At 44.8% G+C, this 144,179-nt stretch overlaps 5 protein-coding genes across 10 annotated transcripts in view; 3 read left to right on the forward strand and 2 right to left on the reverse strand.

The window, feature by feature from the left end:
- Positions 1 to 2,679: 2,679 nt before the first annotated feature.
- LOC119164103 (uncharacterized) lies at positions 2,680 to 51,783 on the forward strand. Of its 3 annotated transcripts, none has more exons than XM_075871005.1 (17): positions 2,680 to 2,819; positions 6,365 to 6,482; positions 7,729 to 7,830; positions 11,345 to 11,599; positions 12,039 to 12,248; positions 13,067 to 13,168; positions 19,626 to 19,833; positions 22,516 to 22,688; positions 26,283 to 26,406; positions 29,020 to 29,148; positions 31,202 to 38,841; positions 39,612 to 39,740; positions 42,559 to 42,608; positions 44,422 to 44,590; positions 46,403 to 46,460; positions 47,749 to 47,803; positions 51,291 to 51,783. In XM_075871005.1, exons 2-17 carry the CDS (start codon positions 6,384 to 6,386, stop codon positions 51,391 to 51,393), a joined length of 9,606 nt encoding a protein of 3,201 aa, XP_075727120.1. In that variant the 5' UTR covers positions 2,680 to 2,819; positions 6,365 to 6,383; the 3' UTR covers positions 51,394 to 51,783. The 3 variants fall into 3 exon arrangements, with proteins under 3 accessions (XP_075727120.1, XP_075727121.1, XP_075727122.1); XM_075871006.1 differs by having other exon boundaries at positions 26,283 to 26,355; XM_075871007.1 differs by lacking the exon at positions 51,291 to 51,783 and adding an exon at positions 49,597 to 49,652.
- Positions 51,784 to 53,583: 1,800 nt separating this feature from the next.
- LOC119164102 (bifunctional 3'-5' exonuclease/ATP-dependent helicase WRN-like) lies at positions 53,584 to 59,816 on the reverse strand. The gene is made up of 2 exons (XM_037416208.2): positions 56,974 to 59,816; positions 53,584 to 54,342 (listed from the first exon to the last, which is right to left on the reverse strand). The coding sequence occupies exons 1-2, from the start codon at positions 59,665 to 59,667 to the stop codon at positions 53,941 to 53,943; spliced, it is 3,096 nt and encodes a 1,031-aa protein (XP_037272105.2). The 5' UTR covers positions 59,668 to 59,816; the 3' UTR covers positions 53,584 to 53,940.
- A 630-nt stretch (positions 59,817 to 60,446) lies between these two features.
- LOC119164104 (CUE domain-containing protein 2-B) lies at positions 60,447 to 70,359 on the forward strand. Of its 3 annotated transcripts, none has more exons than XM_037416210.2 (8): positions 60,447 to 60,577; positions 61,334 to 61,437; positions 63,881 to 64,012; positions 64,751 to 64,809; positions 64,909 to 65,048; positions 66,689 to 66,945; positions 68,728 to 68,788; positions 70,206 to 70,359. In XM_037416210.2, the coding sequence occupies exons 2-8, from the start codon at positions 61,343 to 61,345 to the stop codon at positions 70,350 to 70,352; spliced, it is 891 nt and encodes a 296-aa protein (XP_037272107.1). In that variant the 5' UTR covers positions 60,447 to 60,577; positions 61,334 to 61,342; the 3' UTR covers positions 70,353 to 70,359. The 3 variants fall into 3 exon arrangements, with proteins under 3 accessions (XP_037272107.1, XP_075727126.1, XP_075727125.1); XM_075871011.1 differs by lacking the exon at positions 60,447 to 60,577 and adding an exon at positions 60,885 to 60,998; XM_075871010.1 differs by lacking the exon at positions 60,447 to 60,577 and having other exon boundaries at positions 61,118 to 61,437.
- A 7,098-nt stretch (positions 70,360 to 77,457) lies between these two features.
- Fancl (E3 ubiquitin-protein ligase Fancl) lies at positions 77,458 to 85,595 on the reverse strand. Its single transcript, XM_037416211.2, has 13 exons — positions 85,347 to 85,595; positions 85,049 to 85,168; positions 84,887 to 84,943; positions 84,143 to 84,243; positions 83,498 to 83,594; positions 83,150 to 83,215; positions 82,800 to 82,953; positions 81,352 to 81,435; positions 80,266 to 80,311; positions 79,591 to 79,675; positions 78,314 to 78,430; positions 77,603 to 77,674; positions 77,458 to 77,536 (listed from the first exon to the last, which is right to left on the reverse strand). The coding sequence occupies exons 1-13, from the start codon at positions 85,488 to 85,490 to the stop codon at positions 77,516 to 77,518; spliced, it is 1,164 nt and encodes a 387-aa protein (XP_037272108.2). The 5' UTR covers positions 85,491 to 85,595; the 3' UTR covers positions 77,458 to 77,515.
- Positions 85,596 to 89,135: 3,540 nt separating this feature from the next.
- Positions 89,136 to 144,179, forward strand: part of LOC119164108 (uncharacterized) — a 59,048-nt gene continuing 4,004 nt past the window's right edge. The window contains exons 1-4 of one of the 2 annotated variants that reach the window (XM_075870988.1): positions 89,136 to 89,255; positions 138,962 to 139,203; positions 140,720 to 140,827; positions 142,333 to 142,564. In XM_075870988.1, coding sequence (XP_075727103.1) covers positions 138,981 to 139,203; positions 140,720 to 140,827; positions 142,333 to 142,564 — 563 coding nt within the window. In that variant the 5' untranslated portion in view covers positions 89,136 to 89,255; positions 138,962 to 138,980. Of the gene's footprint in view, positions 89,256 to 89,410; positions 89,531 to 138,961; positions 139,204 to 140,719; positions 140,828 to 142,332; positions 142,565 to 144,179 lie in introns of those variants that run through there. The other variant, XM_075870989.1, reaches the window with a different exon arrangement.

The raw sequence follows: 144,179 nt of genomic DNA on the forward strand, positions 1-144,179 counted from the left end.
GTGCTTAATTTACGTGAAATTTGGTAGCCCAAATTCGAAGCTATAGTGACTTTTCTTATGTATTTTGACACAATTATAAAGGTTGCAATGAAAGCGAACGATTGCCTCGAGGTATACGGGGAAAAATAATAATAGTGTCCTCTCCATTACAGCGCCGAGTGCCTGATTCACACGAGGTAATCTAATCATCCGATTCACTAGAGCTCCCTTATGAATAGTGGTATGCAGAAGAATGCTATATTTAATAATGTCCTTGAAGAGTGTCTTACGTTTTTTTTGAATATTTCTCGCGCATTATCAACCTCTTTGCCGGGGGTTTTCGTTCTTTTGGCGGCGGCTGATGCGAGAACAAAGCTGGAACTGTATCCTGCTTCAGTTTTTTCAATAGGCTTCCAATACTTTCGGCTCAAACAGATCGTTTGTAAAATTGCGCTGAAACATGACAGTGATTCATGAATACACATACAGTAACAAACAAATCTCTTCTATTTAAACTTGTTTTCTCACTAAGAGTAAAAAAAAGGGGGGGGGGGGGGAGAGGGCGCAAGTATACAAAATTTTATAACATGTAGAAAGAAAAAAACTTCATTACTTTTTTTTGTCATTTGTTGCATCCTTAAAGGCCCGAGGGCATTACATAAGGGGGGGGGGCAAAAAATACGCTGTGAGTGTGTATAATTCAAGTTGAACAAATTATTATAAACAGTACAGTTCTAATATGGTAGTTTGGTCAAAAATGACAACAAAAATGAATGAAATAACACACAAAAGAAACGCTTTGGCTGGGAATTAGAGTACAAACAACTAGGCACAAGCAAATTATACATACAGTACGTTGGTAGAGTATATTTACAGCCACGGGTTAATGGGTGGAATCAAAGTGGGATTCCAATTTTGCGCGGAATGGTGTGCGGTCAGGTGTGGCCGCAAGTTCGTGTCTTGATTGGGGTCGGAAAAAGAAACTGTGGAGGAGGCACAGGCGCGAGAGATGGCAGTTCAATTGATTGTTTTAGGGCGGTGACGCTGATTTCTCTGGAGAACTGTGAGGTTATAAAGCGGGCAGCGCGGTTTTGAACTGCTTCTAGTTCGCTAACGAGGTATGCCTGGGATGAATCCGTGGTGCAACCATAAGAAAGCGCCATTTTCCTACTTGGGTGTATTGGGGGTGCATGCCTTCGCAACGTGAAGTGTACTTGGATAACAAAGTACTATAACTCCATTACAGCTTTCTAAAAATACAGGCAGCACGCAACGACGAGTTCTCATGGCTTCACAATTGTTCAGCGCAAGGTTTACGCGCATACGAACACCGGAGCACGCAACACACACTAATGCACATACAAACGCACACACATGCGTGCGAATACAGACATACAAAAACGCAGGCAAACACACACGTGTGCATACACACACAGGCAAACACGTAGGCGCATGCGCACATACACGCGCGCGTATGCAAATGTATACACACGCACACGCTGGCATATACATACACACAAAACGTACGTGCGCGGTCTTACGAGCAAGCTAGCGCTTGAATACATACACAAACGCGCGCTGGCGTTTACGCACGTGCATGCACGAACACGAACAAAGCGCACACGCTGGCACAGGAGAAAAGGGGGTATCGAGGTTCCTCTTTTAGAGGAGTAAATTAACTTGCCACACCTCTTACACCAATTTAGGAATAATTGCTTACACCATTTTGAGAGTCATTGCGAATGTGTATACTTTTAGGAGTATAAAATGTGTATACTTTTAGGAGTAAAATGTGTATACTTTTAGGAGTATGGTTATACTTTTAGGAGTATAACCGCTCTCGCGGTTATACTCCTAAAAGAAGCAACAGTTGGCGAGAAAAAAAAAATCATGTATTGGTTTGTTTAACCCATAAAGTTTCATACATTAATACTTTTTGAGCACTAAAATCTAAATTTGGAGCAGTTTACGGGGGAAAATTACACAATTTTTATCATAAAATACAAAATTTGGAGCAGTATAAATAAGAAGGTTTACATTTCCAAATAAATATGTTAAACCATTCGACATTACCTAAATCTGCATGAAACTTCATGATTTAACCAGCCTTTCGAAGTGCGTGCTAGCATTTGCTTAGATGTACAATCGATGCGTAAGCATCACATTCAGAACAAAATTTCGAAAAAAATTTACAGAAAACACACGGAATTCAAACTGACAACCCCTCCTTGCCATGCCGTGTACTATCTTTTGCGCACATTTCGTCTTTTGGAGGAGCAAATGACCCTTTTCGGGGTAACTGTGCAGTTCTTTCGGAAAAGGCATGCAAATGTTTGGGACATCACGCCGACCATTCCAGCCGGGGGACCACATTTTCAATGAAGGTGAAAATAACCATAACAATTATTATTAAATTTTTTGTGGAAAGTGCTTTTTCTAGAGCCGATTATATTTGTCCATCCTGTACCTTAGTAAGGGTTGTTATAGTGAACTAGAATAGTCATGGTTTATGGTCACGGTCACGTTTTTTCGGTTTCGTTTTCTGAAGCAGCGCCATGTTGAAAGGTCACGTGAGCAAAGTAAGTATGGCGCCGCCCATGTAGACGACCCCTAAAAGCGAAAGAAGACCACGTAGCCAGTTTTTCTCTACCGCGCGCGTTCGCGAATAAAGTGAATCCTTTCGCCGTTTTTCAAGTGGATCGAAAAGCTAGACGCTGAACGCTACCGTTAAATCACGGTGACATCATGTCTGAGGGGGGCTGAACGCGTTAACCGAAAACAAGAAGGGAGCGGTCCTAGGACGCGCCAACAGATGTTCTGCGGCGGCTTGAAATCAGCAGGTACGCCCTTATTTATTTGGTTGTTTGCACTTTGCCCGAGACGGCGACAATGACCCCGTTATCACTTAGCGGATGCGTAGCTCTTGTAGTGGTGCATGGGTGCTTGAACTGACGTGGCAGTGGCATGCACAGCGTTCGAATTTCGGCAGCCGAACTAACCGGTAGCCTACGAACCCATAGTTTTCGCGCTTGTGCCCGATCCCTGATTGCGTTATCGAGGTTTCATTTAAACGGGAAAAAGCGCCACGATAGATGATTGTTTGTGTGCCGACCGCATCGTTTTTTATCCGCATTTTTGTAGCACTGCTGTGGCGTATGTTGCATGCAGCAATTCGCGTGGGTTCAGCGTTTGTGATTTTTTAATGTTCGGTGAGGCGTACTCCGATTGACGTTCGTAAATATCTCCGAGTTTCGGGGGAATTTCAGATATTTGCGCCGAATGTGATCCGAGAAACTGGAGCATATACGTACCGCGATTCACGAGGTTGCGTGAAATCGGAACATAATTTTTCGTACGTTTTGCTGCAATCGTAGCCCCCGCGGCACTGAAACGCAGTTATAAAATGTCGCGTTGCACAATAAAATTGTGAACATAGTGCAATTGTATGCAATTGCACTCGGATATATCAGATGTATATGGAACTCTGTGAAATCTCCTCGTAAATATCCGTATGAAATTTTTATATTGTATGTCCAATTATATATATATATATATATATATATATATATATATATATATATATATATATATATATATATATATATATATATATATATATATATATATATATATATATATATATATATGGGAGAGTACCTAAGGGCTCGTATTTCCGTGTTTTAACGCAATATTAATGAGATATAACAGACAGTAATGCCAAGGAATGTACAGGGGAAGTTATTAGAACCAATGGAATGTAAATAAGAAGAAAGAAGAAAGAAAAGTGGATGAAAAAATTACCAGCTGTGAGCAGGAAACGAACCTGCGACCTTCGAATAACGCGTTCGATGCTCTCATGATCATAGGGTGGTTTTGGGACATTAAACCGCACATATCAATCAATCAATCAACATGCTCGTAATCATTATTTTACCATAAATAATATGAGTGCAGCAACTGAAACAATTAAAAATCTGCTTTGTGTACACAGAGAGATCATTCATGAATTGTGAATGGCTGTTGTTATTGCATGTAAAGTCTTGCTCTATGAATGACACAGCCCAATGCACTTTGTAAACTCTCATGTTTTATATGCACATCTATGCCTGTGAGGATTAACTTTCTTGTTGTTTTGCGCAAGTCCCCAAAAAGTGCCAAGTTCTTGAAACCTTCATAAAATGTTTGTAGTCATATATATATATATATATATATATATATATATATATATATATATATATATATATATATATATATATATATATATATATATATATATATATATATATATATGTGTGTGTGTGTGTGTGTGTGTGTGTGTGTGTGTGACTTCTTTAGTATTAGGTATCTTTGCGTTCACCTGTATATATGGGTTTAACGGGAACCAAGTTCGTAGATTGTTATGAAAGAAATAAGAGGAGCCTACTTCTCCTCCATACACGTCACTTGTCCTACAGAAAATCAGAAAAAGTGTGGACTCCCCATTTAAATTTGTGATAAACACTGTCACTGTTGTAAAACTGGGCGAATTGGTATGTATCCATATTATAACTTTTAGTGCATACAATATACAGCGCTTGTCTGTGTCTCTTTCTTATTCTGTATATTGTGCACGCTAAAAATTATGATATGGACTGTTACTGTTGTTTCTAGGACTCTCTATCACTCCCCCTTTTAGCCAAAGCCAGTTAGATGAGTGATTGATTCGTTAACGGCTACAGAATACATAATAGACAGTACTGATGTAATTACACCTGCACGATAGGTGCTGACTCAAGTTTGTTCAAAGGCTTGGTTGTAGGAACACCAACAAATCCTTGACACCATGAGAAGTTTCTCAATGTAAGCCTAAAAGAAAGAAAAGCCAGTAATGTTTTTTTAAGAGCTTGGAAGTCTCTTAGGGGGGTTTTTATAAACGTTAGCACAAGACAGATTACTAAAAAGTAAGGATTCTCGTTGCTTAATTCAATACTAATTGAATAGTGTCACTCGTTCAGTTGAATACCTACTCAATACTCTGTGAATAGCTGTTTTTAATTTTAATGTAAAACACTCATCACATGCTCGTAACCTGCCCTGCTGCGGTGGTCTAGTGGCTAAGGTACTCTGCTGCTGACCCGCAGGTCGCGGGATCGAATCCCGGCTGTGGCGGCTGCAATGGCAATGGAGACGGAAATGTTGTATGCCCGTGTGCTCAGATTTGGGCGCACGTTAAAGAACCCCAGGTGGTCTAAATTTCCGGAGCCCTCCACTATGCCGTCTCTCATAATCATAAGGTGGTTTTGGGACATTAAACCCCACATATCAATCAATCAATCAACATGCTCATAACCATTATTTTACCATAAATAATATGAGTGCAGCAACTGAAACAATTAAAAATCTGTTTTGTGTACACAGAGAGATCATTCATGAATCGTGAATGGCTGTTGTTATTGCATGTAAAGTCTTGCTCTATGAATGACACAGCCCAATGCACTTTGTAAACTCTCATGTTTTATATACACATCTATGCCTGTGAGGATTAACTTTCTTGTTGTTTTGCGTAAGTCCCCAAAAAGTGCCAAGTTGTTGAAACCTTAATGTTTGTGGTCATGTATAGGAGCCCTAAGATATAAAGATTGAATCGAATCCCAAATTGTTCAAGATACAGTGTTTGAAATTCTCGTATATTAAATATCCCCTCCCCCCATCCTCCAAAAAGATATACCAGAACCCACTTACAGCTATTTTCCTGCTTTTCCTTTTTGTATCTGACTTGATGGCGCATTGTTTATCATCAAACTTATTATTATCTTAGAGGGTGCAGTTAAGTAGTGATCATGTAAATGTCAGTCTTGATCACTTAGCATTGCAGATAACTGTCTTGCAGTTGTCAAATGCCTCTTTTGTGGAGATCTGCTTATACTTTAAGATAGCATTGCGAAAAAAAAGCTAACTGTAATATCAGGGTTAATGTTCAAGTACTAGCAACACAGCCAACAGATAATTACATGAAGTTGATTGATTGATATGTGGAGTTTTAACATCCAAAAACCACCATATTATTATGAGAAACGCCGTAGTGGAGGGCTCCGGATTTTTGACCACCTGGGGTTCTTTAACGTGCACCCAAATCTGAGCACACGGGCCTACAGCATTTTCGCCTCCATCGATAATGCAGACGGGATTTGATCCCACAACCTGCGGGTCAGCAACCGAGTACCTAAGTCACTAGACCACTACGGAGGGGCAATCACATAAACTGAGGCAGATTGGTAAGGATACATGACGTAATATAACCAGGGCAGGAAAGTGGTGTACAATTAACATTATGTAGACTGAAAAAGCATTCACAAGAGCTCCATTTTATCACATTATAATTTGTCTTGGTTAATTTTTTTTTCAGCGTGACCTCTCGATTCAGAATGGATGACCCTGACCACAAAGACCTCCTTATCCAGCAGCTGAAGGACATTGTCAGGTCCAATGAGGAGATCCTCAAGAAGAAGGAAAAAGAACTAGAGGTCTGTCTTTTGTCTTCTATTTTTATTGCCATAGCAATTAAATGGACGCTCTCGGCAGTTTTTTTTTGCCGTCGTCGGTGTCATCTCCCAGTATGTACATGTATGTATACATATAAAAAAGGCACGAAAAAAAATAAATCGTACGAAAAAAATTTCGAAGCGCCTGATTGGGCATTCCAACCATTGACTCCTTACTGCACAGTGGGCTGTGTTCGACAACATGCATGCGCTGCGTAATAATGGCAAGCTATTCATGTTCACTATCTATCACTCATTGTATGCAGGTCTCTGAGGAACTTGAGCATGCTTTCTTTTATGCAATGCTCATACATTTTCTTTGAATTTCAAAACTACCCTGGAAAAACACATGAAAAAGGGACCCTTTTCTATGCCCACTTGTGATGAGGAATGAAATAAAGAAAGAAATAAAACCGGGCACACACCTGGCGTCAGACGCCACCGCTCGGTAGGAGATGCAGAGCGCTCACCCGACACGCTGCAGTTTCAAAGAAAAAATACCGCCATATCTATGAAGTGAATGATGATGAGTGGACGAAGCTCCGGAGGTAAACCTGGTAAAACATAAATCCTCCGTACATTTTGCCTACTCGATTTTACTACAATGCTCCCCCTAGCATACGTCGCCACATTAAATCGAACGATTGCCTTCCACCAATGACACATGCCATTTGTGACATTTCTATTTTATAATATCCCGCATCTTTCATCATCAACTACAAGTACCGCCATCTAGTTTATAACATCCTGCATCTTTTCATCATCAGCTACAAGTACTGCCGTCTAGTGAACACTGCAAGAACTAAACAATAGGTGACTACATACCGGGAACAGTACCGCCATCTAGTGACCACTGCAAGAACTCAACGAGAGGTGGCTACATACAGGGGACGCACAGACCACGCCTTAAGGAGCTTCGCCCCTAAAAGGAATCTCTAAATTCTGCATTGTCGACACTTGCAGCACATTTCTCAAACACGAAAGCGGTGCAACTGTGACAGTTGTTAGCTCACGCTTGTCTTGTGTATACCTGCGTGTTCTTTTTTTAGTGTCTTTGTGTTTTAGCTTTGTGCTGCAAGTGTCAAGCTGTTTGCCGTTCTTCGCGCAACATTTCAGTTTCTTGCTATTGCATTTATTGCTTCATTCTTGGGACAAAACTGTGACATTTTGTTTTCTTCACGTCCTCTTAATCTACCATTTCGTACGTTTTCCACCCACTCTCTCACAGGACAGTGCGGCCAAGTATCAGAAGCTAAAGCTACAATCGAGGGCGAAGATTGCTCAGCTTACAAACCAAGCGAAAGCCCAGCAAGAGGCATCACTCGAAGAGGTAAGAGTGCTCGCCATTACCCTTGCTCTTCTATATGCCGAGGGGGTTTCACCCGAGGTTTCACAGCGTACGCAGTTGTGAGTTCACAGAAACAGATAATTCTGGTGGCATAGTGGTCCGCCGCAGCTATCTTGAACACTGAGAAGAAAAAAAAAAAAGGGGGGGGGGGGGGGGGTTCGAAGTGAATTCAAACTAAGGCCTTCTGCATAGCAAGCAAATGCTCCAGCACAGTGCCATGGCTGTGCTTCAAACTTCTTTGGGAAAAACACCTTTACAGGCACGAGAAATCATATTAACAGATGTAATATGGTTGTACGGTAGAAAAGTAACAAAATAATATCAGGCTTCATGCAGTGTGAATTGCATAGCAAGTGAGTGGTTTAAAGCTTCCCATTTATTACGAAAGGCTGAGCCTCAATTTATGATTATCAGCTACAGCATCTACAAAGTGTGCATGTTTCTTTACATATACTGTGTTAGTACATTGCCTGTACTTTGCAGAATGATAAATTATAGCCTAGTCGGTACTTTTTACTTTGCAAAGTCATGATTATGGTGTAGTGGATACCTCACAACTGCTCCACTGCACTGGGATACATACAGACGCAGGGGTATTTTCTTTGCCACTGAGGAATTCATCATTGAAATTAAAGGAATATTGTTACGAGACAATGCCCCACTTAAACAGTGAGATAGGCGCTGAGGAAGACGAGGTGACTTGTGTGTGCGCGCGCTCTCTCTTGTTCGCCATCTTGGCTTGCGCGTTGGCGCTGTGTAAATATATTTTAAAACGCCTAGTTTCCCTTGTGCCTTCACGCAACATTGTGGTGGAAGGTGCTGGGTTACAACGCACGACGGAGTTACGCAGCGGACGCCTAGTCTCTGCTCCCAACATGTCCACCGGCAGCGACGCTTCCTCAACTGCTACGCCCACTGCATCAATGGCGCCGACCTCTCCTGTTTATCTCGTGGCCGCTCCACCCCGCGATCCCGGCAACTTTTCGGGAACGGACGGCGAGGACGTGGATGAGTGGCTTAAACTCTACGAACTCTTCAGCACAAATCACAGGTGGGACCCAACCTTAATGCTGGCAAACATCATCTTTTATTTACAAGGAACGGCCAAGGCGTGGTTTAATAACAATGTGGACGGTATCACAAGCTGGGACGTATGCAAGACCAAATTACGCGAGTTGTTTGGTCAATCTGCCGGCTGCAAGCAGGCCGCTAGGAAAGAACTTGGCACACGTGTTCAGACGTCCACGGAGTCCTACCTGGCGTATATTCAAGATGTGCTGACCCTTTGCCGTAAAGTTGACCGAACCATGGCTGAAGCCGACAAGGTAGCGCACGTGCTCAAGGGCATCGCAGACGATGCATTTAACCTCATTGTGTGCAAAGGCTGTTCCACCGTGCAAGATGTTATCTTGGAGTGCCAACAGTTTCAAGAGGCTAAAAGCCGTCGCATTGCTTACCACTTTACGCGCCTTCCCAACACTGCTGCGACGTCAACATGTGCGGATCTCCATGTACCGACCCTGCCCAATTCACACTCCAGTGACATCACGAGAATTGTACGCCGTGAAATCGAAGCCATCTCACCCGCCCCCTTGAGAGCACTGGCACCGAGTGATCCTCAGCCGACCATATCGCTAATACAGACCGTTGTTCGCCAGGAACTAGCCAACGCGGGTGTTCACACAGTCTGTTCTGTGCACCGTCCCGGCGCTGTCAGTTCGTCTACCCCGAGCCACCCACAGCAGTATCGCCGCCCTGCTCCACGTAATCGTGACCCAAATGCGTGGAGAACGCCTGATGACAGGCCGATTTGCTTCCGATGTGAACGAGTGGGACACATTTCCCGTCATTGCCGAAGCACGTGGACCTCACCGTATCGGGCAAACCCAAACTTCTCCAACCCCCATTCACCGGCCCACCTCTATGACCAGGAACCACCACGGCGTGAGGGCTCAGCTAATTACGACCCGACCACTACGACCACTGCCCAGTACAGTCGCTCACCTTCACCTCGACGTAGATTTTCCCGATCTCCACCACCACCTCGTTCCCCGTCCCCGTCCTTTGCCCGGCGGTTTTCTTCGGAAAACTAACGGCTGCAGCTCCTGGAGGTGACGCTGCTGATACGACTTGCTCTCCAATTCCTCTGTTGACGCTCCCGACCAATCAGAACTTGATCGACGTTGAAGTGGACGGTTTATCTGTTAAAGCCTTAGTAGACACTGGCGCCCATATTTCTGTGATGAGCCTGCACATTCGAGACCGCTTAAAGAAAGTACTTACTCCAGCCCCTTCACGCAGCGTTCGCGTTGCTGATGGTAGTACGGCTGCTGTTATTGGCGTCTGTACTGCACGCGTTACTATTGCCGGCCGTCAAACTTCAGTTCTCTTCACTGTTCTTTCTCACTGCACCAATGATGTGATCCTCGGTCTTGACTTTTTGTCCACTCATTCCGCTCTCATCGACTGTTCAGCCGGTACTGTGCAACTTGACCTACCGTGTCCGATTGATCCGCCCAGTCGACCGCAAGCCCGTATGTGCTCTGCTGAACATGTCCGTTTGTTACCGCAAACCGTGACCTGCATCACCGTTACGCCCTCGCCACCTGTATCCGATGGTGACTATGTGCTCGCGCCCATCACATCCCTTCTCTTGACCCACAGTGTTACCTTACCACACACTGTTATTCAGTTACGTGCAAACCACGCCTGCATTCCTGTGCTCAACTTTGCTCTGTGTCCGCAAGTGCTTCCGCGCGGAATCACCCTCGCCATGCTGACTCCTTCTGAAGAATGCGTCATATCAGCTCTGTCTTCGAACGAGGCTCGACACTCCAGCTTCACACATGCTCGATCTTCGCAAGGAAGCCCGTCTCCTGATGTTAAAAAAATGATCGCGTCAGACCTTTTGCCGCATCAAGCTGACGAACTCCTTCGCGTTCTTGAGTCATACTGGGACGTATTTGACTTTTGTGCGTGAAGGCACAAGGGAAACTAGGCGTTTTAAAATATATTTACACAGCGCCAACGCGCAAGCCAAGATGGCGAACAAGAGAGAGCGCGCGCACACACAAGTCACCTCGTCTTCCTCAGCGCCTATCTCACTGTTTAAGTGGGGCATTGTCTCGTAACAATATCTAGCTAAGTCTTGCTGGCTATAAATATTTCACTTCTCATAACTGGCACTTTGAATCAATATATTAATTTACTATAGCATCTAAAAATGATACGATACAGGAAATGGTGGAAAAATTCACCCACTACTCAGCCAATATTTTGCACTGGTTATGTGCCATGCACAGAGGACATATATGACAACTACTTTATGAGAGATTTTATGAGCAGCTCTAGAAAGTCTACTCCTTCAGCTTACCGCTACGATCGTGTTGCATGTTCTGTACAGGCCTGGTATGCTTACTTGGGTGGACTCAATGTTTTCAGACCCATTTGGTCTTGAATGGGTTCTAAATTTATGGATTCTGTCACTCTCCTATAGGAACAAGGCGAAGATGTGTCAAAGGCCACAACTCCACACCACGAAACATCTGCAGAGGCATCGAGGGGGCGCGTCCGTGTCCTCAAGCATCAGCTGGACGAGGCCAAGTCTCAGCTTCACAAGAAGGAGCAAGAGATGCAGGCGTTACAGCGATCATACGAATCCACTGTCGAGCGGCTGGAGCAGCAGCTGCTTCAACGTGACCAGCTCCTAATGGACAGCGCGGAGGCATCTGGTGGCCAGGCACCTAAACAGGTGAGCTGCTTCTTTGGGAGAGCAGCCATGAAGGGACGGTCTGATATGAGATACTATATCAGTTTAGACTAATAATAGATCATTTAGTAAAGTCCTTATATATCTCTAATGAACCTTACCTTGAATAAAAACCTGGTGTTGGGGATGGGACCAAAGTGAAGCAAGAAATGTGGAATTCACTTCATTGTTGCAGCGTTCGTTATCGAAAGTGCCTATGTGAAACTGGTATGAAAGAACCACTTCTGCTATGTGATATTTATGGTGGTGGAGGAATATATTGTGTGAGAATGAGAGTGCAATAAACAAATCTGTGAAATAAAGATAGGCCCAGGATACGACTTTTTTATGTACTTCCGATTGGCGCTAAACTAGCCTATGGCCACGACTCTAAGGTTCTGGTAGATTAGCTGATGACAGAGGTGACTTGCCTATGTTGCAGTCTTCCGGCCAAAGGCAGGATGGTGGTGGCAGCAACACTGGCAGCACCAGTAAGGAAGAGGAGCGCCTGTATGCACAGATGGTTTATAAGGACTCTAAGATCCTCGAGCTGAACAACCAGATCTTGGAGCTTGAGCGCCGGATCCTGGACCTGCAGGAGAACCTCCGCGAGAAGGACCAGGTTCTGCAAGCACGCAGCAAGGCAATTCAGGTATGAATTTCATCCCATCAGCTGTTATCTATGTTGCAGTGAAAATTTGAAATATTACTTAATCGAATGCCTGCATCTTACCGGCATGTGTTCTGTGTACATGTTGGTAGCTGGATTCACGCCAGCCGGTTCGCCAACACATTGTGTTGGTAGCTGGAGTTACGCCCGCATATCTATGATGGCTGCATCATGCTTTCTTATATGTTCGTTATCGCCAGAAGTGTTTTGAAATTCCAGCCTTCACATTCCCACGACTGCACTGTCATTTGACAACCATAACTTGAATTCCAAACCAGTTCTATCATACAGAGCCACAGCCTAGTCTGACCGTTTAAGGTTTTGGCATTTTTGTTCTCTGAGATGCAAGTGCTACCATGCTGCCAATGTAATACCAGAGTCACGTTGACACATTTGATTGTCATCAGGACTGCTCTGGGCTGCAATTTCTTGATCACAATTTACAATGGTAACTGATACATGATTCAAACTAATCCAGACTCAGTTTGGCCTTGATGTAAGTGAAATTACAATGTGGAGCCAGATCTCAACAGACATATCGCAGTCCTTTTGATCTCGGTCAGTCCTGATCATGTTTAAAGGTGACTGTTTAGCAATGCCTCGCCCAGATCAAGCCCAACCCGAATGAAGTCCTATCTGAATCAGGCCCTATCTCAATTGGGCTTGATGCGTATCAATCCGTATCACCCTGATCACAATGCAACATGTCGGTGTTACACCTGTTTAAAACTATGCATGTTGTCTCAGATTTAAACCGCAATCCAACTTTTCTCAATGTGCAATCTGTGACCACCCTCCAGCTCATGACGGAAGACCTCAGTCTTCGAAGCAAGACTGCTGTCGACGACCTTGACGACACGCGAGCCGAGATGCGACTAATGCAGCAGAATTTCTTAGAACAGGTAAACGGAATGCCCGGCAAGAGCACTGCTAGCACTTCAACCTGCTTTGCCATGCACACCACTCAAACCCTCTGCATTGATGAAACATACTCGAACCATAAAACATGGGGTGCCACTGAAGCCAACATTTTAACGAACAGCAAGGCAGCAACAGGACCCCTTGTCGATCGCTGCCTCGAAGACAAGACCGCTTGTGGACGTTTCAGTAAGCGTATTGTCTTCCTTAAGGCAGCTACAAGACCTCTTGTTGACATTTTGAAAAGTGGTCTTGTCTTTTTCAAGGCGGCAACAAGACTGCTTGTTGACATTTTGACGAGTAGTCTTGTGTTTTTGAGGTGGCAGCAAGACCGCTTGTTGACGTTTCAATAAGCCTCTTGTCTTCCTCTAGGCAGCTGAAAGACCTCTTGTTGAAATTTTGACAAGTGGTCTTGTCTTCTTCAAGGCGGCTAGAAGACAGCTTGTTGACGTTTAGACGAGTAGTCTCGTGTTTTTGAGGTGGCAGCAAGACCGCTTGTTGACTTTCGGCAAGCGGTTTTGCGTTGTTTAAGACAACGAAAGACCACTTGTCTGTCTTGTTGCTGCCTTGAAGTCAAGACCGCTTGTTGAAGAGAGGAACGCTTGTCAAAATACTGGCTCCAGTGATACCCCTTGATTTTTTGCTTCAAGATTCTATCTTTCCCTGAACTTCTACCTTATTTGAATAACCCGCTGCATGTTACTCTGTACTATTTTGGCTGCACATCAAGGGACAGTTCACTCCTCATGCGCACATTTCTTGCTTTTTCTCCTTTCCCCTTTCCTCAATCGGGCAGCATATGCTTTGCTTTGGCCTGCTTTTGGGAGCGAGCCTCCCAGATTTCTTGGTTTTATCATCTGCTAGATTTGCTTGCGCGAGCTTATTGTTGGCCATTTTTTTTGTTGTCTTTATGTTGTTGCCGTTCTGCAATGCTGAAGTCAGTGTTGCATGCTTCGTTATTCCTCTACTGTATTGAGGCCCGTCCCATAAACTGCTTTTCCGTTTACAACTTTTTATTCTGCCTTAAACGTACTTCAAGAGGCTCCTACGATTTTTTTCTGTGTCTCATTGTTTAGCACTGTTCATTCAGTCTCTGTAAAGTTTGGTTAGGTTGTGCGGTGAAACCTTATCAATTGAAGCTCTAGGTGGACTGGAAATTCGTTTGAGTGAAATGGGATGTCAGACTGAAGAGAGCCTTTTTAAATACTGCGTCTGATGACATCATTAGTGGCAGTTGCTTGTGTAGGCTTTGTCACGCGTTTTCACACTGGCACTGCCTACGTCATCTTTGTGTGCACTGACAAAGGTGTGTGTGCATGTCTAGCTACACACATACCTTGATATGATGAACCCAAATATAATCAAATATCGGTTGCACCGAAGTAAACAAAAAGTGCTCCCATAGATATAGTGCTAGGAATAGACACAAAACTCATAATAGCAAAGTTACATCTTGCACAAAAATAAACTCGTTGCATATGAATATTTATTATAAAAGCTTATTCCTGACACTATATCCATAGCTAGACTATTCATTTACTTTGTTATAACCATTATTTCATTATATGAAGGTTTGATTGTGTACTTTTATAACATATTCTTTTATAGGCAGTTAAGCCTGCATATAACGAAATCGATGAATTCCCGGAAAAATCTGTTATAAAGAGGCTTTTGTTATATGCAGGCTAGGTACAAAAATTAAGAAAATAAACACGAAAATTAAACAAAAGGGGGACAAAAGGCAGAGCTAATCCACAATTCTTATTTTACAGTAAAAAACTGCGTTATTATTGTGATAGCAATTGTATGGACACTCTCAGCAAGTTTCTGCCATAACCGCCATGTTCCGTAACAAGTCCTAATCTATAACATGCCCCCACGCATCGCATCGTAACTTTCACGTACGAGTAAAAGCGCGCGAGCGCTGCTGAAACAGAGATCAAATCAGTCAGCCCATCCTTATCATCTTAAAAGTGCATACGATAACATCTCCTTCATGTTAGAACTGCCGTCGAATGCTTAAAAAGAAATGAAACCACCAGTTTTGCATGAGCATGAAGAAACGCAGGGGGGAGGGGGATAACTTGAGTAGCAACAGTGAACATTGATTTTAAGGGCGCTGTCACGATTGCTGGTGCGCTTGCTATTTCGGCGAGTATCAGTGCGGTTTCAACGTGAAGGGACTGTATAAAAAGTGCACTTCTCCCTGGAGTGGCCGTACTTGCTCACACCAGCGTTTTGTAGGAGTTCCGCGATATCGGATCCAAAGAGTTGGCTGCCAATCTTACTATTTATAGCATTACAATTTTTTGCTATCGCATTCATTGCATTACATTCAACGTGCCGTCATGTTGCCAGAACTAATAGGCTAATTGCGAAAGCTACCAGTCTGCGAACTCCAAGCGTGGCGCAAAACGGAAGCGCTTCACGAGTCGACCTCCGAAGATCGGTATTCACCGTGGTCTCGGGGAGTTTTCATCAGCACCTAACTGGCACAACCGGGTGACGACCCGGTTGTCCGAAATTAAGAAAAGTCATAATTTCACCGCATGGGTGAAACAATAAATGCGATAGCAACAACTTAGAATGTAACGCTGAAAACGGCAAGCACATCGACACGTTCAGTGTGCTGCTCACGCACAAATGACGCACGAAAAAAACATACACAGGACGAGAGCGAACTAACAAAGTTTACCAATCGACACTTGACGCGCTGTTTAAACAAAAATGAGTCACAAAACATAATCACATGCACAGATATAAGTGCGAACTCACAAGGGCCCCAGTTGTAACTTCTCTGCGTTTGAAAAGTGCACTTTTTTTGCAAGTGATGCCTGTCCAGCGAGCGAAGTAGTCCTTGTGAGCCTGGAAACTGAACGTAATCGTATGGTCAAAGTCAGAAGCGCGCGACTCTCCCCACTGAAGGATATGCGTGCGCGCACGAGCATCTAAATATCTAAACCCCCCCCCATTCGTGGGGCAAAGTGCGCGTGGTAGATAAGCGCGCGTTGGCGCATGGTGACGAGCTGGGCGCTGACCGCAGGTAGCTTTTTTTTTCTTTCTTGAGTTTTCAAATATATAGATACGTGTACATATATGGTGAATGACGGCGGCGATGGCAGAAAAACACCGGCCGAGACTGTCCATATAATTGCTATCGCAATAAAGAAAGCTGAACCTCATCGGGGGGGGGGGGGGGGGGGGCACACCATTCACGCGCAGTGAAACTGCACGCACGCACGGTGTCGAACACGAAAAGGGAACGACGCGGACACAGGCACGGATACCGCGGAAAACTATTAATTTGGCGAAGCGCCCTACATATGCAGCGCGGCCCCACATACGTGATGCTAACTAAAAGCGGGGCCCTGCCAACGTGCAAAAGTAAGTTTCTTTTTTTTTTATTTTGGTTCGGAGGGGGGGGGGGCACACTCTTGCATGCGCCCATGGCGGCAACGCCGGCTCGTGGTGTGCAGGCCCGCCTGCCCGCCTGGCGCTCACCCCCACACAATAACGAGTGCTCGCTCTCGCCTGGTGCGCCATTCGCGCCGCCACTGTTTCGCGCTTTGTCAGCGGCGGCGGGGCAGCCGCGGAAGATGCATGCTCACACCAAAACGCCAAAATGCGGCACAAAAGTCTCAGATTGTCCGTGGGAGAAATTCGTTTTATCAAGGTTGTCTCCCGCTGTTACTTTGTTACCTAGAAGTCGCAAATACATGTGCTTCTATGGAGCAGTGGTGGGGAATAGAAAAACTTTGTTATATCGAGGAATTCGTTATATGGAGGTTTGTTATAGGCAAGTTTAACTATAACAAACTTGTTTTCGTGCAAGATGCAACTTTGTTATAATGAGGTTTGAGTGTATAGTCAACGAGATTTGCAAGGTGGGCTCTTTGGTAGATCATTAGAAGCAACTGGTTGCGGCGTGAACTGGATAAGGTCAAAAGAAGGCGCAAAGACAACGCACACACAGCTCTACTAGCCACAAGGAACCACCCTATATAATTTTATTTATTTATTTTATTCACAACTTGCTGCAGGCCATGTAGCCCAAGCAGGAGCGGCAAGGTAAAAAAATAAATAGACGTACCACGCACGATAAACGGCAGGGGGAACCAGGCTAAGACACAAACACCAAACACAAAAAGGTTGATGCAAGTGACACATTGGCCCCTTTTCATATTGTGCGCTGCCATTTATCGTAAATATGACCAACCAACTAGCCTACAAGTACATTTTAAGCAAGGTCAATGAACAATTGGAAATGCTGAATGAAATCAGGCAACCAAGCAACTCTAAATCGAAAATTATTAAAAAGCATTGAGGATGTGTTGATTCAGGAGAATACAGATGATGAAGAGGTGTCAGGTTCCATTCTTCAATAGTTCAGGGAGAAAAAGAATACTGAAAGAATTCGGTTCTGGCAACATAAGAAGAGAGTGTGAGGGAGTGGGAACGATTAGTTTTCCTAGTCTTAAAGAGGGTTATGTGAGGTCTAGGATTTATGAAAAAAAAATTATGATTAAATAAAGAGCGGAGGAACTTCAGTCAATACCAATGCAACATTGAATGCACATCACGTGGAGTTCAATTAGAGCTGAGTGATCCATGGTTGTGGGGTAGGCGAGTGTCTGGATATCGGAGGGTAGGATGGAGCGTGCAGGAGTCTTCGTGTTATCTAGCCAACCTGGTAAGTGCGCAGCAGTGGAGGTGGTATGGAGAGGGGAAAAGCAGGGCAAGGATTGGGTGACAGCCAGAGCAGCAAACGCAGATTATTTTGCAGGTAATAGCAGGTTACCTCATGTGCGCTATGTTCTAGTGTTTCAAGTGTTGTTGGTGGCATCGTCTCAGAGTTTTGAACACCGTAAACCTTGAGCAAATGCGACGCCGTGTGTGAAACGTATGTGGCGTACGGGTGATTTATTATGGTGCAGTCAAACAATACACATATTATGTGAAGTCATAGGTGTGTTGTGCATGACTTGTTGATGTTTTTACTTGTGCTTTGACTCCTTGATGTATTGCAAATAAATAATGAAAATGCAGGAAACACAGAAACAAAATAAATTTTAGGTTCATTATTTGATTCATGTTTAATTCCTTAAGTGAATACGTGGGTGTTCAAGATCTGCTGAGTTGTTTTTTAACCAAATCCGATGAAAATTGGCATGGTTGTTTAGATTCTTCTCCTCATTCTAATGATGCAGTTATTTTTTTGATAGATTCATTATTTCAATGTGTAATTGAGAAGCAATATTTCTGGTTCATACTAAAATAGATGAACAGCCACTCCCCAAAATGTGCAAATACATATGTATCGTTATAAGGCTCACAACAAAGGAAGTGCTTTTTAAACTGTCATTATTTCTTACTTTACAGTACATTAAACTCCACTGTTTTTAAATATAGCCTAGCAGTGATCAAGAAAAAGGCAAAATTTTAAACTTATAGGCAAAAAAAATTGAAAGCCCGCTTGCTATATTGCGTATTCAGAAGCCTTAGTTTCATGCTGCAAAAAAGAATATCCAGTATATTCATGATAGCCACAGATAAATCGCAGTAAATAAGTTTTACTGGGCGTGGGAAATGAGCACTTTGAGAAAATCAAGAAAACAAACAAATATGACTTTTCATTGTGGAGATGTGCAAATGTGTACGCACATGTACTCTCGAAAAACATCGTTTGGCTGCTAATATCAGACCGTCAAAGCAGTGAAATACAGGTGTGACATCATTGAACATGTTGTTTCAACATTGACACGGGCAAAAAGCAGGTGTCCTGCATGGTTTAGAATTGAAGTTACAACTGAAATATCAACTTCAGAGACAGCAAACTTAGCAGATAAGGAGAGTAATAGGTACATATTCCAAAGTGCTGTTTCCCACAAATCTATTTTTTAAATTATTTTTTAGCCCAAAGACCCATGTTGATCTTCGAAGAAATCTGTCAACCAAGCGTGAAGTGAAAACTGTTTCGAGATTGTGCAAGAGTGGTGATACGCTTGCAAAAGAGATAATGGAAGGATACCGTATCAGAAAGAATGAGCTGTCATGCACAAGCAAGATCTTTATTTTTTGTGAATTAAAAATAATGTGTTTGAAATTTTTGCTGTTTTTTTTTACCGCTCGATGCCTTTTGAGACGATGTGATATGTGGCTTTTGTACGGTATGCCCAGCTGCTTTGTGCCTATGTATTGAGCATATTTCATCCATATCTTCAAGCAGTGGAAGTACACAAAGAGACAGAAGTACTAACGACGCAAGTGTTATCTGTTGCTCTTCATGTGGCTGCACTGTTTGAAGATGAAGCTATACCAACTAAACCGAACTGCTGCGCTGCTTATTCTGATGTTATCCGCATATTGGCTGTCTTTCTGTGTCTGTAGAAGAACGTGCTTTTTTATTCCGCACAGTATAAATCTACCTTTACATCTTTACAGGAGATGTCGTGGAAGCAGCGCGAGGCATCCCTCAACGCTGACCTCAGCTCCAACAAGAGCCGAGTGGCGGACCTGGAGGAAGGCTTCCGGAAGCTAGAGTCGACGAGGTTTCAGTTGGCGGCGCACAATGCCGAACTCCAGGAGAAGGTAGTCCGGCTACAGGAGTCCGTCGAGAAAGCAAAGGCAGACCAGGCGACTGCATTCCAGGGTGACGGATCCCTCACTCACGCAAATCTGATTAGCGGTTGTGATGGCGTTTCAAGAAGGGCTGTGCACAAAATTCCTGCCTAGTGTTTCAACTTAAACGGTGCATTTAGACTGGTCCAGAACTACCCCTTGTGCCTGTAAAGAAAGAAAAAACACAGCGGAAAGAAGACGCTACTACAAACAGCTCAGCCAAATCTTGCGGTCATACATTGCAAGGATAATTCACTAGCAGAGTGGAAAGGGCCTTCTCTTTATATAGATGCGTATGCACTCTGTTCAGAGGGCCCTCACACTATAGGTCTCTGTCGCACAACAAATTGCTGTTATTAGCTGATAGCCACTATAAACCAAGGGTGGCGTTTGGATCAGATGTGCTTCTTCCCATAGGGTGCTGCCACATGCCAGGCGGGGCTCAGTGTGTTGTGTGCTAAAGAACCATGGTTCCCGACATGCTCATGTGGTCATGACGCACGCGATGTAGCTTCTTTCCCCCTTGTAATCTCTCCCTGTGTAGCCTAATAAAGCATTGTAGCAACTATTATTACCTTCCATAAGTGCAACAGAGTTGCTTTGTGCTGGTGTCTCACTGTAACAGTCCTGTGAGCACAGGAAGAAAACTTAGTTGGTTTGGACAGATCTTGTTTCTTCAACATAACTTCAAAATGATCTTACATATAACAGAAAGCTCAAGTGCTGTCAAGTTTTAAAGTTAGTGTGTTATTAACAGCCGCCACAAAATGTTTGCGAACCCTCAGTGTTTCGCAGGAAGTGTAGTTGCTACAATACTTTATCAAGCAGGGTGCTGATAAGTGTATCAGGGATGCTGCTTTTTTGTGGTGCTGCTTACCTCCAGTTATCAGTCAAGATTCCTTGCTATCGGCAATTTTGTCTAAATTTTTTTTGAGATAAACTGTAACATAAAATTGTGGTATAAGATGCAATGGATATGGCAGCCATGTGTATGTGTGGTGTTCCAAGAGCCATTAGCAATGTTAGCATGACTCAAATATAAAAGCCTCAGGGAAGTTTGGTTCACAATGTAAAGAAATATTGTTAGGCCAACTCGTATTTTTGCATTATGTTGAGGTTCAGCAACTTGCATCAGCGTCATTTTTCTACATCTAGAAGCAAGGGAAAAATGCACTCATCTATTAGACATTTAAAAACGTGAGTTTAAGTTTTTGGCATATGTACTTGCATGTAGTGCAACGATATATTTTTATATGGTATTTCCACTTGTGATTATTTTGCCACACTTGGGCATCACGTGATGCACTCTTCATTTGTATTTGTATCTAGATCAAACCTTAATTTACCCTTTAGTCTCACTTTAACTCTTGATTCCCAGCTGAGTCGTTTGACTCATTCTTGATTATCACTTCAGCCTTTAATGTAAGTTTAACATAACTTAAGCTCCGACTTGTCATGTTTTGATGTGTAAGGACGCAAATTCAGTCTCATGATTCAATCTTTATGAACATTTGAGTCTCATAATTAAAACTCACTCTTGAGTCCTCGGATTACTTCTTGATCCACACTTGAGTCTCGGAATTCATCCTTGATTTGCAATTGAGTCTCAAGATTCATGCTTGAATCACGGTTAAAGGGGTCGTGAAACGCTCGCTCCAAAGCGACAATGCGAAGCCACCGGTGTCCACACTTACTAACTAGGTGACGTCATCATAAGTAATGCTTTGCCCATCGAGGAACACGGAACTCTTTGGTACTTGCGAGTGCGTGCAACCGGGACACCCATCAGCGTCTTTGCCATACGCAATAGGCACTACCTTGAATGCTGACGTCATATTAAGCAGCGTTCTTATGGGACGCGGATCGCGTATGGCAAACGCTCATGAGCGCCTCTTCCGCGTGCTCGATATGCCATTATATAGTTCCGCGTTCCTCGATAGGCAATGCGTCTATGCAGGTTCACTCGGGCTGATGATACAGTTAGCACATGTGGCTGCCGATGGTGTCGCATTGTTGCTGTAAAGCGACCGTTTCACGACCCCTTTAAGTCATTTGTGTGTGCATTTTTAGTCGCATGATTCATTCTTGATTTACACACAACTAACTTGATTCACTCTAGAATCACAGTTAGTTCATATAATTTGCTTGTGATTTTCACCTGAGCATTCACAGTGTCGCTGATATTGCAGTCGATATCAAATAAAAAAAACGGGCCAGAGCCAGCCATGTATTGTGTGGGTGAGAAATCTGCTGATCCGTTACAGCTGAGGACATTAGTGGTTTAAATGGATCGACAAAATTAAGAAGTTCACATGAATAGAATATAATCAACTTGCGCAGAATAGGGCAAAGCGGAATCTTTGGGGGAGGCTTTTGTCCTGCAATAGACAAAGGAGAAATGGTAATGTAGTAAAGCTTGTTCTTGGATTAGTTGGTGCATGCTCACTGACATACAAGCGTCTCTCATAATCATATAGTGGTTTTGGGACGTTAAACCCCACATATCAATCAATCAATCACTGACATACAAAAAAAGAAACAAAAAGGTGTAGTACCATCAAGAAAGGATTAAAGACAGAATAACCTTCCTTGTTCTGTGAATTACTTCTATGTTCTCTCTGGAATCCTCTCTTAACGATGCGCGTCTTTTTTGGATTCCGGTAAGGAAAAAGAAGGATGATGATGATGATGGTGATTGTGTTCTTGCGCGCAGCCAAGATTGATTCTCTCACCAAGGAGCTGCAAGAAAAGACGACAGCCCTGGAGGAGACGCAGAAGACGCTTCAGGAGACAACGCGGGAGACCGACAACCGGATACTGAAAGCCAGGGCGCTGGAAAGGAGACGAGCCAAGCAGTTCGAACGCGAGCTCCAGGAACTAAAAAAGGTTTGCCAAACAACTAGCTAAGGCATTTTTTGAAATTGTAGAGAGCTCATGCATTGGAACAGGGCATTAAAACGTAGTATAATAAATGGTATGCGCAATGGCTAGAAATTGCCTCGTAGGTTCGCTATGAGTTTTACCACTGAAGGTAATATGGCAATAATGTAAGCGTCACATAACTTAAGCCCTGACTTGTCATGTTTTGAGGCCAGTAACCTCGTTGGGCTGCTATGACTCTGGCCACTGAAGGTAATAATGCTCTAACGTATGTGTTTGAGTTGAAATTAGGCTATGACAAACTTAAGACGATAAAAACATAAGGATGTGCATTACGTAGCCTTGATTTGTCATGTTTTGATGCGTCAGGGCTACTCATTTTGCAAGTAGCTCTTTGATCAACCACGCATCTTAGTCATAGCTTTTTCTACAAAAATGACTGTGAGGAACTTTTGAATTGAAGTCATCTGAATGCCGATGGAATAGGGATTCCTTATTTGTTATCTATTATTTTCTCTACCGTGATTGACCCTGCCGTGGTGGCTTTGTGGCTGTGGCTATGGCTCCTAAACACATTGGTATGAGTTTCATTCCCAGTCGTGGCAAACACTTTTATATGGGGGCAAACATGTGTATTTAAATTTATGTTGTGGGAATCGGGACGAGGGCTTCGCCGCCTCTTTCTCCATTCTCATGTCCCAACATGACTCCCCTTCTCCACTGTATGACGCGCTGGAGTAGCGAGGAGTGACGTTTAACCCCTCTCGACCGGTAGCGGATGTCGACAGTGCGCCACACGCAGGGTCTCCCGGGACGTTCTGCGCACGCGCTCGTCGGGAGTGAGTCAGATCTCTCTGGGACGACTCAGGGTGAGCATGTATTTCTTTTCCGCCCGTCGACCCCTATTGTTTGGGACTCGTCAAACTTCGCCAACAGCGCCTCGTGCCCGCGGCGAACGCTCACCTTTTGTTGCCCCTTTGCGAATGCTAGGCCGAAAAGCGGTGCGGTGTCCTAGTGCGTGGCCAGCCTACGCCAACCCGTATATCTCCAAAGCCTTTGCTTAGCGAGCGCCTTTGCTCTCGCTCGAGCAACCGGGCCTTTGTCCCGGTGTCTCCGTGAATCACTTTTTGCCGTGAAGACGTGCTCGCGGCACCCCTGTGTAGTACAGTGCAGTCCACTTATAACGATATCGAGAAAACCTAAAAATATGATCGTTATAACCGGTGATCGTTATATCTGGACTGCCGCCAAAAAATCGTCGCTGGACGTACCTTTTGTAGCTCCAGGCTTCATTTCGCTATTTTCACCAATATTGTAGATAGTAGGATGTCAAAAACAAGACTTTATTTCTTACTCGGAAGAACGCATCACGGGTTCACTGAGGAAGAGAGACTGACCGACGGCGGGGTGGGAGCAGTGGGAGGAAGAAAGCACAGCCGGAATGCCAACGAGGCCCCGCCCTGATGCCGCCGCGCCGCTTTGATTTTCGCTTTTTTTATTTTCTCTCTCTTTCTCGCTTTCTTTCGGCAAGCTACGCCGGCTTGCCGTTGTAGAAGGCGGGGAGCCGCGGAGCGCGGCGCTTTGCTTTTCGCAATTTTTTTTTTTAATTCTCTCAACCTCTTCGCGGTCGACGCGCGGCGAGGCGCAAAACGTGACACAGCTGGCGCCATCTGTAGCGCGTCGCGCCAACTCGCGGTGCTCTCCTCGGCTTTTTGAACGGCCGGGACGCGCTGCCGGCGCTGTGCTGCAGTGGCGGCAGATACGTACTCGCCTACGCTAACTTTCCGTCTTGTCTCGGCATAGTTCGTTTCAGAGGAACTTATCAATCTAAATGTTACGATTATTCTGAATGAAACATGCCATCCACGGCAAACTTTTCATCGTTGTATCCGATATGCGGTGGATAACATATCGTTATATATGGTTTTTTTCCCCATAGCCCCAATGCATAAATTGAGACTGTTAAGCCGACCCATCGTTATAACCGATATATCGTTATATGTGGTATCGTTATAAGTGGACTGCACTGTACTTCTTGCCCGTGGCATGGATAAGCCCATTTGCTTTCCAGCCGCGCCTTTGCAACGGGCTCTGTGCTGCGTTTTGGTGTTGCTGCAGACAATAAAGTGTTGCGACTTTGAGCAGTACTGCGTTCTCGCCACGGCGACGGTTCACGCATGCCCTGCAACTAGCTAAGACCGGACCCACGCTAGTGGCCATACTCCTTCGGGATACGTGTACAGGACAATGTGCACTTTATGGAACACCAGGTAGTCAGAATTAGCTATTGGAACAGAATTAATCACCTGTTCCCTGTCGTGCCGTGCCTCGTATTCTTGTCATGCTATTGGCACACAATATTTATCTTTACACTGTAAATGAGAAACTGTAACTTGAAATATAACGAAGAAACACAAGAAAAAGTTAAGGTCCACCCAACCTCCAATGGAATGGAAAATGATAAATGTAATATTCAGAGATCATAAGACAGCAGAATGGCTCAGCGAATAAGCAGGGTAGTGACTATTTTTGTTGACATCAAGTGAAACAAGCGCTCCTGGCCCAACCAACTCATACTCATGGCAGACAACCGCTGGTGGGTTAGAACAACAGAGTGGATACTGAAGGATGGGAGAAGACGTCAAGAAAGGCATCAAGTTAGATGGAGAGGCAAAATTAAGAAGTTCGCTGACACAAAGGGGAATCGGTTTGTGCAAGATATGGTAAATTGGAGATAATTTGGAAAAGTCTTCGTCCTGTGTTGGACTTAAAATAAGCTGGGAATGATGGTTATCATGAACATCTGCAGCTGCTAAAGCATGCGGTCTACCAAGATGTATATTTTATTTTGTGAAGTCGTATCTCAATATACTCTCACTTCACTGTAACGAAGTTGTATTTTACACAAAATTAAGTTTGTTATATACAAAAATTTGTTATGAAGGTTTATTCTTAATACTAAATTTATTGCAAGACTATCCTTCAATGTTCTCAATGGCGTCAGAGCATCTGACTACAATTAATCACTAGTAAATAAACTAGCTTTAATAAAGAAGAACCTTCCGTGTATCAAGAGACATAATAAAATGCTCCTTGTCCATTTTTATTTCATTTATGGAAAAAAGAACTGCTGCAGTTACTATGGGGAGTGGTGCGAATGGGTCCAAAGCTATTTTCACCTGGTTAAGCTGGACAGGTCATGCCATCTAGTGGGGCCCAGTTGAACCAAGCACATCTGCTATCTCGGAGGCCATGGCAGAAAATTGTTCAATGGCCGTTGTTGCTGCTAGCTCCCAATACTTTCACCGTGGTGCTTACTAGTGTCGGCGGCCATGCAGTAAAGCCGGGCAATTTCATGCAAGGCAACAGTGACGTCACACGTTCCTCTTTAGGCGGGTAATTTAAAGTGTGCTAACGCGATGTGGGTCGCTAAAATGTGATTTTATTTCAAAATAACCACTTCCTTGGCACAAAGAGTAACACTACAAGGTTTCTGGACCATTATTTCAGCAATCAACATCAACTTAATATTTGCCTTTAATGTCCCTTTATAGGTCTGTACGGAGTGCTTGAGGGGGAAATTTTGTCTTTCTCTTGCAGGCAAGTTCGGAGGCTGCACCATCGGACGTCACGACGCTACAGCATCGCATTGCAGAGCTTGAGGAGGAGAAAGGTGGGCTTCAACTCAAAGCCCTGGAGATGGAAGACGCTCTCTCGTTGCAAGGTTCTTTTTTTTATTTTCGTGCTCTCCACCACCCCCACCACATTGGCTCATTGGTTTTCACTCGCGGGGCGTTTCCATCTCCATCGCACAGGGCACTCGGCAGAGCGGAATTTTACAAAACGCACCGAAAACATTTTCACCAACCTTAATTTTACAGTAAAGTACTACGGAAGCACCCAGTTTCACACAATGCATCCAGTATTAGCATTCTCGACAATTCTGAAAATTTATATGTAAAGGGTGACACATCACTTGAAAATCCTTTTTTTTTAATATTTATGGCCTGTTTTAATAAAACTTTTGGTGTTCATGTATATTCGTGTGCTGATTTCAAGTATGCAATTATTTTGCTAACTCAAGGCTTGATATAAGGAACCCGGATATAACAAAATATTGGTTATAACGAAATAAATGTAAGATAGTCTTGAAATAGATCAAGTGTTAACAATATACCTTTATAACTAATTTTCAGATATAACTTATTTTTGTGTAAGATGCAACTTTGTTGTAATGAGCCTTGAGCGTACAATGTGTAGTTTTTACAATGTTTAACACTCCTTGTACCTTGTTAGAAGCAAGGTTTTTTTTTGTCCTTTTTAACTTATACACTTTAAGTTAAGTCAGCTTATCATAATAATCTAGAATTGAAAGTGCATGCAGTAGAACACGAATGCTTATTTTATGTCCATTTGAGCAAAAGTCGTGGTATGTTGAACATTCTTGGCTCACATGTGAATGTTCAACGTGGGGTAACTTTTGTACAAATGAGCTTAGAGTATTCATTCTTGTTCTGCTGCATGAAGTTTTCATTCCGAAGTACTGTGATATGCTGATTTACTTTGTTATAGTTTCAGTTTAGGAAGAAGTTGGCTCACAAAAAAAAACGCACTGAATTACTGGTATATTAAGACTACGTACTGTACAATAAAGTGATTACGTATTTGAAATTGCTACACAAATACCTGAAAGTTTTGTCAGAATCGATCGAGTAAAAAAGAGCAGTGTCTCCTCTTGAGTGCGGCCTTCTAAAGTTCCAGCTTAAGCTAAAATATTCACCTCATTACAACCTTTGTGAGACAGCTAAAAGCAATATGCTAGTCACACATTGCCAGCAAGATGGAAGTCGTCAAGTGGCACCATGGGTCTGGAACCGTAGCACTGCCGCAAAGATTTTCATGTGCCGCCATTTCAGTTCTTGTATGCTTCCATACAGTTTCCCATAAATGCACTAGAGGGAACTCTGGCACTAGTGTCTATGAGAGCTACAACGCACGGCGCTTCAGCGAACATGGGAATGATGGGTAGTACACAAGTTTGTCTAATCTTCGTACTTGCGGCTTTGCTTGGCTTCGCATGGCTTAGAGTCTTTTTGTCACGAAATGACAATCGATAAATTTCACCACCTCAATCTTTTAGGTTCATCAATTCCAATCTGGTCATGAAGTTCACAATAGCTCATTCTTTTATTCAAAACAAAACAAAAAACATAGCAATAAACAACACCACTAGCACGTTCGAAGACTAGGCAGATTTGTCTACTACTATCCATCATTCCCATGGCCGCTGAACGGTCGCAGTTCCCTCTAGTTAATTTAGGAAAACTCTATGGTCGCTTTGACTGAACAAGCTCCCATATCCAGGTTAACATGATCTTCAGTGAAAATGGGGTGGGTGCTTCCGAGGTACTTTATGGTAATCAAGCAAAGCTCCCTACTCTTTGTATTCTGAAGATCGACAGCATTGGCCCAACCGGAAAAGTATTGGGCAGGAAGCAGGGTTTCAACAAGTGGGTTTTTCTCTGTGCTGTTTTGCTGAGATATTCGCAGTGTACGACAGTGGAATCTTGTCGATACGATTCTGCATAGTATTTTTTATGGCCTAGTATGTTTTTGTTGTTTTCCCGGCCTACGTCTCTTGAAAATAATGCGTTTTCACGCGTTATGATCACATTTTTTTTTTCGAGATAAAATAACTTGATTTTCAGAGTGGATCTTGACTTATATGTCGAGAAATCTTGTTATTCTTCTGCATTCTTGCTCAAGCTGCGTTCCAACAAGCCCAAATCTGTACATTGCACATTCGCTAATGTTGAAGCAGCGTTGGTGCTGTGTCAAAAAAGTCCCCGAGAGGCAATACCTCTGCGTGCAATGATTCTTTGGCAATTTTTTATTTTGTCAAATAATTTACTCCTAGACATTGAAAATAAAAAAGTGCTGCATAAATTGACTGGCTACTTTAGTTTTGCTCAATAAAAGTGAGTTATTTACGAAGTAGGCCTATTTTTCTCCTCCTTGGTTAATACAATTTCGGGTAATACGTGAAAAATGTATCAACGGGATCCCACTGTATTACCATGTGATCGCTATCTGATGGACAATGTCATGACATAGTGTCCTCTCATAAGTGAAATCAAAACTGTCATAGAAGAGCTGTTATATTAAATTACCCTGGTACAATGAGGCTTGACAATTAGTTTCATATGGTTTTGAGGTCCCGGAACTTTGTTTAATGCTGTTAGTAGGAAGTCTAAAAAACTCATCAGTACCCTCTAAGCAAAAGAAGTAGGACTGCAGTAGCGCAATGCCCTCCCTGTTCACGTCCTGTTCTGTGCAGCCGCGAAGTTGGAGGAGATGGCTGCCAAGGACAGGGTCATTGAGGAGTTGAAGGGCCAGGTGAAGGCAGCGCGAGAAGAGAAGATATCGCTCGAGGTTCAGGCTGCACAGGTTGAAGAACAAAAAGAGCGTGAGTACGAATTTTCTCCTCTCTTTCAGGCCAGCCTAAATTCTTTTTTTTTTGCACTAAGTACAATTTACTTTATTTTTCTGTACGAGTATTGACTCACATTTATTTGAACAGCTTGAAGGCTTCCTGGTTGGTTTGGAGCACAGCATCTCTGGGTGGATGGTTCCAGTTTCTTGCTGTGTTAACAAAAACAAAGGAGCGTAGATGTGCAACGGTCTGTGCTGGTGGTGGGTAGACTGCTGTGGTGCGATTCGTGCGGCAGGGCGTATGATGAGCAGGCAGGATCAATGAAGAGCTACGGCAGGAATGATAAAACTTGTGAAAAGGGCACAGCCTAGATCTGAGGCGTCTTAGTTCCAAGTTATCAAGGTGTGCTTTGGATTTTAGTTTTGTAACACTACTGTAAAAAGAACAATCTGAATAGATGTAGCAAGCTTTGCAGTTTTGTAATGCTTCAAGCGCTTCAATAAGGTTAGTTGATGTGGGTCCCATGCAGAGCATGCGTATTCTAACTTGGGCCGTACGCATGTTTGATAAGCTACCAGTTTCACCGATGGGAGAGCAAGATGCAAGAGCCTTCGAAAGTATCTTGTGCGTAAGAGCATATCTAATGGGGATGTTGACTGGTCATTTTTTCGAGCACACTGGCTACGTGCGTCACGGTGATCTGGTAATAATCAAGTGCTCTGAATAAGTTTGGCTGGTTCTTTGAGAGAACCACACTCCAATTCGGAGTTCTGTGGGGCACTCTCACTTTGGCCTCGGAGCGCGACAGACGTATGATCACGTGAATCACATGCCTCGGCTGTTTGCAACAGAAGGCGCGGTAGCATGCTTCCTCTTTTGGCTTTAGATTGCTCTAAAGAGCGCCTGCATGTTTAGCTCGGATTTGTTTTTTCGTGGCTCGGACCAAGAGTAGAACTCCACGTTTTTTGTAATCTAAGCCAGAGTGCCGTGACGTACAGTCGATTGTACCATTACTATTAACCCTCGAGTTTTGTATATGGTGAATGAGTGTTGGTGTCTTGGCTTGCTGTATTTGCTTGTATACCACCAGCGTTCGTTAGCATTGGGCTCAAGTGGGCTAATTTTCAAAATTATAGCCAGTGTTGACTAATATAGTCTAAATGCTAGCTAGCATTAGTTACACATGGCTAAACTATTGCTAATTTTTGCTAACGTTGGTCTACTATGGGCTATTCTGGTGAGTGTTAGTGTGTTGGCTTGCTGTATTTGCTTCCATACTGCCAGCTTTCATTAGCATTGGGCTTATGTGGGCCAGTTTTCTTAATTATAGCGAGTATTGACTAATATAGTCGGAATGCTGGCTAGCAATGATTAGACATGGCTAAATTACTGTTAATTTTTACTAGTGTTAATCTACTATTGGCTAATCTCGGTTAGTGTTGCCATATGTTGACTACATGATGCCAAGCATTGGATAATGTTATCTATCCACTGTTTTAACTGTGACTCTGTATTCACTTCATCTCAACCCAATGAAGGCACGTCCATGTATAAGTGAGTTGCTACTGCCTAGAATTTTTGAAGGCATAGAAGCACTAACCCAGGCTTCGTGCACATAAAAGCATGAAACCTAATAGATATTTGAACTCGCATATTTCGCTTGAAAAGCAAAAAAATTTTTTAAAAGTTTTTTGCCTTAGTGCTGCTTTGTTCGTTCTTAAATGTTGCCGAGAAAGGTCACATTTCTTGGGTCCCGATCTTTTTGTTTAAAGTAACACTAGGCATCATTAGAAGTTGCCCAGTATTTACCAGGAAAAAAAACAACAACTCAAGGTTGTCTTTTATACGCTATGAAGCTAGCTGTTGCCGAAATGATGTTATCATAAACTTGGGCTGGCTGCAGAAAACGGCCACAGTTTGACTTGATTGCACATGTTTTGGAGTGGTAAAAGAGAGGACATGAAGAGGCACAGCGGTCTCTTCTCCAAGGGGTAACGGAGGGATTCTCTTGAATTTTTGGTGTGTCTTGCACGGATGACAATCGTTTTTATGAAAGATTCCCTTGATCCGTTTTTTTTGTTTGCAGTCGAAGAACAAAAGATGAGAGAGTTGCAGCAGGAACTGGAGGCTCTCAAGGCGGCCGACGAAAGTGCCACGCCTGTACTCCAGCAAGAGTTGAAGGTTGCTCTCGAGGAGGAGGTGAAGAAGCTGATCGCGCAGCGCGAACAGGACTCATCGACCATCGCAGACCTAAGGCAGAAGCTTCACTTCGCAGAGGAGCAGCTTACGTCTGCCACCACGCGAGCGGATGAGCTAGACGGGAGCCTTCAGGAAGCGAGACACGGAATTGAAGAAAAATCCCGGGAACTCGAAAACATGACCAAGATTTGGGAACGAGAGCAGTCCGAAGTGGCTACAAAGTTAGCTCGGATAGAGGAACTCGAGGCAGCTTTGAATGACACTCAAGAAAGGCTTGATGCGAGCGCATTACAAGCACGAGAAGACGATGAGGCCCGCAAGGAGCTGTTGGCGCAGTCGTCGACAAATATGGCAGAGATTGATCGGTTGAGAGAAGCATTAGAGAGGGAATCTACAAGTCTCCAGAAAGCTCTTGAAGATCTGCAAGCCACTCAGCTTTTGAGGGACGAAGCAAACCAAGCTTCAAAGACTATGCAAGAAGAGCTTGAACTTCAAGTTAGAAAACTTGAGGAGCTTGGCAATGTGCAGGCGAATAGCATTGACGCGCTGAAAGCTCAATCAGGTGACATTGAGAGGTTAGAAGTAGAGTTAAAAAGCATGCAAGAGCAACTGGAAGCAAAACAGCGTGAAATTGATGAAATTACTTCTCGTGAAAGTCAGCTTAAAGTTGAACATGAAACACTTATAAAAAGCTATGAGGAAACAAACGTCTCAATCGAAGATTTGCTTTCGTACATTGGTGCATCGAGCTTGGGCGAAGTAAAGGCCACATGGGACCGTTGCATTTCGGAAAAAGAAGAAACTCTTAGCAGGTGCCGTCAGGAGCTAAGTGAATATGTTACGCGGAGTGAGCAGCTGACATCGAAGGTCGAGGAGCTAGAAAGTGCTCTGAGGGAGGCCGACTCTTTGAAGGTGCAGCTGGCCACTGTGAACACGTGCCTAGAATCCCTTTCTGTATCATCTGTTGAAGAGTTGAAGTCGAAGTGGGGTGCTCTGCACGAGAACCTCGACCTTATGTCGCAGTCACAGAAGCTGGACAAAGAAGAACTGAACAACCGAATCAAGCAACTCGTCGACGAGAAAGCTGAGCTTCAACAAGCTGTCGATGCAGGAGAGCAGGAAGCTTCGGTGCTTGCTGCAGAAATCAACAAACTGAGGATCTTAAACGAGGAGTCTAGTGCAGTTGTGGCTGAAAGAGAGTCGGCACTGTCTGAAGCCCTCCGTAAGGTTGAAGAACTCCAGTCTTGTCTCGATGCAGAGCGTTGCAAGAACGAATCGAAGGTCGCGACTCTACTCGAACAGTGCACTGACCTCGAGAGGGAAGTCTCTGCTCTACAGTTACAGGTTGAAGAAAAAGAACGCTCAGTGCTGCATCTGACTGAGAGCCTTGCCTCGAGGGAAAAGGAGCTAGAGAAAAGTGTGCAAAACTTTGCTTGCCAGGAATCAAGTCTTCAAGAAGCGCTCCAAGAACTTCAACAGCAACTCAGAACCAGCGAAGAACTGTTGTCGCAAACTACTAGAGAAGCTGCATCACTTCACGAAAGATTGCAAGCTAAGGAAAGCGAGCTGTCGGCACTTCATGCTGAGTTCACCAGCTCCGCTAGCACTCTCGAGCAAGTGAAAGCCGAGAACAAGTCCTTGGATAACAAGCTCAAGAAGATGCAGAAGAAAGTCGAGGCAACCAGTTCCAAGTACAAAGAAGCCGAATCAGCCATGAAAAACATGCAGCAGAAACTCGAAGCTGCCATTTCAGAGAAAACAGACCTTGAGAGGTCATGCCTCAAAGCTGAGTCCTTGTTGAAAAGTGTACGGCAGGAGCTTGAGACCGCTCTTTCCTTGAAGGCCAATATCGAGAACCAGTCTGTCGCGCTCGAAGAACAGCTTGCACACGTCGAAAACGAGAAAACAAACATCTGCCGACGACTCTCGGAGGCTGAAGAAAAAGCCCAGTTGGCAAATGCGGAGTTGCACAAACTCGAAAACGAGCGAGCTAGTCTTTCTCAGAAGGTTGAAGACCTGCAGCAGCAGCTGTTGAACTCTGAGTTGAACTGTCAAAGCAAAGGTGCAGAACTTCAGGAATTTCTCGAAAAAGCCCAGAAGGAAAGGAATGAGCTCAGCAACCAGCTGCAACAATTCAACGAGGCGCTTGCATTGAAGAACAGTGAAAATGAGGAACTGTCTCAAAAACTCTCTCGTCTTCAGGAACAACTCAACGAGGCAACTCAGTGCAGCAATGGGCTTAACGAGAAGTGCTATCAAATCACCGCGGAGCTTGCGAACCAAGTGGCGCTCCACAACGCTGAAAAAGAACAGTTTCAACAGCAGCTAAGTGAACTCAAGAAGTCGTGTGATGATTCTAAGAACTTGCTGAGTCAGACGACGGCAGAGCTCGAGGAGACCCACAAGGCTCTCACATCAGCACAGAAGCAGTTGCAGGAATCGCAGCAGCTCAACAGCAGTAGTAAGGAGCTTAATGGCCAGCTCCTGAAGGAAATTGCAAGTTTGCGTGAAAAAGTGAATGAAATCGAAGAATTGCTCGAGAAAGAATCTCAGGAGAAGTTACAGCTGCTTGAACATGTGGAGAGCTTGAAGGAATCTGTCACCGCAAAGGCAAATGAGCTAGCACAGATGAAAGTTGCCTTAAGCTCAAAGGATGCAGAGCTGGACTCGCTGAGGCAGAATGCAGAGTCTCAGCAGTCGGACTTGGTAGTCAAAGTGTCGGAGCTTTCGCGGGATCTCCAGCAGAAAACAGGCGAACTTTCCTTGGCAAAATCTGCATTGCAGGAGCGAGACGCTCTCGTTTCAAACCTCAAAACCTCTCTCGAAGTGTCTGCACAGGACATTCATTCTTTAGAGGCAGCCAACAAAAATCTCGTTGGCCAAGTTCAAGCACAGTCCACCAGATTCGATGAGGCATCAAAAGATATCGAAGTGAAGGAGCAGAGTTTACAAAAGATGGCGGAGAACTTGACGTTGCTCGAGAACGGCCTCGACGAGAAATCTCGCATTATATCCGAGTTGCAGGAGGCCAACAGCAAGCTGGTGGAAAGCAGCACTGAGTTATCTCGACGGGTAGAGGAAGCTGATGGCTGTGTCTCCAGCCTCCGAGAAAAACTGGCCAGTGAGGAGATGGTGCAGGCAACCTTCAGGTCCGAACTGGAGACGGCGAAGTCAGAAGCGGGCTCTCTCCTGCCCCAGTTGGACGAGCAGAAAAAGATAATCAGCGAATTGGAGGAAAAGTTGAACACATCCACTGACACAGAAGAATCATTGCTGAAGGAAGTTGAAAAGCTGCAGCTTGAGAAGCAGGCCTCGAGCAATGCACTGGAGGAGCTTAATGGCAAGTTGAAGGCAACTGAAAACGATTTGCACAAATCCGACGAGATGGTCACTTCACTGAAAGCCAAGGTTGAAAAGATGCAAGCGCAGCGAGAAAGTATGATTGAACAGCACAAGGTGGAAATGGAAAGCAGTGCAAAGGCCTTGTTGGAACTTTTAGAAAAGGATAACGAAATAGCTGAGTTAAAAGCTGAACAAGAAAGGCTAAATGTTGAGCACGACAAAAAGAAGGAGCAGTTGGTCATGCTGTCGGGGGAGATAGAAAACCTTGTGGCGATTCACGATCAGCAGCTGGGGGAACTGCTTGAGGCTGAGTCGAGTGCCAGAGCAGAGTGCTCAAGTCTCACCGAAAAGCTTGCGGATAAAGAGAGCGAGGTGTTCAGCCTATGTGAACGCTTGGAAGAGCTGCGTTTGGAGAACACCCGGGCCAAGGAGCAGATTGCCACGTTCTCAGCCGAGATACAGAATCTTGTGCAGAACCATGACCAGCAGATGAGGGAGCTTGCAGACACTAACTCCAAGGTTGAAGCCGAGATGTCAGCCTATGTGGCTAAGGTTGGTGAGTACGAAGAGCAGATCCGAGAGCTGGAAGCCAGGCTGAGTGAACTGCGCCAGGAGAACAGTACTCTCAAAGAAAAGGTTGAGCAAACCTCGAACGAAGTCCGAGAAACATGCAAGAGGCATCACGACGAAGAGACTAGCCTTGTAGTGCAGATCGAGCTACTCCGGGGGGAGATAGATCGTCTGGTTGTCTTCGAAAAGCAATATCAAGAGGTTGTTGAGGAGTTAACAAAGATGAAGGAACAGTCTCAAATCTTGAAGCAGGATTTAGCTATGCAGCATGATCAAGCTGACACGCCAGCAAAGGTTCCAGTAGTGGAAGAAACGATAGTTCCAAAAGAGGCCCAGCTTCTCTACACAGCTGAAGTGGATGTTGAAGCTTTGCGACAAGAACTCGATGCAGCCAGGAGGGATGTTCAAAGTGCCCGGGAGTCGGCTCATTGCAAGGAACAGGACATTCAAAGACTCACTGAAGACCTTGACTCCATGAAGAATAAATTGGAAGAGGCACAGAGGCAGCTGAGAGTGAAGCACGAGGAAGCAAGGCATGTTGGTAGTGCGACGGAAGAACCAACTTCGGAAGCTCATGAAGACGAAAGCAGACAGGCCCTTGACACAGAGTTGAAGAAGCTTAAGCTCGCATTCAAGAAGTCGAGAGGAGAGCTGAGGCTGAAGGTAAAAATACTTGAAGACAGGACAAAAGAAGTGCAAAACCTGAAAGAACAGAACAGCTGTTTACAAAAGGAACTAGAACAGCTGACAGAGGCTCTAGCCAATGAGAGAACCAATCTGAAGACGCTTGCGGAGGAACTTAAGCAGAGGGACATGGAGAGAGTGCAGTTTTCATCAGAACTTCGTAGCCTGAAAGAACATTTGGATCTTGAAATAGAGAAAAACGAGAGCCTGTCCAAAGAGTTGCAGGAGGCTAATGCCGAGGTGTACAACCTCCGAGTAGAAGTTGGAGAGTTGAGGCTACAAAGTCCGGCAGCAGGTTCGCGGGAAAGAGAGGTCGAGGAGCTGAAGAAGCAGCTGGACTTTGCAAGCAAAGCCCTCAAGGCATTGTCAGCAGAAAACGAAGTCCTCAAGGCCAACATTTCTCAAGACACCGAGCATCTTCGATCAGAACTTCAGTCGTCCAAGGCTGAGCTTGAGCGGTTATCTGTGGAGCACGAGGATGCCCTCAACGTGAGCCTGAGCCGCGAACGAGTACTGCAGAACGAGCTGGACGCAGCCACTGAGCTCATTCAGCAGCTGCATTCAGAACACGCAGACTTTTCGCGAAAGAAGAGCGAAGAATTTGGACTTCTGCAAGGTCAGCTGGAGTCTCTGAGCGGAGACCTTACCAAGCAGCTTGAAATTGTAGACTCCAAGGTGGAAGAAGCTGATGCACTACAGAGCAAACTCCAGACATCTCAGCTTCAGCTTGAGAAGTTTTCTGCCGAGTACAGTATACTGCAGGACGTGCTTCTTCAGGAATGTGGCGAGCGCCCCCCGGGGGACATGACTTTCATGGGCGCTGAATTCAGTGCTTTCGAATATCTTAAGTGGCTTCTTGAGAGTGTCAGGAAAAGGAGAGAGGCGCTTGAATCTTCGCTTGCAGAAAAGAACCAGCAACTTTCTTCTCTTCATGATAGTGAACAGTCTCTTCAGGAGCAGGTGTCTCAAGTGCTGAAAGGACTAAGTGGGGTTTTGGCTATAATTACGCAAGACATTGCGGATTCAGATAGGTTGGAAGAGGAGCTAAAGATTGCTGAAGATTCAAAAGACCTGCAAGCATTGTTGCGAGCAGTCAGTGAACATGTTCGCTCCCTCAAGAATGCTAACAGCACACTTTTGAAAGAGACGGAGAATTTGAAGTTGTCCTATGAAGAGATAAATGCGAGATTACAGGTATTTGCGACTGAAAATGAGCACTGGCAGCTCAGATACCAGGAACTGCTGGAGGTGTTCGAAAAGAAAGGCCTCGCAGGGGACAATGTCACAGATATTACGGGAATAGACAAGTTATTGCAAACCGATGCCAGTAGCGAGTCCTTGAAATCGGACAAGTCGCTTCAAACAGATGTTGATGACGACCTTGCGAAAGAAAAGGGTCAAGAAGAGTGTTTGTTGGAAAAAGAGGAGCTCCTGGCTGAGATAGCCCTACTGAGGGAAGAAAATGCGGCATTGAAAGTGCAGCCTCCAGTCCAGAACATGGGCGATGGCGACAGGCTTAGCTCCGAGCTTGCTGCCACCAAGCAGAAGTCTGAGAAGATGCTGGTGAAGTTGAAGTTGTTCAAGGACAAGAATGACACGCTTGCCAAGCAGCTGAACGCACTGCGAGAGTCACACGCTGAGCTCGAGCACACCTTGCAGAGGAAATCGGATGAAGTGGGTCAGCTCGAGCGGCAATGCTGCTCACTGCAGGAAGACCTGCAGAAGTTGCTCGCGCAAGGCGAGCACGCTGAATCTCTCACTCTGAGTTTGGATCAGGCCACAGCCAGGGCTAGGGAGGCTGAGGCAGAGTGCAGCAACCTGCGCGACAAAATGGGTGAGCTGCTCGACCGGAACGACAGGCTGGAGATCGAGTCTCGCCACCTGAAGTCGGAACTGGCGAGCCTGAAGGAGCAGGCCGACATGCTGGCTAGTGACAATGAGGCCTTCCAGAACCTCGTCGAGAACCTGAAGCGAGCCAGGCAGAACTTAGAGCAGGAGCTGAAGGCTCAGCACGAGCAGCATGCCAAGGTCATCAAGGACCTTGAGAACAGGTACCAAAAGCAGCTCGAGGAGGAGAAGAGCAGCGACGCGGCTGCTACCCTAAAGCGGGATTTCTCCCAAATTCAGGAGAAATACAACCAGATCCTGTACAGGCACCGCGACCTCGAGGAGGAATTCCATGTTGTCGTCGAAGAGAAGAAGAAGCTGGAGGCCAAGTGCACACAACTGGTCGAAGACTGCTCAGCGGCAAACCAAGCGCTCGCACTAATGGAGAAGCAAGGTTCCGCAGGACACAAGACCTTCCAGGAGCTGGACCTGCTTAGGCAAGAGCACCATCAGCTCCAGGAACGGTTCCACCAGCTCAAGAGTTCACAACTGAAAGCTGAGGAGCGGCTTGTCCAGTCTGCGAGCCAGGAGTCACTCTCAATCAAGGCCAAACTCGAGGAGGCTCACCGGACAATCGAGGAACTGAGGGCCGCAAAGGAGCAGGCAACGTCCGAAGAAGTTCGTCATCTGCAGACACAGCTGGATGAACTCAACCAGAGGCATGCTGCCCTGGTGGAACAGTCTCAGGCCAAGGAGGGCCGGTGGAGTCAGGAGCGAAAGCAGCTGAAGCACATAGAGGAGCACCTCAAGCAGGCAGCGCGAGAGTTGAACGGTGAGCTTGCGGAGTTGAGGGCTCAGCACGAGGAGGCGCTGAAAAGCAAGCTGGACTTGCGGACTCAGATAGAGCAGGCACAGAAAGACAACCGGGCCTTGACACAGCAGGTGCACAACTGGAGAAGCTACATCCGGGATTTTGAGAACGGCAAGAGCGAACAGAGTCGGGATGCGGAAGTGGAGAGGCTGCGTACAGAACTGGAGCAGACGGCGACGCAGCTGCACCAGCTGGGACTTCGCAACGAGGAGATGTCGGTTGACCTTAGCAAGGTTTGTGTGCCGATAGAGATTAACAGATAGTTTTATCTTTAAAAAGTGTCACATTTTCCTACATGCAAAGAAAATGGTTGTATAGTCACATGCATGCTTCTCATTTGTGCTTGTCGGTGTAGCTGCCAACTTTAGCAAGATTTGTGTACAGATGGTACTTTAAAGGTGTCACATTTCCCAACACAGGAAATAGTTGTATTTTCGCATGCTTATGTAGCATTTGTACTTGTCAGTGTAGCTGCCAATATTGCCTTTCTTGTGTATATTGCACTATATTGCCTTACCTAGTAGCCGGGACCTACTTTAACCCCTAGTGCAAACACGCTGAATTGCTAAATGCAGCAACCGTCTTGGGCATGTTTGTGTGGAGCATTGGCATGGATTGAACCTGAACAAGTCAAAACGTGTCCTCAAGTAAAAGCCACATTTTTGAATACCAGGTCACGAGTGTAGGTTATCATTCCCTCTGAAATATATTGCATTGTTAGGATAGCGTAGGATCATGGTAGTTGGTATTCAACATAGAAGTAGACAGCGCACAAGAACTTAAAAGATCTGAAGCTAGTGCTGACTGTCAGCTGCGAGAGTGTGCAGTCATTGTTTGTCTCAATCATTCTTTTTAAGCTCCTTTGTGCATTTAATCAGGATGAAAGTATTAGAGTGCTCACAGCAGTTTTTGTTCTGGTGGGGAGAGTGCAAGTAACGGTTGCAGAACGAATAGTATCCTGGCACAAAGGGAAGTCGGAACTTTTGCATGCCTCCTCTTCAAGGTGTTAGAAGAGAAGAATGGCCTCAAGCAGCTGTTGGCTCACACACAAGATGTCTTGCGGCATCGGGAAGCACAGCTGCTGCGTTTGCAGTCGCCACCTTTGAGCAGAGATGGCGTCCATGTAATTGAGGTGAGCTTGAACTTTGACATTTATATTGCAACCTTGATATTTACACCGAGAACCGGACTGTATTCATTTACAACTTCTCTTTACATTGAAGCGAATGCTACTGAGCGAAATTACAGCAATGCTACGATGAATTAATGTAGTCGCACAGTTGTGTCCACACTTTCGACGTGGAGATTAGAATAAGCTGTGTTGTTTTCTACAGGAAGCTCTTTAAGACAGAATGCAGCACATGCCAGTGAGATTTTACTATTCCTTTTACATTACGCATTGTCATTTCACACTTTTGCAAGCATGAAAGAGTTGCGCATTAAATGTGTAATACCTCAAATACTAATTGGTGTCAGCGTCTTCAGGTGACCGTCCATATTCTTCTCGCTCTTCGGTCTATTTGCCTCAGAAACTTGCCATGAGACTCACTTACAAATAGCCATCAATGCAATCAGAGCAAATGCTATTCAACGCTGTTACCATGCAGCGATCACTTTCCGCACCAGTAGGAAACATGCTTGAAACCGGGCTACTTTGCGTGGGAGGACGTTTACAGATTCTCTGCCCCCATAGCTTTTTCTTCATGGCCAAGCAATGTTGTCCACAAGTATAGGTGGGGCTATTGTGTTAGAGGTTATGTATAACAGGTCAGTAGTGCACCCAGAATATTTGTCGGGAGGGTTTAGAAATATTTACAAGATAATTAGATGGCGGGGCAGTGAGGGAAGCAAGCACCTTGCATAATGGGTAAACTATTAAATGTGATGCATTACCTTGCGTACTGCAAGCATTTCTGCCGTCTATTTGCGTATCTATCGGTCGGACGGTCAGTCGCATAGTTTCCTAAATATACACTAGGCCAACTCTGGCGCTAGTGTCTAAGGTAGCTGCAACGCATGGCGCTTAAGCGAGCATGGCGATTATCGGTATGACATGCATTTGCCTAGTCCTCGTGCTTTATGTTCGTTCTGGCCTTGCGTGGCTTCAAGCGGATTTGTCATAAAACATGTGGTGTACACGTATCCCAAAGGAGTATGGCCACCAGCGTGGGTCCGGTCTTAGCGAGCCGCAGGGCACGCGTTAACCGTCGCCGTGGCGAGAACACGATACTGCTCAAAGTCGCAACACTTTATTGTGGCAACACCAAACGCAGTACAGCCCATTGCAAAGGTGCGGCGAGAAAGCAAATAGGCTTATCCACGCCACGGGCACAAAAGTACTACACAGGGTGCCACGGGCACGTCTCCACGATAAGGGTGATCCACGGAGACACCGGGACCAAGGCCCGGTTGCTCGAGCGAGGGCAAAGGCGCTCGCGTTGGCTTCGGAGGGAGACAGGTCGGCGTAGATAGGCCACGCACTAGGACACCGTACTGCCCTTCGGCCGTGCGTATGCAGCGGGGCAACAAAAGGTGAGCGTTCGCCTCGGGCGCGAGGCGCCGTCAGCGAAGTCCAACAAGCCCCGAGCGACGGAAGTTGACGGACGGAAAAGATTGCGTGGCTCACCGTTTGCAGCCCCGGAGAGTATCTCTCTGCACGCTCCCGACGCAGCGCACGAAAACCTCTTGGGAGGCTCCGCGCGCAGCGCCACAGTCAACATCCGCTACCGGGTGAGGGAGTTAAACGTCACTCCTCTCCCCCAGCGCGGCAGGCAGCAAAGGAGGGGAGACGACATGTCGGGACATGAGAACGGCAGAAAAGGCGGCAAAGCCCGCGTAAAGGCAGCGGGCTAGCCTCAGTTCCCACAAACAACGTTCAGCAAATGTTCGGCCGTTATGCTTCACCACCTTAATCTTCTAGGCTTACCACTTCAAATCGGGTCACGAAGTGAAAAACGGTTCATTCTTTCTTTTAAAACAAAACCAAAGCACAGAAATAAACGAGGCGACAAGTGCGTTTGCCACCCGCAAGCATGAAGACTAGGCAAATCCATGTCATACCCATAATTCCCATGGTCGCTGAATGATTGCAGCTCCAGTGTCCCCTATAATTAATTTTCGGAAACTCTATAGTCGGTCGGTTGGTCGGTCAGTGCCACAGGTGATAGACATTTTATATCTACCCAAAAACGGCGAGAAAACACATGGGAAATTTTAATGTTTGAGCGTTAAGAAAAAGCTAACATAGGCGGCATTGACCAGGCAGATGCAAATAATTTCTGATTTCTGAAAAGTAAATGTCCGAGCCGGAATCAAACCCCAGCATTCTGCGTGGCAATGAAGTATTCTACCGCAGGGCCGCACCAGGTCTTGGAAATGCTTTGCAAATAGACGCTAATATTCGTGCAACGTCAATTTTGGTTGCAGTGCTGTCTATCAAATTTTATAAACATTACATGTGTACTCCTATGATAGAGCCATCATATTTGGTTGTCAATTGTAGTTAGGTGCCATCCGCTGAAGTCGAATTGTGTAGCAGTGCTCATGGCTACCCTTCTCGTGAGCCCCAGCACAAATACCAGCGCTTCATATCAGCTTACCGCTTCTGGTGTTGCTAATGTCTATGTTGCTGTTGGCATCACTATGTAACTGCAAACAACTGCTAATATAAAACATATGCGGCTGTCTAATGTATGCATGTGCAAGGAATTGTACACATATTGAGCGCCACTTCATAATATCTCGCTCAATAAAAAATCAAAACTCATTCATCCTGCATCTGCATGCTTCGCATAACATTAATTGCCAAGGTACGTGGTATTTGCTGAATTTTTCTTCGCTTCAGCTGCAGGGATCTAGCAGCAAATAAAATTTAAAGTAATAATATTGTAACTTTTGCACTCCTTTTTGCATGTAGTCCTTATAATATCTTCGTTTCACTTCTCGTGCAGATGGAGGGCTCGCCACAACCTACTGGTGATGCAGCTGCACTTCAACATAGGTAAGCACGGTAAATACCTTTGAAGCTGTCTGAAGCAGCCCCTCAGATAATATTATTTTGTCTATAATGACATGTAGACTGATAATTATTGTTAGCCAACCAGCATTTCAGTCGCGGGTTCAAATCCCGGCTGCGGGGGCTGCATTTCCGATGGAGGCGGAAATGTTGTAGGCCCGTGTGCTCAGATTTGGGTGCACGTTAAAGAACCCCAGGTGGTCGAAATTTCCGGAGCCCTCCACTACGGCGTCTCTCATAATCATATGGTGGTTTTGGGACGTTAAACCCCACATATCAATCAACCAGCATTTCAGCTAGTTTTGCTGTTTATTGGTGTTGACGATGTTAGGGCCAAACCTGAACAGATGCATAGATAAGCTTGCAAAGTGTAAAAACGTTAAAATTAATCTTATTATTACACTCATACCTCATTATAACAAAGTTACATTTTACTCGAAAATAAGTTAGTTACTATATCCAAAAAATCTGTAATGAATGTTTATTCTTATTCTTAACAATATATCTTTTGCAAGAATGTTTTTTCATTTGCTTTGTTATAATGAATATTTCATTACATCCAGTTTCGTTATAGTATTGTGGTTTGAGTGTAGTGTGACCGTGAGATATGCCTTCATTGTAGAGAGAGCACAGAACTGTGTTGATGAATTGAGACAGTAAAACATGTTGGAATTGTGTTACGAGGGCTGGTTAATGAAGTCAGAATTGGTCATTGTACTGATTGATTGATTGACTGATACAACGGAGGCTGAAACAGTGGGACTAGCACGTTTGGGAAACAGCAGTTGTGTGGTATTTGTTGCCCGGCATACTTGTTTACTTGCCCTGTTCAGACTCATCTTTGTGTGTTTGCCAATTAGCCCTGTCAAGTTTTCACTAATGAGTAAATAATATTATAACAAAGCTGCAGTCTAACCCAATCTGCATATATTGAATCTGAAGGAGATGAAAAGGTTCTAGGTAATTCAACATGTAAAATATTTTACATATAGAAAATATTTCAAGGGGTCTTGCAGCTCTTTGACAGGCATAATAATTGTTTATATGTGGGTTTGCCATATATACTCAAACATCATTATAACAGATTTGCATCTTACAGGAAAATGAAAATAAGTTTGTTGTATATAAAAATTCATATATATATATATATATATTGCCACTCTGTGTTGGTTGCCTCCATATATAGTTATTCCCTCCACCATTTGTATGTAATATCTATGTAGCCACCTCTAGCTAGATGGCATTATGTGTGTATGTCCTTGAAAACAATATCACTAGATGGCATTAGTAGTTTTCGTATAGTTGACAAATAAGGAGGATAGATGGTGCTGTTGTAATATGAAATTCACAGCATATCCACGGAGTGAGTGATGATGAGTGGGGTGAAGTGTCCATCCATTCGTCTGTCCGAAGTGTGCTCTAGTGTGATAGGAGTGGACAGACAAACAGACGGACGGACGGACGGACAGATGCTTTGCCTTACTCATAATCATTCACTCCTTGGATATGCTGTGAATTTTTTAAAATTTGCTTCGTTATAACCAATACCTTGTTATATCTGGTTTCCTTATATCGAGCTTTGAGTGTGTAAAAGTTCAACTGTATTTGTTTGGGCAATTACAAACCTTCACTCCGTGGATATGCTATGTTATGGATATGAAACGTTAGTTTGTAAAAACTGGCCTAAGTGGTCATTTATATTTTGAGTGGAAACTGGTGCACAGTAGAGAGAGTGCTGCACAATGCTGACTCAGTACTAGTTTAGGAAGAAAATGTTATTGGAACACCATTGGAACAGGTTGCGAGAGCTAGAACACGAGAGGATCGAGCTGGAACAGCGGGTGCAAGAACTGTCCGAGAACTTGCGCATTGAGCAGCAGCGGCGCCACCTGCTCGAGGGTGAACTGGGAGAAATCGAGTGGGGTGTGCCAGCACTTCCTTCCGGACATTCGCTGGACAACGAATCGGTAAGCTTTTCTGTCATTTACCGTTCATTGACTAACCCTTTACAGCTATTCTTTGGAACAGTTCATTACCTTTATCAAAGTTAAAGGGTCACTAAAGAGCAAAATGATTTTTCGTGCATTAGTAAAGCACAATTTCACTATACTGGAAACACCACTCTTACTGCGACACAATGCTTGGCAAGCGAGAAAATGCTCAAATAGAAAATGCTAGTGGAAACGCCACCTTGAGATTCCGGACCAAACCACCATGACGTAGTAAATTTTAAAGGCGCACACTGGTTCCTACATAGCTTCCACTCAATAAAAATGAAGTATGTTGTCATCTGTGGGTGCCATAGACCTAGCATATGAAGTTCCAGAAAATTTAATCAGGCTAATGTCATGAAAATACGAAAAATACATATTCAAGTTTGTTTATCACGTGTGGAGACTTCGACGCAAAATTTAGAGATGAAACTTCGACCTTGATTTTTTCTTCTAATAACGAACTTATGGCAGTGACACTTATGGTATTGGAGTTCTCAGAGTGCAGTTTATCAATCTAAACCAAGTCGTTGTTTCTCTTCAGTGTCCCTTTAAGCATGCATGTTCGCATTGCATTCGGCAGCAAATGCCTTCCCAACGAAGTGACATATTTAATAAGGTATTTCAGCACTGCTGTGCAATGTTACAGTTCATGATGTTTACAACTAAGCGACCCGTGTGATAAACTGCTCATAGGGCATAAAACAATCCGCTGTCGCGATGTAGAAAATATGTGGGACAGACTGGTGTCTGCCTTACCTAAAGGTCATGCTAGCACGAAAAGAAGACGAATCTTCACCATTTTTGTCAGTGAATGGTTTATGCGGCTCTAAACCATTTCTTCGAAGTATGCGTCGTTACGAGGCGCATTGATAAAAACACATGAAATCATCGAGGCTCTCCTAAGGAAAACCATAAAATCCACATTTCTGTTTCATCTGGCAATCCGACTGCGAAATCGGTCTCCAGAGAGAAAAAAAAAAAAAAGTGGTAAGTACCAATAATGTGAGGATGCACGCTAAGACAGACAATTACGTACTATTCGCCTTTTCTCGGTTGTAATAAACGTGTCAAGTTATGACTACAGCACCTGACCTGCTTAGATCTCTGCCTTTTGGCCTTGTCTTTATTACGCCACTTTTCTAGAAGCATAACGAAGTATCTAGAAGGCCATGAACACTTTTTATAGCAGGACTTACTAATGGTAAAACTGACCATAATGTGAAAAATTTTCCTCTATCTTACAGTAGCTTGTAGTGCTAAGTGAAATTTATTTCTTTCTGAGAAGTCTGCATGGGCTTTCTTTGTGGCTTAGTACTACTGCAACTAGCCAATTTCTTTACTTGCAGTATTGTATGAAACTGTACCCTTTTGTGCTTAGGGCACGTAGATGCATTGATTGAAAAACTGTAGCAGCACGGGTCCTTGTCGTAACAATAAAAAAACGGTTACGATGTTAACATTCAAAACGTTGGGGCAACGTTGCATCAACAGTTGGGGAATAATGTACTTTGTACATCTCCTTGTTATACTTAGGTATACATACATGGCCAATGTAGGAGTCCCGTGGTTGCTACAAATAAACGTAACTTAGAGGAAGTTGTACTTATTAACAATAATTTGGATGCATTTTCATAAAAATGTACTTCATACGTCTGCTGCACTGATTTATATATCGTTCACATAGGTGTGGAATGTGCGTAGTTGCGAGATCTGAGCTGTGAGTGCTACCATGTGGCCTGATCCCATAAGGTTCCGACTTTTCTTTTTTTTTTTTTTTTCTTCCAGCACCGTCTGTTGCTGCACGACGACGTGATCAAGATTCCGGCCACTGACTACTCTATCAGTGAGTTGTTAAACCTGACATTTGTACTGCCTGTTGCTGTCCTGTTTTTGTGCTGACGCATAATTCCCAGCGTTTCTGCCATTATGGGTTCTGCTTAGAGACTCAGAAAGCATCATTATCTCCCGCCTTGTTTTTGGAGCATGCATTGTACTGCAGAAGTCTCTTGTATCTAATCTGAGATTATGCTATAGTCCGAAAGAATGCCTTTCTTTAAAACATTATAAGTATGCTACATGTTGACATTTATCACGTGGTGTCTCAGGTTTGTGGCACCCACTTTTTGCAGTAAGCCTACTTAAATGGGAAAGGCGGAGCTTGACCTCTAAGATGCCAGCTGTGCCAAGTATCTCAGAGGCAGTGCGTGCAAGCTTGGCACGTGCACAGTGTTTTGAACTTTGTTTTAATCACCTAAGCATTCATTTTGGTTTTGGATACATCCTATAATATGTGACATATGTGCAATGGATGATGAAGGTGAAGGCTGAATCGTATTTTTTTTACCAACAAAGAAACGAGCGGTGTTACATGTTATTGTTATATCAGGGCCATGAATGTGATATTCCTGTAAAATTCCTGTAGTATCAAATATGGGATAAGCACAATCATATTTTTTAAATAGAAATGCTTGCTTTTGAACATCATTGCTTAGCTTTGCGGGTACTTTTACCTAAATAAACATATGTGCTCACCTGGGCGAGATTTTTAGAAAAGCTTTACATTATTAATTAATTTATTTATTTGCAATACTGCCAGTCTACTGTGACCATAGCAGATGGTTAATTGGGTTAATACGTACTAGTGTAACAAAAACGAGGACGAGAAGAGAGAAAACAGACTACCGCGCTGACTCACATCTAAAATTTTATTATGTCTTGATAGAACGGGAATTTCGAATTGCCACTGAGACCAGCACTCACGGGAGTGCATTGTGGAAGTGCAAAGCTATTGGATTAGAAGTGAGGGATGTGCATTGACTAATGCGTAAGCTTGCAACCTCTGAATCTTGGCAACCCACGTTACGAAGAATGTGTGCAGAGAAGCGAATTTGTCAAACAGGGATCATTGCTTGAGCCAATGCTCTGGCATGTGGGACTTATCATGGTAACAGCGGCTGGTGATAAGATGAAGAAGAGCATTATTGTCCAAACACTGGCACTGGCGACATTTATTTTTGGATGAGCTTTCATCACCTCAAGCCTCCATACCCCGCTAAACTTCGAGTTCATGTGTTATACTAAGGGGCTTACAAAATTACTCCTTTGTTTTCTGTATCTTTTTTTTTTTTCAGCTCGTCAATTTATGTCGCACGCATCCAAGCTTCGTAGGTGGCTGCAGGGAAGGCAGTAAGTATGATAGGAGATTATTTTCGCATGCTGTGCTTCGTCACGAATCGGTGCACTCAGTGTCTATAGCAGTGTTGCATGCATAAGAATGCCGCAAAGAGCGAATGTGTGGTAGTTCGGTGCATTTGCTCTGTGCGAAACATGGTGCTGTGATGTACGCAACACCGTTGCTAACACTGCCGTCCTGCACGTGACCCGTTCATTCAGTTGTAAGTGTAACATCTGTTCGGAAACGTTTGTATTTACTGTCACGTTAACATTACAAATATTGTGCTGAGTATCAATCGGTTTGCCTCAGACCAAGTTTTGCTAAGCTACCAATAAAATTGCTATTGGACTGTAATTTTGAGCATTAATCTAGATGGGAATGAGATATGTGCTTTCTTGATTGGTAGGTTTCTCTATACTAAAGCCACCTCTAAGTGCAGAACAAACACTGGAAAGTTTCGAGGAGTATAATTCTGCTTGCACTTGGCTTAATGCTCTACGTTTGGTGTCCCTGTGGTCTTTGCCATATTGCCATTTTCATTTTTGTGTAATTGAGGGGTACCTAGTTCAGGTTTTCTTCTTGTGTTTAGCTGATTCTGTTTAATTTTTTTGATTCAGAGTAAATAAGAAGTGTATTTGTGCAAATTTCTTGATTACTCCTGGTAGATTGGAAAAGTGGTGGTTAACAGATTGACAACAAACTCTCATTACCACTATAAGTTTGGATGGCAGGACTTGACCTCTAATTTCAGTATAGTGGCAGTCAGTGATAGCTAGTAGTTTGATAACAGTGGTTCATGTGGCATGTAGCATGACAGCTAACTCTTTTATAACAGGAGTTTACAATTAACAGTTTGATAGCAGAAAACTGTAACAGCTAAAAAATTTGGCAACAAGAGATTGCGATCGGTGACAGTTTGGTGATAACACAGGTGTGCATAACGGTTGAAGGCCTTATACTGGCTTAATGACCTATAAAATTTTAAGTCGACAACAGCTAATGGTTTGAGAGATATCTGTTATCTGTGGGAATGTTTTAATTGCACGTAACTCATGGTTTAGCCTTCACATTTTGTTTAGACCATTACCTACAGTTGTTGCTTAGTTTTCTATCAATTAGTGAACTCTAATAAGGGTTAATGCAATAGTTTCAGAGCGAACTGAATAGTGTTAAAGAAACACTAAAGTGATACCTTAAAATAGTTTAAACTGTTGAATTATTCTTTCAGGACTCTGTTGTAATTATTTTGCCACCGTAGGATGATTATTGGAAAAATGAAAATTGAATTTTTTTGTTTAAATTTCATACCCACCACGTGAACATCTGGGTGATGTCATAAATTTCAAAGTCTTTTTGGATGTTTTCATTTAATCGGTTTTGTTAAGTTTACTGAAGCTTGATATCTTATGACTTTGGGTCCCCTAGAGCACACTGAAAATCGTTTTCAGTTACTAACAATTGCGTGGGCTCTAGCAGATGCTATAAAAATTTATGCAGCCATAGCAAGCTGGTGCGAGAACTTTAAGACGACGTCGTCACCTTTAACTTCTCTTGCACGTTTTCTAGCTGACCAAACATCTCCTCGTAATAAGTGTGTTGCTTGCGGTATTCTTAAATCCTAATTTACTAATAAAAGAAAAACAGTTTTGTCTTTAGCGAGTGTTAAATGTAGAAAGTTGGTGTTAGAGTTTTTTTTTTTCTCTTCTACAATGCTTCTAAATTTTTGCGAGAACTGCTGACTATTCAGCCTTTTATTGCTGTTGTATGCATTGCTTGACATGCACTGAGCCGACTGGTTTTTCAGGGACGCATCAGGTCACAGTGTGCATCACATCTAAGAGGCTTTTTGAGGCGACAGAGGTACCCATTCCTTTTTTTTTTTGGCATTTCTTAAGAGCTATCTTTATATTTTAGCACTGAATTTTGATAATGAGGAAGAAATGAAAGTTGCAATTTAATTTCGATTGTGTATTGACAGGCTTTAAACAAACAGTAGCCATGTTAAAAGTTCTCCATATTTTATTATTAAGAATGGTGAGGCAGCCTTGCGCATTTTGCTTTATTGTTGTTGGGCAAGCTTTTAAGGGTATTCCTTGCAAGAAAAAGAAAGTTGAAATCGTAGACCTACGGCTTTAATAGTGAGTGACGTCTGCTGATTTTGTTTCCTTTTATTTTTATCACTGACATTTATTACATATGGTTTGATTCTTCTGGGCCAATTCGTAATGTTTTAAGCTGCCTTTGCAACTTAGTGGACATGGCATTGTGAATATACTAGGCTGTGGGTTCAATTCCTGACCATTGTAGCTGCATTTTCCATGAGAGGCAAAATTCAAAATTGGTAGTGTGTGTATGTACTTAAGCATTGGTTTACGAAACCCACGTTTTTAAAATCACAATTTATGATTAAATTTGTCTACAGAATTCTGCATGTAAACGTGTATGGCCATGGGTTCAATGTGCAGCTGCTTTATCACAATGCTTGCAAACTGCAACAATTATCCATGCGTCATGTTTTCTGTGCATGTCAATGAATACCGGGCACCTGGAATAAAATTCATTCTTTTATACTTCAGCATCCATAATACTTCAGGGAGTGGTTTACAGATGTTAAAATTTAGTTTATTTTAATTCATTTCATGCGGGCCTCGTTATAACAGTTGCATCTTACACAAAAGTAATTCCGTTATGTCCAGAAATTCGTTATGAAGGTTTATTCCTAGTACTATATTCATTGCAAGACTATTTTTTTCACTTCGTTATAACCGATATTTCGTTATATCTGGGTTCTTTATATTGAGGTTTGAGTTGTCTTAACAGGGGGCTCACGTGTCAGTGCAAAAGAGCATGCCCAGGCACCACTTCTTTTGTGCTGCTATAAGATTTATTTGGAGTGATTGAAATCCACCTAATGTGTCCTGATGTTTGCACTGTATTTCTCATTCCCATGACCTGTTGTGTCAAGCTATGTTTGTGAGACTGTCTCGTTCGTAATGTGACCCCATGTGCACTTGCCCCAGCTTATTTCAGCCTTTGCGTTCATGGTTGATATGTTTAAACTTTTAACAGCCACTGTAACACACATAGCTTACTGTGCAGCAGTGCAACAACAACAACCAACTTCACGCAACTAAGTGAAACATGAGAAAAATGAGTTCAGTTTCGTAACAATCTGCCTTGGTACGTGATTGACATTGCCGTGACGATGCCAGTGTATGTACTTCACACTTGGACACACTACTCAACACTGTGAGCACTGCTGAACAGTGTGAGGCTCCATGCACTGTTACGCTCACAAACTTAAACTTAAGGTCACACCTGTGTGCAGGCACTTAAACGAGAGAGTGAAAGACCACCTCAAGGAAAATTGAGTTCTGCATGATAGCTACAGCTAACTGCGCGATTGGCAGGTCGCTGTCATTGGCTGAAGTTTGCTCGGGGTCGTGCATCTTGGCGTCGTTTTAACTCGCGCGGTGCTCCGACTTGTTTACATTGCAGAAGAAACTGCCGGCTCGCGATTCGAAGGCGCAAGTACGGCCAGATCACGCTGGGCCTCTACCTCGTGCTGATTCACGTCATACTCCTCGCGTACGTCGTGTGAAATCACCATCGTTGGACACAGGGTCAACAGTCACACAACTGAAAAACACCGGTCCCAACAAAAATCGCACAAGCCTAATGAGGATCGCACAACGACCTGTTGTGTTCGTACAGCACAGTACTCGTTAACCTTCTACACAAATGATCTACACGGAAAACACTGCAAGCTCATCGCCACTTGGCATGCAGGTTGACTAACGATAAACTCGACGTTGGAACTTCTTCCGGAGCATTTGGTGACAATGAAGACAGACTGACAAGTACTTTACATTTTTTTTTTACCCACTTAGCGCCAAATGTGTGCCTTCATTTTCGTGAAGTGACAATTCGGGAGTGTCGCCTCGCATGTCGCGCTTGCAAATTGGAAGTGGTGCTATGGCATACGTCTAGTTGGCAAAGAAAGTACAACTGCCACGTTGTGTAATAATGCGATGTCTGACTGCGTCACCTGGTCCCTCATCGTGGGCAGAACTGAAAACGTGAGGTCTGAAAACATGAAGTCTTGTTGCATTGTGTGAAAGCTGTGTATGTTTGTATGAATGTTGTACTAATAGATGCACTGTTTTGTGCTAACGTCGTTTACAGACAGACATGCATTTTCCCCCTGTGATGTCACCCTCATTCGTCTCTTTTAAGCTTTTTCTTTTATATGCAGACTTCTCAAAAAGGCTGCCAACGTTCTCAATTTTTTCTGATGAAGTACTACATAAGCCTCTGAACTAGGAGTTCATGGCAGTGGTGTTGCTTTAACTGTGGCAACAAAAGAAATAGTGCGGCTATGAGCTTTTATATTGCAGCTGTGGTTTGTATGCATTGCAGCAGAATCTTGCTTAGTGGAGGCATGGGACCAGCTAGACAGATGTACATTTTAGGGCAAGGCAAATAAACAATTGTGTACAGTATCAAATGAAGAAAATGGCTTTGATGTGTTGAATTATAGGTGTCACCTGCAAACTGTTTGCCAATTGCAGTCCCTACGTAGCTGCAACTGTAATACTTAAACATTTACTATAGTCATGGTGTCAGTAAACTAGAACGAAGTATGAATTAAGACATACCACAGACAACAAATCGACAGAATTCTATTCACATTCAATTCCTTTTCTTGCTTTACTATCAGCGAATGATCACAGGGCTAGCTCTGTAATCACAGGTTTGGTAGCACTGGCTGGTAGGAGCTACTAGTAATTATTTAGTTATAACCAGTCAATTAAGCAAATTAAAGAATGCGCCAGAGCTCGTTAAGGTAAAAGACTTTAGGTCTCTGAAGTTTCTGAAATATGTTTGACATTGCATATTAGCGGTCAAAGAACCAAAGGATTACTTTTACACCTGTGCCGATAAATGTTTCCAGCCTATTGCATACCTCTGAAACAAGGCGTGGCTTTCATAATGTGTTCTTTGTCGTGCATGTGCACATAAACTGGAGTTACAAGCAACATTGTGACCTGATACCATGATAATGTGCATTAGCATATGCACCTATGTTAATATTGATAGACATGGACATCACATCACTATTCAAGCCTCTTAAAGTCATCGCCAGTTGCTTTTGACAGTGTTCTACAGTCCAAATGTAGCAAGGGCTTGAAATATGACAACCCTTTTTGTAAAGCGATACTGAAGTTCACCAGAAATACCTGCGGTTTACTGCAGCATAACAGATTTGTTGAAACCGTTTTGTGTCTACTGTGGTCGTACAGACATGTCACAGGACTTGAAAAGGCACGAAAAATGCAATGCAGCACAGGAAATGGTATGACAGGCTGCTTTGTATTCTGTGTCATTGTTTCTTTCTTGCCTTTTCATGTCATGAGGGAGAACTCGTCGAACTATTCGTTCTGCTGAAGCAAACAAGGTCGAATATAAATAATAAAAAGATATTTGCTTTACTTGAACTTAGCATTCATAAAAATATATACGACGTCATGCAACTTATACAGTACAAAAGAAATAACGTAACAAACAAAATAAATGCAATGCAAAAGGCAGTATTACTCAAAAACTGCATTTATAAAATTGTAAGTCGGGGAAATTCCACTGGGTGAATGCTAAGTAAAGGATGTGTACTACTAGATGTGCATACTGAAAATCATGGCAACAGGACAGAATCGTTGCTCAGGACACCTTCCATATTTCTTTTGGCAGACTTAACGAGTAGGTGGTTGCAGAATATGTTAAATAACACATGTACTTTAAAAATTCATTTTATTTGCGAAGCTATGATTAGAATAACTTGAGCAGATTGCCAGGGCTCATCAACTTACTTCTGCAGAGGCACTTCATACGCGTTAGTATCAACATGGCTTCGCAGTAAAGTTCAGAACCAAAACACAAGTTTTTTGCTATGAGTATCTTAGCATTATATAAGAGCACGAATTCACTGCACTGATAGTCTTCGCATTTGGGGCCTTATATAAATGGTTATCGCTTTGCACGAGAGAAAATGCAGACACGGAAAGTAGAATATCACGCAGTCTGAGCAGATCGATGACGGGTTGCTATGATGACACACTACATCGTAGGAGACAATAAACAGCAACAGTTTTCACTTCCTGAATAGCGAACTGCTCTTCATCTTTTTGCTGACGGTCATCAGCTGCTCAGTGGAGACACCTCGCTTCTCGCTTCTTGTCCGTGGCACAGCGTCTTCCGCTACAACTTGTTTTTCTTCAGCCGGCTTTGGCCGCTCGCTTGCGGTCTTTCGACTACCAGTCACCGACGACGTTAAGGTCTTTGGGAGGTTCAGTCTAGAGTTTTCGATGCCATACTTAGCTTGCAGGTAAGCCAAGACCGCTTTGATGTGATTGAACTCGACGTGTTCAGGACAGAGGTCCTTGATCGGAGTTAGTCTGCCGATGTCGCCGCTCAGATTCATCACAGCGTTAGTGACAGCTTCCAAGATGTCAGTTGTCACTCCGAGACTCTCCAGGTCAACCGGTAGTCCGACCTGTTCACAGACGCAATGGGGGCAGAGAAAATTTATCAGATACTTCCTACTAGGAAACTGTCATGCATTCGTTCGCGATTATTTATTCAAGTTGTGCAAACGATCACACGCTACAAAATGTTTCGCACGATCACAATTACACATCTGACAAGAAGAAAGACAGCCATGTTCTGCGATTGGCAGCACATGAACCACATTACATTGTTACTAATCACTTTTTGAATCAGTGTTTTTGAGCGCTCTAAAAATTGGCGGCGCGCTTGGTTATTATAGAGTGCCCAATCTACCTTCGGCTGGTTCTTTCGGAGTGCCAACCTCCAACTCGGAGTGTTCCTGACGACTTTGACTTGAAACTATGAGTGTTGGTGCCATCTGGTTGGGAGAACGGGTAACGCGACACTAGTTGCCGCAGTTGCCGACCTGTGACAGTGCAAGCGCACAGGACGGATGGGTATGGGAAGAGCATCAGACATGTAATACAATGTGCAAGTGCGTCGGGTTGTGTTTGTGGCATTTTTAACATTTGTGTGACGAGTGTGCATTTACCGAGCAGTTACTGCATGCACCATGCCAAGGCGGAGGCACAAACTTTGAAGCGCTGCGCTGCATCCAGACTAGTCCGAACTGGCCACGGAACTGGGTGGCATCCTTTGTTGATGTAACACACTAATGTTTTCCCAGTGACTTTTTAGGCTGGTGGCACTACAGATGCACTGCTCCGAGATAGCTGAAGCGTTGGTTACCTAGCCATGCCCATACATAACTGTATTACAAGACCAACTGCTGCAAAATTTTACTTCGTCGATATTTAGGATGAACGCTGCATAATACCGACATCAATAATGTGAAATGTAATAGTATGGGAAGTTGGGCAAGCTGGTTTGAGGACATTGTTGGAACCATTTCAACGTGCACACAATAGACGAGAAAACACAAGGCGAGAAGACGAAAGGGCCCATTTTTCTTCTCGCCTTTTGTTTTCTCGTCTATTGTGTGCACGCCGAAATGTTTCCAAAAATGTCAATCGCTTGTACTAACAGCCTTTAAATAGCACCTTATGAGATGATTTCGACACCTATGAATGGGCATAACATTCCAAAAAAGAAATAACAATAATTGTAATAATAATAGTAATAGCCTCAAAGACACTAAACACATTATGTAATGCATTGCCTGAACTGCAAGGTCAACCTCGATCAGTGCACTGGTTCTTTATGTTCCGTATCATATCCGCCTGGTAGCAAAGAAAAAGCAGAATACTATATGGTGTATAAGGAGAATCCTAAAAGAAATATACTTTCTTAGTGTGCAGTACATTTCAAAAAAGTCACATAGGGCAGAGCTAAAAAAAATGTTCTGCGCACGAAGAAAGTGTATTTCATTTAGAATACAATACCAACCAGCCCAAGCAGCTACGTTTTTGCATTATAGCAAGAAGATCTGCCCTTTTATCACAGCCAGAAAAGGGGTGTGTTTAGTGCCACCATTGATGCATCACATTGAAAATGTACTGCACCCAATTATTTCTTCACCAGATTCTCATTGTAATAGAAATTGCGATTTGATCTAACATGGCAAAATAGAGAGTTTTTGCAACAACGCTGCTGTGAAACCAGATATTTACAGGAAATCTGCTATCGAAGGAATCTAGTGAAAACAAACCATTCAGTGCTCATTGGATAGCTGGCACTTGAAGTACAGCTAATCTAGCCTTCAAGATGGGCTAGTGGAAATTGCCCAGGAACTTCTATAGTGTTGGTTTTCTACTGGACTACAATGTGCATGCCATATTTTTTTTACTTTAAGGTGCAATTTAGATAAAAATTACCAAGATCACAACATGTTATAAAATTCGCAATGCTCAGTAAGTGGAGATTCATGGTGCCTTCACAAGTCGCTGGGAATTGTTCAGGGTATATCATTTTAAGGGGACATTAAAATAAAACAACAAATTAGTTCAGACTGATATGCTTTGAAAACTCACAGTTTTAATTTCATTACTGCAAGTTAATTGACATATTCTGGAAATCAATTTGAAAAGTCTACATTTTTCACAGTATATCACCAACGGTGGTGTCACGGATTTGAGAGTTAGTTTATATTTCAGCCACATTTGCTCAAAAATTTTCTGACGCCTGGTACATTGAGTCTGTGGCTCCCTTAGAAGACAATGTGATTCGTTTTTACAAATGAGGAGCTACATAGGTCCTCTTCGCAGATGCAGTCAGAATTTATGAAATCATGAATATTAATGCATGAACTTCAAGATGGCATCACCACCAGCATTTTATTTTATTTTTTGCATGTCTTCTTGCTTACTTGCATGTCTTCTTGCTTACCAAGTGTCTTTTTGCAGCAAGTGTGATATTTCTAGTACTGTGAAAGAGTACCGTATTTACTCGATTGTAATGCAACCACAATGTAGCGTGCGAGCTGACTTTTAATTCTTTCCAGGAAGAAAGAAATTAACTTCGGTATTCCATTGTAATAGAGAGAGCCGACAGCTGACATCTGGAAAAAAAAACTCGTATTATGAGCAACTACAATAGTTTACTAACATGAGAAAAAAAAAGTCCCTTTAAACAAATGGCAAGCTGCAGCATAAACAGCAGTTTTACAAGAGAGTGTCACCTTGATGGCTTCGGTGAGGTGTCCGATAACTGTCGAAACGGCAAGGCCGCGGCTAGTCGCTATGCCCGTGACGTTCTGGCTCTTTCGATACAGAAGGTAAGTCACTCGCTGCGTGTCGTTCAGCTCCTGCATCAAGTAGTTCAAAGAATCATTTTGGCACGAAGAGGCATCCGTCGACACCTCGTCCTGGTCATCCGATGGCTGAAGACCGCGGTCCTTGCAGAACTGGGAAACCACCTCGACCACCCGTCCACCGAACTTGTTCAGTTTGGCCTCGGACACACCTTCGACCTTCCCTAGTCGTTCCAGAGATGTCGGACAAGCCTGGGCGATTGTCAGAAGAATGCGGTTATTGAAAACCATGTACGGAGCATAGCCACACTCTGACGCCATTCGGTTGCGAAGCTCCACCAACTGGGCATAGAGCTCGGAGCGGAGCTTTTCATCTTCTGATGGCTCCTCGTTTCTGGTCAGTGCCAGGAACGAATCTTCGTCTTCCATCTTAGCTTTCTGCCGGCTTTCTATGATGTCTGCGAAGCCGGTCGCTGGCACCGGCAGCCTAGGAGCCACAGTCTTCGGCAACACTTGAGGCTTCGCTACAGGCCGAGGAGCTTCCATGTCGGCCAGTTCAGTCGTCGGTTCAAGCAGAAGCTCCTCACTGCCACGAGTCCACTCCTTCGCCTTTTCTGTCAGGACAATGGAGGAAATAAATCGTGTAGCTGCACCTTTTGGCATGCCAGAGTTGTGGATTGCCTTTTCCTGCAGATATCCTTCAGACTGTAGAAGCCTTGCGAAAGCTTTCCAGAATGCTTCCGTCTTGTGCTTCCCAGTACCGAAATAGATGCTCTTTTTCAAATAATCTGGCACCTTCTGTGAGCAAGATCCCCGTAAAACGGCTATGGGTACAGTTATCCCGTACCTCTGCTTTGTCCCCATAACAACATCAAACAGAAGACGGGCTTCCTTAGTATAGTTAGTCTTGCCGTCTTTGTTCGTCTGGACCTGCTTAGCATCTTTAGTCTTGTCCTGGTTAAGTCGGCGCGTACAGTTGTCGCAGCAATGTGGCACGCCACCAACCATGTCTGCCTCAGCGCCGGCAAAGTGGGCCAGCAACAACTTACGGCGGCAGCGAGTGCTGCTTAGGTAATGCTGCATTTTGTTTAGCATGTCTGTCTTGTGTTGGAGGAACAAAGGATTCGAAATGTCCTTCAGGAAGTATTTGTTTGAGACGAGGTCTCCATTACTGAAAAAGACTATGCACTTGCTGGGCAAACCATCACGGCCGGCCCGGCCGATCTCCTGGTAGTAAGACTCAATATCTCTCGGGGCGCCATAGTGGATGATCTTTCGCACATCGGGCTTGTCGATGCCCATGCCAAATGCGACCGTTGCCACGACGACCTGAACTTTGTCTTCCAGGAACATTGTGTGGGATTTTTTTCTTTCTTCCAGTGACAAGCCGGCATGGTACAGGGCGCACTTGACGCCCAAGTTGTGCAGTATTTTGATGACTTCTTCGGTAGTCCCCCGCGTGGAACAGTAGACGATCGTCGGGCTGTCGTCTTTTGGAATGACCTCTTTCAAGTCGTCCATCATGACGCCTTTTCTTCTCACATCCAAATACAGGTTGGGCCTGTCAAAGCTTGTACACGTCAGGACGACATCTTTGAGTGAAAGGGCGCGTACAATGTCATCTCTAACGTTCGGGGTCGCAGTGGCCGTGAGCGCCAGGAATGGAACATGCGGGAAGCTTTGCCTCAGTGCGCCCAGTTTCCGGTACGAATGCCGGAAGTCATGACCCCACTGCGACACGCAGTGGGCTTCATCAATGGCGAATAGAGTGATGCCAACACGTTTATCCAGCATTTTCGGCAGGCTGAGGTTTGACTCCGCGAACTCTGGGGTGATGTAAAGGACCCTGTACTGACCCGCCAACAGCTCATTCACGGCTTCACTCTGCCGGCTTTGCGCCGAGCCCAAGAAGCACGCCGGAATGTTGGCAGCGGCCAGACCCCGGACTTGGTCTTCCATCAGAGAGATTAGGGGAGACACCACGACAGCCGTTCCACCCGTGTACACGGGTGGGTACTGGTAGCACAGACTCTTTCCGTAGCCGGTCGCCATGACAACGCAGTTGTCCCTCTTTTCCTCTAAGATGGAGCGCACTATCTTCCACTGCATCGGCCTAAACGCGCTGTGGCCGAACTTGATCCTCAATACCCGTAGGTGGTCCTCCGACGGTGGCGGCTCGTTCCTGAGCGACTCTTCGGTGGTGACTTGAAACGTGGGACCCGCCGGCGCGCCGTTCTCGCAAAAGCTGTCGAATTCGTCGTCAGTTTCAATGTCGTAGTTATCATGGCGGTCTTCATCGACGCCTTCATTGTGAACCGAGCCCGATGGATCGGTGGCATCGAGCTTGCTGACACTTTCGGCTATGTCGCACATCGCGACGACGCTCTTATCGAAGTCATCGTCGCTACCCCAACCGTCACTGTCCCCAACGCCGTCGCACGAAGGCGCAGATCCCTTCGTCGTCGCCAGTTCGTCCCGGAGTTTACCGAGCATTTCGGCGACTAGCTTGAGCTGGGATTCGGTCCGACAGTCGGAGTTCGCTTGTTCGTCGCAAACGAGGCATTCGATGTCGTCCAGGAGTACTCGGACTTTAGACAGCTCGGCGCAAATGCCTGAAGACATTTCAGCCCTCGTAGCACAACTTTACATGACTACGTTAAATTGACTAAAGCAAACTTCGCGCGGGTCTACATCGCAACGATCGCAGCAACCTGCCATGCAACCCGCGCATTTCAGCCACAGTTTCAGCCATTTGAGCTAACGGGTCACCGTACATGCAATAGCAGCGTGTACTCTCGAAAAGGAAACCTACGAATATAGTATAGACAACCGAAATAAGTTGTTCGAAAACTATATAAAAGACTAGCCTTAATTTTAAGACATGCGCTATATACCTCAAATTTCAGTAATTATCGAGCGCTTAAGGGCACGCAAATGCTGTTAACTTATGCTGTTTTTTTGTTTTAGTGTGGTTGTTAATATGATCACACAAGTGACAGGCATGACACAAACATGGCGTCTCCATGCTGGCGGCCATTTTTAAACTACTCGAACCATTGGATCGCTTGCACTATTCAAGGACAATTGCGCCGCTTGGTTCGTCCGCACGTTTTAATTTTCGCACAAAAACCAAACAGCAGAGCGAGTATGTTTGCGCAAACCAGACAAGTTCACAAGCACGGCAAGCTGAAAATAAAAAAAAAAAAACTCACGAGCGCGAACTCGACAAATGACACTGCAGAGGGTTTTCTTACGCGCCGTTTCAGAATAACCCGGCGAAACTAGCTAAAGCTTGGTTAGCGCCGATTACGAAAGCGCTTCGCCCCCCCGGTAACAGTGCAAATACGATGCGCAAAGAGAAAAGCTAAACTGGAATTGGCCGTCATTTTGTTTACAGAGGGCGCACCGGCGGGCGCTTACTTTAGATGTTGTTTTCACTTTCGGAGCGACAGTTTCTCTCCTTCGGCATCGGTCGCGTCCCTGTTTTCTTGTGCGAGGCGAGCGGAGGTCTTTTTTTTCCACTGACAAAAAGGTACGGCCGCGCTTTGTTAAGGCCCGTGATAACCTGGGAAAATATTTCGTACGCTTCCTTAGGCTGCTTCATCCGTGAAGCGAGCGTATGATGCTGCGCGTGCGGTCAGCCGCCGAATGCAGTGACTTGCGCGCCCCTGTGCCTTCTTTTTTTATCTTTATCGGCGACATCGCCGAAGCTAGAGAGTTGTATCCGCTGAGCGGGCGGAAATGTGACCAATATCTCTCCTTCCGCCTTTCCAATCTTGATAATGGTCGAGCGCGGTGGGTTGTTCGAAATCGGAAATAGGTCGGTCCCGTGTAGAGAGGACCGCCGCTTGTTGGGGCAGCTAGCCGAGGTGGCGAGTTTGTATTGTTGATTCGCGGTGTGCCAACAAAAATAGCCAACAAACAAACCCTCGTCAACGATACTCGATTGCAAGGTACGATAGTCCATCCCGTGAGGTCTCAGTGCGCCGAAACAAAAACATCGTTCCAAAAAAAGAAAGAAACAGTGCAGTGCGGAATGGACGCCTTTTCGGTTTCCGTATCGTGCTAGCGCCGGACGGCCGCTCGAATAGCTCCGCTGTTCTTTTCGTACAGTTTAAAACGGCCTTGTGTTTTCATTCGCTCTAATGCGTTCACCGAGACATCTGTAAGTGTCGAAGCGTGCGTCTTTAACCGGCGATGCGAAGGATCGCGCGTGTCTCTGAGCTGTAGTTGCTGTTTCGGGAACTGCTTTTTGTGAAACTCGTGCCCCCCTGTTTTGCGTCGGCAGACGGGAAGAATGAATGGTGATGCTTCAAAGCCTGCTTCGGACGCTTTCGTGAAGAAATCCCTGGTGTGCTTCATTCAGCAGGAGACGAACGAAGATGCCGCAGAGTAAGCGAAACTGTGGACTCCTGTCCGTTTAGTGTGGCATGCGCTCGTGTGAGCAAATTTGTTATTGCGGCGTGCTACTCTGAACTACACTAAACTCTAGTAAACGGCGGCTCGTTGGTTGACGACATATCCGCATTTTTTTTCTTTTAGCATGCCGCCTTATGAAAATTCAGTTGCGTGGAAATAGGAATTGTGTGCCAAATAATCAGAATAATGTTGTGCACTGCTTGGTTCGTTTTCAAAAGTGTACCCGCTTCATTGAACTCAGTTAATTGCTGCATGATGAGCCTTTGTAAGGCAGGTCGTACATGTGAGGTATGTTAAATTTGATTATATACACCATCAAGGCAAACAGTACAAGAGTACCATGAAGAGATTGCGGTAAAGTAAGCCATCCCCTTGAGAAATAGCATGTTGAGCTTTACCATACAAGCATTGGCAACAGATAACGTTTTTATAAAAATATAAGCATAATTCGTTGCCAATGCTTGTATGGCGAAGCAAAATATGCTATTTGACCGAATAAAGCCCGGTAGCATTGTACATGTGGTTTGCAGTTCCTGTGTCTAGGATTTTCTGTGCAGTAGCGCTGTTTTTCTCAAGACAAAATTTCGTGCTGGTTTTGTACAAAAAGGCTTTAATGCATATTCAAGTCACTACAACATTCGCTACGTTGAAAAAGCAGAGTACTACCCTGTATTTAAAAAAAAAATGGCAGCTATTCCTGTGGGAGCGTTTTCTAGTAAAGAAATCTTATTGCTCTCTAGTGATGTCATCGTATTGCATTAGAAAGCAATAGACATGACACTCATCATATCATTCGTATAGCCATTGTTGATGTATACGATCATGAAATAAGCCTTGTGAATTAGGTCGTCTGGCACAATATACGTCATAAATGATGACCTTAGGTTAAAGGCACTTTAGTGTAAATTTTGGCAGGGACGCTAGAGGTGACTCTTTTGGGCATAGGTGATTCACCGGGGTTCATTATTGTTTCATCATTTTAATTTCTGTTGAAAAACTGTGGCAAAAATTTTATCGTCTCTGAAAGCAAATGTAAGCTTCAATGGAAAAATTTAAGAGGTAGAAGAAAAAAATTCTAGACTTAAGATTTTACTATAGTATATATTCTTTTAGAAGAGGCATTAACAGAGTCAGGTGTATTAAACCACCGTTGTGTATATGTCACTGTAGAAGTGGTCAAAGCTTAAAACTTCAGAAAGTTTCTTTTAGAGGTGATACCTTGCGATATTCTCTTGTTCCTCTCTCTCTCTCTCCTTTTTTGTTGTACTGCAAGGGACTGAAATGCTCTGCTGTCTGATATTGCATCTTTAGAGCCCAATGATGAATTTTACCACACTTGTGTCTAAGAACAGAATAGAAATTTTGTAGAGGTTTCTATACTCCCTTTTTTTTTGTAACGCCTGGAAAGACAATGTACATAATAAATACATAAATTAAATTCAACTATCATGGATATTGTTGATGCCATTGCTGATTCTAGCTCGTATTCACATAATGAGTCGAATTGTAGCCTATATACTGCACAGCCCCTGCAGATGTTGCAACAACTATGCAGTGGAAAACGTTGGTACCATCACCTAATAAATTTAAAACTTGCACATAATATTCTCAATAGCTTTTATGCTTTCGTTTTTGATGTTCAGCATGTTTCTGTGTCCGGCTACTTGCTGGGCACAAGTTTATATTATGTGGTCGCCACTTCTGTTGCAGCTATTAGAACCCACAAAAATATATATTTTTTTGTCTGAGAGAACATTAGCCCTTATACAAGAAGCGGAAAGAGTGGCAAAAGATCTGTGTGGGGCTTGTATGTTCTGCTATGAACAAGACTATGCATTCTGTGTAGCATCAGCAGAAATTTTTCTAGTGTTTTATGGCAAAGTTTTAGCTGTCATGCATGTTGCTGCTGACAGACACATGTGTCTTGTATATTTAATTGGGACGGAAAAATGTTGTATGGAAGAATGTGAAGTGGATAATTTCAAAAGTGTCTTATAATATATTTGATAATTTAGTTGCAAACAAACACAAAAATTAAAGTGTTTTATGAATCCTTTCTCAAATATGTATAAGTAATCATTGTCTACTGGTCATTTCTAACCGAAAATGTGTCTTGTGAAATTTTTCTCAAAGATAAGTAATCATTATTTACTGGTCATTTCTAATCGAAAAAACAATTATCTTCTTACATGAAACAGTCAGAGGTTCTCTTAAAGAACTGTTGAATGTAATTGAATGAGATGTATTTAACGAAACTGAATATCACCTTTTGAAGAAAACAAGTTTTAATTTGGAGCGTTGCCTGATTTAGGATTCAACGCATGGGAATGACACTAAGCTCGTAATATATCGGTGATTGAAAAATTCCACTGCAACGCAGCTGGAAACAATAATTTATTTATTTTCACACTCGCAGCATGATCGACGAAATTCTGCTGGCCTACGTCGTGGGGATTCTGGAGTCGGACATAGCCGAGGAAGGATTTGACGTGTTGGAGTTCAAGGAAATGCTTTCCGCTTACATTCCAAGCTTCGACTCGATATCAGAGTGAGCACTTTTCTCTCCGTGGGTGGTCCGCAATACATTGGCAGCTGTTATCAATCATTTCGTCAAGAACATCACAAAATTTTATCAACGTTTAAATTTGACACTGTTCATCAACTCGCCCAAATGCACTTCCTTCAGTTATTTGTACATGCATAAGGAGTGCATGCGAAGAATGCTTTTGATCTCTTTAGATTGTTTCATGTAATAAGAAAAGTTAGGGCATGAGGTTTTCCACTCCTCGGTTTTTGTGAAACTGTAGGTCTGGTTAGACTGATGAACTATTCACTAAAAATCTTTTGTGTCATTAACGCTGAAATGTTAGGTTCATTATCAGTAGATATAAAAGTCATGTCAGCGTTCTAGTCTAGTGCTTATTAATTCAGTGCCTTTGTGCATCAGTGTTATGTCATGGATGTCAAAGGATATTTTCGTGTTTCAACCACTTTGGCTTAGCAGAAATTCTCAAAAATTCACAATGTTCAGCCTTTGACTCCTTTGGACCCAGTGTGATCTATTTTTAGTGGTAAGCAATCATGTAGGCCCCAGCAAACACCAACAATATCTATGATCAGATAATTCATTATCATGCCCCCTCGAACTAGCATGCTAGGTATGTCGCCAGACAATCCTTTCCAGTGCTCGTGAAATAAATCTCACACACTCTCTCTCTCGAAGTGTAAGAGCGTGTCGGTCATTACATTATTGGCTTTTGCGTGATCACTTTCTTTACTTGTGCAGCACAAAGATTTCCTCTTGGGTAGGGCTGCTCTCCGGAAAAGTCGGAAAACACACTGAAAGTAAGACCCTTTACTAGTAATCAGAGGTTGATGAATCTAAGTACGGTCTTTTTTTGTTTTTAAAGCTGGTTAGTGCAACTTCCTCACACCTCGTTTCAGCGAAAAGAACGGCAGAAAGCCTGCTGACCTCACCAGTCATCTCGCCAGAAAGCAAAACGTCCAACAAGTCAACACCCCGCTCCCGAAACACGAGTCAGTCGGAAGAGGACATTGGCAAGCCAAACCGCATTGCCGTCTGTGTATGTCTTATTCAACCTCATTCTTACAGTGTGACTGTTTTATCTACTCAGACACAACACAAGAAAAAAAAATGTCAGCTCCGCCTACAGCCCTCGCTGTTTCTCCCACAGAGAGAACCTGCATAACTGTTCCATCCAATAGCTCTTGTTAAATTATCATGATGTCGAGCACCTTTCAAGCATTTCAGACAGTTGACTTTACCCAACGTACAAGTGTTTGTGTTGCTTGTTTTAGGCTGTAAACTCGAACGTCCTGGTCAATCTTGTCGGTGATTCTGACACCACACCTCAGCCGAACGCAATGTGTTAGGCAGTTAGGACAGACCTTTATCTCTTGCCCCCGCATTCAGAAATCCTTCTTCACTTTACTTACCTTCGTCTTGAATGAAGCACAAATGCATTCCAAACGCAGTCTTCAGGTGGTGCCAAGGCAGCACAGACGCGCTTCAAACGTGCTGCCTTGAGGCGGTGGCAAGTCGAGTTCAAGTCAAGGAGCATTTTCTGAATACGGGGTTAATATGTTTGGTGTTTACACTAGCTTAAAAAAAAGTACTGCATAGAGTTTAAGTGCAACCCCGCTCGCACGGCTGTCTTAGGTAGCTGATGGGCTGGTGCACTTTGGCTCTGTGGGTGGAGCTTACGTTTTTTTTTCGTTGTAACTGCATATGGTGGTTCTGAAACAAACACCCCTTTGTTGACATCTTCTGAAGCACAATTGACAATGCCATTTTATTTAGCATTCCCTCGCACAAAATTTCACTATTAAGTACTACGATGTATAGTGTTTGTACACAACGATTCAGTAGCATTTGAAGAAAATCGGAAATAAAGCAAAAAGTAGTGCAAAATGCATCAGGAGTGGAAATAAAAGCCGCTCGAACAGCAGCTTCATGGAATTTCTGACCGAGATGTTTTGTTGCATTGTCAGCAAATGGTGAAATATGATGCCTAAATGTGTGAAAAATATAAACGTATATAAAGTGCTAGCTTTTATCTTTACCGATGTTAGCCCTTTTGCAGTGATTACCTCAGTGAATGCCTACAATATGCAATGATGAGTGTTAATATACCTTTAGCATTAGTCCAGGTGCTTTATGATTCTCATCGCCATATCAGTCGCTTCTAGCATCATCATAACATATCTCTACTATTGCAGCTTAATCCTATTGTGCTCATATTTTATTCTTATTGCAGTATGTTATCTTAATGCTTTTTGTATAGTATTTAAAGTTTGTTACGATGCTACATTAAGATTTTTTTCTTATTAATAACGAAATGTAAGCAACTTATATTACTATTATTTATGCATGCCTCCTTATAGACCCATTAAATGCAGCTGTGCTCCTAAACCTGTTTGCATAGTATAGTCTACTCGACTGAACCGATAACTAGCCGCACAAGCAAACGGTCCAGATAATTTTCGAACCATGTATTTCGCACTTGTCAATAAAACCCGACTGAAAGTAATTTTGTATGCTAAGAAATTGTGGCTAGTAAATAACACGGTTGTGTGAATTCACTGCACCTTGAAGCAGAAGGATGCTCAACGCGAAACATTTTTGTTTGTTTGCTTCTTATTGATTAAAACCTCGCCCAAGCAACGCCGGCAGTTTTTTCTTTAATCTCGCGTTGCCTTGCAGGACGAATCGGAACTGTGCGACGGAACTACCTTTCGCACGCTCTGCGAGATGTTTCCGGCGGCTTGCGCTCTGGAAGTCCGACGCTGTCTTATGGTCGCCGGGGGCGACACAGAGGCTGCCGCGCAGCTGCTGCTTCAACGAGATGCAGCAGTAGAGACGTTGCTGTCTGGACCCGCACACAGCTCGGCGAATCCACGCAGAGATACTTCGGCGCTACCACTCGGCGACAAGGAGCTCAGAGAACAGATCCTGACGAGGTGCATTGCAACTTGGTCATTGAACTCTGGTCATGTTGGTTTCATTTACGTTGATAGATGTATATATCAGTTTTGGGCAGAAAGCATACAGTACACACACTCAAATCTCCATAAAACGAACACGAATATAACGAAGTATCAGCTATAATGAAGCTAATGAAATATAGTCTTGCACTAGAGACATTGTTAGAAATAGCCTTTATAATGAATTTCCGGATATAACGAACCCATTTTCTTGTAAAATGCAACTTTGTTATAATCAGGTTTGAGTGTACATCATTAAAACTGCATAACATCTTGTAAAACACAAGTTCTAGCTGATGAAGTGCAGACCTTAGGAAAACGTTGTAAGAAGCAAAGGAGATAAAGTTGTCTGCTTCAAAGTTGTGCTTCAATAAGGAAAAACACATTTAAAGTAACATTATCAACATTATAAGTGCAGAAATTACTGTAGCATTACAGTATTTTTTTTATTTGCTGAATTTTATAATTGTTATGCAGATCAGTTGCTCCACTGGGGTGCATTTAGTACCGTATTTACTCGCATCATTTTCAAACCCCTAATATTTCGTCAGCTTTACGAAAAAAAATATTAAAAGAATACTCGCATATTTTGCCCTCCCTGACCCAGCCGAGCCAGCTCGCCGGTGCACGCACGAAGTGGCCCTTTTGGATTCTTAGGTCGGGCGCGCAGTCAAACGGGCTGCGAGTGCGAAGACTTCCTCCGAACTAGGGTCCCTAGAATACCGTGCGCGAACACTCAGGCCTGTTGGGGGGGTCTCCAAAACTGCTCGTGCATTCGTCCCCCTTTATCTCTTCATCTCTACCGCCGTGTGAATGCGCCCTCGCGTCACGGCATGGACGACTTTCGGCACTGCAGGCGGGTGAGGACCTCTTGGGCCTGTCGCACCAACTGTTCCCCTCGTTCTCTGCGTCCGCGCTAAAGCACCTGCTTGGTCGTCGATTTCGAAAGTTGAGGTTTCGCCATTCGTCCCTCGCATTTTTGCTGTTCTCTTTCGATGGGGTACAGTAATTATATATACGGCGAAATTTAAGTTCGCTGTTGTGAAGTTTGCCAAAGAAAACGGGAATCATGCCATCGCCAAGCACTTCGGAGTCAAGTTTTCCAACGTGTGACGATCGGCGCGATGAGTATGGAAGAAGGAGTGTGCCTGCTTGCTGATACAGGTTTCCGGTCGTTGAAAAAAGACTTTTCAATTATGTGCGAACGCTTAAGTCCTGCGGTATCACTGTGTGGTGAAACCTAGTTTCTCCCAGCATTGTCGAGAAGAGCTAAAAAAACAAAAACGGGTAATTCGAACGCGCTGAACAGTACCAAGGGAAATGTGCATGCGAGGGCGGTGGCAGCGGCCGCGACGATGATTCTCAATTGGACCTTTGTGTCAGCGATTCAGACTGGACTGTGCATGACCAAATCCGACACGTTAAAGTACTTGCTAATTCTGTTAAGGAAATAAGTACACTTTGTTCGCGCTCCAATTTATCTTATTTTCTTTATTGTATATATAGTACTTGGTGCGTTAGGACTATTGCACATTATTTCGTATGCGTTCGTGAAATCTCTGCGTAATTTGCAGAGATTTTCGAAGCCCCACAATAACGAAAAAAATTGTGCAGGTTGTACGGTAGATAAAAACTCCTGAGCTGAAACTCCTTATTGACATGTGGAGCTGTTTAGTACGCCCCTTTTTTTTTAGTGCTTATGCAATAATGTCAGATGTTTTCATTCCAGTTTTGTTCTTTTGTGTTTTATTTTTATAGATATGGCTACATCGATCAAGACGAAGATGAAAAGGAACATAGGCCTGTTGCGCCAAAGACTGTAAGTGATGCCTTGTAATTTTTTGTGCCAATCAAGAATATTTTGTTAATGGTCATTTCGCTGAATGGTTTAACTCAAGAGAAATATAAAGCAAAACAAGTAACCTAGAAACCAATAGTCGGTTTTACTTTTGAAAGCCGTTGGGCCACTTTCATGAAAAATGCCAGATTTAAAAGGCTAGGAAACAGGCAGGCTCTGACTTTATTTTCTTTTTATCTCGTAAACAAGCTTGCCGATTCCCGCAGAAAGCCATGGGGATTGCGTTTGATGAATGTCACAGCTCTGCACACCGGACAAACGCTTCACTTTGAAAAACATTCCCATGTCCCTCTTCATCGCCTATCCAGACCTCCTCAAGCACGAAGTAACTTTATCATTACGTCGCTTCACAGATGAGAAATGGATGGTGGGCAACTTTATGAAGCACTGGCTGTGTTGATTGCTTCTCTGCTCTATGAAATGGCACCTTGGCTCTACTGTGATGCGCTTTTGGCTTCAAATTTGCCGCACTTTTTCGCCATGCTGTTTCACCACTCTGACATGAGGGACACTTGGAGAAACCCTTGCTTGGTCTCTGACTGTGTGCCATCGGCATTGTTGCTCCTGTCATGTTATCCTCCTAAAGTGGGCATAGTCACGACTGTACTACAAGCAGCGCATATGCATGAGGCCACAATTTTTTATATTATTTTTTATAGTGATCAGTTGACACGAGAGCTAACTTAAATTCTGACCTGTTTTGCTGTGTATGTAGCATGTTATGCTTAAAATTTGTTAGCGCTTGAGGTTACGAATATGTATCTGTTCATTCCTTTTTTCGCTTGTTGCTCTTCTCTTAATTGAATTCCATGTTTCTATATCGCTTTTTACCATGATGTAGCTTTTTTTTTTAATTTGTATGTACTGAATGTAACTGTCGCTGTGCTGCCGTGAGCCCTTGTAATGGGGGCGGCGGGCTCGTCAAGCTATCGGAAGACAGCTTTTATGTGCCGCTCTTTTGTCTGTTTATGAAATAGACAAAGAGCTTATTGATTTGTTGATTTGGAAGCCAGATGTCACTGCACAAGAGTACAATGTGAGAAGCTTGGTTTAATGTTTAGGTGGCCATTCGTTGTACTGATTGTTAGATGGCAATATAACGATAATTATTGGGGTTTAACATCCCAAAACCACCATATGATTATGAGAGACTGCGTAGTGGAGGGCTTCAGAAATTCCGACCACCTGGGGTTCTTTAATGTGCACCTAAATCTAAGCACACGAGCCTCAAGCATTTTCGACGCCATCGAAAATGCAGCCGCCGCATGTGCCTCTGCACTGTTCAATTTATGATACAGACAGAGTGATTATGATGCACAGTACAATGCACCCGAGAATTTCGCGTACCAGATGCATGGTGCTTTATCGCTGGTCGCAGGAACCAAAGAAGCTCATCCGCTATCGGGACAACAAGATCGTCAGCGTCAAGGGTGAGAAGTATTCGGAAGTCAAGCGGGAGGAGAGCGACGACATGAAGCGGACCTACGTGACTCTAAAGCCAGCACGGCAATATAGGTTCCATTAGGGTTACACATTTCTCATTCGCTTGACACTCGCCGCAGGCTGCTTAGTAGTACGATGACCATGTGACCAATCGGTGCTGCCTCTGCCGTTGTTGCTGGCCCCATCATCAATGATGCTAGGGTACTTGCTCCAGGTCCACACATGCACACTGGCTGTTTAAGTGCACAGGAAATCTGTCTGGTGAGAAACATACGGACCTGGAGGAGTCGTCTGCTTCTGCACAGACAAACCTAGTGGCAATGCATCTGCTAAGGCTGAAGCACACGACCTGCACCTTTCTGCTAAGATAGAGCAGACAGCACGAATGGTCAGACTGTCTGTGCAGAAATTTTCTCTCCCTGAACATATGGTATAAGGAGGACTACTGTCTTTTCTGTCTGGGCAGTAATGGATAGATTATCTTCTACAGAGCAGACACCATCTGCTCTATATAGGCAGAAGTCCATGCCATCTGTGCAGACGCATTGTAATCTGCTCCATTTGTGTCAAGCCAGACAGGTCGTCTGCTAAAACAAAAACTGTCCCTCTCTGTACAAATAGAGCGGGTGGCAGTGCATCTGGCACAGACTTTTCCTTCCACAAAACAGAAAGCAAATTTCTATCCATTTCTGCTCGAACGGTGCAAACGTGAGTGTGCCTGCTGAATTGGAAACGGACAACTTTTCTGGACTGTCTGTTTCTGACCAGTGCTGCTGCTGTTTTGACTTAATGCCTTCTGCATAGCTGGGGAGCCTTTACTTTGCATGATGTTGTGTCATGCTGGACTGGTTTTGAGGACGTGGAGTCATTTTGTACAAAGCCTGCGCCACTCAAAATGAATAACGAGGTGCAGTTGTTGCCACCTTGTGCTGGCAAAACGAATCGCTAACCCCATTCTTTTTCCTGAACCAGGTCCAGAACTGCAGATAAATCAGTGGGAGCACACAATACACAACATACTTCGTAGAGAAGTAGCATGAGAGAAGTAGCACAGGCTTTATGCAGCGAGTACCAGAACAAGAGCGGTTCTGATCAAGGCTTTACCGATTGCAGTCACGAGAAAGTTCTGTAACTATTGAAATTGAGTTCGACTCCAGGATTACAGCCACAGTTGCGCAGTTATACAACCAGATTTACAATGCTGCCAGTGAAGAAAAGAGTTTGCTTAATCATTACCTGTGAATCAGTCTGATACATACCAGTGTCACACGGTGCACAGCTGATCACGATTAAACTAAATCGGGATCAGATTTCACTGCAGTAATTACCCCCTTTCTGAAGCCTGTGCAGGCAGTCACAACCAAAAACTTCTATCAAGATCAGGCTTGATCGCGGTACCGTGGCCAGGTAAAACCAGTGTAAGCCTTTCCAAAAATTAAAAATGTTTTAATTACTTCACATTTAGGTAAACGGAGATTGAACTTATGTGAAATCTTGAACTTGCTTGTGGTGGAAGTCCTCAAATTCTGTGCTGCGCTGGCAATGCGTTTGTTATTTGTTATCAACTCTCTGACCACAAAGAAACAAGTGAACAATCAGTTATTCATCTTCAACACCGTGTAAATATTATGCGAACAAAAAAAAAAAAATAGTGTGCTTGCGTGTTGTGAAGATATCCCCGCTCACCAAAAACAAGCTCATGTTCCCACCTTAACTCGCACCCCAAACTTTTCCCACCTGCACTGTGGTCCCAGTATTTTCTCAATCAGTGTCAGTGTCAATCAGTCTTTCTTGTTTCTACGTTGGAAACTGTGTTATATGGTGAAGCACCTGTGTGAACAAAGCAGCACAGAGGATGCCAGTGTTTTGTCATTATACACTCAAACCTCATTATAACAAAGTTCCATCTTACAAGCAAATGAGTTCGTTGTATCCCAAAATTAGTTATTGAGCTTATTTATAATGATATTCTAAGACTATTTTTCATTTACTTTGTTATAACCGGTATTTCATTATATCCGTGTTCGTTATATTGAGGTTCGAGTGTATATTCATAATGCTATGATAAATATCTTGATCTATGTCGATAATTACAAGCTACCTGGAAATGTGCGACGAGCCGAACTATAATATTAGCCTATTACCAAGCAGTTGCAGTTAGCTGGCTTCGCACAGGTGCTGAGAATTCTGAGCAGTTTTGCATAAACTTTTTTTTTTTACTTACCAGCCTAGACAAGGTGCTTTGGACTTCAACATTATTTTTTTTTCTTTGTGGATTGTTTCATGAAGTTTCTGCATTTATGGCTGCATACAAAACTTCTTCAAATAGGGTACTGGTACAGATTGCCTGTTTTGTAAAAGCATAGAGAAAAATGTGGCATTGAAAAGCTTTTTACAGAGGCAAAGTCATTCCACATGGAGGCCTACATAGAAACCTCCTTTGTCTAAAGGCTAACATGTGGCTCACAGTGAACCGAAAATGGGCTTGCAAGCTAATAGTCTTTTATGAATGATTTCAGCACAGGGCAGACAGTTGGCCTTTTTAAGGTGAAGATTTGAAAAAGGGAGTGAGTAAGAGAAGTGACTTCATGGCGGTCGCTGAGACCGTGACAAATGCGTAAGTTACTCACAGTTGTGACATTATTCGTCTGTTTCTTGAAGGGCCAGTAAACAGGCTCTGACTTTATTTTACACCCCCCAAACAAGCTCGCTAACTCGTACCGCATACTGCGGCGATCGCATTTGTCAGATATTACAGCACTTCCCGCCGCATAGACCCTCACTTCTACCATTTCGAAAAACAGTCACGCTCCTGTTTCCCTCGCCTGGCTAGTCTCCCTCGTATGCACAGTCTGACGAAAGCTTGCCCTTGGGCAAAGTTGCATACCACTGAGCTCATCGATTCGTTTTTTGCCCTATTAAACCGCGCCTCGGCCCTGCAGCGATGCAGTTTCAGCCACACAGTCTGCATATTCATTTTCCTGCTGCCCTCTGCCGTTTTGTAGAGTCCGAGACTCCGGAAGAAGCGGTATAGCCAGAACGAAAGTCTCCAAGGCAAAGAAAGAGGCGTCTCATTACTTTACTGTCAGGGAAAAAGCGCTCCTCATTTTCTGCCCGCGCTGCTGTGATATGTGCTGAGGGGGGGAGGGGAGGAGTCTGTCTCGCTCAGTTGTTGGTCACTCACCAATGACATATCACGGACGTAGTGTGGGCGGAGTCACGATGATGAACTACTCCTTCCCCTCTCTATGGTGGAGAAGGGTGGTGAACGGCCGTGCGAAAATTTGAAATTGGCTGAAACAGTGGTTTTAACCCCTGTAACTTTCTTATTACTATTCGCAATATTCATGCGACAGCATGTTCACAAAGAGAAAGTGCCCATATTTCTCTTCATTAAAATTTTTGTACCTCGAAGTTATTCACTGGCCTTTTAAAAGAAAGCTTTCTTTTTTGACCAGAGCACACTCGTAATCTTCTCCCTTTCAGGTTTGTTTCTCGCATCAAGAGCTGGGTGATGTAAGACAAATCTTCGCTACTTCATTTTTTTTTTCTTTTCCAATACTAAATAATTCAGTGATTGTGGATATTTACTGAACTGGCACGTTGCACTTCACAAAATGTTAATCTTGGCACTGCATGTGCAGTGCACTAAGCAGCGTGCTTTGCTCACAATTCAGTGTTCATTTTTGTGTATAGCTCTGTTCGTTTTCACAGTTGGGACAGTGCTCACGAAATGAAACGCGTCGATTCGGGGCCACGTAGTGCACATACCCTTGTTTTTGCTGCCTTACGTTCATGCCACATTGATGCGACATTGGCTCATACACTTACGTCGCAGCCAACGTCGCCTTTCGTGGCCATACTTGTAGCTACATGACGTGGTCGTCTGGCATAATCGCACAGACCAGTTGCTGTTCTTGAACTTTTGATGTCACGTTTTATCCCGTGAGCACTGTGGACTGATGATACTCTTTATCATCGACATCTGACTTGCCTGAACTTAACAGAAATCCTCTTCTTTTTGTAACAGCATTTTTCATTAGTTCAAGCTTGAAAGCTGCAGATCTCAGTGTTCCTGCTGTCCGAATTCCGCAGACGTACCTACTTTGTTTGATCTGCCTACAAGTGTCATTAGCTGTATAGTAATTAATTTGTATATTACCTTCATTTTGCATCTCATCACTTTCTCTGTGTCCATATATGTTGCAATATCTTTTTTTTTAAGTCTATGGAGTCTTGCTTCTCGAGTGATTGACTGAAAAGAGGCAGCTAGCGTTACGTTTGGCAAGAGGTGGCAATGCAATACGAGACTGTGTGTGTCAGCCAACTCAAATTTGCTCGACAGAGCGTTTATTTTTTTAACGCGTAGAATGACCAGGTAAACGTGGCAGCCGCATTGTAATAAAGCAATACGATGTTACCTCGTTGCATTCCAATCGAATTGTGATGATCTGAGCTCGGTGTGCTGTCAGGTCTTTTGCTGTTTTGTAGGAGTGTGCTGTTGCTGCGTGCCTCGGCGCCCAAGGTTGCGAGTTGTGCCAGGAATGCAATGAGACGCGCTGCCGTTGATGATGAAATATTAGGCACTCACGTTATTGAGCCAGATATAGTGGAACGTTAGTATTAGAAATGATGGGCCCAGAGATAACTGATGTTACTGTGCAGTGTACAAAGAAATCAGCAATGCCAGACGTGCTCCTTGCTGCGTAACCTGTTGCTTAGTTCTGCAAGGCTTCCGTTGAAACACGCAAGTCAGTGTTGGTCATTTACCGAGAAACATGCCAAGTCTAGCGAGTTTCATGTCCTCTTAATCTCGAATTCTTTATTTTAGGAGTTTCAGCACATTTCTATGTATGTCACCCCGATTTTATGCCATTAGGGAGTATTTGTCGTCAACTTTGTTGGCTACCTTTAGAAATAAGGGAGAGCATGCTATTGAGTCATGAGAGTTCGCCGAATCTCGTCTAGAAAGGTAATATTCTCTAGATTGTGAATAGCTTTAGCAAATAGAGCTTGTCTTCGTCTTCCTTTTTACATTCCTATTGTCAACTTGTCATCATGGAAGACAATTTTGAACTGTAGCATCTGTTTTAGTAATGTACATCCAGGATGAACAAAAAAAATTTTCAGAAGATATAAAATTTTGAGCAAATTGTCAACACAGCAACTTTTTGCTACAACTTGGCAACTTGGCTCAGAGAAAAATGTTACCAACACTGACACAAGCTGAATGTATCTGCTTATACAAAAGCTAGGCATATGTAGTCTGCCACAAAGTTTGCAGGACACAGGGATTGCAGTGTACTAGATTATTTCTGGCATATCCTGGGCGCACAGCATCACATTCAACGTTCCAGTCTGAAGTAGTTTCATGGAGCAAAATGCAGTGCTTTCTGTTGTGCTTTTACAGAACACAAAGTTGCATTTGTTGTGGGAGTCGTGTGTAAACGTTTGTGGTTGCCTGAACACTTGCAGGAGTTTCGATGAATGCGCTGATGTTCAAGACGACAAAGTTGTACGTGCTGTTTGCCTGAACTTGACAAGGTGCATTTTGCATTTTGATGGCACTGCTTCATAGCTTCCGGTCTTTTTAGTAGATTGCTGTATAGCTTGTTAGTTATGCGCACTTTTTTTATGCAAGTCCTTTGAAACATTAACATGAACAAAATGTAGTCATTGCTTTGTGTTACCCTCTTTTCTTGAGTCATTTAAGATGAAGCTTCACGTCGGGACGTTATGTAAATATAATGGCAATTCAAAAATTGTGTTGCATGGCACCCGCTGTGAAAAATTTCATTGACTATGTCGCATTAGAAGTTGTGAAGACAGTATTCTGGTGTCTGAAATAAACAGATTTTATGTTAAGGATGTCAATTCTGTTATAAAAATTAGTCATGTTGTTCAATAAAGCGTCTGATGGCACCGGCGTAAGGCTTCTTCTTAAATCAAGGGATGGTGTACAAGGCATTGCTCACGGTGTACAGGTGATTGTGTTGCTGTGTAAACTTCTTGGTGTTGGTTCATTTTCGTTTGTTCCCTTCTCCCTTTTTTCTCTCCAAAGAGTTGTACATAGTTGTGCTTGTGATGTGCGTAAAATAAACGTGTCTGTATTTATGGAACTGGTATGTTTGTGTCTGTGTTTGCCACAGTAGATACACGATAAAGGAACAGTTCAGCATGTGTTTGATAAATCAGCCTCTGAAAACTTTACAGAAAACTGCACAGTAATTGTTAATTTAAGTAGAAAATTTAGGTCACAGTTCCAACTTTGAAGTAGTTTTGTGTGTGTATGTGTGTGTGTGCGTGTGTGTTAGAGTTTTTCTGGCAGGGGGGAATTTTTTGTTTTGCTCAAGATATACCAAACCTCAATATTATGATTTATTGGATATTACAGTGCAATGTTTGAACAATTAGAGTCCATAGAAAAAAGCTGTCCTGTCAGATGTGGGTTTGTTTTAACTAGGTCTGACTTTACGCTGTAGTCAATGTTTATGGGTTAAACTGGTGTCAATATGATGAAAAAATATATGACATTGTGGTGAGTTGGTGTGGGAATCTCAACCTGGCATTGTTGCCGTTTGATGTTCTATGTTTTTTCATGCCAACCAATCCTCTTGTGGTAATTGACACTCATGGTAATTGCGTGCAGGTGATTTGCTACTGAAGCTCAACTTAACTTGGCTCTTTTAATTCTGCGAAGCAACTTTTAGCACCCACTACATAGACCGTTGCATGTTGTAGGACAGCCAAAAATGGAGAGTGTGCATTGGGAACATTAATGCAAGCTGTTTGAGGAGGGGGGGGTCATCTTAATAGAATTGAGTTATTTGTATCGCCACCGAATAGATGTGTTACTTCAGGAGTTATGTAAATATACTTCAGGCATCGACGACTTTTCATCTGGCATACACAAGACCGATGCTCCCAAGTCAATCGCATGTAAAAGACGATGTTAATGTCCGCTGACTACTGAAACGTTTTCTTTTTGCTTAAAGCAAAATAATGTTTAAAACAATAATGGCTGAAGAAAGTATTGAAAGTATGCACTCATACCTTTATTTTTCTTCACATTTTTGACGTCCTTATTTTTATTTAACAATATTTTAGCTAATATGTGAAACACCCCCTAGCACTCGGGATATGTTGGAAAACACAAACATATCGGGCACTTATACACTGCAAAGAGCCTAATTGTGCAAAGAACTTTATTGAGCACTTATCAAAAATAATTTATTCACTGGGTCTTCACATCTTGCACGACATGGGCTGCAAGTGAGATAAGACAAAGGTTTACATTACAAAGGAGTCATTTTACATGACATCGCATCTTACCTCGGAACAGTACGGGCATTCTCCAAAGAACATGTTAAAGTTCTGCCTGACTGAGGGCAGGGAGCGCATCCACTGAAAAACGAAATTCGCACTGTCCGAACAAGTGATGAGACACAACCCAAATTCACGCAAACCATGCACAATGGCCAAATCGGACCGAACGCCCTGATATGAGGGAACAATCCTGATACATGTATGACGGAAACCTGAACGGCAGCCTTAATAAATGGGAGTTGCATTTGGCCACTGCATGATACTGGTTACCATCATAGGTAAACATTGGTCACCAGTACAGCTCGTAGTGATCACTAGGTGATGTCGACCGCTAGTATAAGGAAATGATCATCATCACTGGTACAGTTTTAGTGACCACTAAGAAAAACGCAGACCACCAGCTACACTTGCCGTCCAACTTGATTATGCTTTTATACGACTGCTGGCATGTTCTACTTTACGTTGCTACAAATTTTCAATTTTAGCTAGGAATATTAGGTTTTCTTTTATGGCTACTTAAGAACTTCTTGTGAAACCCCAGTTTATTTCCTGTAGAATGCTTAGCATTAGCAAGCTGTTCATAGGCTACGTTGACCAACTTGTGTTTCAGCATAAAAGCACTCTCGCTGCTGTGTCAAACTTTGTTTATGCACTCTAATTTTGCATGTTCCTATCACCAATTCATGCGCCCTTTGCACAGCAAGAAACAAGTCTTACTTCAACAAGGCATGACTGGTGAAATGGCTTGCTGCAACGAGAGCTTTGGCAGAGCTTGTCCGGAATGTGACCGTCCAGGAGGTAGGAGTAGCAGATGCCGCAGGCACAGTCGACATCCTGGAAAGCAGAGCCTAGTGGCATTTATGTGTCTCACACTGGTAGCATCCTTCACCTTAGTAAATTTGCGATACTATTCAAGTCGGCGATGGCAGCATTTTGAGCCAATCAGAGGAGCCCTAGCAGCCCTTTGACCAATTAGAGCTGCCAACGTGGCAGATCTGACACAGTGGCAGATTCTGCCGATGTCGACCGGATGCCTTGGTGTCGCTGTCTTACAGATAGCTCATGCAGTTGCAATCTGACAATCGATGCATGACAGTGTAAGCATGTGTAATCATTAAAGCGAACATTGCCAGCCTGTGAAATGACACAGTGGTTGTTTTGCAAACACTGGTATAGGTGGGAAAACTACAGCACAGCTTATAGCAAATGCAGTGTTGATATGAAGTCGTATAATACAGTCATATTGTTACATGTCGCTATACTTTTCCCAGTGACCACTTTCCTGAAGCGATGCTGTTTTAGCTGTCAAGCATGCCATATTTTTTCTACCCTAAACTATGTGAACATTATCACAAATCCAGTAGCGCGAACTGCACTAGTTAAGGCAAACAGTGTCTAAAGTTTCTGAGTCTACATTTGCGAAAGGAATAACTCTCGATTGCATGGTGCATCAATGGTGGACTAGACAAATTTATGGCGTGGTATTCGCTGCCCTACGACCATGCTCGCTATCAATGTGATTTCAGAGTTGCTTGCCTTGGTACTATACTTGCCATCTAACAAGAAAATACAATTCTGAAATATTACATGCAGCTGTGTTATTGGTGTTTCACCTTCGTCAAAATGAAGCACGTTGCACACACCAAAAATTAGTAGCTGACTAAGTAAACAAAGAAAGAAGAGTTCTCGACGTTTGGAAACCTGCACAGCTTTCTTGTTCACAGTGCAGCAAATGCAGCACGACATGATACAGACGACACCTAATATAGTTGACAGGAGATGAAAAAATGACTTCCATTTATGGCCTTCATTATGTCATATTCTGCATACATAACGGCACAACAGTGCTACATTCAGCATATTGTAAACAAGGAACCTGCACAAGTTCAGCAACATCAAAAGAGGTTCCTCTTATGACTTGGTCAGTGACCATAATTTTTTTTCGTTGCGATATGGGCATATCGCTGTGCGACATGAGACTCTAGTTATTTTACCTCTGGGGGCTGGGCAGAGCTTCGAGATGGCAGTTCCATGCCTAGGAGTGATGACAAATTTGCGCTTATTGTGTTACTGCTGTCCCTGTGGCAAAGAAGAAGAAAATGCATAGAACTACCTGCTGTAACCAAAGTTTCACTGAAGCAATCGTATAGGGCAGGCAGTTCATTAAAGAAATACTGAAGAGAAACAATGATTTGGTTTAGATTTACAAACTGCACTCTGAGAACTCTGTCATAAGTTCATTATAAGCAGAGAAAATCAAGGCTGGAGTTTCACTTTTAAATTTCTCACCGAAATCACCACACATGAGGTCGAAAATTTCAAAATGTATTTTTCGCATTGTCACTACAGTGGCTCGATGAAATTTTCTGAAACTTCATGCGCTAGGTCTGTGGCACCAATAGATGACAATGTACTTCGATTTTATTGATTCGAAGCTTAGTATGACCTAGCAGACGCCCTCAAAATTTCGACGTCACGGTGTTTGGCGCTGAAATCTTGAGGTGGCGTCTCCACCTGCATTTTCTTTTCGCGCATTTTTTCACTAGCGTGATGTCGCAGTAAGAGTGGTGTTTTTGGGATCGTGAAATTGTGCTTTACTAATACGAAAAAAAATCGTTTTGCTTTTTACACACATATCAAAAACATGGATGTCAATAAAGACAGAGTACCATTTGCACTTGTTCTTTTCAACTGCTTCTTCGTGGGCACTCACAGCTGAAACGATAATGGCAAATAACACATAACTTGGTAATCATACAAAGGTTCAAACAGCTGTGGACAGTTACCAGCAAAAAGTAATCAACTCGGAGTTACATGGCACAAAAAAGCAATGCTCCCACATGTTTCGATGCATTATTCTAAGGTTGATGGTTTGGTCCCTTCTGGGAGCAAGTAATCTTTTATTTCTTCTTCTTTATATCACAATAACTACAATTAGCATCCCCTACACTTTCCTTGGCTTTATTGTCTGTTAGTTGTCATTAATGTTTCGATGAGGTAACAAGTTACAGTTATCGCTGAACAAGTGCAGTCATAATTTTTCTCTATACTGCAAGAACAATAATATGCCAGAAACACAATAAATATACTTTATTTGTTACAAATTGAAGACTCTTGCTAAGGTCAAGTAACACATAATAAATACTTAAGATTGAAGGCACTGTGAATAGCAACATGGGACGCATATTACAAAACCGACCAGTTCACTTTCATTGTTGTGTTCCATCTCTGCATTATTGCAAATGCTAACTTCAGCCCACTTACCAAGAGCAAGCCTTCTGACATAATTTTCAACTGCAATAATCTTGTATGCAAGAGCACAAATTTTATTCAAATATGATGAAGCCGATGACTGTTATGTTGATATTCCCCTTGTGGCAATATAGCTATAAAAGTATATGTTAGTAGAATGGTGTTATAAAATTGGAGCTGAATACTTCAGCAACTAAGAGAAGTGTTTTAGAAAGCGCTCAGGGTGGTTGAACAAAGATTAGCCCATGGTGAACTCTTTTGATGCTTCTGTGCTTGCAGAAGGTATACTTTAAACAAATTTGATATCAGCATGACTATAACTTCTATAACCAGTAGCTAAAAGATAAAACTATAGCATTACCTGTCCAGTGGTCTGACCAAGATTGCTTCCATTGTATGTACGGCTCAGTGGTGATGAGCATAGTCAAAGTGAAGTTTCGCTGCGTTTGGCCTTTTGAGAGTGCATGACCCTTACTCTTTGACATAGACCAAAATTCGCTCACCTCTCTGGGGACCGCAGAATTCAAGTCTTGGAAAGCCCTTCGGTGTTCTGGGTTGCAACACTACGGCTACTGAGACATTGTTACCTTGGGAGACAAAGGCAAAAATATTTCATCGAAATGTTGAAAATTACTACATTTAATGACTGTCACTTTGAATTTCATTGGTGAAAGCTATTTAAGCATGGCTTCCAAATTCAAACCAGATGTTGATCATGTTCAAATGGCTCTGTTCACTTGCTCCATGAAGTGCAGCGTGCAATGCTTCAGCATTAAAGAACAGTCCATTGTTGTATGGAACTCAGCAAAGAAGAATGCCACATTTAATAAGTTTGTAACATGTCTTAGGCCCATATTCACAAACCAACCTTATCTTTATCTCATGTTTTCTTGAAGTTTTTTTTACACTATACATGTGTTATAAGAACACAAAGAGGATACAGGTGAAGCCCTTTATAAGAGATATGAACCGGGGAGATATTTTGATATGCAGGTTACCACACAGTATGCGCTTTCTTATCAACTCCTATTTCAGTGTAGGCGTGCACTGTTATCTCATACCCATTTGTCTCTTATATCAATGTCTCATACAGGGGTTCAACTCTATTAGGGTAAATGTTTACAAGATATGTTTATGAACTCCAGCCCATAGAGTTTCCTAATATACACTAGAGGGAACTGTGGCATTAGTGTCTATGGGAACTGCAACGCACGGCGCTTCAGCGAGCATGGGTAGTACACACATTTGTCTAAACTTCGTACTTCTGGCCTGCTTTTGGCTCCATGTGCGTTCGTGTGGCTTGAAGCTGTTTCTCACGAAACAAAAATGAGCAAATGTTCAGCCGTTGCGCTTCACCGCCCTATTCTTTTAGACTTACCTTTCCAAATTGGGTCACCAAGTTCAAAAGGGCTGAATCTTTCTTGCAAAACAAAACCGAAACACAGTAATAAACGAAGCCGCAAGTATGATTTGCCGCGCGCAAGTACGAAGACTAGGCAAATGTGTGTACTACCCATCATTCCCATGGTTGCTAAACGATCGCAGTGCCAGAGTCCCCTCTAGTTAATTTTAGGAAACTCTATGCTCCAGCCGACTTTGTTGATCAAATGTACTGAAGTCACAAAACTTATAAGGAAAATGCATAATAAGAATAAAGTTGATTTATGAATGTGAGCCGTAGTTGTAAAGAAATCAGATTATGGCTGAAAATTTAGAGAAAGATGCACAATATTTAATTCCAGCATCGCAAATGCTGATCCTTAGTTATGAATGTGACGCAGCCCAGAGTATACATGGATGCAGTTCAATCTGTCATATGATATAATCTTGAACATAGGTCACTACAGAGCTTTCAGGGCTGAAGCTAAACCAAGGATAAATCATGAAATATATGTTCTGGTTTGAGCTATGTGTGCCTGAGCTGTAGGCAAGTCATGCGCGAGTCCTTTACCGAGTGCAATCCTACGATAGCAGTCACTGTGCCTCGGGCTTGCTGGGTCAAGAACCCAGCAGTTCGAGTCCAAGTCGTCCATCACAGCCCAGAACTCTTGAAGCCTTTCAACTTCCTCCTTGAACTTGTTGTAAATTGTTCGTAGAGTGCCATCCTTTAAATGACAAAGGATAACCGACATGTTATTGCATATCTGTTGACTAATGCTTGTCCACTAACATTCAGTTCTGTTAATAGACACAAATGGTGCCTGTAAGCAACAAATTTTAATAATTGTACTATACTGTATACTGCAATGCTTTGTCAACTATTGTAAAGCAGAGTACCAACAGAATCACCGTGTTACTAACATTGTTCCAGTAGAATTCCAGTTGAATAGGAAGGTCATGCTCAACCAGAGGTTCGTCCACAGGAAACTGAAATAAGAAAATAGGAACCATCATTCCATGCTTCCCAACCGTAACATATTTAACAAATCTAACGAATGGGCATTCTGTCAAGAGTTAATATGTTGCAAGTTGATGCCAACATTAGCAAATTCAGCTAGGAGAATTCATGCACATAACATTAAACTTTGTTAAAATCATCTTAATGCACCTAGAGACAGTGTCACAATGACTCCTAAGTGTCCATATCAGTGAAATTAACTTTGAAAAAAACACGCATGCGATGTGTCTAAACATAGAAAGGTAGCTTACCGCTTCAGAAAAATGAATTTTCAGCACGTGCTTTCTTTTTTTCTGATCAGTGTACTTCAAGTGAATTTCATCTCCGGACACGTTGATGTGCTCGAGGCTAAACGAAATAGATAATAAACCATCAGCTCTGTTAGATCTTTGTTGCACAGTTTTCAAAGGCACCTTAGTCTTGCTACACATCACAGCACAGAAAGCATAACGTTTGATTTGAAAGATTCGATTTAAAAGAAACTTGGAGGACTATGTCATCATTATTATGTGATTTGATATTGCATTGAAGAACATACGTGAAATGACATATTTGGATTCCGAAATGAAAGTGCTTGAGTCTTTACAACACCGTTGTTTTTGTTACTGTCATTATCATTTCTGCAGACCTGCTACACTAGACTTGAAGTTCTTCTAAATTACACTGTGCCAAATGCTTGCCTCAAAATCGAAAAGCTGCTCAGACAATGAAACACCTTCAGACCATAAGCATATGCAACTAACAAACAGAAACAGTATGTTACGCATTTCGAGGTCTGCTCAAATTCTAATGAACATTGTGGATCACGTGACTACGCCAATTTCAGTGATGCAGAAACGGACTTGCGTGCTGTGCATTGCATCACTTTGCTTGCCACTACAATTACTAATGCTCACTTTTCCCATCCACACTGTTCCACATCAGCCATTATCCTGCTGAAGATTTCAGGCGCTGGGTCAAAGGCACGGCACCTCTTCCTCGACCGCAGAACAATCTCCTAGAAAGAGACATTTGAGTGAAACATTCCAAAGTGCCCCTTCGAGCCAAACCATGATTTATTTTTGGAGCAAAAGGAACGCAGTAATGCCTCCCAGGCCAGTGATTCCAAATGAAATTGCTAATTTTGCACAATACTTAACAAACACCTGGTAGGAAGAAAGTTTTTTTGTGTGCCCAAAAACTCGTATTTACCATCCGCTTCGCATAAGCTGCTGAACTAATAGACTAGAGAGGCATTAGTTAGCCTCAAGAAAATGAGTTCACGTACAAACGAATAAATTACAGAGGCGCTCGCGCTGTTACCTTAACTTGTTGAGCAAGCTTGTTTAACCTTTCCAATGTGAAGCATTTATTATAGTTTTGTATATATAATTTGAATCTTCTCTTTTCTGTACCATTTGCCATTGAAATATGCCATTGAAATAATTTTTGGTAATATTTCAAATAATATTAAAAGTAGTATTAGATATTAAATAATCTAATCACTAATTTTAAAAGTATGAACACTGACTTCCTAAAATGATCATGCACTACTCAAGGTGTAAAAACACGTTCCTTAAATTGAGCATAATTAATGTGGACCTGAAACGGTTTATGAAGCATCTCATTCCGAAGTTCTTGCATCTACAAGGCGAGCTCACCATCAGGTTGCAAAATTCCATTAGGAAGTGGCTGGCCGACTTGCATTTCGAGAACAGCTGAAAATAACATGACTGCAATTTTAGCAACTGAACGGCAGCCGCAGAAGCGTCTCTTACGGCACCATTTGCCAAACTCAAAAGCCACGCGTGTGTTTTACGAACCTCGTCAAAGCTTTTGCCCGATGAAAGTATGAGTTGCTGGAGGTCCCAGTCGCCACTGAGGCAGTACGTATCGGGATTGTGCACGTCTCCGATGCTGAGGTGGACGAAGAAGTCTTCATCCTACGGTCAAAGCAAACGCACTGTGAGCACGGCAGGCTTTCGAAGCTGCACGGCGCGTTTCAAGTTTGATCCGAGCCGCGCATCTTTCGAATATTGCGCGCGAACGGGCTACATGCGCAGATGCCATGTTGCGAGCGTCGTCACCGGTTAGGGTTAATTTTACTGGGACAGAACTTGCCAGTATCTTGAGGAAACCTTTGTACTCGGTGCAGCTTTCGTTCATCGGGAGCAGCAAAGGAAAACGTTTGAAAATCTCGCTGTCCAGGCGATCAGATTCCACACCGTCCATCACATCTCTGGGCGCGGCCATTTTGGTACTCATGATAGCGATGGTAATAGGAAGTTTTCGAATTTTCGGGGCCCCGAAGTCCTTTGCGTATGGACGCTTTGTGTCAAGCAGGAGCGATGAGTTTTCGAATTGGGTCTGAGGCGCCTGGGACACTCCCGCTATTCTATGGCCCATATTCTAGAACGTCCCTTTATTCAACGCTCCATCTTTACTTAAAAAAGCCGGTGAAAGCGCCATCTTTAGGCAAAAAATGTCACTGCGTATCAATATCATTTGCTGCTATTCTTGAGTAGTGCAGCGTCATTTTTATCCGAGCAGCGGCGCAGTGCGCAGCTGTTTCAAGTGAAGGGTGAAAGTCGAGTCGAGGAGCGTTTGTGAATACAGGGTTATGTCACTCAAGTGTTGACCGATAACCGTCGCTTCAGTGGGCGTCGTCACGTTTGTCTGACCTAAAGCTTTTCGGGTTCCCGCTAAATTGGAGAAATAGCGTTCCTAACCTCAAAACCCACACGCGGTTTGGGTTTTGCGCATGCGCAGTGACCTTGAGGCTATTTTTTTTTTCGAAAACTTTCTAATGATACTCCATTCAGGGGCTTTACTTGCCCAGCGCTCGCAACCGTCCTCCCGCGACAACTGGCGCAGCAGTTGCAAAAGCTGCATCCTAGCAGTACGTGCCCCTCTCCCCTTCACGCCGTTCTTATTTATTCCATGACATATAAACAATGGCACTCGAATACATAAGTCTGCCTCGTTTCCACTTCAAATCAAAGTGCCCCCCGGAAGAAAATTTCTGCCTACGCCCCTGGCTATGGCTTTGGATACTTATAATGTCGCATTTCGATGGCGGCGAAATGAAGTGTCCGTGCACTTTGATTTAGTGTGCACGAGCCCCATTCGATGAATGTTGAAAAGCTACTACTGCAACATGACTCGTTACCATTTATGAGGGGAGGGGAGAGGGGTAGTTCATACTTTTTCGAAATTTTCAGTTTTGCTTGCAAACGCAGGCACGAACATGCATAAAGTACGGTTGAACACCCCTAAAAAATATTTATGGCTACGTGCCTGCTTGTAACCATGGGCTTTGTCGTGCCAGAAGTTAACATTTAGCTGCTTCAGCTCTTAATTCACTGCAAATATGTCGTTTTCGGTGATATATATATATATATATATATATATATATATATATATATATATATATATATATATATATATATATATATATATATATTCTTTTTTAATTATAGCTTACTGACACTAAATTCGGTCATCTCTGCTGTGTCGACTCACCTTTATCATCCTCATTGTTCTTAATGTGCATGCATTCTTGCTTTACCACGGATTGTATTTCACATTACGTACATATCGTACGTTGTCGCATGACGTAACTGCAAAATTCGGCAAGGTTGAGGAAGGTTCATGAAAGGAAAAAAAAAAGTCACAGACCGTTACTGTGTGTATTTATTTCTTCTTAATTATAGGCATACACTTAATAATCATTAATGTGCCTCACACCCGTACAATTAAATGACACTGCTTTCTGTTCGCTTGATTACCCTATCTATTTATTCATGTAGAGAAATTTTTGATAGATTTTTTTCTAAGAAAAGATTACTCGGCTGCTGACACTCAGGTCGCGGGATCAAATCTCGGACGCGGCCGCGGCATTTTAGATTGAGGCGAAAATGATGTAAGCGCGTGTCAGGGTGGCTACCCGTGTGCCCACATTTGTGCAAATTAAAGAACCCCGGGTGGTCGAAATTTCTGGAGCCCTCCACTACGGCGTCTCTCATAATCATATGGTGGTTGTTAAACCGGCCCCCACATATCAATCAATCAGTCAGTCAATAAAATATTCGGCATGTGACTTTTTAAGTAAACTTGACGACTTATAACGTTCTTCATTATACATAAATCTCGCACTTTTTCTGCAACCGTTTATCATTTTGGCTAGCGGCTTACAATTATAATGCCTGGTGACTCGTCAGAGCTCGTTCAGAGAAAAATAGCGATGCTAATGCTAACTCGCAAACCATGCATATCGGCGCGAACTACCGCACGTCTCAAATGTAGCCGTAGCATGCAATGTACCGGCAATTATTTGAGCTGCGCTGAGTCACATTGGTTCATGCTTCAGGGCTGGATTGCGCCGGTAACGAAAAAAAAAAAAAAACTGAGCAAACTGAAAACACGAGTCGCAGGCCAATCGTGAATGCACGTCCGTAGCACGTCTATCAGTGCGTCTATACAAAAGTTGCACTTACCCTATAATGGAATGGGCAAACGATGCGAATAGTCAGAAATGTTTTTTTTCATACTTTATATATATATATCTATATATATATATATATATATATATATATATATATATATATATATATATATATATATATATATATATATATATATATATATATATATATATATATATATATATATATATATATATATATATATATATATATATATATATATATATATATATCCTGTGAGACCGGACGTTCTAGTGTCATTCGAATTGAATGACATGTACATAAATGTGCATGATAAATGAAATAAATTAAATCCAATTATGGTATACTGCATGAGAGATGAGATGAAACCGGGCAGACTTTTGTCAAAAGTTTTCATTCAGGTATACTGCATGCATTTTTCATGTGTGTGCTTTCTTCGTTTTCAGATCTAATCTTCTAATTTGCAAGCATAACTGATAAACGTGAGGATATGCTAATGCACGTAGTTTAAATGACGCGAAGTATTGACGCTTCTGTAGTTGAATTAGTTTAATTACGATACACCGACTCTTGGAATAAGCCCTCGAAAAAGTTGTTTCGGCACCTTATACGTTGTGCTACGTCCGTGTGACATCGCGAAACACATGCCTTATGAGCAAATTCGTCGAGTTTGCACACTCGATGTAATTAAATGTACTCATGTGTGACGGCGCAGAGCTATAGCTTGCGCATGTTGTTTGGAATTCAGATAGCTGAGGTCATTTGACAAGCACACTGAGTAATTTATATACGCATTATCAGATCAAACAGACCAACAGCACCACTTGTTCTGTCTTAGTACTCGCCACAGGATATGCCTTAACCGCCGCAATAGTCAACGCCGACAGGCAATCGAAGCGTTTCCTGCAGCCTGGGCCCAGCGGCGTGCGCGCCGCCGTCTGAAACAAGCGTTGTTTGAAGGGCGGAGTGATACAAAACGAGCGAAATAGGGGTAGGGCAATAATGTAAGTGCTTTGGCGCAATATGACGCTGTTAAACATAGTGCAAAAGTAACATTCTTGTTCAGAGCAAACGTGCTCTTGGTAACTTGTTTATTTTGAACTAAAAAAAACTATAGATTGTTTTTATACGCGCCTAAGTTGAACGTTTTGCAGTATTCTTTTTTCCTTTGTCTGGCGTTTTTTGCGCAGTGGTACAAAGATGAACAAGAACAAGGAGCAAAATAAAACAACCCTCGACCGCGGCACTCAGAAGTCACGTGACACAACGACTCGAGAAATAGTTCGCTGCGGAGGGCGGGGCTCCCGCTTTCAATCGCGCGCGCTTTTTCGGACTCGTTTTTTAGTTTCGCTTGCGTGTTTGTGCGGTGCTTGCGGCACGCGTCGCACGAAGCAGTTTTCTTCTGAAGAGCCGCGCGGACTGGCTTTCACTCTCGCTGCGTCGCCGGCCGGGCCTTGCATCGTGCGTGGGTTTTATTGCGGGTATAACGGACCCCATGGATTGCCGGCGCAGCGAAGAGGATCGTGACAGCCTACGTTCTTCTCTGGCCTGAAAAAAAGCAAAGGTAAGGCTTTTCTTTTGCAGACCAGCGGAACGCGGTCTCACCTGCTACGTAAACATTGCTCGCCTTTGCTTTCTGTGCGCTCGTCCGCACTTCTTTATCGGAAAACAAAAAAACAAACAAACAGGCGCGCGCGTTGCGAATCGCATCGGAAAGCGTTCGTTTGACACAGCTGCGCGTGAAACGTTTGGTGCCCTGCGCCGAGTCGAAGGTTACAAGATTGACATCGCCGGCTCTGCCGCGAATCTCTGCCGGAGCTTCATCGTGCACCGCATTTTGTGAGTTTTATAGCGCGTCATCCGTCGCGTTATCTCTGCAGCCATCGCGGTTTTCGTGTCTATAGTTGCTCGGTTGTTGTCCACCGTGCGTTCTCTTTTTCGAGTGGCGTCGTATGATCGCCACAGCGGCGAAGGTCGCAGGTTCGTAAACTTCTTTCGCCCAATTATGATTCGCGACGCGATCGCAAGTGTATATATATGAACCGTGCAATGATATACCTTGATATTTGGCTGAGATGTCGATTTCTTCTTCTTGATATCAACTATGATATCCTTAAGTCGGTTTGTTCCCTGACACACTGTTCTCTTCCTGCGTCCTCAATTTAAGCTGAACCCTCTTTGTAAACCTCCAGGTTTCTGCTCTGTAGGTAAGTACCGGCAAGAGGCAGCTGTTATATAACTTCCTCTTGAGGGTTAGTGGCAGACTACCATTCATGATTTGAGAATGCTTGCCGAATGTGGTCCACCCGATCCTTATTATTCTAGTTATTTTACTCTCGTGGTTCGGCTCCGCGATTACCACCTGTCCTAAGTAGACATATTCCTTTACAACTTCCAGCGTCTCTCCACCTATCACAAAGTGCTGTTTTGTGCCGAGGCTGTAGCACATTACTTTAGCTTTGTGATATTCATTTTCAGACCTGCTCTCCTGCTTTCCATGTCCAGTTCAGTAATCATGAGCTGTGATTCGTCCGCTGAGTTATTCATCAAGGCAATGTCATCAGCGAATCACAGGTTACTAAGATACTCTCGATTAACTCTTAACCTTAACTCTTCCTAATCTATAGCCCTGAAAGCCTCCTCTAAACACGCGGTGAATAGCATAGTAGAGATCGTGTCTCCCTGTCTTACACCCTTCTTTATTGGAATTCTGTCGCTTTCATTATGGAGAACTATGGTGCAGGACTGATAGTTGGGCTAGTTGGTGATACTATGGTAGCTGTGGATACACTGTACATTTCTTCCATTATGTTTAGGTAGGGCTTGTTGATGCCCTGATTCCCCAGTGCCTGCATTACTGCTGATGCCTCGACTGAGTCAAACGCCTTCTCGTAATCTAAGAAGGCTGTGTATAGAGGTTGGTTGTATTCCGCGCATTTCTCTATTACCTGATTGACGGTATGAATATGGTCTATTGTGGAGTAACCTCTACGAAATTTTGCTCTATCCTTTGGTTGATTGAACTCTAACGTCGCCTTTAATTCTATTAGCTAGCACTGTTCATTTAGTTCCCTGTTAAAAATGCGTAACTGAGAATCCAACTATTTTCAACTTTATGGCATTAACTGCTGTACGGACTGGTACCGTTTACAAGCCAGCTGGTCCCACACGGGAACGAACTGGGAAGCAACTGGTTCCAGTTACAATTTCACTGGCCATCAACGGGAGCTATGGCCAGTTGAAGCGTAGCAGCAGGTTCCAGTTGGAAACCATAACCAGTTCAAATGGAAGAGAGTGGTTCCAATTTCGTTTTAACTGTAAATGCGATCATTTGTTCTGGTTGTGCGAAGCTTTCTAGTGAAAAAAAAAAAAATTGAACTGGAACTTGTACGACGTAGAATTTGGGTACTTGAGCGAGTGGGTTTTATCCAAGGGCTCTTTTGCGTGTGTGTGTTTGCTGTGTTTGTATGTGTTCTATTCGCGGAAGGCCTGGTGGATAATATTGTAATATTGCAGAAGGATGAACAATATTGTAATATTGGCCGGTATTAAAACAGAGCTAGGACGATGAGAAAATAACGCTCATGGTTTGCGAATAAATTATCTTTACTTACTGCGTCGTCATCCTCTTCGCGAAGTCCATTACAACAATGCGAGCTGTCTTACCCTGCCCGATATGGATGTTATTGTGTGTATGTTTGCAGAAAATGAGGATTAATACTATGTACTCCCCTACGGCAGAGCTGAAAGCTGCCCTAGCTGTTAAGCTGTCGAACTGTGTGTTTAGAAAAATTTGTTATATCTTAGACAGTTCGTGTCAATAACGATTCAGTATAACACCGTGACATTTGCTTACTATAAATACGTAAATGCCAAAATAAACTGCGTTTAGAACAAGTGTTCGACGATTTAAAATACGGTGTACCTTCCTATGGGAGAGCAGGAAGCTGTGTTTAAAAAAAAGCGGTTAACGATTTTGAGGGCTAAGTACTCTACTGTAGAAAATCATGCGTTTAGAAAAAGTGGTTAACGATTCAGAGGACTTGGTACTCTACTATGGGAGAGCTTGTAGCCGCCCCGTAGGAACCTAAGAATAAGTCCGTGCACCGCCCCCAGTACTGCAGCGCGCCTGTCATTCACGTGTGCAACAGAGCCACGATTGACTATTTTCGTTCGAAGCATCAGCACTCTTTTGCTGATAATGCAAATACAACGCATATCATTTAAATAAAAGTTCGTGGTTTCATGTTAAAATGTAACGTTTTGTTGAGCATAAAGTAAGATTTTTTTTAAAATGAAATTCGCCGAAATGTAAAACCTTTCGACCCAAGACTATCGAAATGAACATGTGCCTGAACGGCTAAGTGATACGCCTGAAATGTGTGCTGGGTATTGACGCCACGTAATTAAGGAATTGCGATTGGTGGTACGCATTGTATCATTGCTCGCGTTTTTTGGAGAGCCGTACATGCTGGATTTCACTGCCTCAGAGTAAATCGCTTCGTTTCTTCTGGGCGTTGTTCGCGAGGCCGCTTCGCTTGTCTTCTCATTGTTGCCGGCGCTTTCTGCCTCTGGCGCTACCGCTGCGAGGCGGTTGCAGCGGGCCGCCGCCGCCGCGCGCTCTACCCGATCCTAGAACGATTGTACTCGGAGCTGCTGTCTGTTTTGTCGGAGGAGCTCTTCTTCCTCGGGGAAGAGGAATTTCTTCGGCACTGGTCTTGCCCTTTTGTGTCGGTCTATGACGGACGAGTGAAACTTGTCTTTCGGCCGGCCTGGTATTGGTAGGCTGATCTGTCGATGTGCCGGCAGAAATGGCATGCCAACATGTAAATATGCAAAATGTACATATTTATGTTTTATTTGTCTCTTGTTTACCTTGAAGTATTTTGTGGTTGTGTTTGTGTGAACCATCGAATGTACATGTTTTTTCAACGTCATCTCATATCCATGTTCATGTAAATGACGTCTGTCTTGTTATCATCGTTAGAGTATGTCTAAGACGGAAATGTTCTGTTGAGTGTTATTGACGTTTGTGGCAATAAATTTTTTCTAAACACGACAGCCCTTGGCTTGGATGATAGCTCACGGGACGGCTTTAAGCTCTCCCATAGTAGAGTACCCTGTGCTCTAAATCGTTACCCCCTTTTTCTAACCCCCCCCCCCCCCACTTATGCTAATTCTGCCTGGGTGCGTTGGTGGCTGCTGTGGGCGGAGCTTACATTTATTCTTAGGCTGTAACCTTAGGAAGGGCATAAAGCCGTTCCTTGGGCCTCGCACTTGATGAGGTCGCATCGACAAAGCCGTGGGGGGGGGGGGGGGGGAGATTAGAAAAAGGGGGGTAACGATTCAGAGTACAGGGTACTCTACTATGGGAGAGCACTGAGCCGTCCCGACTTGAGCGCAAACGAGACCGTGCACGTTATGTGTGTTTAGAAAAAATTTATTGCCACAAACGTCAATAACACTCAACAGAACATTTCCGTCTTAGACATACTCTGACGATGATGACGTTATGGCGCGAAATGTAAGCGTTACATGATGGCGATGCTCTCACTACCGGTACCGAAAGTCACCCGTAAAACTGTCTTCGTGCTTCTGTCGCCAGTTTTCGGTTGTGAATTTGAACGACTCGGAAAAGTTTATGGTGATTTTTGAAGTACTATACTCATCCAAGTATGATCTTTTAGTTGAAAGAAACGATCTTTTATTTCTCCAATGCATTAGCCCCCCACATAAATTGTCTCAGCCCGGAATAAGACTCCGGCTGCCAGAGGTGAAAGGCGTGGTTCAACGCTGTCTCGTGGGTGGGGCCTGCGTTCTTCAATCAATAGGAGGCGCCACATGTCAATAAAACAAAGTACAGACCAAAACGAAACAATAATAAACACACCTCGCGTTATCTCTGCGTCACAAGCTTGGTATTCGAGACGGGCAACTGGATGTCTTATTCCGCAGCTGCACTTTTGAGGAAAACAGTCGCCCGTGACCTGTGACATATGTGTGCGTGACGACCTGACCTGAAAAACAATATGGCAGACTGGCTGAAAAAAATTTGCCGTAAACGGCAGAGGCAAATGTAAATCGCTCCGTCATCACTCGTGACAAGTATCGCGCGCTGTATAGTTTTTTTTGACGTATACACTACGCTCATGACACAGCGGGAGATTGTTGAATTGAATTGAAGTTTATTTGTCCTGAAATTCAGCAGAGGCTAAAGGTTTATATAGCCTGACATGGGGCCTCTGCTCCTAAGTACAGTTTGGCACGCAGGTTGCTCAATCTGTCGCATATGTTTTCAGAAATAAATACATAACACAACAAATAACACACAGAAATAAGTAAATAACGCCACTGAAACCGCGCAGTCATGCTACGCATCTTCCGGGGTACGCCATCTTCTTTTCTGGATTCTTGCGACCAATAAAGAAAAAAAGAATTCAGTGATGGATGAACGAATCGAGTAATAATAATATCTTGAGTTTCGTGTCTCGAAACCCTGATGATGAAACGAGGTGCTCTTGATTGGGCTGGTTGGTATACTGCATGGTAGACGAAGAAAGGGCTTAACAGCGCAAACGACGTGGAGTTGGATTGCGATAAACTTTTTGGTTGTTAGTTCGGCGCTCTGTTTTCGTCTCTTCTATGCCCTCCCGTCGTTTGCGCTGTTAAGCACTTTCTTCGTCTACCATGAGATGAAGCTGAGAGGCGCTTTTAGTGTTAGGCTCCGGATGTTTCGACCACCTGGGGTTCTCTAATGTGCACCGACTTCGAGCTGTTTACGCGGCCCTCAAGCTCTTGGCCTCCATCGAAATGAGACCGGGATCGCACCCGCGACCTTCTGTTCGGCAGCCGAGCTCCGTAACCACGGTGAACCACCGCGGTGAACATGAGAGAATCAAAGAAAATAATTAAAAGCAAAGCAAGTATTCAGGTGATGAAGAAAAAAAGGAATTGGAAGGAATATATAACTGCACGGTATGGAATATGTTACTATTTTTTTGCGACCAATCTAAAGAAAAACAAGCTATAAATGAAAAAAAAAACGAGTGAATGGAATAAATTGGGGAGGAGTGTGTGAAGGCAAGCCGGAGCGCGGGATCGTGTGTTTAGAGAGAAAAAGTGTTTAATGGTTTTGAGTACTTCGTTCTCAACTATGGGAGGGCAGTGAGCCGTCCCAAAATGCAATCGGGATGTTTAGAAAAAGTTGTTGAAAACCTATAGAGTACTCGGCACTTTACTATTGGAGAGCTGAAGACCGTCCCGGGGGCCAATCTGGTGCGGCGAAATCGTGCGACTCATACGAACAACTGGATATATATATATATATATATATATATATATATATATATATATATATATATATATATATATATATATATATATATATATATATATATATATATATATATATATATATATATATATATATATATATATATATATATATATATAACAAAGGCTGCTGAATGCAGATATATGTTTTGTACTGAAAAGGGGCGCAGTGGTAGAGAGATGGTCGTATAACTCAGCGAAGCTTCCATAAGGGCCTGTTCACCGATGAAGTAACAATTCTCAAGCTCCAACAGCTTCCGCCCTCATGCTGCGTAAATCGCTGATTACCACGTCGGCAACGTGCACCACCTAAAATATCAATCAATCAATCAAAGTTTGTTTTTAATCAAACAACATACAATGTGGGCATATGATAACGCATTCGGCCACACACGCCTGAAACATGCAAGGCCTTCTTGCTTGGTGGTACTAGATGACGTCATCCGGATTGAAAGGGGACGCTATAGACATCTATCCATCTGGGAAGAGTTGTAGTGGTTTCACAAGGACGTTGTAGTCAAACAACCCACTTCTGTGGGATAAGTACTGCTCAGCGGAAACCTAATACCTCACGGCAATACAAAACGCTAAGTACAAGTTTTTTTCACAATGACCTTTCTTGTATGCTAACACAAAATCCTAAGCAATTTTGGCGGGTGATTAACCCAGAACAAAAAACACACGATAACACTAGGTAATGAAAACAATGATGTTATAAGTAACGCGGAATGTGCGGACGTATTTAACACCGCCTTCGCAAGTGTATTTACTAATGACCATGCCATGCCTCCGATTGTACTAAGATCTCGGTGTATTACCAGCGAACTACCAATGCCTGACATTGTCAGCGGCGAGGCAGTGTGAAGAACCGTCCAGAGGCGCAGCAGTGGTCAGAAGCACGAGCCGAACGAGCCGAGCTTTGATACCGCTGGATGGAGACGCATCTTCACACATCGGAAGAAGCAGGCAAGAAAGGAATGTCGTTAGCGCAATCGATATACTGAGATTAAACGAAGACACTTTCATCGTTAGAACTACGGTTGGCCAGCTCTAATCGATAGGGCAGTCATGGGCCGCATTACAGAGCAAGCAATATACATTAGTTAGCCGAGACTGTTTATAGCCATCATGCAGCCAAGTCAAGGCAGCATAAGCCAGCAGTTTTCAAGCACTAGCCAGCATTTGAGTTGAGTTGAATAAACTTTATTTGCTCAACGGTTGTGCCTGCAGGGCGCACACCGATAGTGCACGAGGAAATAAGGTAGGCGAATTTGGTTGGAAGTTGTCACGGGGCACACCCAGCTGTTCCAGGAAGTGGGTGGAAGAAGTGGAGGGAGGCGCTGTCTTCGGTAGGATGGCATGTAGAAACGCTAAGAACGCTATAGTAAAAACAAAGAAGCGAGAACCACCTGCGTCGAAACACGTCACGCGCCGGAACTTAGTTCCGCGAAAAAAGGCCGGGGCATATCGATCCGAGTTTTCCTCGAAAATGACTCATGAAGAGTTCATCAGCTTTTTTTATGTCTCGTGATCTTTATCGTTTTTTTTTTCTCTCACTTGGTAGAGTTGGGAGGAGTTCGCAGGATGGGATATTTTTTTTTCTCCCTAATATGCCCGTGCAGTATCCCTCAAATGGGAGGCAAGTGTCCGCCCTCCGACGCAGAAAGTACTGGGTTTGATTCCTGGTAAAGGTGCGCAGTAATTGCGGCTGCTCAGGTGTTCTCCTGTTCATGGACTCCCCCCGGCCGCTCCTAAAGTCCCTGGATATTTTTAGGAAAGTACCGCAATCCTTTTAACCAGCCGCCGCACCGTGCACCCTCCTCTCCCCTCTCGGGCGGCCACGAGCATCGCGCGTGTTATCAGCGTGACATAACATTCTTGATATGACAGTAGCGTGAGCCGATTTATAGGGCCGGCGCCCGCACTGTGGCCGTTCGGGAGGGGATATAGATAAGGTTTTGGACACTTGGGAGAGGAGGGTCGGACACATTTGAGAGGATATGGAGCAGCAGAGTGTCGGTACTTTCTCTATATTAAGGGACTTTAGCTGGATGGATGGATGCTATGAGCGTCCCCTTTATAACGGGGTGGTGACAAGTATGCCACCAGGCTCGACAAAAAAAAAAAAAAACCTTTTTTCCCTTTTTTTTCCCCTTTATGTTGGCCTAATGCCTCTACTTCGATTAATTCTATCTTAATGGAAAAAGGTAAATTTTCAGCTTAAGTTCTCTGCCATTTACGGCACACTGTCCATATTTTATTTTTCCAATATTTATTTTTGTCCTTTCTCTCTAATTTTCTGCCACCAATACTCTAACCGTCTCTTACTTATTTCAATCGCGGGTGTGTTCAGCTTTCCATTGTTGTCCCTAAAACCCAAGGCTTCCTGTAGGCTCGTGCCCAAACGTACACCTGGGCACGAGCCTACAACTGCTCCAACTTATCGGCGCCATCTGCCGGCCGCTTTTTGTTCTATGTAAACACACTGCCGCGACAACACAGTCGCGGCACGAAAAGGTCCACGCACGGCAGAGGTCACTTTGTGACACGTTTAAGCCGCCGAAATGTGTGACGTCCTCGAGACGGCATAGGACTGCGTGCACGAGCATGACGTCGATTTCTTTGACAGAGGAAAAAAAAAATGGCCTTTTTGGAAAGATCGCGCAAAACGAGCTTAGGCGCAGAAAGCTTGCAGTGCCTCTGATCACGAAGGCAGCGCAAAATAAAAAAAAAAAAAACGTGTGAAGTGCAGAAAGCTTCCTGTGCGTTGACTGATAAGATGGTGGCTATCGCTTGATTGATTAATTGATATGTGGGGTTTAACGTCCCAAAACCACCATATGATTATGAGAGATGGTGGAGGACTCCGGAAATTTCGACCACCTGGGGTTCTTTAACGTGCACCCAAAGCTGAGCACACGGGCCTACAACATTTCCGCCTCCATCGACAATGCAGCCGTCACAGCCGGGATTTGATCCCACGACCTGTGGGTTAGCAGCCGAGTACCTTAGTCACTAGACCACCGCGGCGGGGCAGGTGGCTATCGCCTTCGAGTCATCTTAAGCGAATGCACTGACCCGCAGGTCGCTGGATTCGTCCCGGCTGTGACGGCTGCATTGTCTATGGAGGCGGAAATATTGTAGGCCCGTGTATTTCGATCTGATTCACGTATACAAGAACACCGGGTGGTCCAAATTTTCGGAGCCCTCCACAACGGCGTCTCTCATTACCACATGTCGCAGTTCTGGGATGTTCAACCCCAGATATGAGTTATTATTAGGCGAATGCATAAAAGAACCTGCGAATGTTTCTTCTTTTCCCCTTTGTTGCTGTTCACCCCCCCTCTCTGGCAAAAGTGGGCAGCCGATGCCTCTGCTCCCTGACGTGGGTTGCAGTTATAAAGCGGCTTTCCGATATATCGCCAAACCGCAGTCATAGCATTTCCGATGGAGGCGGAAATGTCGTAGGCCCGTGTGCTCAAATTTGGGTGCACGTTAAAGAACCCCAGGTGGTCGAAATTTCCGGAGCCCTCCACTACGGCGTCTCTCATAATCATATGGTGGTTTTGGGACGTTAAACCCCACATATCAATCAAAAATCGCAGTCATAGCTTAGATTGGCAGCATGCAGTGTAAATGGCATCCAAGTTTATGTGTCATATAGATGACACGTGATATAGCGGGGTTGGTGACAAACCTATAGCCTTGCTTGTGCCGTGCCAGACACGTTTCGTGCGTGCACAATCCGGTTGACAACAGCGGCAGACGAGGCGGTCTGCCGGTCACGCGATGTGGCCATCTCCGTGCATATCTATACTGCTACGTCCGCACGCCGTACATCCTTGCCGCCGTCTCGATATTGATCGCTTTTGTCCTCCGCTGATGAGAATTGATTCCGTGGAATAGAACGGCAATAGATTGTCGGTGCATATATTGAATTTCTCGGGGCTCTTGTTAATTATTTTGGTTTGTTTCCACGAAATTGTTTTTGAAAACAGTCAGTCTGCGTCTCGCTCTATATTTATTCTTCGGAGTTCGCAAATTGTTGAAGGGAAGGCGGTTTAAGGGAGGAGAGCGGGTTCCAAGCCTGGTGTGTTTGTCGGGCGGGGGGATGTTCGACCGTAATTTGTGTACGCCGTTAGTGCAGGCGCTTCTATGCGTGTGTGTAGGCCCACACAAGCCAAATTGAAGTTTTTCCCAGAAGGGGGATTGAACCCTTTAACCTGTGCCCCTCCTCGCCCTGGCTAAGCCAGGAGGCGAAGTTGGGCTACGGTTGTGTTCTCGAATTACGGAGTCCCAAATGTGTGAATTCGCGTTGTTCTGCTGTAATAGATTTCCTGATCGATTGATTCATTGATCGAGAAATCTATATTGTATTACTGAACCCGTTTCAAACTACGCTGCCACTGCGCGCGGATATGCAATTTAATTATCTCCTTTGTTATGGAAACTTGGCCGCCCAAAAAAAAAAGGGGGGGGGGTGTTTTGATTGCGCTGCAGGTTCCCATAATGAAACTAAACCAACTATAGCGCCGCTTATCGACTTTTATGTAATTATTACCTGCTCGTCTGCTCCCTGCTTCGCCGACGGGCTCTTCTAGAGAGAAAGGTAAAAAAAAGGACATGTAGACAGAAAAAGTAGACATGAAAAAGTAACAGCTAGCCTGGGCAAGCCAACCTCCTCTGACGTCACCCCTCCCGATGATTGCGTAATGCCTTCTACGTCAGGCTACATGCCCCCACAGCAGACTACCAAATCGAGCCGACCAATAGCAGCACTTGCCTATCACGCAGTGCCGGCAGTAACTCGTTACGAGTAACGCCGTTAGCGGTAATGCGTTAGTTTTTTGTTGCAGTAACGAGTGACGTATTTAGTTATAATTTTTTTCGGTCACGCGTGCTACACTGCTGTCATGTGAACAGGGCCTATTTCTTCGTCGCTAATTCTTTTTTCATTAATAAGCTTTAAAAAATCGGCCCCGAATCTGCATGTTACACTGCAAATATCGTCGAAAGACGATAGCCTTGCCCCTGAAGAGAGTGAACAAAACGTTTATTTGATGTTCTGCGCAAGAAAATCGGTGAATGGTATTCTGGAGGCGCTGCGTTAGAGTGCCTCGAGCGTGTAGTGGAGGCGAACGAGCGCATCGCGGCACGTTAGACACGAGCGCCATCTGGCAGATATCTTCGAAAACGAAGGCGTGCGCGCCCACGGAGAAAGATGCGCGCCTGTCTCGGAGGTGATAAAGTGTAGAACGCAAAGCGACGGGCAGGTGCCACCACCGTGACGTCACAGCAAGGCGCTGGAAACACTTACCTTTTTGAGCATCGCGTTGCACTGTCAGCGCAGCGCGATAAACGCTACAGTCCTTAGAGTTGCTTGTGTGTGCCCCTTCTAGTATATAAAGGCAGACATACAAAACACCGACGTGTTGTTATGGCGCCTCAGATATGCGCAATAATTGTTTTTTAATTGACGATCGCACAACTATGAATGGTAAATCTTGAGCAATATTGATGGGCGCTGCGAATGGAATTGGCCGTTTGAGGTAGCGTTAGGGCGGACAAACAGACAAACGTATAGACAGACAGACCAAAATTTTTTTTGTTGAAGGTCTCCAAGAAAGACTATCGTCTTTAATACTGTCACGTTATATTCTCCTCCGGAGTTTTCCTTCTCCCAGGCCATCTCCAGCTCAGCACTAACCAAGGTTGCCGATAGCGGCTATATTGCGCCAAGTTGGCCGTCTTTGTGATCTTGTTTGAATGTAATTTTAAGTTGGCTCCCTATGGCTATACTTTCTGGATACTTTGAACTTCTTTAGGGGTGCACTTATCAGGCAACTCATTTTGGTTTATTCAAATGTATTACCAGCGCTTCGATCAACCCAAGTCACGTGGATACGACAAAGGAGATCGCATTCGTACTGGCCATATATCTCACACCAATGCCCATTATACATTATCAGTGGCTCATAAACAGCAGTTCGAAATTTTGCGAATGATAGGATCTCTCCAGTGGCATTGAAAGTCCTTACTAAAAGCAAAACCCGCTCTGACGACCAAAATGCATGCATCTTTTGGTTTCCTGCCCATTCACACCGTCGACCACACTTCGGTCAATCTTAAAGGGACACTAAAGAGAAACAATGAGTTGTTCGAGATTGATAAACTGCACTCTGAGAACTCTAATGCCACGATTTTCTCTTTCATAAATTCAATATCAGCGGGGACAATAAAGGTTGAAGTTTCATTTTTAAATTTGGCGCTGTAGTCTCCGCGCGTGACGTAAGAAACTCCACAATTTCATCGAGCGACATTCGCTCGATGAAATTTTCTGAGACTTCGTATTGCTAAGTCTATTGCACCCACAGATTACAATGTACTTAAGTTTTATCGATTAGAAGTTACATATAGGACCCAGAAAACGCCTTCAAAATTTATGGCGTCACAGTGTTTGGTGCGGCAATCTCAAGGTGGCGTCTCCACCCGCAGTTTCTCTTCGCGCTTTTTCTCGCTTATAAAGTGTCATGCCACAGCAAAAGGGGTGTTTTCGGGATTGTGAAATTGTGCTTTACTAATATACGCGCAAAAGCGTTTTGCTCTTTAGTGTCCCTTTAACGACGTGGCGCACGACGTGGCTTGAGGAATCACGTTCCGAGTTAACGTCTGCGGTTGACACTACGCGTATGGACTCTCTTGTGGAGGAATGTGAGTGGAGTAATAGACTTACCCAAGTCAATGATATCACTCAACACTACTTCAACGAAGGGGATACCCCCCCCCCCCCCTACGTTTTACCCCAAATTCAACCGGCCCCAGTCCATTCAGTGGCGGCAATTACAAACAGGCACCTACACTAATCCCGTAGTTATGAAAAAAAAAAACATTTACCCCGATTTGTATATGACCAATTAGTGCAAGTATTGCAGTAATTGGGCCACACTAGCGCATATTCTCTGGAAGTGTCCATCACTAATTGGCAAAATGAGAGACGCAGCCTCCAATGAGGACCTTCGGGAGCTTTGGCGGACCGCGCTTCTCAGCTCAGGATCGGATGACCAACTATGGGAAATCCAGTAGGCCAAGGAAGCTTGTGGGAGACACGGTCCCTCGACCGACTCCTATAGGCGGGAACCCAGCCAGATAACCTGCAGGAACTGAATAAAGTTGTTCACTTAGGTATCATAAAACCCAGAAGGCATTGAACCAGGGGAATAACACAGGAGCGATATACATGCGATGTCAGCGAACTTTAATCTAGCTTTCCGTAGGCCGGCGCCATGACGTGCTTGTTATGATAACGTCGTTTTGTTGCGTAAAGTTCCGCAAGTTATTATTATAATCGGCAACTTACCTCGTGCTTATTAATTCTATGTATTCTTCTTGTTCCATATCGTTTTACTTATTACCCACTATAGCTTGGCCACTTTGGGCTACTTTTAGCTCGAGTTCGAGCTTCTTTTTAAGTCTACACAGCCGTTAACCCTAGCGCTAAGCCTAACTATCCGCGTGTTTTCGCGAGAACTATTCGCTGCTGCTGTCTCTCGCCGCTTCTTCATTATTCATGACCGTATATATTCCATCAGCGAGAACGTGGCAAGCACTACAGGGCAGACGTTGCGTGTTGGACCCGCGCAGGTACACAATTCCATTCCGTTTTGCCTGCGTGCAATCGTGGCATGCACCGAGTTTTGTGTAGTGTATTTATTGATTCGGGTGAGCGGCCATTTTCGCTAATGCGCAATATATCGATCAACTGCTGTGTACGCGAGCGATTGGATCCTTGGCGCCGAGGCGGGAGGGAAGCTATCGCCACCTGGCGGAGGGAAGCTATGGTGAGTACTCTGTAGTACACTAGGAAACAAAGAGGACCTCATGAATACTGAATCAGCGATTGTGTCTTTCCAGCGCCGACTTAATGGTAGCATGGTACGAGCGTTCACTGTCCTCCTTTTTTTTTTCACCCTCTTACTTTTCATTCCAGTATCGGGAGTTGTCCTTCCCTGAAGCTGTTTACGCCAGAATTTATTCATATTCATTCTTGAATAGAACGCAGAGTGTGGCAACCTTGATGTGTGACGTGAACTCTTAAGCGTTCTTATTTGCTTGTTGGTTTGGCAGTCCGGTGGACTGGACGACGACTAAGATAACGTCTGGTCCCATTTTCCCTCCACCTCACAAAAATCTAACCCGGCCCCAAGCACTTACATTAAGGCTTTTGCAAACGCGGATGTACCCTACTTTGAAAATGTTACACATCATGTACCCTGACCTATACCCAAGTAATCTTTGTCCACATTGTGGGGAAATAGCTTCATTAGAACACATGCTCTGGCAGTGCACCAAATTCGCTCATTTATCGCACATCACCTCTGCCAGATGGGAGGCGGCAATCCGCAGCTCGTCCTTGGCAGATCAGCTCTGGGCTGTCCACCAAGCCCGCGAGGCGGCTGAGGAGCTTGGCATCTCAGTCCCCACGTGGGAGCTGCCCGCAACACAGTGATCTGTGTTTTGGAGGACCAAATAAAAGTTTATCCAATCCAATCCAATCCGTTTTGTTGTATACAACAAAGAAAAACAAGTCCTTGTATTCTGATTGTTTTGTTCATCGGTTCAGACGAGCGAGCTGGCAAAAGGGCTGAGGGGGGGGGGGGGGGGTAGGCTTCAAGTCGATTTGCCCTCATTTTTCCAGACCTCTTTTCGGTTCTCTTCTCTCGACTTGCAAAGTTGTTGCCACCATCAAGTCCCTCTTCCAACCACTGACGCGCGCAGATTCCCACAGCCCCCGTGGCAGCGGCAGAGTGCCCCGAATCCGTAAACAGAGGGGGCGGTCCGCCATCTCGTAGGGCACAGACATCAACGGCATGCAACGTGGTCGCCTATGTGGGTGTAACCTCAACGGTGACAGACACGCGCCATGCGCGCTCGGTCTGTCTAGTTTTTTTATCTCATTTCGGGCAGGCGCCATGTTGTTCTCCGTAGATGTTATGATCCTCCTAAATGTACGCACCACCATGGAGAAAAGAATACACCCTATATCAGGGTGTTGAAATCGATGGTTTCCAGAAGCATCGTCTGGTCGGGAAGAAGTATGAAATGCAAACAAAAATGGAATAGCGCCGACCAAATTTAAAAGGTTTATAAACGCTAGCCGAAACCTCTTTTGTAGCGCGGTAGCCGAAATGTTTTTTTTTTTAAACCTTTTCATTTCGGTCGGAGCTACTTCATTTCGTTTGTATTTGATATAGGCAGGTGCGTCGTGCGAAATTTTTGAAGCTTAGTGGAGGGGTGGTTACGTAAACTTTATTGTAAGATTCGGCAATTTTGCTGTCAGCGGGCTAGACCGCACTGGTTTGTGCCAGTAGATCTTGTCTTCATGTAACCTTTGCTGCGATCTCCCAATTTCGGTCTTCGACGGCAGTGCTATCCGTCACCGTTACAGGGTGGACTTGGGAGAACTTGTTGATATTCTGGGACATTCCCGCGGGACGTGTTCGTGGGAAAACATTGTCTGTATTGCATAGTTTGCATTTGTTGTCCGGGTATAAGTCTCGCTAGCTTCTGTGTCAATGGACAGGGTCTTCGTAAGAGCTTGTAAATTGTCTATAGTCAAGAAAAGAGTGAACGACTAAAGAAGCCTTGGTCAAGGAATAGACAATCGCTACTAAATTGGTCGGCCCGCTTTTGTTCTGGGTGCTATCTTGCATGTGTACGCCCACGCAAGTATACGAGTACGCACACCTCCCCCCTCCTCCCTCCCCCCGCGGTCTACGCTCCTGGCGGAGTCTCTGTGCGCAAAGTAACGTCATTATAAAAAAAAAAACATGTTCCCGACCTATAACGTCCTTGTCTTCTTTTCTTTTTTTCTCTTTTTTTTATATGTCGTTGAGGGGACCACCCATCCTGTTGCAATGGGCGTTGAAGCGGGCGAAGCAGTGTGGTGTGGGTGTGAGAGTCCGATGGCAGGCCGGGGGGAGGAGGGGGGGGGGACTTGATGCGTTTTGGGAGCGGCAACAAAGACCCGACGGAGTCCTTCTTTGAAGCCTCTTATCTGGAAGTTCTCGCCCATGTGTCCATCGTGTTTATACCTCTCTCCATGTATACAGCCGTTCTCACGAACTCTTACAGTTCTATGCACTGATGTCGTAGGTGGTGTGGGTCATGGTGGCAAAGCTCTGGGGTGTCTCCAGATGTGGGTCCGACTGTACGGTGTTCCCCGTTCTTCTGATATTCCGGCCTCGCTTACTTCTTCGTTATGTAAAATATTTTTATAATAGTAATAATTTGTGAGGCTTTACGTATACCAAAACCACGATATAACTCTGAGGTGTGCCGCATAGTAGTGGGTCACCAGGGTCGCAGTCAAGGGGAGGGTCGGGTTGAAGCTTTTCAATTTGCTTGTGTATGTATGTACGCACACGTACAACCGCACGCACGAACATACATAAAGTATAATTGAGCCCACCTCCCTAACCTAACAAATTTCTGGCTACGCCCCTGCGGGCCACTGAAATTTCGACCAATCGGCGTTCACTGCCACAACACAGTACACGTACTCGGTACTTCTCGACTCATGCACTAAATAAATCTTCCGATGATGCTGCGCGTTGTCTGTTTCAAGTACTCATTTTTCCCCATAAGTGAGAATGCACGGAACAAACGGATGACCTAATTGTTGAGTTGTAATATCATCGAAAGAGTTCGGACAAGAGATTGCTTACGCACTGTGTAGGCTATAGTCTTCTGTTTTGCCATATTTTTTTTTTTGCCGTACTTGTTCACTGCCCTCTTGCAATCATGATAGTAGGAATGATTGTCGGAGTTTCACGTTTCAAAATTACGACACGATTACGTAGCTTCTACTCGATAAATAATGACGTAGATTTTCACCTGTGGGTGCCGTAGAGCTATAGAATACGAAGTTTCGGAAAAATTTCATCGGGCCAATGTCGCAAAAATAAACAAAAAAGTGCACTTTGTGATTCGTTACGTCACGCGCGGAAATTTCGCCGTGAAATTGAAAAAAAAAGTGTGACTTCAAGCTTGGTTTTCTCCGTTAAAAATGAACTCGTGATAGAGAAACGTGAGGAATTAGAGTGCTCAGACTGCAGTTTGTTAATCCATGCCGAGTAATTGTTTCTCTTTAGTGTCCCTTCAAGGCAGTTACCCGTCAAGGCCCGAAATTTCTTTCATCGTTGGGTGGCGCACAAACAGATAAAACACAAAAGAGGGAACAGGATAAGCACTGAACTAATAGCTGAAAATTTATTTGAAAAAAAAAATGTACATATATACAGAAAAAAAGGTGACCACGCAAGGTTACACGCGATCAATGAAACGCATTTGTTGTTCCTACAATGAAACCGGTGCCTTGCCGCGGTGGTCTAGTGGCTAAGGTACTCGGCTGCTGACCCGCAGGTCGCGGGTTCGATTCCCGGCTGCGGCGGCTGCATTTCCGATGGAGGCGGAAATGTTGTAGGCCCGTGTGCTCAGATTTGGGCGCACGTTAAAGAACCCCAGGTGGTCGAAATTTCCGGAGCCCTCCACTACGGCGTCTCTCATGATCATATAGTGGCTTTGGGACGTTAAACCCCACAAATTAATCAAACAATGAAACATATGGTGGTGGGCCAGTGCGATTACCAACACACTTGGCCACGTGGTCTTTGGTGTATTATCAATTCGTGCGCTACCCGACGATGAATAAGTTCCAAATGGCACCGCTTTGCAGTCCTACCATACCGAAACTCTTTCACCGTGTGCACGGTTCACCGGCTGTCGCATATTCACGTTGCGCTTGATGTATGGTTGCACTGCACGGCACTGTCAACACTGCGGGGCGTGGGACGCACTCGAGTGCATCGCTTTATGGCTCGCGCGAGGGCGGATACACACGCGAGTCGCCGATAAGGAGCGATTGGGGCGCGCATTATACAAACAAGGGTGGCGTATAGAGGGCGCCATTGCAGGGACACGCTGTTGCACGCGGGTTGCTGTTTCCTTCTGATGCGATGCGGGGATGTGGGACGCCGGCAATGTGTGTACGCGCGCTAGATGGACGAACTCGTATACACTTTGCGATGTTGGAAGTTAGTTGGCAGGGCGAGAGAGAGAGATAGGTTTCTTGAGTGGACCATATTGTGGCGTGTGTGTATACACTGTGTACTACTACGGAGCCGTATAAGTGAGTAATTCCGTGCAGTGCCCCGGTTACAAAAGCAGAGCTGTTCGGTGAGGATCCAACCATAAATTGAGGAAGGTTTATTAGGTCGAAAGCCTGGATGCCTCATCGAACGCGAAAACTGGCCCAAGCCGGCGTCGACACCATCTGATCCAAAAGAAACGTCATCATTCGATAACGTCACAATATGACGTGATCACGACGTCACTATGGCTTCATCACACGACGTTGTCGTTTCTTCAAAGGTGGCCCAGTGCGGAGAAATCCGAGACGTTTTAGGTGAATGTATGAAAGATTCGCGAGTTTATTTATTTATTTATTTATTTATTTATTTATTTATTTATTTATTTATTTATTTATTTATTTATTCGCCAATACCTTATAGGTCCATTGAAGGGTATGATTAAGGAGGCAAGTGATATAAAGTTGGCATTGAATAATAAAAAGGCACCAAAGGAATGATTACAATGAGTGAAATAAAACATCATTCATCACACAATATTATTAAGGAACGTGATCATCTTATCACGAAACGTTTCGCGTTTAGACATGGATGCAATCTATAAGAAGGTGTATAACGTTCCTTTTTAGGAACGTTATACTCTTTCATTCAATCACTCCCTCTTTCACTCACTCACTCTCTTTCACTCACTCACTTCACTCTTTCACTTCACTCTTTCACTCACTCACTTCACTCTTTCACTCACTCACTCACTCACTCTCTTTCATTCACTCACTTCACTCACTCACTCTCTTACATTAACTCACTTCACTCGCTCACTCTCTTACACTCACTCTCTTACACTCGCTCACTTCACTCGCTCACTTCACTCACTCACTTCACTCTTTCACTTCACTCTTTCACTCACTCACTTCACTCTTTCACTCACTCACTCACTTCACTCACTTCACTCACTCACTCACTCACTCACAGATGTCCAGGCACACACGCTTGCCAGACGAGGCGCGTAAGCACGCAGCCACGCATTGCCAGGCGTGTCGTAACCCTCGAGCATGCAGCTTGCTAATTGACGCAGCCAAGGGGTCGCCCTCCTCTCCGGCTTCCGCGCCTCACGCGAGGCAACTTGTCGGACAACCCCGCGAACTCCTTTCGTGACGTCGTGTGCTGGTCTTCCGTGGACAGAACAGAATTAAACGTGTCGTTCCTCATTGCGCTAATCTTTTTTATTTCGTCGGGCACGGCGCCAGCTCACGGCCACAGCGTATACATTCATTACTTGGCGCCACGTACAAGCGCCTACACTACACAGGCCACCCTGTCGTACTAAGTCACGCTTCAGCTGGACTCTCTATACTATAGGGCGTTCGATCAAGTGTTGCGCGAATGTGGCCGCCGTTCGCGCCTGCTACCGTGTAAACGCACGCGGCTTGTATGCGAGCGGACGCAAAATTTGAACTTGCGCAAGTGTCCGCGCACACAGTCGCACGAACGAGCTTTAATAAACGTGTGTGATGTGCATGTGCGTGGTGTGTATACTGTATAGCATACACACAAACGCATACGCACAGAAGCACAATCACTTACTCGCTCGCCTATTACTTATACTCACTTACTCACGATTCATCGCAGATTCGCCACTCACCGATATCCTCCCGTTCATTCGCTAATATCGATCGATTCGCTCACTGACTCATATTCAGTCGTTCTCCCGTATATTCGCTAATGAACCATGACTCAGTTCATTCACTCGCTCACGTATGTTCGCTAATTCACTCACCATGTATTTATATTAATTCACTTACTGATATCACTCGCATGCTAATTCAACTGCAGTGCCCTTCAAATTCCGCAAAGATTAGCGCCAAATTTCCTTCTATTCCCGCCGTATATAATAACTTAGTAAGTAGGCTTTCGCGGGGCTATAAGCTCAAGGGCGTTTAGACTCCCGGCCACGGCGGCCGCACTTTGATGGGGGTGAAATGCGAAGAACAACCGTGTATATTGAGGTGCACGGTAGACAGCTCCAGATGATCCGGGGTCACCGACTGCGTCGTGCCTCATAATGATATCGTTGCTTCAAAAGTCACCTAAGGCCAAAGCAAGCGTGGATGTCCCTTCGAACGGTAAGAGCTTATTATTATTAATTATTATTATTAGTAGTAGTAGTAGTATTATTATAAGAAGGAGAAGGAGAAGAAGAAGAAGAAGAAGAAGAAGAAGAAGAAGAAGAAGAAGAAGAAGAAGAAGAAGAAGAAGAAGAAGAAGAAGAAGAAGAAGAAGAAGAAGACTCTCTAGTAGATTGTGGAGTTATATTGGGGAGCAATATGAACTTAGGGGGGGGGGGGGGGTATCGCGTTGCGAACCGAGGCTCATTCGAACCCTTGGACCTGGGCGAACGAACCGATGCCCCTGCAGAGGAGTAGATGGAGGATTGGCCTTGCCGACGGCTTTCTACGTCCTCCAGATTGGCCTTGTGGCGTGTGTGTGTGTGCGCGTACGTCGAGGCGTGCTCTGACTGAGCAATGCACGGTCATTCCGCCGGTGGATGCGGAGACGAGAAACACATCGCGAAGGTGATCGCACCGATTATGGCCCGCGGAGCCCCTTCGGTAGCGAGGCTGGAGAGTATCGTATGTATGTGGGATATAACCTGCGCGCGTGCAGGAGCTTTACGAGGCGCAGGCTGTATCTAACTACACACTACCCGCAGCATAACATAAAGGCGAATATAATTTCAATAAATTTTTCATTTCGTTTTTTTTTCAATTTTTCAATGCGCTTAATTCAGAAATGACAGTGGCTAAGGTCAAAGCTGCAACAGGGCAGCATTAAGTCTTCGTAAGAAGAAATAACGTATGAATCATTAGTTATGAAAGAGTTCGGATAGGTGAATGCAGTTCGGACTTTGTTACTAGGATTGGTATCGCAGACCCAGGCTGGGCTCGGGACTCAGGAAGCACACCTGTGCTAGGCGCATGCGCATTTGTCATCACAACAACGGGCTCGGTCATGCACGCTGAGGTGTGGTTTTGCACATAAATGGTTCGGTCATGTAGGCCCAGACATAGTGTCATAGGCATCTAGTCATATACTTCAAGGAATGCCATCACGACCCTAGGAAAAGCCCGATCATGTATTCTCGCCACTCGTATCACTGGTAGATGCGAGAATTGGTCACTGTAAGCCTCATCATACCGGGCTTGGTATCACGGACCTTTTCGGACTCGCGCTTCACAAACTGGGTATGTGCTGGGCTCAGTCATGCAAGCGTGGGCTTGTCCATCACAGGCCTTGCTATCACATGCTGACGTTTGGTATCACAGGCCCAGTCTAACCATAAGCTTCATAAAGCGGGCCAATACCTCTGTAATTTATGACTAAGAATGGACATTGTGTCACAGCTAGGCCAGGTCAGGGCTCGAGCTTGTATGTCTCGCTGCCAATTGTGTCAATTGTGTGTTATGTTAGCCACAATTGTTGCGGCCGCCTTTGTTACACCTCATTATTCCATTAAGTGGGCTCGAGCTTCATAAGAAGGGCTCAAGCTAGGCTCCGTAAGGTACGCCCGCGACTGGACATGCTGTCATAGGCTAAAGCTGGGCTCGTTCCTTATTAAGTGGGTCCGGGCTGTGCTCAGTAAGGCATGCCTGTGACTGGGAATTGTGTCACAGGCCAGGCCTGGGCTCGAACTTCATAAGGTGGGCCCACGCCAGGCTCTGTAAAGTATGTCTGGGACGGGGAATGCTGTAATAGGCTGAAGATGGGCTCGTGCTTCGTTAAGTGGGTGTGGGCTGTGCTCAGTATCGCATGCCTGTGACTGGGCTCAACTTCATAAAGTGGGCCAGGCTGTAAGGTATGCCTGATACTGGGAATGCTGTCATAGGCCGAAGATGGCCTCTGGCTTTATTAAGTGAGTCCGGGCGGTGTTCAGTAACGCTTGCCTATGACTGGCCATTGTGTCGCAGGTCATGTCTGAGCTCGAACTTCATAAGGTGGGCAAATGCTACGCTCTGTAAGGTATGCCTGGGACTGGGCATACTGTCATATGCTTAAGGTGGGCTCGTGCTTCATTAAGTGCGTCTGGGCTGTGCTCAGCAACGCATGCCTGTGACTGGTCATTGTGCCACAGGCCAGGTCTGGGCTCGAAGTTTATAAGGTAGGCCCACGCCGGGCTCTGTAAGGTATGCCTGAGACTGGGCATGCTGCCATAGACTGAAGCTGGACTCGTGTATCACTAAGTAGGCCCGACTGTGCTCATTAATGCATGCCTGCGACTGGGCATTGTTACAGGCCAGGTCTAGACTCAAAGTTCATAAGGTGGGCCCACGCCAGACTCTGTAAGGCAAGGCTGGGAATGCTGTCATAGGCTGAAGGTGGTCTCGTGATTCATTGATTGGGACTAGGCTGTGCTCAGCAACGCATGCCTGTGACTGGGCATTGTGTCGCAGGTCGGGGCTCGAACTTCATAAGGTGGGCCCACGCCAGACTCTGTAAGGCAAGGCTGGGAATGCTGTCATAGGCTGAAGGTGGTCTCGTGATTCATTGATTGGGACTAGGCTGTGCTCAGCAACGCATGCCTGGGACTGGGCATTGTGTCGCAGGTCGGGGCTCGAACTTCATAAGGTGGGCCCACGCCAGACTCTGTAAGGCAAGGCTGGGAATGCTGTCATAGGCTGAAGGTGGTCTCGTGATTCATTGATTGGGACTAGGCTGTGCTCAGCAACGCATGCCTGTGACTGGGCATTGTGTCGCAGGTCAAGTCTGGGCTCGAACTTCATAAGGTGGGCCCACGCCAGGCTCTGTAAGGTATTCCTGGTACTGGGCATGCTTTCATTGGCCGAAGCTAGTCTCGTGCTTCATTAAGTGGACCCGGGCTGTGCTTAGTAACGCATGCCTGTGACTGGGCAGTGTGTCACAGGCCAGGTCTGGGCTTTAACTTCATAAGGTGGGCCCACGCCAAGCTCTGTAAGGTATGCCCTGAATGGGAAGGCTGTCATAGGCTGAAGTTGGGCTCGTGCTTCATAAAGTCTTTATAAGATGGGCCCAGGCACTGGGCGCGGACCTGCCCGCACTGACAGAAGCATGGACATATAGGTTGGGCTCTGTAGTGTATATACGCCTGGTTTCAGAGTTCCGCACTGGGGGCTTCATGAAGCGTGTACGAGCTAAAAAATGGGTGCCTGGCAGTACCAGGGGAGTATATCCAAATTAGTATGTACCAAAGTTTGTACGCATAAAATAAGAAGGAAAATATGTGTTAACACTGAAAGTATACAGCCTACTTATGAGGAAATGTCGTGCTCCACCCTATTTGCTGTTAAACTACATAACATAATTACGAATGTACAAAATTGCGACCAAAATTATTTCATAGAATAAGTATATAAATATTATATAGATTAATTATATTATTCTATAGATTAATGCAACTAGTTACAATCGCAGCGAAATGACAGCTGCACATCCCAATGGACACAGACTTCGCACCGTAAAACGCGGTATACGGAACCGCACCGGTAACCGCTTCGGGTACAACGGCGTCTTTCGCTGCTTTTCTTTCGACAGCCTTTATGCAGCGACGCCCGATGTGGCCCGCCGGCGATGAATCGATGCGCGCATGTAAGCGCCACTATCAAGTGCGGAGACCGAACAGGATACGTCCGCTGCGCATTAGAGCGTATTCATAATAGAATAGGGATAGGCATGCTATGAGACGAGTGCCAGACAGCATGATAAACGCCTGCCATCAATCCGAATGGGTGCAGTTCCGTGGGAAAGAAGGCACACGGGCTCTTACCTGCGCTTGAATCAATGTACCGACTTGCCGTATACATGGTGTGGTATGCGAGGCTCATTTCAGCCGTGGCAACTTGTATGTGCAAGGCGGAGGCTAATCGAAGATTAATTGAGCGTAAAATGTCGTTAACTAGAAGATCCTGCCTAATGTATTTTTTTAACACAAGTATACATCACGGGTTGCTATTTAAACATTGTGCGAAAGTGGTTACCAAAAAAAAATTCCCGACGAAGACCGCGGAGCGAATATTTTTGTGTTTGCAATACAAGTAATATTGTGAGCGCAAGCAGAACTATTTATTGCATGGGCCCGTTGGTATTGGCTTGGCGAAAAATCCATAGGAAAATGAGCCCTGAATTACAATTATTAGATGCGAGCGACACGAGTGACTCCTGAGCACAGCAAAATGTCGTCGCGATTGAAAGTGCATCCAGATATGGTGGTTACGATACTCGGCTGCTGACCTGAAGGTCGCGGGTTCGATTCCCGGCCGGGGCGGTCGCCTTGCGATGCAAGCGTGGCCTGCGTACCGTGCGAGATCAGGGCACGAAAGAACACTCTGAGAAGGTCGAAAGTTCCGGAGCCCTCCACTTCATCGTGACTCATAATCACAAAATGGTTTCGGAGCGTCAAACTCCAGATGTTATAATCATGTATGATATATCTATATGCCATGATACCCATGAGAACAGCCCATGACACGCGTACGATAACAGTACCATCCATTGGCAGTGTAACAACGTTTTTTGGCCCAATTAAATCACCTATGTCTGTCGTGCTTCTTCAAATATAACTGCTGCACGACGTCAAAGATTTCTCAAGTATACCCTGGAAACGCTTATTGCAATACCGCAAACGCTCTCCACGGGCTATCTTCCCACCGGAAAACCGCAAGAGGGCGTTGCCTGCTGCGCATGCGCCGTTGCAACCCAACCGGCGTTCATTTCTGCGAAACAGCGGGATATGTAATGCCTGTGTCAATAACAAAGAACACGCTCCGTATCGTTCCTTCTCGCTGGCCGTGCTATACGAGCGCGATAGCTACATCTCTCCACTCTTTCTCGACGAACGCCGTGGGGGCGCCGTTCAATTTTAACGGCCTTGACACGCATGGCCCGCGTGCAACCGCGCCGATGTGTAGTACAGACCCCCTGCCGCAGTGGCGCATATGTACACACAAGGGCGCGGTATCGCTTTCAATCTGTAATTCAAATTAAGAGACGCGGCGTGAAGCGTGATGGATAGCTCGTGCAGGGACCCGCATTGGGGAGGGGGGGAGTGTGACGCCGCCGTGCCAAACTGAGCAGACGACTCTGGAAGCATTGAAACTTTCATATAGGCGCGCGTATGGTTCCCCCGGGAGATGTCAAAGGTGTCTCATAGTCATATCGTGGTTTTAGGGCGTAAGAGCGCCGACAGTTATTACTTCACGACTATTATGTGATGACATTGAGGCATTGCGCGATTGCGCGCCAAATAGAGTAAACAATTCCAGCATTACTCGTGAAAATGGTGCATGCTCTCTGATACTTCTATTTTGAATACGCTTTGGTCATTATGTCCAGTAATTCTTCTGTCCTTGTATAACATTTTTTCAAAGGTATAGCGTATACAATGTGTATCACTCGTTTGAACGCTCTTCAAGTTTATTTTGCTTTGGCAGTCTTCATGCCACAGTAAACCTGGGGACGCCGTCATTCGGCCAGCTGTATCACGCAGCTTTTTTTCCTCTGTTCTGACCACTTGCTGCGAAACTGTACGAGGCGAAAAATGAACTCAGTTCAGTCCGCCTCTCCCCGCCTGTGCGCGTGCCCATGGCCTAGCAGACAATACCTGCCGAATCGTCACGTTCCCTTCCTCTGCTGGGACCGATCGACCGGGTAAGCCCGTGCCTCCAGAGCAAAGCTGCAACTAGGTCAACAACTACGCATTGTCTCGTCGCACGTGGGCACGCTGCAGTAGCGGATTGAGGGACGCGAATCGGTTCACGCTGCCGCAGCAGGCGGAAGGTGGGCGATTCGCCTCCACGCTACGGGCGTTTGCTTCCGTCGCTGATGGCCGCGGCGTGCATGCAACGCCGCCTGTGCGAACGTATACTCTCACACACGACTATGTGCACCGCACCCCGTCGCCCGGTGGTGTTTTCCCTTGGCAAGCAAGCCAGCGCGCGAGTCAATCCGAGCCAAAACAGCAATGGACCGCACACGTCGATGGCTCCGCAACACGCCAAGGTCGCAGACGCGGCGTGCAGGACGCGCGCGCGCCTTTCACTCTCTTCTGCTGTTTGATTGGCGCGGAAAAACGCACCCGTTTAGGCAAACACGGTGCGTTGTCGTTCGAATGCAAACGCAATTTCGTTTCGTTACGGCGTTTGGAAGGCTGTAGTGCGACCTTTTAGCATTTGGACGGGCCTATTTCACGCCTGTCCGAGGGCATGGCGGCCGTTTCGAGGCAGTTTTGTTGACCAGGTGGCGCATGCGTGCGCGAAGCAGACGATACTGTTAGTGGCGCCAGACGACGCGTAAAGGAAACGGAGGTCAGGCCCAAGGATGGCACACAGAGAACCATCGAAGACAGTGGACAATGTTGCAGACGTGCAATGTGTACTAGCAGCTATAGATTACGCACTCGTTACAGCTACGCTTGATGGTCCACAGTTATCCAGCTCTTGCCCAAGTAACGGCGTGTTTCTCTCCGCATGGCGTTTTGGGAAGTTTCTTGCTGTATTTGACGGCTGTCGATCGTTCGAGGGCAAGCAGTGTGTGTGCGTGGGATGGAGGCGATTTCAAGGAGCTTCATGGTCGGTTCTTGGCGAAGACGTTTTATAGTCATAACAGACGGTGCGTATGAGAACAACAAAAATAAGGTCCAAAGATAGCAGACGGAGAACCGCTGAAGCAATGCCATTCGGCCAACATGCAGCGTAATGGTTGTATACGAAGCAGATATATGCGTATCAAGCTGTACCATTGAAAATAGTGAGTCGTTACAGCTGCTACTGGAGTAAGTATACCGTTTACAGTGGTAAAGGTCCTAGCCGATTCAAGGTTCATTATAATGATAAAAAAAATCGCCGCCGAAGCATTTCGTACAGATGGCTAGCCAGCTAAGCCGAAACGTGTGGCCGCAGGCGGTTAAGACGTCGTAGCCGAAGCCGAAGTGCCATTTGAGAAACTCCGGCCGAAAGCAAGGGTCGGCTTCAGCGAACGCGTTTCCGCCATTGCCACGTTGACGCTGCTCTGCCTGTAACGCCACTTTCTCGGCTCGCCGTTGTTGCTTTCGTTCGGCTCGGAAGGTTGCCAGATCATCGATCGGTCCGCAGTTGCTGCTTGTGCTTCGCCACCCAGGCCTGTTGTGCCCGGACTGCTGCATCGCTCCAGCTAACTCGAATTCTCTCACGGATAAGCTGTCGGCGCTGTTTTCGGAAAGTTGTCTGCTTTTCGGTCGTTCGTACAATCCGTGCCCACCACATGCGCAAGTTGTAAGTTGAAAGTACTGCGCGTGGACTCGGCGACACGGTTGCAAAGAGATGATCGCTGTCACTGACGGCGCTCCCAATGGCGTGCGTGGTTGGGTGTGATGTAGGGAATGACGTAACTGACGGCGCAGCCAATGGAGACTGTTATCGTTTTTCGTGACGAATGGTTTTTGTTTCAATAGTTCTGAAAGTTGGGCGAGTTGGTACTCATTCATGACTTCTTTGCGCAAACACGTACACAAGGAAAAGAGGCAAACAACACGGGCGCAAAACGAACTGTACTTATATCTTCACGTAGCCCACACGCCCCCCCCCCCCAATCGGTGGATCCAGGAACACACGAGATAACCTAAAGAAAGCGTATTCAGCGCTACGTCATGATAAGAACAACAAAATGACAAAATTTGAAGAGTTCACGCATCTGCAGACGGATTGTTGCACGTGCCTTTCAAAAAATCAAATTCTTTATCGGACAAGGTGACGGAAGCTTGGCTAACACATTTTTCTCCCATGTTTCTAATATGGAATGCTTCAATCAACTCCCTGTTAATTTTTCTCTTGTGAGTTGACAGAATCTTTGTGTCTGTAAAAATTGCGCCCGTGTTGTTTGCCTCTTTTACTTGTGTCCGTGTACGTGTTTGCGCAAAGAAGTCATGAATGGTTTTCGTTTCGCCCAGCCATATACAGCTTTCGATGTAAAAATGACTCACAGCTATAGGGTCCCTAATGCATTCGTGTAAAACTACCAGAAAGCTAATGCCACATTCTTCTTTATTAATTCTCAACTGACGCGTTAATTCTCAACTGACGCGTCTCCTCCGCCCATTCTTAAAGCTTTCTGCATCTAATATGGTCTTGAACTGCATCCGTAATGATGGCGAGGAAGTTGTAGGTTTCAGGCGGGTCCAGTCTTGCGAGATTTGCATATAATGACCCACACGGTTTCCTCCTTTGAGAGAGAGAGAGAGAGAGAAATAACATTTATGTTTACATCCGGCGTGTAGGAAGTCCCCGGCCTCGCAGGGCGCGAATGTTCCCTGTCATAAGATTATGGCTATTAGAGTCCGATAATCTCATTTGAAGTTATGTTGATCAAACGTCTTTTTTTTAAAGCGAAGCGTAGGTTACCAAGAAGTCACGCGCAGCGCGGCGCAGCAATGCACATGCCTGTGGCCCATGAACTGTCCTGCATACGGTGTCGTGCCGGACCCCAATATCACTGGAGGCAGCGCACTTTGACATAATTGATGTCACTTTCTATTGATCTTCAACCTTGCTATCAGCCTTATATCGGCATATATACCTCTCAGCAGCGCAGTAGAGCGGTCCTGCGCCGCGTCTGATTTATTGATCAGGGGTGTGAGTTAGGCTTGAGCTTATCATGCGCCCGTATTCTCGCGCTTTGTGCATCGTGCAGACGCCATCCGCTTCAATGTTACTAGATTGATCCGCTTATCGTCCCGCGTGAGGGAGAGACGGCTCAGCTGGCAACCCTGCCGGGGAGCTTCGACGGCGGGAACCGGGTGCGGTTCTAAGGAGCTTTCTGCGACAATTGTGGGCAATAAAAATTCAATTCAAATAAAAAAGAACTTTGAGGGTGCTTGAGCTTCGCGCTTTGAAAAGTAGAATGTGATAGCTCAGTCGGGGGTCCCGTGCACATCGCTTTCTTAATCGCTATAGCCTCGTTTCTAATAATTTGGGGATGCTTCAACCATGCTGCGATAAACGAGGCAGTTTCGAATCATTTGCAGGATGTCTGACTACAAGCACAACTGCGAGGTGCCCACCATGTACGCCATAATTCACCCTTTTGCGAATCAGTGAAGGTGTCCACTGCACTTTCGCAACGGAGCATGAGAACCTACGCAGCTTCTCTCATTGTAGATGCTTTTGCTGCTGATGGTGATGCTTAAATATGCCTGGGCGCATTGTGATGATTAATAATTTTTGCAGTGTAGGAGAGGTCGAGGAAAGGAAAAAGGCGCAGCTTCTGCAGCGGTGGTTGAAAGCACGGCTCAGCGCCTGTCGAGGAACGAGGAGATGCAGGGTATCGAGAATGCGGAGGAAGGATTGATGATTGATATGTGTGGTTTAATCTCCCAAAACCACCATATGATTATGAGAGACGCCGTAGTGGAGGGCTCCGGAAATTTCGACCACCTGCGGCGTTATTTAACGTGCACCCAAATTGGAGCACACGGGCCTACAAGCATTTCCGCCTCAATCGGAAATGCAGCCGCCGCAGCCGGGATTCGATCCCGTGACCTGCGAGTCAGCAGCCGAGTATACCTTAGCCACCAGACCACCGCGGCGGGGCTGCGGAGGAAGGAGAAGAAGAGAAATGACGTCAGGGACCGATGCCGCGGCGGAACGGTTGTACGCTCCATTGTCTGCAAGGAAGCGAAGAACCACCTTGCGATCCTGGGTGGGCTGCCATGCAGAGAACATGATGCTTAACGTCCCATAACCGCGATGTGATTTCGAGGGATGCCTTAGTGGAGGGCTCCGGGAATTTTGATCACCCCTGGGTTGTTTTGTGTGCGTCCAAATCTAAGTACGTGCACCTAAATCTAAGCTATTTTTTTGTACATTTTAAGTTCTCTACACTCATACTGTCACAACTACCACATTGCAGTTAAGGACTGATTGTCTTTCTGTTTCGTTGGCTTCCACACAACAAAGAAAAAACGAGCTCTCGATCGGTTCCCTTTCCTTCTGTCTATATCTCGTCGTTTACGCCATATTCCATCTCCATCTTGGTTCCGGACACTCCGTACTCAAGGGCACTGGCTAAAGAAAGCGTTTCTCATTCGCCGAGCCAAAGGTTTGTTCCTCTTATGCAACCTGAGCGCCGATTTCTCCTTAAAGTGGAGGACAGGGAATGTAAAAGGTGGTTCCTCGAAGGAGACCGAGTAAATGGGGCAATTACGTTCGCCGCCAATGCCTCGCGCTTCCGCAAATAGCCTCCTGTCACGCGATGCGAGGCACTTTTTGTCCTTTGTCGCGTACGCACGTGTCGCCTCTATTTGCGGAGACCAACAACGCTCACTGGCTCGCTTTAGAACAAGGTTTTCCCCTCCGATCATTGATGATAACAATCCTGGCGCCCCGCGTCGGCGAAAGAAGCATCGGACTGGCCACGAACGAAAACCGTGTGCGTGACTCTTTGAATGATAGATTGAGTTTGGCCTTTATTTTTTTCTCGTTTTCTACGTGGTACATGAGGCGGAAATATTGTAGGCCCGTGTACTCAGATTTGGGTGCACGTTAAAGAACCCCAGGTGGTCGAAATTTCCGGAGTCCACCACTATACGGCGTCTCTATAATCATGTAGTGGTTTTGGGACGTTAAACCCCACAAATCAATCAATCTACGTGGTACATGATCGTGAGAGACACTATCTCGCCATACCATAGAGAAACATAATATGGCCACCCATCGCCCCTTTTTTTATACTTCTAATCGTCTTTACATCCCACTCCCCATCCCCGAAGGCGGCGAGCTGTACTCCCACGGCGGAAGTGCAGAGAAAATAGCGTTCTTTTTCATTCTCCCTCTTTCCCCAAACCACTCTCTCACAACCTAACTCGGTAACTCCTTATCTCGCTTGCCAAATCAGCCAGTCATTCGCTTACTCACTATAGCTTGAATAAATCACTCCCTAACCCAACCGCCAACTCACTTAATATAGGTGGGCGATCGCGAACCCAATCACTCACTCATTGACTCAGTCTCTCGCTCACTACATCAATTACTTGCTATTTTGCTCGATGAACTTCTTCATCAGTCGCATATTCAAACTCTGAATTACAGTTTTGAACGCTTACTATAGGTCGTTCCGTGGCTCACTCACCAATAACTCACTCAGTCACGGGACACCGATCTATCTATCTATCTATCTATCTATCTATCTATCTATCTATCTATCTATCTATCTATCTATCTATCTATCTATCTATCTATCTATCTATCTATCTATCTATCTATCTATCTATCTATCTATCTATCTATCTATCTATCTATCTATCTATCTATCTATCTATCAATCACCGGTTATCGTTCAGAACCGTTTACATTGGCGGGTGTGTTGTTTAAGAGAGCGCTTTATAATGTATATTAAACACTTCCTTCTGCTATTTCTATGCCTTTCCCATCGAAAGGGGGTAGAGGGTTGTTTCCATTTTTCACGATGCACGCGCTTTCCATCCACCTTCAAGGACTTACCATGTTACCTTGCGATCGGCGGGAAGATGTAGGAGAGGAGAGGGAGGATTGTTTTGCTTCTTCTTTGAAGCTTTGTCGATTCGTTTACATTTGGAGGGTGCTGCGTCTGGACACGTGTCTGTGGAAACAGGTGCGTCGGGGGGCTTTTTGTGGGCACATGCCGCCGCATCTCACGCGTGCTCCGAGGTCGCGGGTTCGATTCGTTGTTGCATACCGGCACATAGCGAAAGGGACGCGGTGTTTTACGGCCGCAGCTGAAAAAAAAAAAAGGTATCGTTGGCGGCGTGTAGCTTTTTGTTGGGACCTTCCGTAGAGATTTTCTAGTCGGTCATTGGGGCTGATAAGGTTTTTGATGCGGGGTTGTTGTGGGGGCTGGCAGGGCGGCTGGGTGGCATGTCACAAACAGGGCCTTGCCTTATTTTATTGGCCGTTTTTCTAGATTTCTGGGGTTTCCAGAACAGACACAGTCTAAGGTGCTCTGGAATACAGGTCTCAAACGTGCGGCCGGGCCCTAGTATGAATTCTTCTAGTATTGTTTCTTTAGGTGCTGACAGGCTTTTATGTGCCGCTGATGGGCAGAGGATGAAGACGAGCTTGCAGAAAAGACGATAAAGTCGTATCGCTGGTGGTCGGTCCCAGAGAGTTTCCTAAAATTAACTAGAGGGAACTCTGGCGCTGCGATCGTTCAGCGACCATGCATATGATGGGTGGTACACAGATTTGCCTAGTCTTCGTACTTGCGGGCCGTGGTGAATCGCACTTGTGGCTTCGTTTATTGCTGGCTTCGGTTTTCTTTCGAAGAAAAATACGAACCCTTTTGAACTTTTTTGACCCGCTTTGAAACGGTAAGCCTAAAAGAATAAGGAGGTGAGGCGCAACCACTAAAACATTTGCTTATTTTTTGTTCCGCGAGAAAAAAAGCTCGCACAAACGAGGCCAGAAGTGCGAAGACTAGACAAATCCGTGTACTATAGCCATCGTTCCCATGCTCGCTAAAGCGCTGTGCGTTGCAGCTCCCATAGACACTATAGTGTTTTGCCGCACTCCGGGAACGCCGATGTGATCGCTACTTTTTTTCGTACGGTTCCAAGTGCGAGACAAGTTTCCGGTGGGAACTCCACACCTGCAACGCCCCACGCTAACCCCACAGAAGGCGGAGGGAGGGGGTTGCATCGATGCGAGGCATATTTCATTCGAGCTATACTCGTAGTCGCCGACTGCATCCGACAGCGCGCTGAGGTTTGCTCAAGGACGAAACAACACTCCCCGCTTGCCTCCCGTGTTCGTAAGAGAAAGGTATAAATTAAATAAAAAAAAACTCGCTTTACGGCGCGATATTATGCACGAGGACGTATAGTGTTTCCAGTCGGCAGCGCGTGCATTAATACGCCGCGTATCAGAGGGAGCGGCTGGTTCTATAAACGGTTCTGACGTCCATAGCGCTGATGCCCATAGCTGCGTGTATTTTCGGGCATCAAGAAGAGAAAATGGATATGGGCCGGGCATATAGCGCGTAGACAAGATAACCGCTGGTCATTAAGGGTAACTAACTGGATTCCCAGAGAAGGCAAGCGGGTTAGGGGGAGACGGAAGGTTAGGTGGGCAGATGAGATCAAGAAGTTTGCGGCTATAAATTGGCAGCAGCAAGCACAGGACCGGGTTAACTGGCGGAACATGGGAGAGGCCTTTGTCTTGCAGTGGACGTAGTCAGGCTGATGATGATGATGATGATGATTTTTGGGCATGTGGCGCAGATCTGTGCATTTTGGTTGATGTTGCATATATATCTCTACGCGCATTGCACTTTTTTTTGTCCGTTGCGACCAGAAGTGAAAACCGTGCGTCGTCTGCGTCAATGCATGGATAGCCGAAGTGAGCCGCGTGAGTTATCTAATAGGGGCGAAAGCGGCTTGTCGGCGTGCCATGTCGTCTTCACGGTCCGTCATAAAACAGGTGTGCGCCACCAAAAATTGAGTAAATACCATCACCCCGGTCCACGCTATGCATATTGCCACACGCCCTGCTTTCTTTTGAGCTTTATGTTACGGCCCCCGTTACACGTGTAACCGCTGCATTACGCAAAAACCACGCCGATTGACTATAGGAAGCACCTAGATAATCTTCCGATGGGATTACGCACACAACGCGATACATCACAGCTTCTTCTGGAACCGTCGTGGCCACTATAGCGATAACTCTGCAATATTTGATGTCGCATGTGTCAATGCCAATGCGCTTCGCCGCTTGCCAGTTTTATCGACGACCAACGATATGTTTGCGCTGATATCAGTGTACATTGCTTGCATGGTGTAATCTGGATTTCCATTTCCATGATTGATTGATTTGTGGGGTTTAACGTCCCAAAACCACTATTTGATTATGAGAGACGCCGTAGTGGAGGGCTCCGGAAATTTTGACCGCCTGGGGTTCTTTAACGTGCACCCAGTAGTAGTAGTAGTAGTAGTAGTAGTAGTAGTAGTAGTAGTAGTAGTAGTAGTAGTAGTAGTAGTAGTAGTAGTAGTAGTAGTGATAGTGGTAGTAGTAGTGGTGGTGGTTGTGGTGGTGGTGGTGGTGGTGGTGGTGGTGGTAGTAGTAGTAGTAGTAGTAGTAGTAGTAGTAGTAGTAGTAGTAGTAGTAGTAGTAGTGAATGGGGTATGTATGTTCGAGCGTGTATAACAAAACAAATGCGAAATGTAAAATTTTCGGGAAGTGGTGGGGCATGACCCTCCCCCTCTAAATACGTCAGTACAAGTAGTACTAGTACCAGTAGTACTAGTACTAGTAGTAGTAGTAGTACTAGCAGTACTAGTAGTTGCATACGTTGACTCAACGTCATGGTCCATGACAACTTTATGAGTTGAATGTTCCTCGCTACTGCGTAAAACATTGTCTGGCTTAACAGTCGTGTCAAAATCTCCTCGTGAAACTTGGTAAGGCTCTTAAATTTTTTATCTAAAACCTGGGACACAAACGTGCATATAAAATCATCTATATGAAACCCTACGGTTGGACCCATGAAGGTTATCTTTAAAGTGGTGCTGCGTTAGTGAAGTGCTGCGAAGCTTTTTGCTGAGGATGACGATAGTTATAGCGCGAGAACAAAACGATGACACAGAGACAAGAAGGACACGTTTTGTTCTCGCGTTTTGTTCTCGCGCTATAACTATCGTCATGCCATACCAACTAGCCCAAGCTGCCACACTTTTTGCTGAGGGTCGTCATCGTCGTAGTAGTAGGTAGCCACCTCCCGTTTTGTCCTTGGAATGTCCGCTGGATGGCGGTACTTCTATATGATGAATATATGTTGAAAACATGCGAGATGGCCATGGTACTATAGGAGTGTTCACTAGATGGACAGATGGACGCTTGGATGGACGCACGGACGTACGAAAGCAAGAACGAACGGACGCACGGAAGCGCGGATGAACTGACGGATGCTTTGCCCCACTCATCATCATTCAGTCCGTAGAAATGCTGTGATTTTTTTTTTTGTGACCAACTGTTATATAACATCGATGTCTCTCAATTGTGTCATGACTGAAGCTTTTTTTTTTTAACTTGCTGGAAAGGTCCATGACGCGGTCAACCAACAAAGCGTGGTTTTCAGGGATAAATATTAGTAGCCGGTTTATCGTTCCGATTAAAAAGTGCACCGTAAAATGGTATTTCAGTGCAACGCTAGCCCTAAATGTCGCCACCTATAAACCACACCCACCGCTAGCGCCCGCCATAGTATACCGTGACGCGTGTGACGTCATGCACTGCATGAAGCGGATGCCATGGTCTCTTACCAAAATAATTAGTTTAAGCCTCGGCAAATCGTTCGATTTCAATTCCAAGTTGACGAAAACTGAAATAGCTCGGCTAAACGCGCAGCTGGCCACGTCAAAACGAAATTATTCGCAGGAAGGCAGGCGTTCGCTCACCGAGCAGCTTGTTAGGTCACGGATGGACTCTCGCTTCTTGGCCTAATTGTTTATTCACAAATAAAATGCTGGACCAAATGCGCTGAAATTTCACCGGCTTTTTCGTGGAGGCAGACTGATTAATCCTCGTAACGCAGATTGTGGTCGAAAATTGGATGTCGTGGCCCCTTTAGAGGAGAACTGCGGCGATTCTTTTTTTTTTTTTTTGATATTCACTGATTTCAATAAAACTTTGAATATGTGTTCTCGCCGGAACCGTGGTGGTGTGTAGCGGATCTCGTGACGTCATTCGATACCCGCCATTGCCGACGCAGCAGCTCTCCGTTTCGATTTCCGTTTTGTCTCATCGTTTTATTGCTTAAAATAAAATTATTGGCGATTGTCTGGGCAAACCGAACCAGAGGTGTTGCAGGACTGTCAGTACTACATAAAAACGGCATTATCTCAGTATGTTTGTCGTGGCCCCTTCAAATACTCGCGGTGTTGTTCGATCACATCACTTCAGCGGCTTGTATACGAACCGACCACAAGCGCTGCCAATTCGAGTATAACCATCAAGCGAGTCTCTTTTTTTCTGACGCTCCCGCAGTTAACTCGCTGATTGCTTTCGAGAGTATCCCTGTCGCTTGTGTGCGCCGTTGACAGCGACACAACGCCAATCGCACGGGCGAGACCGGTCGGTGATTGGTCTAATGAATGCGAGCGGCATCCAGCTGGCGATGAGCCAATCGGCAAGCAGAGCGGGGACAGCTGTCGTCTGGCAGCGCGCTGTATAGGCTACGTAACGTTGATGACTCGGCGTCTTTTGTGTGGAGACATTAGAGCAGACGACAAGGCCGAAACGATGGAGCGTCGTGATGCCTATAGGTGGACGCGTCCCTGACATTGCCATTGAAATAAGACCGAAACGGCTGTGTCGCCGAAACTGTGCTAAATGATGCGAGAGGCCTTCACCTGTCGGCTGGTTAGGTCGGGTGCACCGACGCCTATTGTACGTCGACTGAAAGAACGTATTCGGAGCAGGCCTTGTAGCCATAAAAGGTCACCTAACCCCCCCCCCCCCCCCCCCACTCCCAAATTGCTATATGTAGAGGGTGTTTATGCTAGGAAAATACGAGTTTTCCTAACATTGTCAAAGTGCCACTTTTTCTCCCCCCCTCCTCCTTCCGAAAAAATTCCTGGCTAAAAGCATGGTTGAGAGCGCAGACACCATAAATAGAGAATAGCAAGCAACCATAACCGTAAAAGGCAAATTAAAGAGCTTCACGAAATAGAAGCGCTGTCGATCGTCCATCCACCCGTTCGTAGAACTAAGAAGCTCATGCGCAGGCTGCAACTGTACATGCGCCCGCAATGACGTCAGCCTCGGGTTCGAATCCCGGATCAGCGCGTATTTTTCGACTGCGAAGTTTTTTTTTTCTTGTTCTCTTAGAAATACCCGTATGTGTTGGACTTCATTTGTGCTTTGAGACATGTAAGCACTGAATACCGTATGGGCAAGTTCGAAACACATAGTGAAATGAACATAAGGTGAAATAAACAACGGACTTTACAGAAGAAATGGAAGGCACAAGCGTAATGAAACAACTTGTTTTTATTTACCGATAAGCGAATACATATATGTTCATAACATCGATACGCAACCTAAATACTTGAGGCCAGGTAGGTTGCTCGTGATTCGTGCAGTGATACGAAACGTATCTGCAAATCACTGCTGCCTAACAGCGAAGTTTCATTGAAGCACCAATATCAGGCTACGCGGATGATTGCGTTCTACGTCCGCGAGAGTGGAAGCACCAGTGCAGCGCGACATTCTGTGCCACTGCGTGAATCAGAAATACTCAATCTGGCCACGAATCTTTTGGGTGTGTATTGTGACGGTATGGCAATATATCTGCGCTTTTGAGTGATTAGATCGCAGCTGTTAGATTGCGCCAGTGTCATCCTGAGATTGACGAGCGCAAGAAACGAGGGATCAAATCAAGTCCCTTGATATCTGGTCCCTTGTTTATTGCGCTTGTCAGTTTGAGTGGTCAGCAAGAGTGGATGACAGGTTTCCCTTGCGTGACAGTGCACCAGAGTCTGTAGTAGTGTGCAATTGTGATGCTGTGATAACGTGGCGACCAACAGTCGTCTAGCGTGTTCGTTACAATCGAGTATTTCTTCATCTGATCGTTATCCTGGCCATCTCTTTTTTCCCAAGGGTAGATTGTGTGTGTTTAACATATGCACTTATATCTACGCCTGTAACAAGACCCATTGTATAAAATACCTTCCGGCTTCTGTCGCATACGATTTCTGACCAGTTCTATCGACTTTAAACACATCACCGCATAAATACTGTTAATGTGTGCTCACAGTGGTCACTCATTTGTCCTAATTGGTAATAGCAGGTGGACGGTGGTGGTGGTGGTAGTGGTTAGAAGAGGAGAAAGGTCTGCAGCCCGGTCGGGAGCACAGCGCAGTGCCTGGGAGGGGGTGCTAACAGGCTTTGGGGTGGGAGGGGGTGCTGACAGGCTTTGACAGATGGGGAGCGGATGCTGACAGGCTTTGGGGTGGAAGATCGCCCCTACCGCCCCCACCCACTCTGGATCCACCACTGGGTGGTGGTGGTGGTGGTGGCGATTCTATTAGTGATGATCCTTGGCGTAGCTTCGAGAGAGAGAGAGATAGACTTTATTAATTTGCGGCAGATTGCTGGGATAGGCTCCCACGTAGGGGCCAACGGAGAGACCGCGTCTTCCGGCAGCTTCCTTGGCCTGCTGGATCGCCCAAAGTTGTTTGTCCAGGCCCGAACTTCGAGGCGAAAAAACATAAGATGCTCTGGGGTCTGTCGTGTGCCCGGCACGTGCGACGCCTTACGGAATCGATGACTCGGTGACAGGGCATCCAGACGGGCCGTCGTTCGTGTGTTCTCTACGATCCATTGTCCACAGACAAAATAAAGGGTCCCCCGCGTACCTAATTCGCGAAGCGAGCTGTGTCCCTTACGCTCACTGAGTGAGCCACGCTCGTAATTTATTTCTTCCTGTTCTTTGTGTTCGTTTTTTTTTTCCTGTTTGTTGGCACGCACGCGTAAGTTATATAGTCGACCTCTGGAGACCTTACGGTGTCCTTGACATACCGAGGGCTTGAAAATATGGCGTCTCACGCTCATGACGTGGTGGCACTTCCTACGTCTCTTTCGCTCTTTTCCCGTGTGACGCAATGTGAAGGAGGTTAGTGGAGTTTATCGTGGACAGGCTAAAGGTGTAACAGAGACGCCGTATAATTATTGGGGTACAAAGCGCGGTGTAATTGCATAAATTTGGACGATGGCCTATAAGACAGACAGACAGACAGACAGACAGACAGACAGACAGACAGACAGACAGACAGACAGACAGACAGATAGAGAGACAGATAGACAGATAGATAGACAGATAGATAGATAGATAGATAGATAGATATATAGATAGATAGATAGATAGATAGATAGATAGATAGATAGATAGATAGATAGATAGATAGATAGATAGACAGACAGACAGACAGACAGACAGACAGACAGATAGATAGATAGATAGATAGATAGATAGATAGATAGATAGATAGATAGATAGATAGATAGATAGATAGATAGATAGATAGATAGATAGATAGATAGATAGATAGATAGATAGATAGGCAGACAGACAGACAGACAGACAGACAGACAGACAGACAGACAGACAGAGAGACAGACAGATAGATAGATAGATAGATAGATAGATAGATAGATAGATAGATAGATAGATAGATAGATAGATAGATAGATAGATAGATACTTACCGTTGCGCTGAACGCCTGAAGTCACCGCATTCATAGAGATGGCGCTTGCAGCCAACACAGCTCGTGGATTTCAAAGACGAGGATAGGCGCTCCAAGCAAGCAAGATCATTTTGCTCAAATAAAGATGTTTCAGGAGCCCCTCTCTCACCCCACGGCGCGACGAAGACGTGTGGTAACGGTCTTGTTGCGACATCGGTCGCGCGTCGTACAGCGAATGCGCGGCTCGCCTCGGTCTGTTCACAGGTGGCGCTTGCGAAACGCCACTTCAAGCGTAACCGCGCGCTTGCGTGGAATCCGGCACGCCTTCTCCGAAACCCTTCACCGGTTTGCAGACGACATCCGGGGGGGCGTTTCACAAGTGTGTCGGAAGGAAACAAAAATCGAAATGAAAAAAAAAAACTGTATATACATTTTTCTTTAACCCGAACGAAAACAGAATCGTCGCGTTCGACGAGGGGAGCACTAGGGGGTGGTACTCCAGGCCCGTTGATTGATTGATTGATTGATTGATTGATTGATATGTGGGGTTTAACGTCCCAAAACCACCATGTGAATATGAGAGACGCCGTAGTGGAGGGCTCCGAAAATTTAGACCACCTAGGGTTCTTTAACGTGCACCCAAATCTGAGCACACGGGCCTACAACATTTCCGCCTCCATTGGAAATGCAGCCGCCGCACCCGGGATTTGAACCCGCGACCTGCGGGTCAGCAGCCGAGTACCTTAGCCACTAGACTACCGCGGCGGGGTACACTACTCCAGGTCCGTGCACCCCACGATTTTTTTTTTCTCGCCATGCATACATTGCGCAAAATGACCATTTGCCTACCCGGCTCCCACTTTAGATCAAAAAGGTGCCCCCCTCTCTCGAAAAAAAAAAAAAAAAAAGTTCTGCATACAACCTTGCGTTCATCTGTTATTTTCGTATCCGACTGAAACTGAAACACTTCTTTATCGGTTTTCGATTCAACAAAAAGTTGGCAATCCGAAGCAACCGAGGTCACGAAACTTGAGCATTAACGCACATCTCGGGGGACAGGATTCGCGCGTATGTCGGGCAGGGATTCCAAGGTAAAGATGTGTTGAAATTATGCGAGAAATTAGAACAGCGACATTCGGAGATGTCCAAATGCTGAACGCAAGTGTATTTCGGTGGGCCAGTCACACAGGCCAGCGTGGAGAGGGCTGCTGAAGTTTGTTTCGCCAGAACAGCAGTCTTGCATGTCGAAGTGTGCACCTGATTGGTCCTACTGAGATCATGCTTCCTCCCTTGACGCAAATCATGCATTATGCCTGCTCAGATAGAACTTGTACTTCGCTTATGGGTAAATTTACTGTGGTTCTGTCGTTATGCTAATTTCAATTCAAGGTAACGAAATGAAAGCGGTTATAAATTTTTTTACGAAACATTTCCTCTTTGTTTCCCCGTTGTGACACCAGAATCGGAGCGGGAATTTTCTCGTCGAAACGAAACTAAAGATGAAACGAACAACGGTTTGTTCCCTACACCCCGGTTTTTCACACAAGCTCATGCGGCCGTTTCGGTTTGCGTCTGCTCACGCGTTTCGTTTTATTCGCATGTGTGTGCTTGCCCACTGTTCAAGTGGGCCCACAAAACGGCGCACCAATCACAAGGCAGTACGAATTCGCGCATGAATGGACATTCACGGCCTTCGGTAACCATTAGCGTCGTGACCGTAAAACGCTAACAACATGCACGCGTTGCAGCGCGTCAACGCGTGGTTTGTAGACTCGGCGTCGCGTCGGTGCACGTTAGCAACGCGCTTTTCCCCTTCGTTGCAACGTGATGTCTTTCAACTGAGCGCTCTCCCCTTCCACAAGAAGGCGGAGCGATGCCGAATCTACAGGCCTCGTGCTGACGTGTGGTTAGGCTTTATATTAGGTGAAGCTTATAAACAATGGTAAAAAGGGTGCGATTCTGGATAGCTCTTTTTTTTTTTTCTTCTTCTGAAAGCCGTTGTAGCACCTTTCTTCATTTTCTTATCATTACCCACAGCCTTCTCTGCACTGCACGTATTTGATTAACCGGAATTAAGAAAACATACATCAAAGTGGGTCCGACGGCGGGACAGATCGGCGGAAGGTTTTCGCGCTGTCCGCCTTGAAGATTGCAGATTGCGGTTGGCCGCTGTGACCATGATGTAGAACGAGGAAGCGAAGCTAAAGAAGAAAAAAAAACTTTTTTTTAAACACATACCCGGCCCGGTTGACTCTGCCTTGCGTTCTTTTGTTACCGGAGCACTCTCTGAACGGCTGAAGGTGACGACAAAGCCGACGAGGGGGCGGCAAGCTCGGCTTCCTCCGAAATGAAAGCACGAGCCTTGAACGACGGACACATTTGCCGATTCAGCACCGGAAAAAAGGCGTGACCGCACTGCAAGGGGCGGAACGCTTATACGGAAAGGGGTTCGCTATATTGCCCACGCTACTTGGTTGTTGTTCGTTATACACGAAGTTCAAGCACGTTGAATGCAAGTCGTTTGTAATGGATTGTGTGAAAAGGCATTGCGAGTTTGTTCACGCCCTGCAAACTCACCTCAGCCAACCGGCCCAAGTCACAAAATTTAGTCCAGCAGGGGCCGGTGCAGTGAAGAAGGTTGAAACGTGGAGTGAGGGAAGGAAGAGGTGGGGGGAGAGTTTTTCTTGAAGATATTTCATACGTCATATGTATTTCCGGTAACGACAAGTATCAAAATGTACACATTTGTCCTGTCTATCCGGGTGACAATAATGCACGAACGCCTGACTAAGTGTCACACCCCTTATTAGGCACACATAACTCAAACAACAGAAGCCATTTGACGAGAAAATATTAATGCGTACACAATAATAAATATAGTATACATAATTGTGTATAAATATAGAAGATGAATACAATTATACAAACGTAGTACAGACATATAAGATCATAACAGAAATGTTCATACGGACGGGAGCAAAAAAGAAGGGGGGTGGGAGAGAAATATTTCTGGATTGATAGAAGGTATGCAGCTAACTTCTTTTTTAAGCATTTCGTGCGCATCGTTTTTTATACCACATTTATGACGGTAGGGTGATGATTTAAGAAGCCTGCAATTACGTAAGGTTGTTTTTTTTTATGCCGTAGTTAGTTCGTGTAAAACGCTTGTCATGCATGGTCGTTCTGAGTTTCGTAAGTGTGTCCCGATTCGCCTGAAATTGTCGCATGCCACCTGACGACATGCGTTGAAAGAACGTGTTCGCGTATTTCGTACACTGATCATTTCTGGAAGGTGTATGGTGGCCCCGCCGCGGTGGTCTAGCGGCTAAGGTACTCGGCTGCTGACCCCGCAGGTCGCAGTATCGAGTCGCGGCTGCGGCGGCTGCATTTTCGATGGAGGCGGAAATGTTGTAGGCCCGTGTGCTCAGATTTGGGCGCACGTTAAAGAACCCCGCGGGTGGTCGAAATTTTCGGAGCCCTCCACTATGGCGTCTATCATAATCATAGGGTGGTTTTGGGAAGTTAAACCCCACGTATCAATCAATCAATCAGCGATACCGTGGACCACTATTGAAACGTCGGCGGGCCGCGGGACCTCTGCCCAATAGTTATACTATTATAACTAGCTATAATGACTAATTATAACTAGAGACCGAATTAACAAGGCTATGTTCGAAGACAGCGTTTTTGCGCTATCTGCGACGGGGTATCGTGGAATAAAGTAGATAACCGATTCCCGAGTGAGAAGAAAAAAAAAATAAAGAGAAGTAAATCTGACACACATCTTGTTTTTACGTTCACTTCTGTGTTCCACTTGCGAGCTCTTAAACCACTCACGGTATGTGCTTCCATTCTACCAGCTGACGTAGCGTACGAGAAAAATATTGAGTCCCGGCTGCGGCGGCTGCATTTTCGATGGAGGCGAGAATACTGTAGGCCCCTGTGCTCAGATTTGGGCGCACGTTAAAGAACCCCGGGTGGTCGAAATTTTCGGAGCCCTCCACTACGGCGTCTATCATAATCATAGGGTGGTTTTGGGAAGTTAAACCCCACGTATCAATCAATCAATCAGCGATACCGCGGACCACTATTGAAACGTCGGCGGGCCGCGGGACCTCTGCCCAATAGTTATACTATTATAACTAGCTATAATGACTAATTATTACTAGAGACCTAATTAACGAGGCTATGTTCGAAGACGGCGTTTTTGCGCTATCTGCGACGGGGTATCTAGGGATAAAGTAGATAGCCGATTCCCGAGTGAGAAGAAAAAAAAATAAAGAGAAGTAAATCTGACACGCATATTGTTTTTACGTTCACTTCTTGTTCCACTTGCGAGCTCTTAAACCACTCATGGTATGTGCTTCCGTTCTACCAGCTGACGTTAGCGTACGAGAAAAAAAAAAGTGATTTGCCTATAATAGCAGCGGCGCAGCCACCAATTTTTTTTCGATAAGACGGAAGCGGAAAGGTTAAACTAAAGTTACGCATGCTACTTTTAGGTAGCATATACAGTAACTATATGTTGCTTATACTGTGAACGTGTTACTGTCACTGTTAACCATATAGTTCAACCGATCTTCACGTATGTTCGTTCACGATCTTCACACGGTCTTCACGATCTTCACACGGGCGTAGCCAGAGGTGGCACAACGAGAACGTGCCCCCCCCCCCCCCCGATTTTTTTTCGCCATAACATAAAGAGCGAAAAATGACCATTTTAAGAGGGTGCCCCTCCAGATATCAAGGTGGTGCCACCCCCACCCACCCCCGAAATAAATGTCTGGCTACGCGCCTGCGTCAGCGTGTTTGCGAGCGCACGTGTATAGACCCTTGATGACTTCCAGTTTCGTCCACCGATGTGTCTGAATAGCATAGGTGGGGAAGAAGAGCGTTACAAAATAGCCCGCTGATTTTCTACACTTTGCTTCCATAACTTGGCAAAATATATTCAAATAAATGTTCTTTTGGGCTACATAAAAACTACAAGAGATTGCCTCGAACATTATGCACGTTCTTTTTATCTGAAAAACTAATAAAATACTTTCCTTACCCTTGAAAATACGTGAAAACATCCTTTCAATTTCGACGTACGAACTGGTAAATGAGGTGACCAGAAGTTTTTTTTTTTTTTTTTTGACGAACGACGCTTGTAATTTTGAAACCGTCTGTACATACACATGCACAATTAAAACATTCGGGGAAGGCGGTCAGGTGAAACGTCCCTTCTCCCTTGCTATTCGAGCGTTTGAAAGATGTAAGATTAAATACAGCGTCTCGTCTTTACAGCGCTTGTGCTACAGGGTCGTTGTTGAAGAACCGTGGACGAGTGTTGTGTCGTGGCCCGGGCAGTCGTGGTTCCGAGAAATCATCGTGAACGGTGGCGTTGCCGAGCCTCCGGAATTGTGTGTGTGTCTTCCGTTTATTCTTTTCCCCCCTCCGAGCCCGGTTCAACATGAGGCCCCGCGCGTACACAACACGCGCTGTACACGCAAGAGCGTACCATGTACAGCGCCGCGGGTTGCAGATATTGTCCCTGAACCGCCGCGGTCACAGATGCCGTAATTTCTTTCGCTTCGAGGAGGGATGTGCACAAAGTGCGTCGATATGGAGGAGGAGGGAGGAACAGGAGAGAGCGACAAAACGTGTAGTCATTTTCAGAAACGTGTTCCTCTATTTATCCTTTCATTTTCGTCTTTGATCTCTTGCGCCTCTTGAGCGCCGCGCAGGTGGCGTTGCTGTTCTCTTCCTGAATGAACTCGGATAGTGCAGCTCGTACCCCTTACAGTCAGGCCGTCCGGATCCTTTTTATAATCTCATTTATAATCTCATTATATATTTTGCGCTCATCATGTCCTTACATATTTATTTATGTATATGAAAAATAAGCATTGGAAGATATGTTAGAAGCGGCTATACCATGAGCATATTATATTATTGACAAAACACAAAAACGATAAAAAGTGAGTTCATCAGAATAGATACATATAATCAGAAACACTGTGCACATATCTATAATTGCCGTATAAAAAGTATTAGAGGGTCGCGGGTTCGAATCCCGGCTGCGGCGGCTGCATTTCCGATGGAGGCGGAAATGTTGTAGGCCCGTGTGCTCAGATTTGGGTGCACGTTAATGGTGCATTCAGACGACGGATCGAATCCCGATGTGGCGGGAAGGACGGCGCGTCACGTGACCTCACATCAGCGATTCCCCTCGTCCGCGACTCGTCCGCGTGGCTTGCGGACGGATGAACCCAACCTGTTTCTCACATCGGGATTCTGGCGGGGGAGCGCCGGTACTTCAGCGGAATAGCTTGGGGTCGGTGGCAACCAGTACACTTTTCGTCTGCTCGCGGCATGTCCTCCATGGCTCGCGGACAGCTGCATGACTGGTCGGCATCATCTACGCTTGAGCATTGTTTACTTAGTTTCCGGAGACTTTGCTCTCGGGTGATTAAATATGCAGAAATCACTTTTGGTGGTTCGGGAAATGTCGCCGCCGTCGCTCAACACGCGAGATTAATCTTAGCCGTCATGGTGGTGAAATATTCTAACTTTTGCAACCGGCGACGTGCCGCTTCTAAAAAAAGGCGGGAGACACGTTTAGAAGTTCTACAAGTGGGGAATAATGTAGTTGAAAGAATATCCTGCTAGCAACTCCCTTTTCTCCTGAAAGAATAACACTACTCGTTCATTTGTCACAACACGACAGACATCGCAGCCAAGCTTCACTTCTTGCGGGCATCCATGTTGAATACTCTCAAACCGGTCTGCTTTCAGCGCGCGCAGGTGAGCGCCGAACCTGCTGTCGAGGGTAATCCGGCTGTTTTCCCCTGGGACACCGTCCGTCGTGTGGATGCGCCTGCAGGCGGACCATCCGCGGATTAGCTGTCCGCGTCCACGACAAATCCGGATTCGGTCCGTCGTCTGAATGCACCATAAAGAACCCCAGGTGGTCGAAATTTCCGGAGCTCTCCACTACGGCGTCTCTCATAACCATATGGTGGTTTTGGGACGTTAAACCACACATATCAATCAAAAAGTATTAGAGTCTAAACGCATATATAGTCCAATAGACACAGACGCAGACAAAGATAGTTTTCTTTACACTTACATATACACCATGAATATAATAGATGTCCATTGATAACACAATACTGTGAAGTAGAGCAAGAAATGATAATTTTAGCAGCTAATTAAACTTCTGTCTAATAATAATTAAAATTTTGATGCAGTTATTTCATGCTTCCTTGCTTGCTTTACTAAATGTATGTTAATAAATGCTTAGATCATTGAATAGTTTGTTTCAACCACTCGGTCTTTTAATCGGCCTACGCTGTTTTCATTTTGCTTCTGTCTTTGACTGGCTGATGGGTTCGTTCGTTCCTTAATTTTCCCGCCTCTCGCGGAACACAATTTCTCGGAGCACTTCAAAGGGCTGCAGTCTCTTCTCGTTTCGCTCTTCGTTATGATTCCACCCACTGCTTCAGTCTGCGTATCATGTAAGACACGAATGCGGTGTGTGGTTTTGTGTTTGCTACTATAGCTCCACAATCCTCATATGGGTCGCCCTCCGTACGTACGCTTATATATACACTTCTTACACACACACAAAAAAAATGCAATGTATACATGACCGTCTATTTATCAGGCTGCCGTGACGTCACTCTAAATGCTCTGAATGGCACATACAAAATCGTGTCTCGAAAAGCCAGAGAATGGTTGCTGTAGAGGCGTTTCTTTGCGACGACGCTTGGGTAGTTGAGTATGTGGTGTTTTGCTTCGGAGATTGGTACACCCAGTGGGTGGTCGAAATGAAATGAAAAAAGTTTGGTACGTACTGAATGGAACGGAGTGGGATGGGACATAATGCACTGTGATGGAATTGAGCGTGATCTAACAGAACGGAATGGTATGAATTTTCGCGTTCGATGAGACAGGCCTTCGCCGTAACATATATTTTGTGTGAACAGCACATCGTTAGAAGCTCTCAGCCATATTTAAGGATCCGCACGTCTTTTGTCCACTTTTTATGGTCTCAATTTCCGTCTCCGCGCTTCTCTACCAAATACGTGTTGCCCGAAGTGTGTTTTACAAAAGCACGAATATGCAGAAAGGAGGACACAACACTTCCCAATTTTGTGTCACTTTGCGCTCAATATTACCTAATGCCTCACAAACAAGCACGAATTTCTCCCCTTGTGAATAGCAATTCTCAGTGTGTACATATATGTAGTTGCACGCACACAGGTAAGCGTACACACTGACATGCATAGTAATTCAACCCATTCCTTAACCCTAAACCCCTTCCCCTAACCCGCTCCTCCCCCCCCCCCCCGCCAAAATAAAAAAACTTCTACATACTCTTCTATTTGGGCAAATGCATAACCGCATGTGCAGCTTTATCGTTGCACCTGTCCTCACTTTACGCTGAAGGCGCGTTTTCTCCAAAAGGTACTAACTTCCAAATTATTTAGAGCGTTTTTCTATGAAGAAAACCTTCGCTTGTCCGGTCTGCTATGCTCAATCATCAGCTCATTACGTTCGCGCGAATACGGTACGCACATGTAAGCACATATATATGTGTTCATAGCAAAAACGTCACTCAGCGCGTGAGACGAGCTGCAATGGCACGTTTCGCGAACCGGCTGGAAGAGTTAAGGTTGTTTCTTACTCTTCGTCGTCGACTTTTTTTTTTTTCCTGGCGCACGCAACACACTACGAAGCGTGTATATACGCATATACTCATTTACATACATGCACGGCGCTTTGGGTGCGTCGCGCCGCCTCCCACGCAAAACATCAATGGTTCACGGCCACCTCTTGTAGCTCGGTCGCGAATCCAATCCACCACACGTCTGCGAGCTAGAAGGAATGTCCCGATTGCTTCTCATTAGGACGCGTGCAAGCGGCTCGTTCAAGCAGTCTCTCGGGAGGCGGAATCAATTATCTGCGTCCGTTTTGTACGAGGGGCGTTCCCGTTGCGAATGCCGGAGCTAATGATAATGGTCTCTACGCGGCCGGAAGTCGGATTTTAAGTGAAGTAGCTTAGTGCGCATTAAAGTGCACGCTATGAAAGGGAACGCGCATCCCTTTGAGCTGTACGTTTTTTTTTTTTTCCCTCTCTGGCACCTGCACAAAATGCCCGAGGTCACGGATTTTAGGTTTAGGTCGCGTTTCTCGAAATTCGTTCATTCTTAAAAATGCTCGTATCTATCTATCTATCTATCTATCTATCTATCTATCTATCTATCTATCTATCTATCTATCTATCTATCTATCTATCTATCTATCTATCTATCTATCTATCTATCTATATATCTATCTATCTATCTATCTATCTATCTATCTATCTATCTATCTGTCTGTCTGTCTGTCTGTCTGTCTGTCTGTCTGTCTGTCTGTCTGTCTGTCTGTCTGTCTGTCTGTCTGTCTGTCTGTCTGTCTGTCTGTCTGTCTGTCTGTCTGTCTGTCTGTCTACATGACTTTATCGGTTAAAATACGTCTAGTTATGTTTCTTTAACTGTCAGATTATTTCTATTTTTTATCCGCCTGATTATCCATCTTTAAATCTATCGACGCGGAGGTAATGAAGGGCTTCGGATCGAGGTGTTTAGTGAGTACGAAATATTATAAGTTTTTTAAAGGGTTCATGTACTGTTAAAACCGCATACATTGAACCCGCGTGTAACGAATTATTGTGTATAGTGAACATTTGTTAAATGCTCTTGAGTATGATGCAAAAATACTTTATAGATTGATTTACATGCACATAAAACTTTTTGGTGGACCCCTTCAGATCCGATAAGTACGGTTTCGACGATGACAAAACCAATGACAAAAATTGTGGTACGATTGCTAAAACTATGACGTAATTCAATATTTAGGGCGCTACACTTGACAAGGGTAAAGAGAGCGAAACGAGACGTGATTAAACTCTCAAGTGATTTATTAGAATTAAGAACCTTACTTAAGGACATCATCCTCGCAAACATAACAAACGGTACCTAAACACGCGGTCGAATTCATACGCCGTGATCATACATTGATCATACATTTATATTTGTATGATCAACTAAAAATTTTGTCAGAAAGACGTAAGGGCATTTGCTGTCACCATCATCATCTCATCGTCAGCCTGGCTACGCCCACTGTAGGGCAGAGGTCTTTCGCATGTTCCACCAGCTTACTTGGTCCTGTACATTCTGCTATTGTAGCCCTGACGGTCCAATTCCTTTAAGGGGGAACTGCTTTCTGCTACCAAGTTGTATCGGCAAACGTATTCTTATCCATCCACATAATTTTCTGTCTACCCAAACTGGACGTGCGTCTGGTTAACCTCCCTGCCTTTCCTTGCATCTTTATTGCTCTTTTACGCATCCACCGGCATCCACAGCTGGTAATGCACTCTCTCACCATGGCAGGATTGGCCACCCTGGTGTAGTACCTGGCCACTACCTTTCACATGAATACACTATTGCTGTACACTAGACGGCGAATTCCTTGCATGATAACGATATAAAACCCATAGCTGACATATTTATCAATCCATGCTTGTTGTGTGTGTCTGTATTGCAGAAGGAGGTGGTGGTCGACAATGTCTTCGTCATCGCAGCGTTCCTCGCGCAGCGGTGACTCGTTCGGTTCGCTGGGTCGGCCTTCGCCGGAGAGCCAAAGCAGCGCCGTCATCTCGCTGCTCAGTCACGCCCGCACCCTGCGCGTCCCGTACGGAGAGCAGAAGCGCATGCTGGCGCAGGCCCTGCTGGGGGACCCTCACTTCGCCGAGAGCGGGGAGCTGCTGCAGACTATGGAGAAAGGAGGTGCGTTGTAAGGTTGTTGCTGGTATGCTATCTACATATCGGTTACTGTAGGCATGTGTACAAGGAGATGGGGCAGGGGCGACGTCTTTCGTTTCCACAGACATCTGCGAGTTCGGCAAGTCTGTCCTGCGTCACGTCTGTACCTGTCCTGTAGTTGTGGTGATAAAGCTTTATCACTGAAAAGGGTCTTTAAGGACACCCAATGCCGTTCGTCAAGGTAAAGAGCACCACCAACGTCAGACCAGTAGCCTTATGCTAGCCGCAACGCTTCGCCGGCCTTTTGGACAACCCAGAGTTGTTGTTCTAGTGCCTTATGTTGTCGTCCTTTTTGTTGTCCTCCAGACAGGATTCCTGCCTTGTGCACTCCCACAACATCTCTCTGAACTTGTACATCGCGCTTTGCACACTTGAATGATCCGTTGCAGTTCGGGTCGATTCTGCTCAAACGCCAACTATGGGGACAAAGCCCTGTTAAGTCTCTTGTTTGAAAGTGAAAATTGTTTTTATGAAGTTAGGAGTAGACACTACCCTAGCTGAAATTACTGAGGCACCGCGTACGGCGTGGGTCGTCCGGTTGTAGGAAACACCTGTCCTGTCATTAAAGAGTTTTACGACCGATGATGCCAAGCCAGTTGCATGTGCATGCTCTTGCATTCCTTTGTGCTCCCAGCCACACTCGCAAAGGAATGCAAGGGCTTGCGTACGCAAACTGTTGTGGGCCCCCGGCACCAAACATCTCGGCTGTTTGAAGGCAGGGTTATATGGCCATGCAGGTATTGTCGACCATGGTGGTCGATGACCCTGTGGCATTGCACCGCAAAATCACTTTGCTTCCCATATTTACTCCCGTAAAGTCCGAGTACCAAAGGCAGGCCCCTGTGAAAAGCAGTGCGTCACATTGGTGGGAGGAGCCTCCCGCGTCACGCCCGCGGTGTGCTGAGCCACAGCTGGAGGGAGCTAGAGGAGCGGCATGCGCGCACTGCCGAGAGTCCGCGCGTGCCGCTCCTCTAGCCCGGCAGCGGCTGAGCTTGGGGGCAGCTTTTCAGCCGCTGTGCCAGTTGTCACGTGATCAAAAATAGTGGTGGCGAGCTTGAGACTGGGCGGTGCCCGCATGCCGTGACGTTGCTACAAGCGCCTCATTTTGCCGGCGGCGCCTATCATGGTTAACAAATGTGGAATAGGTTTATTTCGAAGATATTGCGAAGCTTGTTTTATTTCGAACCCAAGCGACTGAGGTTGGGGGGTGGGGTGGTGGTGTGCGGCGAAACCAAAATTATTTTTTAAAGGGTTGTACTCAACTGACTTTTATAAATGTCCTTGCGCGTGCTTGTATACGTGCGCGTGTGTACACGCATGAAAAAAAAAATGAATATTAGTATTCCCAAACTGCCGCTGGCTCCAATGCGGTAAACAGACGAACGGCAGAGCACATCACCTACGAGCTCACAGATGTCTTGTAAATTAAGCAGTAAAGGTTTTCTAGCATTTGCTTTTCTTATGCATTGTTTACGCGCAGTGATGTACCCGGTGATCCACCTGTACGAGCTGCCGGGGCCATTTATGCCCATGGAAGACCGGCTGCTGGGACACGAACGGCTGGGACCAGACTACGTGCTGCACCAAGGTGGGAGACATGCACATGACAGGAGCTTGAACGCATCTATCTATCTATCTATCTATCTATCTATCTATCTATCTATCTATCTATCTATCTATCTATCTATCTATCTATCTATCTATCTATCTATCTATCTATCTATCTATCTATCTATCTGTCTGTCTGTCTGTCTGTCTGTCTGTCTGTCTGTCTGTCTGTCTGTCTGTCTGTCTGTCTGTCTGTATGTATGTATGTATGTATGTATGTATGTATGTATGTATGTATGTATGTATGTATGTATGTATGTATGTATGTATGTATGTATGTATGTATGTATCAATACTGATTGTTGGCCTAGTTGGTACTTCCTTAATGGCATATGCTTTGGCCGCAAATAACACACACACACGAAATAAAGGAATACTCAACCGCTTGTGCTTGTTGTTGAGTGTTCCTTTACTTTGTGTGTGTGTTATTTGCGGCCAAAGCATGCCATTATGTATGTATGTATGTATGTATGTATGTATGTATGTATGTATGTATGTATGTATGTATGTATGTATGTATGTATGTATGTATGTATGTATGTATGTATGTATTGCGGGGTCTCGATATGACGAGCGAGCGTCACGCTCTTGGAGTAAAAGGACACAATAGACACGGTCGGTACAAACCAAACGATGCACACATATTTATTTAACTACTTTTGAAAGACGACATTGTCCGCCGAATCAATACATCAATCGTTATCAACACGCTAGGACATCCGTACACAATATTACCATACACTCCATGACAAACACAATAGCATAACAAACACAATAACACACCGAAGGTGGCGTCGCCAACGCTTGACTTACCACGAGGGCCCCCGCCGCGTAGCCCGTGGTGCCACGCACCGGCGACCCACGCTAAAAACTACTGTTCGCGGCAACAGCCACATGCAGAAGAGACTCGCTCAACTCTCGCCCGCCACCAAGGTTTGCCTTCCGCCAGGGGTCACCGCCGGCACTACCACTCTACCAACCATGATGATGATAGTGGTGATCACCGTTCGTGAACACAACGCCACCTACCGCCCGGTGGTTGTAACCCGAAATGCGGCTTTTGGGCGAGACACGTGCACCACGCAGCGCAAACAACTTTACAGAGGGTGTCAGCCCCCCACAGTATTTATGTATGTATGTATGTATGTATGTATGTATGTATGTATGTATGTATGTATGTATGTATGTATGTATGTATGTATGTATGTGTGACAGAGCCATGTGGATTAGTTCATGAATTACGCACATCCTTCTTAGGAAGCGTTATTTGATAGTTCTTCGTTCGGATCTTACCGACAAAGAGGTGCTTTTCGTTCACTTTAGTTTCCTAGGTTTACTTGATTACTACATTATGGTTAAGACAACATTGAATGTATTGTATGCTTTTCTTGGCCTTGATTGTCCGTTGGATTGATTTGGTTGTTCTGCATGCTTTGACACTGTTAATGCTCACGCATCCAAATGTACCGTATGCACGATGCGCAGGCATCTATGAGGAGATCCGGCAGCACCTACCGTACGGTCGCAGCGCGTACGCCAGCCCCGACGATCGCCGCACTGCCTACATCGTAGCCGGCTTCAAGGTCCTCGAGGCGACATTCCGAGACGTCATGGAGAACAGCTGGAAGGACTGGACGGGTGCACGCGCCATCTACATCAACCTGGCGCAAGAGTTTGGCCTGCACCGGTTCTCTCTCTACCGCAGATCCCAACCAACGTACGCATAAAGTATTTCGTGGCAGACATATCGCCATTCGCGTAATTTCCAGGCTTAGCAACAAAAAATACCATTTCCATCCATGTGCATTGGCCTGTCTTCGTCTCCGCATTTATAGCTTTCCTTTCTACATTTAGTACTTTCGACACGAAAGTGACTGAAGTCACTCAAAATTGACCGACGTCATTTCCGTTACGGAAGTGGTAATTGTGGAAGAGTAAGATCTGTGTTTTTTTTTTTAAAGAAAGAGTTGTCGACAATCTACGCTGAATATTACACTAAGATTTATTTTTTCACTAAAGGACCGCCCAGCAGGGACGTTTGCTGAATGCTAGTGTTTAGAAAAATTTATTCTCGCAGATGGTGGACATCAATGACGTTTCAACAAAGCATCTCAACAGAACAGAACAAGCACAGACACGGAAAAATTTGTTGTAAAAACGACATGTATACATTTTAACGTAAGGTTTTGTAGCGCAGTTTTTAACATAGACAAGAGGGATAAGAAGGACATGACACTCCCTACACTAATAAATTTATTACAGAAAAATACTTTACCTCTCGGTAAAATGATTAATCACCAACTAGCTCAGTTATCAGCCTTATTGGACATGTGCACATATGTACATCACACGGTAAACAAGAAATACAACTAAAATGTCAGTATGTACAGTCTGTTTCATACTTCGGGGAAATCTCGAAACATGTGAATGAAACTCCTGCCAACGCTGCATGTCAAGCGCCGGCAGCAGCTCCCGCATGCACAGACACTTGAAGGGCCATAGTGTTGAACCATGTCATCTGCTATACCGGCACACGAGTACAGCGCTGGCCACACCATGTGTTATGAGATCTGAGATTTCCCCTAAGTGTGAAACAAGACTGTACTCTTTGCGTATATAGATGGCATTTCTGCCGGTACTGAACAAACATGTTTGGAAGAGGGCGCACAAGAGGGCGCATCTCCGCTTGAATGGGAAGTTGAACGCGATATTTTCTGATGTGGATGTGTTGAATGTGTAGGTGGGCTAATAGTCGGTGACCCGCTACCGCCTGTGGGAGTCGAGTTTACTGATTTGTGAGATTGGCCTGTCGAAGCTCCCGAAATGTACTCACCATTCCCAGGCCTAGAAGGCGCTGGTTAGAGGCGTTCACGGGGAGGTCGAGGGCCCACTTTACAATTTTGCGAATGGCAGGCGAAGCGGTCTCGACAACAATGCTCAGACAAAACGAAGTGATTTACTCCGACTGCGAAATCAATAATGTGCGGCCCTCCAGAAAACACGAGCAATGATGCATTGCCTTAAAACATGCCGATTTGTTTCCCGAATAGGGAGCATTTCGGGAATGTTGCTGATAAGATCATTCTCCAACTTTCGAGGCGGCCAAGGGTAGCAAGCACACCCCACTCTAGTCACCTCATGAAGTCCTGGAGGTGTCCAGGCAAAAATGATGCTGTCAGCGCACTCCAAGGGACAGGACAGGAGCAAGTCTCCCGGGTAGGAGGATGCGTTTTGAAGAAGGGAAGTTTTAGTGTACATGCGACTTGCACATACACGAACGAAACAACGAAAACAAGTGAAGGCAGTGCATAGATATTACATACGAGCACTAA

Source organism: Rhipicephalus microplus, chromosome 8 (genome assembly GCF_043290135.1).
Source record: "Rhipicephalus microplus isolate Deutch F79 chromosome 8, USDA_Rmic, whole genome shotgun sequence".
Lineage (NCBI taxonomy): Eukaryota > Metazoa > Arthropoda > Arachnida > Ixodida > Ixodidae > Rhipicephalus > Rhipicephalus microplus.

Bases quoted from the DNA above. Each gene is read 5' to 3' on its own strand.
- LOC119164103 (XM_075871005.1), top strand. From the start codon at position 6,384: ATGGATGACCCTGACCACAAAGACCTCCTTATCCAGCAGCTGAAGGAC. The intron at 29,149-31,201 runs GTGAGTACGAAT...TTTTGTTTGCAG, and splicing joins GGTTGAAGAACAAAAAGAGC to TCGAAGAACAAAAGATGAGA. The intron at 47,804-51,290 runs GTAAGTATGATA...TTTACATTGCAG, and splicing joins AGGTGGCTGCAGGGAAGGCA to AAGAAACTGCCGGCTCGCGA.
- LOC119164102 (XM_037416208.2), bottom strand. From the start codon at position 59,667: ATGTCTTCAGGCATTTGCGCCGAGCTGTCTAAAGTCCGAGTACTCCTG. The intron at 54,343-56,973 runs GTGACACTCTCT...GTCTGTGAACAG, and splicing joins ACCTCACCGAAGCCATCAAG to GTCGGACTACCGGTTGACCT.
- LOC119164104 (XM_037416210.2), top strand. From the start codon at position 61,343: ATGAATGGTGATGCTTCAAAGCCTGCTTCGGACGCTTTCGTGAAGAAA. The intron at 64,810-64,908 runs GTAAGACCCTTT...ACCTCGTTTCAG, and splicing joins AGTCGGAAAACACACTGAAA to CGAAAAGAACGGCAGAAAGC. The intron at 66,946-68,727 runs GTGCATTGCAAC...TTATTTTTATAG, and splicing joins AGAGAACAGATCCTGACGAG to ATATGGCTACATCGATCAAG.
- Fancl (XM_037416211.2), bottom strand. From the start codon at position 85,490: ATGAGTACCAAAATGGCCGCGCCCAGAGATGTGATGGACGGTGTGGAA. The intron at 84,944-85,048 runs GTTCGTAAAACA...TGTTATTTTCAG, and splicing joins CGGGCAAAAGCTTTGACGAG to CTGTTCTCGAAATGCAAGTC. The intron at 82,954-83,149 runs GTTAGTAACACG...TGTCATTTAAAG, and splicing joins TGGAATTCTACTGGAACAAT to GATGGCACTCTACGAACAAT.